Source organism: Phyllobates terribilis, unplaced genomic scaffold (assembly GCF_046119375.1).
Source record: "Phyllobates terribilis strain yellow unplaced genomic scaffold, ASM4611937v1 Scaffold_11__3_contigs__length_659146591, whole genome shotgun sequence".
Classification (NCBI taxonomy): Eukaryota; Metazoa; Chordata; class Amphibia; order Anura; family Dendrobatidae; genus Phyllobates; species Phyllobates terribilis.
Window position 1 is genome coordinate 407122731 of NW_027362771.1, and position 144179 is coordinate 407266909.

Below are 144179 nucleotides of genomic sequence, written 5' to 3' on the forward strand. Positions count from 1 at the left end.
CCACTGCTTCTTCCGCTGTTGTGCATACAATAGAATCCCCTGTTGTGTGTGCAAGGCAATCCCCTGTCCATACTGCATGCAAAGATGCCCCCTCCTCTCAGTCTCCCCTTGTTATGGCAGTTTCTCAAGAAACAGCATCAACGTCCACGTCCACGTCCCACCGCAGCGTTCAATTGTCAATATCCCAGACCTTGGAACGAAAGCAGAAATTCGCAGCCAACGCCCCACAGGCCACAGTCAAAAATTCGCACATTTCACGACTGCTTGCATTGGAAATGCTGTCTTTTAGGATGGTGGAGACGGAATCCTTCCGCAACCTTATGGCGGTGGCTGTCCCTCGGTACTCGGTCCCCAGCCGACACTATTTTGCCCGGTGTGCCATCCCCGCACTACACAAGCACGTGTCCCAAAACATCTGCCGTGCCGTCAACAACGCAGTTACTGGGAGAGTCCACCTGACAACGGACACGTGGACAAGTGCTTGTGGCCAGGGACGGTACATCTCCCTGACGGCACACTGGGTAAACATAGTGGAAGCCCGGACCCAGTCGGACCTTGGGACGGAACACATCCTCCCCACACCGAGGATTGCGGGCACTATGTCAGTCAGAGTTGACCCCACAGTGTATAGCTGCTGCGCATCATCCTCCTTCTCCTCCTCATGTTCAGCCTCCATCTCAGATATCACCACATCAATTACAAGCTGGAAGCACTGCAGTACTGCCTCCCCCAAGAGGCAACAGGCTGTGCTAAACTCATAAGCTTAGGTGATAAACCTCACACTGCTTGTGAGTTGTGGACAGCTGTGAAAGAGCAGGCAGATCTGTGGCTGACACCGATGAGCCTAAATCCAGGCATGGTCGTGTGTGACAATGGCCGTAACCTGGTGGCGGCTCTGAGGTGAGGCGAGATCACACACGTACCATGCCTGGCTCATGTGCTTAACCTCGTGGTTCAGCGGTTTCTTAAATCGTACCCCGAGTTGCCAGATCTGCTCGTCAAAGTACGGCGCCTGTCAGCTCATTTTCGGAAGTCGGCTACAGCTTCCGCCGCCCATGCTGTGTTGCAGCAGCGTTAGCAGCTTCCGTCACACCGACTGGTATGTGATGCCCCCACACGTTGAAACTCTACCCTCCACATGTTGCAAAGGATTTGTGAGCAGAAGAGAGCAGTTGTGGAGTACCAGCTGCAACAAGGCCGTCGATATTCAGGTCAGACTCCACACATAAGACCTCACGAGTAGTGTTGAGCCACCCCCGTAGTGTTCGAGTTCGGTTCGGTTCGTCGAACACCCGTGTGTTCGCTGAACTGTTCGTCGAACTGTTCGTCGAACACCTTCGAACACCGTTAAAACCAATGGCAGGCAAACAAAAACACATAGAAACACATAGAAAACACCTTCAAAGGTGTCCAAAAGCTGACAAACTACTCAGAAGACATAACTAACACATGGAAAAGTGACAAGTACATATAGTCATGCGAAAAGAAAAGAGGTGGAGGAGTAAAAGGAGGGGGAGACACAGATATAGGCATGTCATGCCCTTCTAAAATCCAAAAAGTGAGAAGCCGACACGGCCAGTTCGTTCCTGCCCGTGCCACCTCCGTGTCGCCGGGTTTGTGCCAGAGCCGCGGTGGACCCTGACGGCCAGCCCCCTCTCCCAATACTGGTGCCTGTCCGCTGGTGGGTCGAGCCCCCCCGCAGTGGGGGGGGGGGTAATATCTGCAGAAGAAAGACCATCTTCCAGCCAAGCTAAGATGTCGACTTCTTTTCGTGGACAATGTGATACGATCCCTTTCTTACGGACACGCCCATCGCTACAAATTCCAGATGAGGCACAAAAACAGCAGGTGCTTCAGCGGATATCAAGTGCTCCTTCAAGTGGGCTTTCCTCCACCTCAATTTCAACATCACAAATATTCCAGTCCTCAGAGGTGTCACCCCAATCGCACTTGCTTCCTCACAGCTCCCAAGTCTCCAGCTGCCCGTCTGAGTATGGGGTAACACAGATGGTTGAGTCTGCAGAGCTGTTTACTCATACTATAGCCTGGGAAATGTAAGTCTGCTCCAGAGCTTCTGTTAATCCAGACGAGGAAATGATCTGCACTGATGCCCAGAATCTTTATAAGTCGGATCCAGGACCAGATGAAGAAGGTTCTGAGCATAATGTAGACCCTCGTTCCCAAACTGTCACTCCTGTTGGTGGAGACAATGATGAAGACGATGATGAGACTCAAATACCTGATTGGAGCAACAACTTGACTTTTCGGTCAGGGCAGGAAGAGGTTGGCTTTGAGGACGACGGGTGTGATAACACACAGGGTGATGATGACGAGGTTGGAGATCCCACTTACTGTCAACCCACAGTCAGCCAGTCGATGAGGTCAACGGAGGAGGTGGAGGAGGATGTGACTAGCCCAGGGGATGGGGATGACTCGGTACCCGGGCCTTTGCCTGGCCTTGGGGATGTCGCAGTGGTCGGCTCCCTGGCCCGTACCCTGGGGTCACTCTTTAAAAGAGTGGATAATTGTTAATTTTATAAGAGTTTGTGACGCCACCTGTGGTATCTGGTGAGAAGCACCAGCGATGCAGCAGTCCACTGAGACTCGTGATAAGGCTGCTCGATGGTATAGCTTCCCACAGGTGGAGCTAGGTCTCAGGGCAGCGTATGCAGGGGGAATGCAGGACAGGCGAGACCCAGCTGGGTCAGAGCAAGAACGGGAACGGACACGGTAGTCACTTCAGTACCTTTTACTGGAGGAAATTCAGGCACATCCCGGAGCACTGTAGGGTGAAGGGTGAATATCAGGATCCTCCCCAATGAGCGGGTGTAGGGCCTCCTGTTTCTTGCCTCTGCGTAGTAAGTTTCTGACCTGCCTGGAGCTAGGCCTAACTTTGTCTCCGTCCTGCGCTGGCTGACCTTGTGGTAGGGCCTTCTGTTGGAGTTCACGCTCCCACTATGCGGGGCCTAAGCGTCTCCTGGCTCTGTTACGTATCAGCACCTTAGCCATCCTGGGACTTGTAGTTCTCCAGGGATTCCGGTTATGCCTTACTGAATCTAGTTAGCAGGAGCCTCGTGCTCCACTGCTGAACTATTAACTGAGTTCTCTAGACTAGACTGAGCTCCACTGCAGACTGACCTCTCTTAGGCTTCTCTACTGCAGGAACTCTTCAGAGGAACTGAACTGCCTAGCTCCACCTTCCCTATTTATATCCCTAATGGGCTCCCTCTGCTGGTCTGAGGTGGAAGGTGGAGATGTGTGAATGTTTATGGGGGCCTCTTGTGGAGGATTCCATCAATACACTCTTCTAGGATATGTGATACCAAGCACAGCGGGGCGTCACAGATGCTATTGACGACGAGGTTAGGTTGCGCCTTCCTGGACACAGATGGAGTACTGGAAGCACGTCAACAACTGCATCCTCAACCACAACTCTTCCTCTGACCACAAGTCGTAGTGGCTCTTCAGGTCGCATGGGCTCTAAGCCTTGCATAGCCTGGGCATTTATTCAGAATGATAAGGATGATCCAACTCGTGTTATCTGTAATATTTGTAACCAAAACATAAGTAGAGGCCAAAAAATCCATAGTTTGAGTACTTCATGCATGTACCAGCACATGGATATGAAGCATAAGTTGCAGTGGGAAGCTCACTGTGCTACAATGCGGCCTAGCCAGCTGGGCCAACCACCATCTGCCCCATCTTGTGCATCCGCGGCCTCTTCATCCTCTGTGACTGGGGGTACAGCAGTCACACATGTTTTTGGACGCAGACCTGCCACCTCTTTACCTGCAACAGCCAGTGTGATTGGCAGGTCATCAGTTCATTGGGAAGTGGAAACACCTGCTGGTGTTGAGCGCTCTCTGACATCGAGAGCACCAGCTTTGGATCAAGGCAATCTAACATGTCCGCCTGCATCTTCCTCACAGACCGGCAGTTTGCCGGGGACATCCTACTCAACCCCGTCTAAGCACAACAGCCAGCCCTCGGTCCCTCAGATGTGGAAAAGTAAAAGACCATTTCCTCCTAGCCATGAGAAAGCTAAGAGGTTGAATTTCACCATCTGCAAGCTCTTGGCTACAGAAATGCTGCCTTTCCACCTGGAGGACACAGAGGATTTTCAAGACCTTATGTCCGTCACAGTGCCCCAGTACCAGATGCCCAGTCGGCACTACTTCTCAAAGAAAGGTGTGCCTGCGCTCCACTAGCATGTCGCACACAACATCACCGCTTCTTTGAGAAACTCTGTGTGTGGCAGGGTGCACTTCACCACAGACACTTGGACGAGAAGGCATGGACAGGGGCGTTACATGTCGCTGACTGGGCACTGGGTAACTATGGTGACAGCAGGACAAGGGGCTGCTGTCCAAGTCTTACCGTCCCCACGAGTTGTGTGTTAATCCTCTTTATCTCGAACTTCCTCCACTGCTTCTGCCTCCTCAACCTCCTCTCGGTCCTCCACCTGCACCCAAAGCCTGTCTGGTAATGCCACCTGCTTTCTAACTGCGCAGAAGGAATCCTGCACACCTCCTTACTATGCTGGCAGCAGGGCTCAACGCATCAGTCTTTACTTAGAAATGTCTGGGAAATGTGAGTCACACAGCTGAGGAGTTTTGGTCAGCTCTGGAGACCCAGTTTCATGAAAGGTTGTCTCCACTGGACCTGCAACCAGGGAAGGCCATGTGCGACAATGCTGCAAACCTGGGTGCGGCCCTTCGCCGGGGCAATGTCACACACGTGCCTTGTATGGCTCACGTGTTGAACCTGGTTGTCCAGCAATTTTTAGCCCACTATCCCGGACTAGATGGCCTTCTGCAGAGTGCACGATCGCTGTGTGCTCACTTCCGCCGTTCGCATCCCGCAGTTCAACGACTTACATCTCTACAGAAGTCGTTGGGCCTGCCAGTTCACCGGCTGAAATGCGATGTGCCGACACGGTGGAATTCAACTCTGCACATGTTGCAGCGACTGTGGCAGCACCGACAAGCCCTGGTGCAATACGTTCTGACGTATAGCCTGGGCCAACGAGATCCAGAGGTGGGGCAAATCACGCTGGAGGAGTGGTCTCAGATCAGGGACCTATGCACCCTTCTGCACAGTCTTGAAATGGCGACGAAGATGTTTAGTGCTGACGATGCCATTATCAGCATGACTATTACGGTGATTTACATGCTGGAGCACATGTTAAACAGAATTCTGAGTCAGGTGGTGGGACAAGAGGAGGTGGAGGAAGTAGAGGAGGAGTCGTATGCGGAAGGGATAACATCTCCAAGGTCCAGACGGTTGGCAGCACCAAGGCGGCAGGCATGTGAGGGTGGGGGAGAGGGATTAACCAGGGCGCATGGTAGCAGCCAAACTGTTGAGGAAGGTGCAGGAGCCGAGGAAGAAGTGGAGGACGAACTGGCAATGGGCATGGAAGACTCATCAGATGAGGGAGACCTTGATCACATTTCTGTTGTGCGAGGTTGGAGGGAGAGGGCAGAGGAAGGAAGCATGATTCTTACCTCGCTACCAACACAACAAGGACTTGGTCCTTCTGGATGCACAAGACACATGAGTGCCTTCTTGCTGCACTACCTGCAACATGACCCCCGGATTGTCAGAATTCGAAGTAATCCCGACTACTGGGTTGCCACACTCTTAGATCCCCGGTACAAAAGTATATTTGCCGAAATAATTCCTGCCATAAAAAGGTATTGACGAATGCAGGAGTATCTGTTGCAGAATCTTACATGTGCTTTTCCACAATACACCAGTGGTGCACATAGTGAATCTCACAGTTCTAACTTGCCAACGGTGGGACTGTCAAGTCTTCATCACTCAAACAGATAAGCACACGCGGCTGTCCACTGAGAATGTAGACAGACTCACGTTCATAAAGATGATCAAATCATGGATTCGCAAGGACATTTCTACCCCTGTGTCATCCTTGGGAGACTAAAAGCTTGGGGATTTGGTAAAATCACCTCACCAACCGTTTTAAGCAACAGTGGGGCAATTGATGCCACTTAACCCTAGAACGCATGACCATAAAAATCTACACTTTCACATACCTGGGGCCCTTTAGGCCCGTGTGCAAATAACATGGAATAACTCAAATTCAAATGACAAACAACTATATACATGAAGAATACCTAGAGTTTCAAAATTCTAACTAAAGCAATCTTGCAGAAAATAGAAAACAATTAACTGGGCGGGCCTGCAAGGCCACAGGTATGCGTTCTAGGGTTAAGTGGTGTCTGTGCCACAATTTTGGGAGTCCCCTTGCTGTGTCTTACGTGACGTTGGCATCGTCAATTCCAGGTGGGTTGGGTCGCACCCCCCCCCTTTTAACTGTAAGAAACTACATACACTATGGCTTGGGGTAACACAGATGGTTGAGTCTGAAGAGCTGTTTACTCAGAGGTCTGCTCCAAATCTTCAGTGTCTGCTAGTCAGCGTAGAATTTTTAACTGCATCTAGCCTAGGCAATACTTTGGGCGTAGTAGCCCAGCTGCGAAGCAAGCTGCACCGCCTGTGTATCTAATAAGAATTTTTAAATTAATCTAGCCTAGGCAGACTGTGGGGACCCCCAACCAAACCCAAATGCTCAGCCCCCCTACCGCCCCCCTTTCATGGACAACCCAATAATGTAACTCTTACAACTGGATGGGTGAGGATCGGTCACAGCTTTATTAACTCTTTATACTCATTCCATTAGAAAGGCATTTTATTTCTAAATAATTCAGCTTGTTGCAGCATGCCCTGGGTCCCCACTCCGGCAAGTTGGCCGACAAGTGTAACTCTCCAACATGTCCTTTCTATTTCCAGGCCACGGAGGATCCAGCGTACTCGTATGCAGGACTCTGACCCCCACCCATCACTCTTAACGCTTGTTCCACTCCGTCCTGGAGTCCTGACAGGAATATGTCCAGTCCAATATCTATTAAGTGAACACCGTCGGGCCGTATGAGGCCTGCTTTATCTCCTTCCAGTTGTCGGTGTCGTATCACTACACCGGCTCTGTCTCTTCTAAATTTTGCCATCCGAATATTTATTACCCGCCTTGTCCATTCGATGGCCGTGATGTCTCGCGCACCTTGCCATACCGCTATCGGCACAATCTCTGACCATACTATAGCTAATTTTGTGAAAAATTCTCTGAAGCGCTCAGTGTCTAGTTTCATTATTGCCATTAGTTATGCGCTCTTGTGATGACCTAGGTTGTTTCCCCCGGCCTGTATAACTAAGATGACCGGACCTCTTGCCTCTCTCCCTACCTTGATTACCTCCATTAGTACCTGTGGCCATAGCAGGCCTCTAATACCTCTCCAGTTGAAATATGTGTTATGAAACTCTAATTTCCTCCCGCCTGGGCGGACTTTCGCCCTTTTTTGTGCCCAAAATATACAGTGCCTACAAGTAGTATTCAACCCCCTGCAGATTTAGCTGGTTTGATAAGATGCAAATAAGTTAGAGCCTTCAAACTGCAAACGAGAGTAGGTTTTATGAACAGAAGCATAAATCTTACAAACCAAAAAGTTATGTTGCTCAGTTGAATTTTATTACATTTTAAACATAAAAGTGTGGGTCAATTATTATTCAACCCCTATGTTTAATATTTTGTGGAATAACCCTTGTTTGCAATTACAGCTAATAATCGTCTTTTATAAGACCTGATCAGGCCGGCACAGGTCAGTGGAGTTATCTTGGCCCACTCCTCCATGCAGATCTTCTCCAAGTTATCTAGGTTCTTTGGGTGTCTCATGTGGACTTTATTCTTGAGCTCCTTCCACAAGTTTTCAATTGGGTTAAGGTCAGGAGACTGACTAGGCCACTCCAACACCTTGACTTTTTCCCTATTGAACCAGGCCTTGGTTTTCTTGGCTGTGTGCTTTGGGTCGTTGTCTTGTTGGAAGATGAAATTACGACCCATCTTAAGATCCTTGATGGAGGAGCGGAGGTTCTTGGCCAAAATCTCCAGGTAGGCTGTGCTATCCATCTTCCCATGGATGCGGACCAGATGGCCAGGCCCCTTGGCAGAGAAACAGCCCCACAGCATGATGCTGCCACCACCATTCTTGACTGTAGGGATGGTATTCTTGGGGTCGTATGCAGTGCCATCCAGTCTCCAAACGTCACGTGTGTGGTTGGCACCAAAGATCTCGATCTTGGTCTCATCAGACCATAGAACCTTGAACCAGTCTGTCTCAGAGTCCTCCAAGTGATCATGAGCAAACTGTAGACGAGCCTTGACATGACGCTTTGAAAGTAAAGGTACCTTACGGGCTCGTCTGGAGCGGAGACCATTGCGGTGGAGTACGTAACTTATGGTATTGACTGAAACCAATGTCCCCACTGCCATGAGATCTTCCCGGAGCTCCTTCCTTGTTGTCCTTGGGTTAGCCTTGACTCTTTGGACAAGCCTGGCCTCGGCACGGGAGGACACTTTCAAAGGCTGTCCTGGCCGTGGAAGGCTAACAGTAGTTCCATAAGCCTTCCACTTACGGATGATGCTCCCAACAGTGGAGACAGGTAGGCCCAACTCATTGGAAAGGGTTTTGTACCCCTTGCCTGCCTTGTGACCCTCCACGATCTTGTCTCTGATGGCCTTGGAATGCTCCTTTGTCTTTCCCATGTTGACCATGTCTGAGTGCTGTTCACAAGTTTGGGGAGGGTCTTAAATAGTCAGAAAAGGCTGGCAAAAGAGATCTTTAATCCACACATGTGAAGCTCATTATTCTTGGTGCCTGAACTACTTCTTAATACTTTAGGGGGACCAAACAGAATTCTTGTGGTTTGAGGGGTTGAATAATAAATGACACTCTGAATTAACTTTTAACGTTTAAAAAAAAAACAAAAAGAAAAAACAAAAACAAAATTTTCTGCAGTGCATTTCCCACTTTCAGGCTGATCTACAGTACAAATGTCACAATGAGAAGTTAATTCCACATGTGTCAACCAGCTAAATCTGCAGGGGGTTGAATACTACTTGTAGGCACTGTATACGAGTGGCCTATCACTCACACTGTTGGCTTAGCGTCACCTGTAAAAGAAACAAACCACGTTAGGATAACAAGTCCGGTCTTATGTATCTCGCCAAACACGTGGATCGCCATCTCCCTATCCTCTGAACTTCCGTTTCTGACAGTCCTGCTCTTGCTGCTTCCGTGGCCGCTATACAGAATGAGTGTGTCCCGTAATCTTTGGGGTGGTTCCCTGCCGATGTTATGCATTTATTAAATATAGCTTGGAACAGGTATCTTGATAATGGTGTTCCATCAATGTGTGATACGAAGAAATTACTTTGTGATCTGATGGTTAGATATGTTTTTACTATTGTTACCCAACTCAGTGTACCGTTTGTGGGTTGTAGAAGTACCCAAGTGCCCCTGCCCGCTGGAACCGTTTTCGATTTGTGTATGCGTAGTAGAGATGAGCGTTGTTCTACTCGAACTGTTCGCCAATCTCAAATTCGAGCTGTTTTGGGCGGTGTTCGAGCCGGTCGGCGAACACGAACAATTTGAGAAAAATTCGGCTGTTCGAGGTTATGTTCGATAACTGTTCGTGCACCAAAATCATAACTGGATTTTTTCTCAGTAATGATGAAAATTAATGTTAATACGCAGTTTGAGTGTACAGCGGGGCGGGGGGAGGGGCAGGGGATGGATCTCTGCAGGAACAATGAAGATCTCCATTTTTTTTTCTCTTTCCCGCATTTGCAGTGGGGAGGTGCAATCTGTCAGCCTATCAGCAGCGCACACACGGAGCGAAGTGCTTTTTTTCACACAAGCAAGGGCATGTGTGATTGGCAGTGTATGTCACATGTCCTTGCCCTATAAGACCAAGCCATTTTCCCCGTCGCCACCATTTTCTCACTGCTGCAGCTGCGTGTTAGACGGCACCGCTGTTGCTGTGTGCGCTATACCTTGTTAATTTCAAGCCAATTTTCGCACAAATATACAGATAGCTTGGGAGTAGGGAATAGTTGTGATTGCAGTCCTTTTAAGGACTAGGTTACAGCATTTCCTACGACTTTTATCAGGCAGGTCTGTGCTCTTAAATAGATAGATTGTGGGAGTAAAGACTAATTGTAATTGGAGTCCTTTTCAGGACTAGGTTACATCAGTTCCTATCAGTTTTTGCCAGGCAGGTCTGTGCCAGTGCTGTGCAAGTTTTTTTCACAGCATTTGGCTGAATCTAGCAAAGCTAATCCTTTTTGGCCTATTGCAGAGTGTGTTAGTCAGTGGAGTAGCCTATCTGTGTTGCAAGATATACCACCTGTGTATAGAATACCAATTTTTTTACTGCACCTACTGAAGTAAAATCTTTTGGGCATAGCATCATTCTATTAGTCCATCTATACTGACCTCCATCAGGTTGCAAACTGAATATAATTTTTTTCTGCATCTAGCTCTGAAAAAATATTTGGGCTTCTAGCAGTGTGTGGGACTTGGTCTATTAGTCCATCTATACTGACCTCCATCAGGTTGCAAATTAAAAATAATTTTTTTCTTCATTTAGCTCTGAAAAAATATTTGGGCTTCTAGCAGTGTGTGGGACTTGTTCTATTAGTCCTTCTATACTGACGTCCAGCAGGTTGCAAATTGAATATAATTTTTTTCTGCATCTAGCTCTGAAAAAATATTTGTGCTTCTAGCGGTGTGTGGGACTTGGTCTATTAGTCCATCTATACTGACCTCCATCAGGTTGCAAATTAAAAATAATTTTTTTCTGCATCTAGCTCTGAAAAAATATTTGGGCTTCTAGCAGTGTGTGGGACTTGGTCTATTAGTCCATCTATACTGACCTCCATCAGGTTGCAAATTAAAAATATTTTTTTTCTGCATCTAGCTCTGAAAAAATATTTGGGCTTCTAGCAGTGTGTGGGACTTGGTCTATTAGTCCATCTATACTGACCTCCATCAGGTTGCAAATTAAAAATAATTTTTTTCTGCATCTAGCTCTGAAAAAATATTTGGGCTTCTAGCAGTGTGTGGGACTTGGTCTATTAGTCTATCTATACTGACCTCCATCAGGTTGCAAATTAAAAATAATTTTTTTCTTCATTTAGCTCTGAAAAAATATTTGGGCTTCTAGCAGTGTGTGGGACTTGTTCTATTAGTCCTTCTATACTGACCTCCAGCAGGTTGCAAATTGAATATAATTTTTTTCTGCATCTAGCTCTGAAAAAATATTTGGGCTTCTAGCGGTGTGTGGGACTTGGTCTATTAGTCCATGTATACTGACCTCCATCAGGTTGCAAATTAAAAATAATTTTTTTCTGCATCTATCTCTGAAAAAATATTTGGGCTTCTAGCGGTGTGTGGGACTTGGTCTATTAGTCCATCTATACTGACCTCCATCAGGTTGCAAATTAAAAATAATTTTTTTCTGCATCTAGCTCTGAAAAAATATTTGGGCTTCTAGCTGTGTGTGGGACTTGGTCTATTAGTCCATCTATACTGACCTCCATCAGGTTGCAAATTGAATAAAAAAATTTTCTGCATCTAGCTCTGAAAAAATATTTGGGCTTCTAGCAGTGTGTGGGACTTGGTCTATTAGTCCATCTATACTGACCTCCATCAGGTTGCAAATTAAAAATAATTTTTTTCTGCATCTAACCCAGCCAATAGTTTTGGCCTAATACCACAGTTTGGCCACTCAGCTCTGCTCGGTTACCATCCATTGTTTTTTTGTGCAAACAACTCCAGAGTTGTGAATTAGTTAACCACCAAAATGAGTGGAAAAAGGCCTGCTGCTGGTGGAAAGGGGAATAGGCGTGTTGGGAAGGGGAAAAAAGGTTGTGTCCGTGGGGTAGGTGCACAAGAAAGACCATCTTCCAGCCAAACTAAAATGTCTACTTCTTTTAGCGGACAATGTGATAAGATCCCTTTCTTACGGCCACGCCAATCGTTACAAATTCCAGATGAGGCACAAAAACAGCAGGTGCTTCAACGGATATCAAGTGCTCCTTTAAGTGGGCTCTCCTCCACATCAACTTCAACATCACAAATACTCCAGTCCTCAAAGGTGTCACCCAAATCGCACTTGCTTCCTCACAGCTCCCAAATCTCCAGCTGCCCGTCTGAGTATGAGGTAGAACAGATGGTTGAGTCTGCAGAGCTGTTTACTCATACTATAGCCTGGGAATCAGAGGTCGACTCCAGCGCTTCTGTGAATCCAGACGAGGAAATGATCTGCACTGATGCCCAGAATCTTTATGAGTCGGATCCAGGACCAGACGCAGAAGGTTCTGACCATAATGTAGACCCTCATTCCCAAACTGTAACTCCTGTTGGTGGAGACAATGAGGAAGACGATGATAAGACTCAAATACCTGATTGGAGCGACAACTTTAGTTTTTTGTCAGGGCAGGAACAGGTTGGCTCTGAGGACGACGGGTGTGATAACGCACAGGGTGATGATGATGAGGTCGGAGATCCCACTTACTGTCAACCCACAGTCAGCCAAGAGATGAGGTCAGCAGAGGAGGTGGAGGAAGATGCTAGTGACGACGAGGTCAGGTTGCGCCTTCCTGGACAGAGACGTAGTACTGGAAGCACGTCAACAACTGCATCCTCAAACACAACTCTGCCTCTCACCACAAGTCGTGGTGGCTCTTCAGGTCGCATGGGTGCTAAGCCTTGCATAGCCTGGGCATTTTTTCAGATCGATAAAGATGACCCAACTCGTGTTATCTGTAACATTTGTCAGCAAAAGCTAAGTAGAGGCCAAAAAATACATAGTTTGAGTACTTCATGCATGAACCGGCACATGGACATGAAGCATAAGTTGCAGTGGGAAGCTCAGTGTGCTACAATGCGGTCTAGCCGGCCGGGCCAACCACCGTCTGCCATATCTTGTGCATCCGCGGCCTCTTCATCCTCTGTGACTGGGGGGACAGCAGTCACACCTGTTTTGGGGCGCAGACCTGCCACCTCTTTACCCGCAACAGCCAGCGTGATTGGCAGGTCATCATTTTCTTTGGAGGTGGTAACACCAGCTGGTCTTGAGCGCTGTCCGACATCGATAGCACCACCTTTGGATCAAGGCAACCTAACATGTCCGCCTGCATCTTCCTCACAGACCGGCAGTTTGCCGGGGACACCCTTATCAACCCCGTCTAAGCACAATAGCCAGCCCTCGGTCCCTCAGATGTGGACAAGTAAAAGACCATTTCCTCCTAGCCATGAGAAAGCTAAGAGGTTGAATTTCACCATCTGCAAGCTCTTGGCTACAGAAATGCTGCCTTTCCGCCTGGTGGACACAGAGGATTTTCGAGACCTTATGTCCGTCGCAGTGCCCCAGTACCAGATGCCCAGTCGGCACTACTTCTCAAAGAAAGGTGTGCCTGCGCTCCACCAGCATGTCGCACACAACATCACCGCTTCTTTGAGAAACTCTGTGTGTGACAGGGTGCATTTCACCACAGACACTTGGACGAGTAGGCATGGACAGGGGCGTTACATGTCGCTGACTGGGCACTGCGTAACTATGGTGACAGCAGGACAAGGGGCTGCTGTCCAAGTCTTGCCGTCCCCACGAGTTGTGCGTCAATCCTCTTTATGTCATTTTTCCTCCACTGCTTCTGCCTCCTCAACCTCCTCTCGGTCTTCCACCTGCACCCAAAGCCTGTCTGGTCATGCCACAAGCTTTCTAACTGCGCAGAAGGGATCCTGCACACCTCCTTACTATGCTGGCAGTAGGGCTCAACGTCATCAGGCGGTTTTTACATTGAAATGTCTGGGAAATGTGAGTCACACAGCTGAGGAGTTGTGGTCAGCTCTGGAGAACCAATTTCATGAATGGTTGTCTCCACTGGACCTGAAACCAGGGAAGGCCGTGTGCAACAATGCTGCAAACCTGGGTGCGGCCCTTCGCCGGGGCAATGTCACACACGTGCCTTGTATGGCTCACGTGTTGAACCTGGTTGTCCAGCAATTTTTAGCCCACTATCCCAGACTAGATGGCCTTCTGCAGAGGGCACGGTCGCTGTGTGCTCACTTCCGCCGTTCGCATCCCGCAGCTCAGCGACTTACATCTCTACAGAAGTCGTTGGGCCTGCCACTTCACCGGCTAAAATGCGATGTGCCTACCCGGTGGAATTCAACTCTGCACATGTTGCAGCGACTGTGGCAGCACCGACAAGCCCTGGTGCAATACGTTCTGACGTAGAGCCTGGGCCAACGAGATTCAGAGGTGGGGCAAATCACGCTGGAGGAGTGGTCTCAGATCAGGGACCTATGCACCCTTCTGCACAGTTTTGAAATGGCGACGAAGATGTTTAGTGCTGACGATGCCATTATCAGCATGACTATTCCGGTGATTTACATGCTGGAGCACATGTTAAACAGAATTCGGAGTCAGGTGGTGGCACAAGAGGAGGTGGAGGAAGTAGAGCAGGAGGAGTTGTATGCGGAAGGGCTAACATCTGCAAGGTCCAGACGGTCGGCAGCACCAAGGCGGCAGGCATGTGAGGGTGAGGGGAGATGGTTTTACCAGGGCGCATGGTAGCAGCCAAACTAGTGAGGAAGGTGCAGGAGCCCAGGAAGAAGTGGAGGACGAACTGATGGAAGACTCATCAGATGAGGGAGACCTTGATCACATTTCTGTTGTGCGAGGTTGGGGGGAGAGGACAGAGAATGGAAGCATGATTGTTACCTCGCCACCAACACAACATGGACTTGGTGCTCCTGGATGCGCAACACACATGAGTGCCTTCTTGCTGCACTACCTGCAACATGACCCTCGAATTGTGAGGATTAGAAATAATCCTGACTACTGGGTTGCCACACTGTTAGATCCCCGGTACAAAAGTAAATTTGCAGAAATTATTCCTGCCATAGAAAGGGATGCACGCATGCAGGAGTATCAGCAGAGACTGTTGCAGAATCTTACATGTGCTTTTCCACAAAATACCAGTGGTGCACGTAGTGAATCTCACAGTTCCAACTTGCCAACCGTGGGACCGTCAAGTGTTCAGCACTCAAACCGTAACAGAACCACAGTATCTGCTGGTAACATCAATTTTGTGGAATCATTTCACCACTTTTTTAGCCCATCCTTTGCAAGGCCACAGGAGACAAGAAGTCTGACACATAGTCAACGCCTAGAGACGATGGTACAGGAGTATCTCCAAGTAAACATTGAAGCCACGACTGTGTCACTGGACCCTTGCTCTTTTTGGGCTTCCAATCTGGATAAATGGCCGGAGCTAGCCACTTACGCCTTGGAGATCTTGTCATGCCCCGCAGCCAGCGTTCTGTCTGAACGTGTGTTCAGCGCTGCTGGTGGTGTGCTGACAGATAAGCGCACGCGGCTCTCCACTGATAATGTAGACAGACTCACGTTCATAAAGATGAACAAATCATGGATCCGAAACGACTTTTCTACCCCTGTGTCATCCTGGGGAGAGTAAAAGCTTGATGATTGGTTAAAATCACCCTACCAACCGTTTTAAGCTTTCAAATTACTAATCATGTTTATCTGTATCTTGACTGGAAAATAATTTGGGCTTTGTAGCAGTGTGCAGCACTGATCCTATTAGGCCATCTATAATAAGCTTCACCAGATTTAAAATTAAAAATAATTTTTAGCTGCATCTAGCCCGGAAAATAATTTTGGGGCTCCGAGATGCGCAAGACACATAAGTGCCTTCTTGCTGCACTACCTGCAGCATGACCCTCATATTGTCAGAATTCGAAGTAATCATGACTACTGGGTTGCCACACTCTTAGATCCCCCAAACTTTTCGATCAACCTTTTCATTTTAATAAAGACCAAAAAAATGGTCATTTTTGAAATTATAAGCATTAGCAGGTTGTTAGAAACTGAAATCAAACAGTTTTCAACTCAAAACTTTATTCTAGGTGATGTTACATTTTCACATAGGACCCCTTGTTCGAAAGGAGCTTCTGAACTCTCTCGTCCATTGAATTTGTCAGGTTTTGGATGGTTTCTGCTTCAATTGTTTTGCATGAGGACAGAATACCCTCCCAGAGCTGTTGCTTAGATGTGAACTGCCTCCCGCCATCATAGACACTCCTTTTAATGATGCTCCAAAGGTTCTGAATGGGGTAGAGGTCAGGGGAGCATGGGGGTCACACCATAAGTTTGTCCCCTTTTATGCCCATATCAGCCAGAGATGCAGATGTTTTATGTGCAGCATGAGATGGTGCATTATCATGCAGAAAAATGATCTTGCTGTGAAATACACGGTTCTTCTGCTTGAACCATGGCAGGAAGTGCTGTTTGAGAAAATCCACATACATTATGGAGTTCATCTTTAGCGCCTTCAGGGATCCTAAAGGGGCCGACAATCTCTCTCCCCATGATTCCAGCCCAAAACATTACTCCACCTCCTCCTTGTTGGCGCTGTAGCCGTGTTTGCGTGGGGTGTCCATCAACCAGCCATCCTCCACTCCATTCATCTGGACCATCGAGCGCTGCACGGCACTCATCCGTGAACAAAACAGTTTTGAAATCAGTCTTCATGTAATGTTTGGCCCACTGGAGCCGTTTCTGCTTGTGTGAAGTGGATAGAGGAGGTCGACAGGATGGCGTATGCACAGCTGCAAACCTCTGAAGGACCCTGCATCTTGTTGTTCGGGGGACGTTGGAGGCACTAGCAGCTTCAAAAACTTGTCTGCTGCTATGACAAGGCTTTTTTGCCGCTGCTCTTTCAACCTGACGTAATTGCCTGTAGGAAAGAGTCCTCAATTTGCCCTTATCAGCACGCACACGTGTGTACTGTGAATCAGCTACATACTTCTTGATTGCCAAGACACTTCATCCTGATCATCGCACAATGTTGATTGTAGTCATGCCTTGACCTAAACACTCCACAATTTGTTGCTTCTCAGCAGCCGACACATCCTTTTTCTTTCCCATTTTGGCAGAAAATGTAGGCTGCTTAATAATGTGAGAGAGCCTTCTTAAGTAGTCTTGCCTTTCATTGGACACACCTGCCAAACTAATTAGCACAGGTGTCTGCAATTGCTTACAGTGATATAAAGTGCCCTGACACACATCACCATCAATGAGTTTAACTGACAAACAAACAAATTCTTCCCTTATCACTCCTAAACACTTTTTGCATAATAATTTGGAACGCGGTGTACATGTGCTTTTCCACAAAACACCAGTGGTTCACGTAGTGAATCTTACAGTTCTAACTTGCCAACCGTGGTCTGTATGGAATTGTTCAATAAAGGGCCCAAAATTAAGATAACATAGATGGGAGAGGTCTCTATGAATAGGAATTCCTAAGTATTTGATACCCTGTGAGGGCCAGGCAAAGGGAAAGTTGGACTGGATGGAATCCTATATGGATTTAGGGAGGGAGACATCGAGGGCCTCAGACTTCGCTGCATTGATTTTAAAATTTTACCATGTAACAAAGTGATCTATTTCAGCCATAACAGCAGGGATGGATATATGTGATTGAGTGATATATACTAGGACATCATCAGCAAATAGAGAGCACTTGTACTCGGTGCCTCCCACCTCAATCCACCTAATATTGGGCTTATGGCGAATTGATGAGAGCAGGTGCTCCGTCACTAGGATGTATAAGAGAGGGGACAGAGGACATCCCTGCCTTGTCCCATTGGTGATTGTGAAAGGTGATGAAAATGTTCTGACGCACCCCCTGGGCCTTGGGACACCCGGAGCCGGACCCTTTTTGGTGGATGCTGGTGGTTGTAGTCTTCGTGGCGGCGATCCGGTTCCGTGGCTCAGGGCGGTCAAACCAGTGGCGGAACTATTTATGTGGTTTTGATGTTTAAATGTCCGACTACGCCACCCGTGGATTGCGGTCAGAGTGAACCGCCGCTACAGGGCAGACCGCTAAGGCTGGTGTTGTGGGTGCAGCAGAGCGTAGCATAACTCCCCACGGGAGGAGTATAGCCTCAGGGCAGTGTATGCGGAGGATGGGGGTGATGGTGCAGGGCAGCAGCAGTAACGACACGGAGTCAGTGATGCAGTTCAGGGCCTTTACTCACAGTTCTTATTATCCAGACCACGTCTGCAGGTAACGGCTGCCCACGTCGTACTGTGCTCACCAGGTGAGGGGCTCAGACAACTCCCAGATAACTTTGGAGCGCTTCACAGGACCCCCTTTGTGTGTCCTTTGTCTGGCCTTTCTTACCAACACTTCTGTCCGGCTGCCTCGGGCCTCCTCTTGGTAAACTTGGCGCCAGTTTCCCTGACCCTATGTGGTGCCTTCCTAGCGGGTGGAGCAAGGGGCTGCGCCACATAAAATGTCAGAGCCTCCGGTTTCTAGCTGAGGGTCGTTTCCTGCCTCCACTAGTTCGGGGACCGGTCTCCCCATTTGGCCTGACCCCTCCACGCAGGTGGATTCGGGCGTGCGGTGGCGACTCGCCCGTCCGCACCCCTGGGATCCCTTCATTCCTCGTTCCTGGAGCCTTCTCCGCTCCTCTTCCTTCCTTCTCCCTCTTGCAGGCCTGGGCCTCTGTTACTAGGCCCGCCTCCGGAGCAGAGCTCATGCAGAGCCCCTGCTCCCTGCCACTTCTGCTCAGACTTCTCTGCACTGAACTAAGATGGTGCCCACCTTTTATACTCCCTTCTCAATGCACCCAGGAACTGCTTCCTCCCTGCTCCTGCACTGCAGGGTTCCCCTTCCTCAGTGTTCCCTCCCCCCACTCCAGCCAGGGACAGGGACTGTCGTGCCCATCTCAGGGGCATATTGGTCGCCCTGCCCCACGGCAATGTGGTGTAATGCATGCAGGTGTCGGGTCCTGATCCACACTCCATCCTTATCTGAGAGTGAGATATCACACCTCTGGGTGAGGTGCAATACGTCTGTAGCAACCGAGCCCTCGGTGCTACAGTTCCATTTATCTTCAGCCTAGGTGACGTATTGTGATACAGGGCCGTGATTTTGGCTATAAAAGGGTCCCCTAGACCCCTACCCCAAGCTTTTTAAGAGAATCATATATGGCGTGCCAGGAGACTCTATGGAATGCTTTCTCAGCATCCAACGAGAGTATCTACTTACAAATTTTTAACTGCATCTAGCCCAGGAAATACTTTGTGCCTAGTAGCAGTGTCTGCTAGTCAGCGGATTATCCCGGCTGTTAAGCAAGCTACACCACCTGTAGTTTGGACACTTAATTTTTTCAAAGGAAATGCTTCGGGACCACGGGATACTTAGTGAAGAGCATCAGGAGGCACCCCAAGGCATAGGGGCTGGGACTGGCACTAGGATGCCTTGCGGTGGACAGCCGAGCTCGATCCTTATAAAAGCTTTTTAACTGCAGCAGCTTTAGTGGACGCTACTGGAGCTGGAATTACGCGGCTGCTGGCATGAGACTTGCCCTCCAATAGATCCTTGTAAATGGATTTAAAGTGTATTCATTCAAATTAGAGGGACAATTTAAATTAAAAGCTTAGAGCTGCCTCCACCACAGGGGGGCTCTCTCGACCCACCAGCGGACAGGCACCAGTATTGGGAGAGGGGGGCTGGCCGTCAGGGTTCACCGCGGCTCTGGCACAAACCCGGCGACACGGAGGTGGCACGGGCAGGAGCGGACTGGCCGTCTCGGCTTCTCACTTTTTGGATTTTAGAAGGGCATGACATGCCTATATCTGTGTCTCCCCCTCCTTTTACTCCTCCACCTCTTTTGTTTTCGCATGACTATATGTACTTGTCACTTTTCCATGTGTTAGTTGTGTCTTCTGAGCAGTTTGTCAGCTTTTGGACACCTTTGAAGGTGTTTTCTATGTGTTTCTATGTGTTTTTGTTTGCCTGCCATTGGTTTTAACGGTGTTCGAAGGTGTTCGACGAACAGTTCGACGAACAGTTCGGCGAACACACGGGTGTTCGACGAACCGAACCGAACTCGAACACTACGGGGGTGGCTCAACACTAATGCGTAGACATATTGTATTATTGGCTATGACTACGTCCTGGTGTAATAAGCCTCCACTGGTGGTAATTTTGGATTGAGGGACTAATTCGCTTATGCATAGCGCCCCGAAGAAGGCGATCACAAATGCAGTAGACAGTAGTGTTGCTTCAAATTGTGAGTGTCATGTTAATGGTGTTAGGGATATGATGTGAGAAATCAGTTTTAGTGACACGGGACGGGACGTCTACACTCCTGACTTGGCTGACCCCTTTTCCACCCTTTTATGGATTGTCTGATGATGAACCTTTGTCACATCTCCCCAACTCAGTAGTTGGAAGTGAAATGCTACTCCGGTCAGACACCGCTGCGCTGACACCCCTGATATGCCCCTCATAATTAGCTGGTGGAGAAATTCTATGGTGACTTGTGATCTGGCTTGTTCACATTGGTCAACCCGTCTGCCTGCTACTAGTCGTGTCCACTCTTCCCATGCCTTACCGTATGCTTGCCACGTCGACGGGGCAACTGACGCTCTGATTAATGGCATCAACTATTCGCCACTAGATCCCATAGGGAAGGTGGGCAACTGTTGCCCGATGGGTGGGCGTTGTGGAAGAGCTCTGTGAAAATCTGCCAATTGAATTGTTATAAAGCGTTAGCAGCAGCTTTAGACCCCTCAGCATAGTGGCTAGCGCGGACCCATACATTGTGTTTTAGGCACAGGAATGCTAGCCTGGGTAGTAGGCCTAGCACTGGGGGAGACGATGATGCCATCTTATTAATGCAGTGTGCTAGGCTGGTGTTTTTTGTTATGAAGCGTATATTTTTGTAAGCCAGGCGCGCGCCCCATATTTCTATTGCTACCACTATTGGGAAGAAAAATTATTTTCAGGGCTAGGTGCAGCTAAAAATTATTATTAATTTAAAAGCTGGTGGAGCTTGGTATAGATGGACTAATACAATGAGTCCCACACACTGCTAGAAGGCCAAATATTTTTTCAGAGCTAGATGCAGATAAAAATTATTTTTCATTTGCAACCTGATGGAGGTCAGTATAGATGGACTAATAGACCAAGTCCCACACACAGCTAGAAGGCCAAATATTTTTTCAGAGCTAGATGCAGATAAAAATTATTTTTAATTTGCAAACTGATGGAGGTCAGTATAGATGGAGTAATAGAGAAAGTCCCACACACTGCTAGAAGGCCAAATATTTTTTCAGAGCTGGATGCAGATAAAAATTATTTTTAATTTGCAACCTGATGGAGGTTAGTATAGATGGACTAATAGAGAAAGTCCCACACACTGCTAGAAGGCCAAATATTTTTTCAGAGCTGGATGCAGATAAAAATTATTTTTAATTTGCAACCTGATGGAGGTCAGTATAGATGGACTAATAGAGAAAGTCCCACACACTGCTAGAAGGCCAAATATTTTTTCAGAGCTAGATGCAGAAAAAAATTATATTCAGTTTGCAACCTGATGGAGGTCAGTATAGATGGACTAATAGACCAAGTCCCACACACAGCTAGAAGGCCAAATATTTTTTCAGAGCTAGATGCAGATAAAAATTATTTTTAATTTGCAAACTGATGGAGGTCAGTATAGATGGAGTAATAGAGAAAGTCCCACACACTGCTAGAAGGCCAAATATTTTTTCAGAGCTGGATGCAGATAAAAATTATTTTTAATTTGCAACCTGATGGAGGTTAGTATAGATGGACTAATAGAGAAAGTCCCACACACTGCTAGAAGGCCAAATATTTTTTCAGAGCTGGATGCAGATAAAAATTATTTTTAATTTGCAACCTGATGGAGGTCAGTATAGATGGACTAATAGAGAAAGTCCCACACACTGCTAGAAGGCCAAATATTTTTTCAGAGCTAGATGCAGAAAAAAATTATATTCAGTTTGCAACCTGATGGAGGTCTGTATAGATGGATTAATAGAACAAGTCCCAAACACAGCTAGAAGCCCAATATTTTTTCAGAGGTAGATGCAGAAAAAAAATATATTCAGTTTGCAACCTGATGGAGGTCAGTATAGATGGACTAATAGAGAAAGTCCCACACACTGCTAGAAGGCCAAATATTTTTTCAGAGCTTGATGCAGACAAAAAATTATTTTTAATTTGCAACCTGATGGAGGTCAGTATAGATGGACTAATAGAGAAAGTCCCACACACAGCTAGAAGCCCAAATATTTTTTCAGAGGTAGATGCAGAAAAAAATTATATTCAGTTTGCAACATGATGGAGGTCTGTATAGATGGATTAATAGAACAAGTCCCACACACTGCTAGAAGGCCAAATATTTTTTCAGAGCTAGATGCAGAAAAAAATTATATTCAGCTTGCAACCTGATGGAGTTCAGTATAGATGGACTAATAGAACAAGTCCCACACACAGCTAGAAGCCCAAATATTTTTTCAGAGGTAGATGCAGAAAAAAATTATATTAAGTTTGCAACCTGATGGAGGTCTGTATAGATGGATTAATAGAACAAGTCCCACACACAGCTAGAAGCCCAATATTTTTTCAGAGGTAGATGCAGAAAAAAAATATATTCAGTTTGCAACCTGATGGAGGTCAGTATAGATGGACTAATAGAGAAAGTCCCACACACTGCTAGAAGCCCAAATATTTTTTCAGAGCTAGATGCAGAAAAAAATTATATTCAATTTGCAACCTGATGGAGGTCAGTATAGATTGACTAATAGAATGATGCTATGCCCAAAATATTTTACTTCACTAGGTGCAGTAAAAAAATTGGTATTCTATACACAGGTGGTATATCTTGCAACACAGATAGGCTACTCCACTGACTAACACACTCTGCAATAGGCCAAAAAGGATTAGCTTTGCTAGATTCAGCCAAATGCTGTGAAAAAAACTTGCACAGCACTGGCACAGACATGCCTGGCAAAAACTGATAGGAACTGATGTAACCTAGTCCTGAAAAGGACTGCAATTACAATTAGCCTTTACTCCCACAATCTATCTATTTAAGAGCACAGACCTGCCTGATAAAAGTCATAGGAAATGCTGTAACCTAGTCCTTAAAAGGACTGCAATCACAACTATTCCCTACTCCCAAGCTATCTGTAGATTTGTGCGAAAATTGGCTTGAAATTAACAAGGTATAGCGCACACAGCAACAGCGGTGCCGTCTAACACGCAGCTGCAGCAGTGAGAAAATGGTGGCGACGGGGAAAATGGCTTGGTCTTATACTGCAAGGACATGTGACATACACTGCCAATGACACATGCCCTTGCTTGTGTGAAAAAAGCACTTCGCTCCGTGTGTGCGCTGCTGATAGGCTGACAGATTGCACCTCCCCACTGTAAATGCGGGAAAGAGAAAAAAAAATGGAGATCTTCATTATTCCTGCAGAGATCCATCCCCTGCCCCTCCCCCCACCCCGCTGTGCACTCAAACTGCGTATTAACATTAATTTTCATCATTACTGAGAAAAAATCCAGTTATGATTTTGGTGCACGAACAGTTATCGAACATAACCTCGAACAGCCGAATTTTTCTCAAATCGTTCGTGTTCGCCGAACGGCTCGAACACCGCCCAAAACAGCTCGAATTTGAGATTGGCGAACAGTTCGAGTAGAACAACGCTCATCTCTACTCAGGAGTGGACCTGGATGTCTGACATATGTACCATCTTGACAAACTTTGAGGAGTCCACCAAGATGGTGAGTGGCGATGACACCATCATTAGCGTCAGCATTCCACTTGTCTGTCTTTTGCAATGCTCTCTGCAGAGAATTAAAGAGGAGGCATTGCAGCCAGAGTATGATGAGATGGATCAAGAAGCCGTAGCGGGTGATTACACACAGCCCAGCCTTATCTCAACCCAACGTGCATTGGGGGACAATGAGGGAGAGGAGGAGGAGGAGGAAGAACAGGAGCTGGTATCATGCGCTGTAGACGGTAGTACCTGTACAACTGTCATACCGTCGGTTCAACGTGGGTGGCCTGAGGACAGGAGGGAGGAGGAGGAGAGCATGGCCAGTCGTCATCTTGGTGAGGACACGGAAGTCTTGCCCATTGCCAGTCTGGCACACATGGCTGACTTTATGTTATGCTGCCTTAACCGTGACCCTCGCGTTGTCAAAATGTTGGGTGACAGTCATTACAGGTTGGTGACACTTTTAGACCCCCGCTACAAGGAGAACTTTCACTCTCTTATTCATGAGATGGAGAGGTCTACAAAAATGGGGCAGTACCAGAAGGCCCTTGCTGCAGAACTGTTAAAAAAAATTCCCATCTGAACACGCTAGCGGCAGAGGTCACAGTTCGTTGCCCAACCAAGGCGTACATGCGAGAGAGACGCAACTCCAATCCAGCAGATGCAGGGGAACACTGTCAACGTTCTGGGACAGTTTTTTCAGACCCTCCCTTCGGACAGACCCTGAAGCGCGTGGTACTCTCACAAGGAGTGGAAATTTTCAAAAGATGGTGAGGGAGTACCTTGCCGACCATACCAGCATCCTCCGTGATTCCGCTGTGCCTTTTAAGTATTGGGTTTCAAGCTGGACACTTGGAATGAACTCGCTCTGTTCGCCTTGGAGGTCCTGGCCTGCCCTGCCGCTAGCGTGTTATCAGAGCGTGTTTTTAGTGCCGATGGGGAAATTATAACTGATAAGTAGAGATGAGCGGTGTTCGACTAGAACTGTTCGCCAATCTCAAATTCGAGCTGTTTTGGGCGGTGTTCGAGTTGTTCGACGAACCCGAACGATTTGCAAAAAATTCGGCTGTTCGAGGTTATGTTCGATAACTGTTCGTGCACCAAAAGCGTGTCCTGCATGTCTGGTGCTATTTAGAGCACCAATCATGCAGGGACTGTCTGCCACTCACTGTAATGCCACAGCCATGGTGGTTGTGGCATTACAGTGATTGCCCAAATCGATGAGAACAGTGCCAACAGTGAAACATGAAAAGCCGGCAATTCAGCAGCCGCACACACCGGTACCCGACAATTTAGAACCGAAAGAATAGAGCTTCACACATAGATTAGATAGATATAAACATGTCAGCCACATATATACGAAGTACAGTGAAAGTGCTGCTTACTGTACTTGTCATTTAGTGTAAAGGATTTATCAAAAAAAATAATAGTGTTTTCATGCACCGTCTCTTTAAAAAAGCCGGCCGGCAATTCAGCAGCGGTACCCGACAATTTAGAATAGAAGGAATAGAGAATCACACATAGATTAGATAGATAGAAACATGTCAGTCACATATATATGAAGTACAGTGACAGTGTTGATTACTGTACTTGTCATTTAGTGTAAAGGATTTATCAAAAAAAATAATAGTGTTTTCATGCACCGTCTCTTTAAAAAAGCCGGCCGGCAATTCAGCATCTGTACCCAACAATTTAGAATAGAAGGAATAGAGAATCACACATAGATTAGATAGATAGAAACATGTCAGTCACATATATATGAAGTACAGTGACAGTGTTGCTTACTGTACTTGTCATTTAGTGTAAAGGATTTATTAAAAAAAATAATAGTGTTTTCATGCACCGTCTCTTTAAGAAAGCCGGCCGGCAATTCAGCATCTGTACCGGACAATTTATAACAGACAGAATAGAGCTTCACACATAGATTAGATAGATAGAAACATGTCAGTCACATATATATGAAGTATAGTGATAGTGTTGGTTACTGTACTTGTCATTTAGTATTAAAATAAAGGATTTATTATTAAAAAAATTGGCGTGGGGTTCCCCTTAATTTTAGGCTCTAGCGGAGGTTAAGCAGACAGCTGGGGCAGATGTTTGAAGCCTGGGAAGGGGGTAATACCCACGGAGCTTCCCAGGCTACTAATATCAGCCCCCAGCTGAATACATAGCCTTTACTAGCTATTAAAATGGGGGACCCCCCCAAAAAAATGACGTGGGGTCCCCCCTAATTTAATAGCTAGCAAAGGCTAGGCAGACAGCTGGGGGCTGATATTAATAGCCCAGGAAGGGAGCCATGAATATTGGCCCCCTCCCAGGCTAGAAACACCAGCCGTCAGCCGCCCCAGAAATGGCGCATTCATAGGATGCGCCAATTCTGGCACTTAGCCTCGCTCTTCCACGCTGCCCTGGTGCGGTGGCAGGGGGTAATAGGGCTGGGGTTGATGTCAGCTTATAATGCCAGCTGACATCAAGCCCAGGTTAGTAATGGAGAGGCGTCTATAAGACACCCCCATTACTAACCCCATAGTCAAAGTTAAAAAAAACACAAACACCCAGAATAAAGTCCTTTAATTGAAATAAAGACACAATTCTTTATTGTTCTAAATTAAACCATACTTACCGTCACACCCATTCCAGCTGAAGCCAACGATCTCCTGTAATAAAAATAAAATAATAAAGCAACCTCATCCTTACCTTTCCATGGTTCCCACGACAGCTTCAGCTCTGCTACATCTAGATGACAGGCTGGACCGCAGCAGAACGCCGCCATCCAGCCTGTCATCCCGCAGACACTGAGAAGAGCAGGCTTGCTTGCGCTCCACATTGTCTCTCTGTGACGGCATAAAGATGAGCCGAGGTCATGTCCAATGAACTCGGCTCACCTCATGCACGTCACTTACAGCGTGGGAGAATTCTCACGCTGAAGCGCTGAGTGCAGGAGAATTTTCCCACGCTGTCAGTGAGGTGCATGAGGTGAGCTGAGTTCATTGAACATGAGCTCACCTCATGCACGTCACTGACAGCGTGGGAGAATTCTCCTGCACTCAGCACTTCAGCGTGAGAATTTTCCCACGCTGTCAGTGACATGCATGAGGTGAGCCGAGTTCATTGGACATGACCTCGGCTCATCTGGATGCCGTCACAGCGAAACACTGAGGAGCGCAAGCATGCCTGCTCTTCTCAGTGTCTGCGGCATGACAGGCTGGATGGCAGCGTTCTGCTGCGGTCCAGCCTGTCATCTCGATGTAGCAGAGCTGAAGCTGTCGTGGGAACCATGGAAAGGTAAGGATGAGGTTGGTTTATTATTTTTCTTTTATTGCATTAGATCGTTGGCTTCAGCTGGAATGGGCGTGATGGTAAGTATAGTTTAATTTAGAACAATAAAGAATTGTGTGTTTATTTCAATTAAAGGACTTTATTCTGGGTGTTGTGTTTTTTTTAAATACTTTACTAGAAATTCATGGCGGTCATGTCTAATACTGGCGTGACCCTATGAATTTTGGGCTTGGGGCCAGCTGATAATACCAAGCTGGCCCTAACCCCTTTATTACCCAGTGAGCCACCGCACCAGGGCCCTGGATGAGTTGGGTACAGCGCCAGAAGATGGCGCTTCTATGAACGCGCCATTTTCCGGGGTGGCTGGGGACTGCAATTTGCAGCGGGGGGGGCCCAGAAAGCTTGGGCCTCCCTGCGCTGCAGATTCCAGCCCCCAGCTGCCTAGTTGTACCTGGCTGGACACAAAAATAGGGCGAAGCCCCACGTATTTTTTTTTTAATTATTTCATGAAATTCATGAAATAATTAAGAAAAAAAGGCCTTCCCTATATTGTTGTGTCCGGCCAGGTACAAATAGGCAGCTGGTGGTTGGGGGCAGCCCATTCCTGCCTGCTGTACCTGGCTGGACACAAATATAGTGCGAAGCCCCACTTCAATTTTTTAAAATTATTTCAGGAAATTCATGGAATAATTAAAAAAAAATTGACCTGGGGCTTCGCACTATATTTGTGTCCAGTCAGGTGCAGCAGGCAGGAACGGGCTGCCCCCAACCACCAGCTGCCTATTTGTACCTGGCCGGACACAACAATATAGGGAAGCCCTTTTTTTCTTAATTATTTCATGAAATAATTTAAAGAGAATTGACGTGGGGCTTCGCCCTGTTTTTGTGTCCAGCCAGGTACAACTATGCAGCTGGGGGCTGGAATCCGCAGCGCAGGGAGGCCCAAGCTTTCTGGGCCACCCCCTCTGCAAATTGCAGTCCGCAGCCACCCCGGAAAATGGCGCGTTCATAGAAGCGCCATCTTCTGGTGCTGTACCCAACTCATCCAGGGCCCTGATGCGGTGGCTCACTGGGTAATAAAGGGGTTAGGGCCAGCTTGGCATTATCAGCTGGCCCTAAGCCCAAAATTCATGGGGTCACGCCAATATTAGACATGACCACCATGAATTTCTAGTAAAGTATTTAAAAAAAACACAACACCCAGAAAAAGTCCTTTAATTGAAATAAACACACAATTCTTTATTGTTCTAAATTAAACCATACTTACCGTCACGCCCATTCCAGCTGAAGCCAACCTATGAATGCGCCATTTCTGGGGCGGCTGACGGCTGGTGTTTCTAGCCTGGGAGGGGGCCAATATTCATGGCACCCTTCCTGGGCTATTAATATCAGCCCCCAGCTGTCTGCCTAGCCTTTGCTAGCTATTAACTTAGGGGGGACCCCACATCATTTTTTTGGGGGGGTCCCCCATTTTAATAGCTAGTAAAGGTTATGTATTCAGCTGGGGGCTCATATTAGTAGCCTGGGAAGCTCCGTGGGTATTACCCCCTTCCCAGGCTTCAAACATCTGCCGCAGCTGTCTGCTTAACCTCCGCTAGAGACTAAAATTAAGGGGAACCCCACGCCAATTTTTTTTAATAATAAATCCTTTATTTTAATACTAAATGACAAGTACAGTAACCAACACTATCACTGTACTTCATATATATGTGACTGACATGTTTCTATCTATCTAATCTATGTGTGAAGCTCTATTCTGTCTGTTATAAATTGTCGGGTACAGATGCTGAATTGCCGGCCGGCTTTTTTAAAGAGACGGTGCATGAAAACACTATTATTTTTTTTAATAAATCCTTTACACTAAATGACAAGTACAGTAAGCAACATTGTCACTGTACTTCATATATATGTGACTGACATGTTTCTATCTATCTAATCTATGTGTGAAGCTCTATTCTGTCTGTTATAAATTGTCGGGTACAGATGCTGAATTGCCGGCCGGCTTTTTTAAAGAGACAGTGCATGAAAACACTATTATATTTTTTAATAAATCTTTTACACTAAATGACAAGTACAGTAAGCAACACTGTCACTGTACTTCATATATATGTGACTGACATGTTTCTATCTATCTAATCTATGTGTGAGGCTCTATTCCTTCTTGTCTAAATTGTCGGGTACCGGTGTATGTCGCTGCTGAATTGCCGGCCGGCTTTTTTAAAGAAAGTGTCTTCTCAGCAGTTTGTCAGCTTTTGGACACCTTTGAAGGTGTTTTCTATGTATTTCTATGTGTTTTTGTTTGCCTGCCATTGGTTTTAACAGTGTTCGACGGTGTTCTAAGGTGTTCGACGAACAGTTCGACGAACAGTTCCTCGAACATCCCGGTGTTCGACGAACCGAACCGAACCCGAACACTACGGGGGTGGCTCAACACTACTGATAAGCGCACTCGCCTGACAATACTGACAAGCTGACCCTTATCAAAATGAACAAGGGCTGGATTGGGCCAGACTACTCATCACCACCAAATGACAGCAGAGTAGCATAAAGTCAAATCCACTGTGTTATTTCGGCAGGTGCATTCACACGCACCGCTTCACACCTACACATGGGTATACGCTTCTTCATTTTGGATGTTTTGTGTTCTCCTCCTTATCCTCAGCCTCCACCACCACTATACCACCAGGGTGACCGTGGTCCATATTGCCATTATTGAAAGTTCCTCCGTCCTTATTTTTGTCAGGTTTTGCTTGGAAGGCGTAAGCAAAGACTGTGGGAGACCCACTCCCCAATAATGGGAAAAATATTTTTAAGATGCTGTACTGTATGGCTCTAGTAAGGGGCATTAAAATCGTCTTTTTAAGTTACTGAGACCTCCACCACTTTTCCAAGGGGCGTTCAAACCGTCTTGTTAAGCTACTGCGACCTCCTCGTCTCTTATGAGGGGCATTAAAACCGTCTTGTTAAGCTACTGGGACCTCCACATCTCTTCCGAGGGGCATTAAATGTGTCTTGTTAAACCACTCTGAACTCCACAGCTATTTGAAGGGGCATTGAAATGTTGTTTTTAATTAACTCTAACCTCCACGACTCTTCAAACGGGCATTGAATTTCCTCCTAATTTTTGGCAGCTTTTGCTTGGAAGGCATAAGCAAAGACTATGGGAGACCCACTCCCCAATAATGGGAATAATGTTTGTAATATGCTGTACTGCATGGCTCTAGTAAGGGGCATTGCAAGTTCCTCCGTCCTAATTTTTGGCAGCTTTTGCCTGGAAGACATAAGCAAAGACTACGGGAGACCCACTCCCCAATAATGGGAATACTGTTTGTAATATGCTGTACTGCATGGCTCTTGTAAGGGGCATTGCAAGTTCCTCCATCCTAATTTTTGGCAGCTTTTGCTTGGAAGGCATAAGCAAAGACTATGGGAGACCCACTCCCCAATAATGGGAATACTGTTTGTAATATGCTGTACTGCATGGCTCTTGCAAGGGGCATTTCCAGATCCTCCATCCTAATTTTTGGCAGCTTTTGCTTGGAAGGCATAAGCAAAGACTATGGGAGACCCACTCCCCAATAATGGGAATAATGTTTGTAATATGCTGTACTGCATGGCTCTTGTAAGGGGCATTGCAAGTTCCTCCATCCTAATTTTTGGCAGCTTTTGCTTGGAAGGCATAAGCAATGACTATGGGAGACCCACTCCCCAATAATGCTAATAATGTTTGTAATATGCTGTACTGCATGGCTCTTGTAAGGAGCATTGCAAGTTCCTCCGTACTAATTTTTGGCAGATTTTGCTTGGAAGGCATAAGCAAAGACTATGGGAGACCCACTCCCCAATAATGGGAATAATGTTTGTAATATGCTGTACTGCATGGTTCTTGTAAGAGGCAATGCAAGTTCCTCCGTCCTAATTTTTGGCAGCTTTTGCTTGGAAGGCATAAACAAAGACTATGGGAGACCCACTCCCCAATAATGGGAATAATGTTTGTAATATGCTGTACTGCATGGCTCTTGTAAGGGGAATTGCCAGTTCCTCCGTCCTAATTTTTGGCAGCTTTTGCTTGGAAGGCATAAGCAAAGACTATGGGAGACCCACTCCCCAATAATGGGATAAATGTTTGTAATATGCTGTACTGCATGGCTCTTGTAAGGGGCATTGCAAGTTCCCCCGTCCTAATTTTTGGCAGCTTTTGCTTGGAAGGCATAAGCAAAGACTATGGGAGACCCACTCCCCAATAATGGGAATAATGTTTGTAATATGCTGTACTGCATGGCTCTTGTAAGGGGAATTGCCAGTTCCTCCGTCCTAATTTTTGGCAGCTTTTGCTTGGAAGGCATAAGCAAAGACTATGGGAGACCCACTCCCCAATAATGGGATAAATGTTTGTAATATGCTGTACTGCATGGCTCTTGTAAGGGGCATTGCAAGTTCCCCCGTCCTAATTTTTGGCAGCTTTTGCTTGGAAGGCATAAGCAAAGACTATGGGAGACCCATTCCCCAATAATGGGAATAATGTTTGTAATATGCTGTACTGCATGGCTCTTGTAAGGGACATTGCAAGTTCCTCCGTCCTAATTTTTGGCAGCTTTTCCTTGGAAGGCATAAGCAAAGACTATGGGAGACCCACTCCCCGATAATGGGAATAATGTTTGTAATATGCTGTACTGTATGGCTCTTGTAAGGGGCATTAAAACCGTCTTGTTAAGCTATTGCGACCTCCACCACTTTTCCAAGGGGCATTCATACCGTCTTGTTAAGCTACTGTGACCTCCACCACTTTTCCAAGGGGCATTAAAACCATCTTGTTAAGCTACTGCGACCTCCACGTCTCTTCCGAGGGGCATTAAAACCATCTTGTTAAGCTACTGTGACCTCCACCACTTTTTCAAGGGGCATTCAAATCGTTTTGTTAAGCTACTGTGACCTCCACCACTTTTACAAGGGGCATTAAAACCGTCTTGTTAAGCTACTGCGACCTTCACGACTCTTCCAACGGGCATTGCATTTCCTCCTAATTTTAGTCAGCTTTTGCTTTTCAATGCATAGGCGAACACTAAGGGAGACCCACTCCCAATAATGAGTAGAAGGTTTTTGTACACTGTAATCCACGTCTGTTTCAAGGGGCATTGCAGTTCCCCATAATTTTTGGAAAGACTTCCATTCACTGCGTAGGCCAACAGTGCACAGGAGACCCAGTTGCTATAAACGGAAAAAATGGTTTAGTTAAGGCCCTCTGACCTCCATGTCACTTCCAAGGGGCATTGGAGTGCCTCTAAATTTTTGGTAGGCATTGCACTCACTGTATGCCCTATAACTGTGTAGCCGAACTGCTCCTTTTGGTACAGAAACATATCCTACAAAACATTTGTGGTTGACTTGCCTGATATTGATGAGAATGGTCCCTGTTCCTCCTGCTCTTTCTCCTTTGCCACCACCTCATCCATCATTTATCACCTGAAGCTTTGCTTTAATGGGAGTCATAGAACTGGGATAGTAGCAGGAAAACATCAAGCAATCTTCGGAGGAGGAAGGATATGCGCCAAAACGCTGACCACCTCAGGCCTTGCCGCTACTACATACATGCGCTTGCATTCTAAGAAAACAAAATGCAGCAACGGGGATAATAGAAACAACTACACAAAAGTAGATATAGATACCAGCAGGTGTAGTTCTATAGAAACTTAAAACTTAACGTTTAATACCATTAGATAAAATATATGCCAAATGCAAGGACCTAAAAACACACAGTTTGACTGCCTGTGGTATATAATAACCAAGAGAACTTCCATATATTGTTACTTCCAGAGATATAAATATATGTCATATAAGCATATTACATCTCTAACACAAACCAGGGAAGGAATGGCAAATAAGAAAAAAGATAATGAAGCCCACAGTACACTATAATGAAGCCCACAGTACACTATATCAACTTATTGTACCCCAATATGTGGGAACATGAAGGCATTCACCCTGAGATATGGGAACATGAAAACACTCGCCCCATCAATGGTGACCATTTAACTCTGCTATATAGAAATGGAACATCCTCACCAATTTTGATGACTGTCCATGCTCTCGGATCTCAGAGGGGGCTCCATATGATGGTGGTGAACCAAAATTCATAAGGTCACCAAACCAAATACCGCTCCCCAGATGCCGCTCCCGACGCGTTTCTTAGCCTTAGCTATTCATCAGGGGAAAGAAGAAAGAGGACATGCGGTATGCACGCTGCCCAAAGTCGCGCAGCTCATTCACCAGACAGCGCTACTTCATGCTCTATTAGATCCTCTTTTGAATCCTAATCGCGCTCTGTTCATAATCGTGTCACTTCCGGTTCCGGTCACCTGACATCCGGTATGTGGAACGCAGATGCCGGCCGTGACACGCAAACGTCACTTCCGGTATGCGCGTCATAGACAGGGAAACATCGCACATAACGGAGCGATAGCTAGGGGACACGCAGGATCACCAGCCGGCATCCTGCTTTGGATGTCACCATAAAAGGAGTCTCATCCATGAATATCCCAAGCCATGGAAAGTGTCCAGAACATATAATAACTGGCACTTATCCTGGCAACATACCATATGTACCGCGGTATATATAAAGCACGCGTTCATTTTACCCCAGTGGTTAGAAGGCTGGAAATGCTTCATAGGTCCAGAATCGCACAGTGAAGCTACGGCCCAACCCCAAGAGCGCACTTAAGCCCAAAATAGTAATGAAAGAAAAATGACAAAAACAGAAACAGAAAAAAATATAAACAGAAAAAAATATAAAAAAAAGGAAGGAGAGGGGTATGAAGGGATATGAGGGAACAATGGAGAGGGACCGCACCTCATAGATTTGGAGAGTTAGAGGAATGTATGTAGGGAGCCAGGGGACCTATAAACATCCCTATTCAGCACCTGAAAAAATATATCCCTACCTGACAGTGGAGGTTGGCACCCTATAAACCTGCGCAAATGGCGCCCCCACTCCTCGACGGCTGTCCCTACACTCCTCTCCCTAATTCACCCTATATCTATAGGAACGGCCTGTAGGACAGCTGCTCGTTGAGGCCGTAGGGAGCCGTTGTCCGCATTCTGAAGATCCACTTCGTCTCTCTTTGCAGTATCAGTTTGTCCCAGTCGCCCCCTCTTGGTGGGGCCGTAACTTTGTCAATTCCCATATAGCGTATTATATCCCTACTGTTCGGATGTACGTTATTCACGTGTTTTGCCAGGGGGGTATCTCTTTTCAGGGCGATATCTCTTTGGTGCTCTCCTATTCTTCTTCTCAACTCTCTCTTTGTCTTCCCTATATATTCCATTCCGCAGACACATTTAGCCATATAGATAATTCCCTTCGATCTACAATTAATGAAATGTTTGACAACAAATGTTTTTCCGGTGACATTACTTATGAAGTCTTTCCCTTGCGTAATAACTTTGCATGATACGCATCCACTACATCTAAAACAGCCAGTTATGGAGCTTTTCAGCTTTTTGTTCCCCATATGGCCCATATAGTGACTATGGACCAATCTGTCCCTAAGGGATCTGCCCTTTTTATATGTAATCATAGGTCTTGAGTCAACCATGTTACCAATATCCTCGTCCATTAATAGAATCGGCCAATGTTTTTGTAATATCCTACGGACTGTATACGACTGATTAGTGAAAGTAGTGATGAGTCTGCAGAAGGTGTTGTCCTTATCCACATTTGGGGATGAGTGTAAAAAGGAAGAGCGGTCCCTGGCCAGAGTCCCCCCATAGGCCTCAGCTATCACCTTCTTTGGGTAACCCCTCTCATGAAATCTCTGACAGAGATCGGTGGCCTGGGCTCTAAAAGTGGCATCGTCCGAGCAGTTCCTCCGGACCCTCATGAATTGCCCCTTCGGTATGCCCCTCTTAAGTGGGGCTGGATGGTTACTCTCCCACCTAAGGAGGGAATTCGAGGCAGTTTTTTTCCTATATGTACTGGTCTCTATCTCCCCATCCTTTCCTATCCGTATCAAAATGTCCAGAAAGGGCAACTCCTGGGGGCCAAACTCAAAAGTGAAGTGTAAGTTAAGGTCATTATGATTAAGCCTTTCTACAAGGTTTCCAAAGGATGTTTTGTCCCCATTCCACAGAACTAGGACGTCGTCGATATATCGAACCCATAGCAAAATGTTTTCACCCCCTTCAATAGGGATGTCTCCAAAAACCACGGTTTCCTCCCACCAACCCAGGTATAAATTGGCATACGATGGGGCACAAGGGCTCCCCATCGCAGTACCCCTGAGCTGGTGGAAGTACTTCCCACCAAAAAGAAATACATTTTTGGTCAGGCAAAACTGAAGGGCCTTCATCACAAAGTGATTGTGTCGCTCAAATTGTTTGCCTCTCCCCATAAGGAAAAAACGTATCGCCTCCAGACCCCTATCATGGGGAATTGAGGAGTATAATGACTCCACATCAATGCTAGCCAAAGTCACGTCTTTGTCAACTGTCATACCTTCTAGTTTTCGAAGCAGGTCATTGGTGTCACCGACAAATGAGTTCAAGCTTATAACAAAGGGTTTAAGTACCTTCTCCAAATATATTCCCAAATTTTGCGTTAGGTTATTAATTCCCGATATTATGGGTCGTCCTTTCAGTGGATTCAAGCCCTTATGTACCTTTGGGAGACTATAGAAGGTAGACATAACTGGATGGATTGGACAAATAAAATCTCTCTCCTGTTTACTTAGGGTACCATCCCTCATGGCCTCATTTGCCAATTCCTCCAACTCTTGGGAGAATCTTTTCGTGGGATCCGCCTTTAATGTGCTGTAGCACTCCTTAACGTTGAGTATAGCACTGCACATCAGGTAGTACTCACTGGTATCCATGATCACCACGTTACCCCCTTTATCTGAAGGTTTTATGGTGATATGTTCATCATTTTCTAGTGACCTCAATGCCTGCATCTCGCAACGAGTGAAATTGTGTCTAAAGCGTCTGGAATCATTTTCCAGGTCCCTCAAATCTTTAGTCACCATGTTCAAAAATACATCAATGGGGCTCAGATCACTCTGTGGAGGTGGCATTTTGGTGCTTTTCAGTTTCAAATTGGTGAATGGGCCATTCCCCTCAAGGTTAGGATCCACATCACCGAGGTGAAAAAGGGTTCTAATATCAGGTAAAAGTTCTTCACGAACCCCCAGATCCGCGCATGCCTGTTTATCAATCTTAATATAGTGCTTGCGCCACTTCAACTTGCGCACAAATAAATTTACGTCTTTTATAATCTCAAAAGAATTGTAGTCTGTTGTCGGTACAAAAGTCAGACCCCTATTCAAAACCTCCAGTTCTACAGAGGTGAGGCTTCTCGATGATAAGTTTATGATTTGGGGATTCATAATGTCGGTGTGGGGGTACTCAGATTGAGGCGATTGCGTAATGGATAACCCTCCTCTAAAAAAAGCCCAGAGGGGGATCTCCTATTACTAATGTTTCTGCCACGAGTCCTACCGCCACCTCTTCCCCTCTGTCTACCACGATATGATTTGGGTCTGACCTCTGACTCTGAAAAGTCAGTGTCAGTAGACGAAATATCTGTATCTGGGTATCTTGGGCTCCTATTAGAGAGGAAATTATAGGCCTTATTTTCCTTGAACTCTTGTAGATCTTTAATAAAAAATTTGTGCTTCCGTTCCTTCAGATGATATTGAAATCTTTCTATTGTGTTCTGAAGTAACGTTTCCTTAGCATTAAATTCAGGTTCCAAGGAAAATTTTTTTGTTAATTCCACTTGTGTTCTCAATGATTCATTCAAAGCGGCTAATGTAATCCTCTCCTCATCTAGGAGCAATTTCATGAATCGTAAAGAACTCGCGGTCGCCTCTTTTTCCCAAAGGCCCAGTAGGGTCTGACTCCTGTACCGAAAAGAAGGGAACAGAGTGATCCGGAGGTTCCTCGGGACGATGCCTGCCCTTAAATAATTCTCAAGTGTTTGTACCTCCCACCAAGATGTGATCTGCTGTTTGTAGATTTTTGTTAATTCTCTAAAGGCGGCCGAAAAGGTGGGGGTGTATTTTTTTTGGGCAAAAGTGCGCTCAGAAAAGACCTCTTTGGCCTCAGTAGCCCACTGGCTGGTATCTATTCCCACTGACAGAAAACCAGCCATACCACTTATATTTCAAGTATCAAAATGCAGCAACGGGGATAATAGAAACAACTACACAAAAGTAGATATAGATACCAGCAGGTGTAGTTCTATAGAAACTTAAAACTTAACGTTTAATACCATTAGATAAAATATATGCCAAATGCAAGGACCTAAAAACACACAGTTTGACTGCCTGTGGTATATAATAACCAAGAGAACTTCCATATATTGTTACTTCCAGAGATATAAATATATGTCATATAAGCATATTACATCTCTAACACAAACCAGGGAAGGAATGGCAAATAAGAAAAAAGATAATGAAGCCCACAGTACACTATAATGAAGCCCACAGTACACTATATCAACTTATTGTACCCCAATATGTGGGAACATGAAGGCATTCACCCTGAGATATGGGAACATGAAAACACTCGCCCCATCAATGGTGACCATTTAACTCTGCTATATAGAAATGGAACATCCTCACCAATTTTGATGACTGTCCATGCTCTCGGATCTCAGAGGGGGCTCCATATGATGGTGGTGAACCAAAATTCATAAGGTCACCAAACCAAATACCGCTCCCCAGATGCCGCTCCCGACGCGTTTCTTAGCCTTAGCTATTCATCAGGGGAAAGAAGAAAGAGGACATGCGGTATGCACGCTGCCCAAAGTCGCGCAGCTCATTCACCAGACAGCGCTACTTCATGCTCTATTAGATCCTCTTTTGAATCCTAATCGCGCTCTGTTCATAATCGTGTCACTTCCGGTTCCGGTCACCTGACATCCGGTATGTGGAACGCAGATGCCGGCCGTGACACGCAAACGTCACTTCCGGTATGCGCGTCATAGACAGGGAAACATCGCACATAACGGAGCGATAGCTAGGGGACACGCAGGATCACCAGCCGGCATCCTGCTTTGGATGTCACCATAAAAGGAGTCTCATCCATGAATATCCCAAGCCATGGAAAGTGTCCAGAACATATAATAACTGGCACTTATCCTGGCAACATACCATATGTACCGCGGTATATATAAAGCACGCGTTCATTTTACCCCAGTGGTTAGAAGGCTGGAAATGCTTCATAGGTCCAGAATCGCACAGTGAAGCTACGGCCCAACCCCAAGAGCGCACTTAAGCCCAAAATAGTAATGAAAGAAAAATGACAAAAACAGAAACAGAAAAAAATATAAACAGAAAAAAATATAAAAAAAAGGAAGGAGAGGGGTATGAAGGGATATGAGGGAACAATGGAGAGGGACCGCACCTCATAGATTTGGAGAGTTAGAGGAATGTATGTAGGGAGCCAGGGGACCTATAAACATCCCTATTCAGCACCTGAAAAAATATATCCCTACCTGACAGTGGAGGTTGGCACCCTATAAACCTGCGCAAATGGCGCCCCCACTCCTCGACGGCTGTCCCTACACTCCTCTCCCTAATTCACCCTATATCTATAGGAACGGCCTGTAGGACAGCTGCTCGTTGAGGCCGTAGGGAGCCGTTGTCCGCATTCTGAAGATCCACTTCGTCTCTCTTTGCAGTATCAGTTTGTCCCAGTCGCCCCCTCTTGGTGGGGCCGTAACTTTGTCAATTCCCATATAGCGTATTATATCCCTACTGTTCGGATGTACGTTATTCACGTGTTTTGCCAGGGGGGTATCTCTTTTCAGGGCGATATCTCTGACAGATTGGTCCATAGTCACTATATGGGCCATATGGGGAACAAAAAGCTGAAAAGCTCCATAACTGGCTGTTTTAGATGTAGTGGATGCGTATCATGCAAAGTTATTACGCAAGGGAAAGACTTCATAAGTAATGTCACCGGAAAAACATTTGTTGTCAAACATTTCATTAATTGTAGATCGAAGGGAATTATCTATATGGCTAAATGTGTCTGCGGAATGGAATATATAGGGAAGACAAAGAGAGAGTTGAGAAGAAGAATAGGAGAGCACCAAAGAGATATCGCCCTGAAAAGAGATACCCCCCTGGCAAAACACGTGAATAACGTACATCCGAACAGTAGGGATATAATACGCTATATGGGAATTGACAAAGTTACGGCCCCACCAAGAGGGGGCGACTGGGACAAACTGATACTGCAAAGAGAGACGAAGTGGATCTTCAGAATGCGGACAACGGCTCCCTACGGCCTCAACGAGCAGCTGTCCTACAGGCCGTTCCTATAGATATAGGGTGAATTAGGGAGAGGAGTGTAGGGACAGCCGTCGAGGAGTGGGGGCGCCATTTGCGCAGGTTTATAGGGTGCCAACCTCCACTGTCAGGTAGGGATATATTTTTTCAGGTGCTGAATAGGGATGTTTATAGGTCCCCTGGCTCCCTACATACATTCCTCTAACTCTCCAAATCTATGAGGTGCGGTCCCTCTCCATTGTTCCCTCATATCCCTTCATACCCCTCTCCTTCCTTTTTTTTATATTTTTTTTTTTATATTTTTTTCTGTTTATATTTTTTTCTGTTTCTGTTTTTGTCATTTTTCTTTCATTACTATTTTGGGCTTAAGTGCGCTCTTGGGGTTGGGCCGTAGCTTCACTGTGCGATTCTGGACCTATGAAGCATTTCCAGCCTTCTAACCACTGGGGTAAAATGAACGCGTGCTTTATATATACCGCGGTACATATGGTATGTTGCCAGGATAAGTGCCAGTTATTATATGTTCTGGACACTTTCCATGGCTTGGGATATTCATGGATGAGACTCCTTTTATGGTGACATCCAAAGCAGGATGCCGGCTGGTGATCCTGCGTGTCCCCTAGCTATCGCTCCGTTATGTGCGATGTTTCCCTGTCTATGACGCGCATACCGGAAGTGACGTTTGCGTGTCACGGCCGGCATCTGCGTTCCACATACCGGATGTCAGGTGACCGGAACCGGAAGTGACACGATTATGAACAGAGCGCGATTAGGATTCAAAAGAGGATCTAATAGAGCATGAAGTAGCGCTGTCTGGTGAATGAGCTGCGCGACTTTGGGCAGCGTGCATACCGCATGTCCTCTTTCTTCTTTCCCCTGATGAATAGCTAAGGCTAAGAAACGCGTCGGGAGCGGCATCTGGGGAGCGGTATTTGGTTTGGTGACCTTATGAATTTTGGTTCACCACCATCATATGGAGCCCCCTCTGAGATCCGAGAGCATGGACAGTCATCAAAATTGGTGAGGATGTTCCATTTCTATATAGCAGAGTTAAATGGTCACCATTGATGGGGCGAGTGTTTTCATGTTCCCATATCTCAGGGTGAATGCCTTCATGTTCCCACATATTGGGGTACAATAAGTTGATATAGTGTACTGTGGGCTTCATTATAGTGTACTGTGGGCTTCATTATCTTTTTTCTTATTTGCCATTCCTTCCCTGGTTTGTGTTAGAGATGTAATATGCTTATATGACATATATTTATATCTCTGGAAGTAACAATATATGGAAGTTCTCTTGGTTATTATATACCACAGGCAGTCAAACTGTGTGTTTTTAGGTCCTTGCATTTGGCATATATTTTATCTAATGGTATTAAACGTTAAGTTTTAAGTTTCTATAGAACTACACCTGCTGGTACCCATTCTAAGAAAACAAAGCAGATGCTAACTTCTATCATAATCATCATGCTCCTCGCCTTGGCACTCTCAACTCCCCTGATGGAGAAGCCAGGGCCCACCGGAGGAGTCTGGTTCTCTCGTGGGCTCGTCCAATGCTGTCCTAAAGCAGGCCAGGCTAAGAAAAGTGTGTGGAAGGTGACAGGAGAAATAGGGGCAGCTGGGGACCGTTAATGGACACCTGGCCGGCGGCGGCTGGGGACTGAGTATGGATACCAGGCCGCCGAAGCAGCCATGAGGTAGTGGCCAGCTTCGGCCTACTCCAAACTAAAAGGCCCCATTTCAAGTGCAAGCTAGCAGTATGGCATTGCATCCTGGGGGGTGGGTGGGTGGCAGGCTGCACACTTACGCTTGCATTAAAAGAAAACAAAGCAGATGCTAACTTCTATCATCATCATCATGCTCCTCTCCTTGGCACTCTCAACTCCCCTGATGGAGAAGCCAGGGCCCACCGGAGGAGTCTGGTTCTCTGGTGGGCTCGTCCAATCCTGCCCTAAAGCAGGCCAGGCTAAGAAAAGTGTGGGGGAAGGTGACAGGAGAAATAGGGGCGGCTGGGTACCGTTTATGGACACCCAGCCGCCCTCAAGTGGCTGGGGACCATGTGTGGACACCCGGCCACTGGGCGGCTGGGGACCAAGTATGGACACCCAGTTGCCCCCTGGCGGCTGGGGACCGAGCGTGGACCCCTGGCCGCCGGGCGGCTGGGGACTGAGTATGGATACCTCGCTGCCGAAGCAGCCATTACGTAGTGGCCAGCTTCGGCCTCCTCCAAACTAAAAGGCCCCATTTCAAGTGAAAGCTAGCAGTATGGTATTGCAGCCTGCGGGTGGATGGGTGGTTGGCTGCATATTTGCACTTGCATTGCAAGGAATGGGGGAGGTACAATTGAACACTGCCCTGAGACAAGGACTTGCACGGGGATAGTTGCAAGTCTGCATCTTCTGACGTGGCAAGGATGACTTCTGATGGGCACACTTTTAGGCAGTGACCTGGGAGTTAGAGATGCTTCCAGGGGTCTTCCCCATGCTGTTCCCATGTCTTTTCACTATATGCATGTGTCACATAGCACATGGCCAGATAAGTTTGTAAAATGTTAAAATGACATTTCCCGGTGAATCCATTTGTCACGGTTGAAAGCAATACAAAAGTGCAAAAACGCATGAAAAATCCTACTTGTGAACATAGCCCAAGGTGTGGAGGAGTATTTTTGTTTTTGGTTATTTATTTTACCTTCTACACAAGTCTTTACCCTGGATAGGAAATTCCTTAACATATTTCATAGGAAAGCACTTTCAGTTTCGTTTTTGAACGTTTTATTGTGAGTCCGTAAAAGTGGCTTAATACCTCTGACCATGTTGTTGACAGCAGTGACCTGGGGGTCAGAAATGCTTCCAGGGGAGATCTGCATGCTGCCCCCATGTCTTTTGAGCACTGTCAATATCGTTTTGGGCACTTTTTAGGCTTTCTACAGACTGCCGGGGGTGCCGCCGCAAAAATGCTCGGGTCTCCAATAGACTAACATTGGGCTCGTTGCTTGGGTCGAGCACCCGAGTATCACGGTGAGCTCGGACCGAGCTTCGAGCACCCGAGCATTTTCGTGCTCGCTCAACACTATTCCTTTACATTGGAGTCAGAGATGCTTCCAGGGGTCTTCCCCATGCTGTTCACATGTCATTTGAGCACTGTTCCCATCGATTTGGACAATTTTTAGGCCCCCTGCAGACCTCCAGGGAGTACCACTGGAAAAATGCTCCAGTTTGCCATAGACTTACATTGGGTTCGTTACTCGAGTCGAGCAACCAAGCATTACGATTTGCTCGACCTGAGCAATTAGCACCCAAGCATTTTAGTGCTCACTCATCACTACAGCCTTGGGCTGAGGTCCTTCCTCCACATCTGAACTGACCTCCTCATGTGGTTGTTTATGGTCCCAGTCATCCAAGTGTTGCATTAGGGTTCCCCGGTTGTCCTTTGGCAACCACTCTAGCTCCCACTCAGAGCAATGGGCTTTCAGCTTCTCATTCCCACAACTGTAGCATGGTTTTCCAGCCAAGTCGGCAAGTGATCTCCAAATTCCATAGGCCTTCCATCCATGGGCTCCAGGACTTCAGCCTAGATCCTCTCCCTTTGATGTCATTCCATCATCTGCCACTAAAACACATGGCTTAATTGTCCTCCCTCTCCTGGGAACATCCCCCTGGATGGGCAGAAGTGTTCACACCCTCTCTCTTAATCATGTGCTTTTAGCTCAAAAAATGAATGATATTCCAGAAGCCCATCTCTTGGGACTGTATGTGAGACCCCCTGTGGTGACGCCTCTGCTAGGTCTACTATCCCCATACACACAATGGGACTAATGGCTGAGAGAACAATGATTTCTTTATCTTTAGCAATCTCTTGTCTGGCCTTATGTATACTTAAGATCCAACCAGCGCGTCTTCCTCTGCTTATTGTCATTGAACGTAAACATTGATTTCTGATGCTGAACATTTCCAAGTGAAATTAGTGCACTTAAACTGACGAACAAGCAATACACTAATAAAACACAGCAAGCAAATCTCTAATAAAACACAATAATAAGATCGATGGAACCAGTGCTCCGTGCTGGGAAAAGTCTGCATATCTTAGAGCCTCTGATTCCGATCTACATGCATTGGTTCAATAATCGTAGAACAAGGCTAGCTCCTCACAAATATAAACAAAATGGACAGTCTGAAAGTTGGAGTTAAATGCCTGTTTGTACAAAGTGCAAAAAGCTAAAACAAAATCCAAAAGAATGAGCCTAAGTATACAGGGTGGTCCAAAATTAGGTGGACAGAAAATAATAACATTTATTTTGATTTATATATAAAATTATATTTACTAACACAAGCATAACATTGACAATTAAATTTTATTCTGAACAATAACACAAAAGCCCTTAAATTTTATCAACGCAGGTGCTCAAACTGTTTTCCATTACAATTTGCACAACTTTGGAGTCTGCCTCTTACGCTTCGACAAACTTTTTTGCACAAGTCTCTTTGGGTATTAATTTCTTGAAATGCATCTCTTATGTAATTTTTCAAATCACTGACACTTTTTGGTTTTTGAATATAAACTTTGTCCTTGAGTACTCCGCAAAAGAAAAAATCCATTGGGGTCAACTCTGGTGAACGTGCCGGCCAATCAAGTGGGCCTCTTCGGCCAATCCATTTATTAGGAAATGTTTCATCAAGATACTTGCAGACTACTCTTGAATAATGCTGAGGGGCCACATCTTGTTGGAAATAAAGGTTATTTGAATTAGGCTGTTGCTGTAACTGGGGAACAACTTGATTCATTAGAATTTCGAGATACTTATCTCCTGTGACTGTTCCATCAAAAAATATTGGTCCTAAAACACCAAAACTTGAAATACCACCCCAAACATTGACACCAGGCTCATTTAGTTGATGCTATAATGTTAAATGCATGTTCTCAATATACCAGTAAATACAATTATGTCTGTTAATATGGCCGGATAATTTGAAAGAAGCTTCATCACTTCACATAATGTTATCTAAAATTAATGGATTTTGTTTGATAAATCTCCCCCTTCATAACCTTATTACACTTTCTGTCCACCTACTTTTGGACCACCCTGTATATTGGTACAAGTGCAAGTATAAGTGTACATTCACATTGTGGTCATTTAACAGACAGGACCTAAAATATAAAAGTGCAAGGTGCCCTTTGTTATTTCCATGTACTATTACTATTAATTTACTTATTACAGGGTATTTGCTCATTTTGTCTTTACTATTTTGATGAAAAAAGTGTAAAAGCCATCCCACCACAATAGGTAGCAGAAGGCTCTACCCAGCAGGGGAAGCAGAAAGCTGTGACTAGAGTTAGGCCTCCTTCAGACAACAGTATTTTTCCTGTACATGAAAAACGGATCAATTATCCTGATTAGACTTTGATGAGAGTTTATCAAAGTTTGGTCCAAGTGTCATCAGTATTTCTCGTTTGTGGAGAGAAAAAAAAAATTTACACACCTTCTCTTTTCTGACACTTTGTGAAAAGTAGACCACACTCGGATGTCATCCGAGTGCGGTCTGATTTTTTCACAGACCCATAGACGTGCATTGCAGATTTTGATCCAACGCTGTGATCACAATCGGACTTATCTCAGATATATTCGGGCAGACTACTTGGTCATGTGCACAGTCTCAAGGAATATAATAGGCGGAAGTGCTATTTGTGAAAACCACAGATAGTACTCGTACGTAGAGATGAGCGTTGTTCTACTCGAACTGTTCGCCAATCTCAAATTCGAGCTGTTTTGGGCGGTGTTCGAGCCGTTCGGCGAACACGAACAATTTGAGAAAAATTCGGCTGTTCGAGGTTATGTTCGATAACTGTTCGTGCACCAAAATCATAACTGGATTTTTTCTCAGTAATGATGAAAATTAATGTTAATACGCAGTTTGAGTGTACAGCGGGGTGGGGGGAGGGGCAGGGGATGGATCTCTGCAGGAACAATGAAGATCTCCATTTTTTTTTCTCTTTCCCGCATTTGCAGTGGGGAGGTGCAATCTGTCAGCCTATCAGCAGCGCACACACGGAGCGAAGTGCTTTTTTTCACACAAGCAAGGGCATGTGTCATTGGCAGTGTATGTCACATGTCCTTGCCCTATAAGACCAAGCCATTTTCCCCGTCGCCACCATTTTCTCACTGCTGCAGCTGCGTGTTAGACGGCACCGCTGTTGCTGTGTGCGCTATACCTTGTTAATTTCAAGCCAATTTTCGCACAAATATACAGATAGCTTGGGAGTAGGGAATAGTTGTGATTGCAGTCCTTTTAAGGACTAGGTTACAGCATTTCCTACGACTTTTATCAGGGAGGTCTGTGCTCTTAAATAGATAGGTTGTGGGAGTAAAGACTAATTGTAATTGGAGTCCTTTTCAGGACTAGGTTACATCAGTTCCTATCAGTTTTTGCCAGGCAGGTCTGTGCCAGTGCTGTGCAAGTTTTTTTCACAGCATTTGGCTGAATCTAGCAAAGCTAATCCTTTTTGGCCTATTGCAGAGTGTGTTAGTCAGTGGAGTAGCCTATCTGTGTTGCAAGATATACCACCTGTGTATAGAATACCAATTTTTTTACTGCACCTAGTGAAGTAAAATCTTTTGGGCATAGCATCATTCTATTAGTCCATCTATACTGACCTCCATCAGGTTGCAAATTAAAATTTTCTGCATCTACAGTACCTCTGAAAAAATATTTGGGCTTCTACCTGTGTGTGGGACTTGTTGTATTAGTCCATCTATACTGACCTCCATCAGGTTGCAAACTGAATATATTTTTTTCCTGCATCTACCTCTGAAAAAATATTGGGCTTCTAGCTGTGTGTGGGTCTTGTTCTATTAATCCATCTATACTGACCTCCATCAGGTTGCAAACTGAATATAATTTTTTTCTGCATCTAGCTCTGAAAAAATATTTGGCCTTCTAGTAGTGTGTCGGACTTTCTCTATTAGTCCATCTATACTGACCTCCATCAGGTTGCAAACTGAATATAATTTTTTTCTGCATCTAGCTCTGAAAAAATATTTGGCCTTCTAGTAGTGTGTCGGACTTTCTCTATTAGTCCATCTATACTGACCTCCATCAGGTTGCAAATTAAAACTAATTTTTATCTGCATCTACAGTACCTCTGAAAAAATATTTGGGCTTCTAGCTGTGTGTGGGACTTGTTGTATTAGTCCATCTATACTGACCTCCGTCAGGTTGCAAACTGAATATATTTTTTTCTGCATCTACCTCTGAAAAAATATTGGGCTTCTAGCTGTGTGTGGGTCTTGTTCTATTAATCCATCTATACTGACCTCCATCAGGTTGCAAACTGAATATAATTTTTTTCTGCATCTAGCTCTGAAAAAATATTTGGCCTTCTAGTAGTGTGTCGGACTTTCTCTATTAGTCCATCTATACTGACCTCCATCAGGTTGCAAATTAAAACTAATTTTTATCTGCATCTACAGTACCTCTGAAAAAATATTTGGGCTTCTAGCTGTGTGTGGGACTTGTTGTATTAGTCCATCTATACTGACCTCCATCAGGTTGCAAACTGAATATATTTTTTTCTGCATCTACCTCTGAAAAAATATTGGGCTTCTAGCTGTGTGTGGGACTTGTTGTATTAGTCCATCTATACTGACCTCCATCAGGTTGCAAACTGAATATATTTTTTTCTGCATCTACCTCTGAAAAAATATTGGGCTTCTAGCTGTGTGTGGGTCTTGTTCTATTAATCCATCTATACTGACCTCCATCAGGTTGCTGTTAGAACCTTGCTGTTAGGTTTTTTTTCCTTTGCTGGTCACATGACCTTGTTGGCCTATTTAATCCTGCTCCGCCCTTCTGGCTTTGCTGGACTTCATTGTATATCTACTTTCTAGCTAGCCTGTGCTCTGTATCTAACTCTGTTAGTTTGCTTGGTCTACGGACCTCTATGTTCTATCTATTTTGTTTGTTCGTCTGTCTGCTACTATTTCTGTTAGGAGGTGTCCCATATTCCTCCCAGTCCTTAGTACTTGTAGGGATTCCCTCCCCACATCTATAGGTCTTCGTACAGACTAGATTAGGACTTTAGCAGGTCTGATCGCAGGATCAGGTTCCCTGTTACATCGTAGGGATTCAGCTGAGTCTCATAGTAGGGACAGATCTCCTCTCTTTCCTTAGCTTTGGTAGCAGAACATAACAGTAAGTCCAGCCAGCAAATTCTCTAAGGAAAGATTTTTCTGTTCCATCATGGTGTCGGTTCAGGATTTGGCTCATCGCCTGCAGGGACTCTCTCTGGAGGTGGCCGAGCTCCGTCAGCACGTGAGTAACTGTCCTGGAGCACATTTCTTGGAGCCTAAGGTATGTTTGCCGGATTTGTTTTTTGGTGAACACCGAGAATTTTTTTTCATTTAAAAATGCTTGCTTATTGTATTTTCGTTTGAGACCTAAGTCCTCTGGGGATGAATCCCAGCGCGTAGGGTTCATAATGTCACTTTTGCGCAAAGAGCCTCAGGAGTGGGCCTTTTCTTTGCAACCTAGTGATTCATGCTTCAGATCAGTGGATAGTTTTTTTTCTGCTTTGGGACTATTATATGATGATCCTGACCGTGTCGCATCAGCTGAGACTGAGTTGAGACGTCTAAAACAAGGATCGGGTAATGTGGAAAAATATTGTACACATTTTCGTCGTTGGTCCACTCAAACAGGGTGGAACGATTCTGCTCTGAAAAGTCTATTTCTTGCTGGGCTCAGTGAAAGGGTTAAAGACCTGCTAATTGCTTATCCTACACCTGAAGATTTGCAACAGGCTATGCAATTAGCTATACGGGTGGATAGAAGACTGCGTGCTAGGGTTAATGAGAGCAAATCCTCTGCTATGTCAGTTTCTGGTTATGATAACGTGTGTACTAACAGTGGTGAACCGATGGAGATTGGATCGGTGGCACCTCGCTCTCAAGAAAAAGACCGTCGTTTTTCGCAGGGCTTGTGTTTCTATTGCGGAAAATCTGGTCATTTGATTAAAGGCTGTGAGCTTCGTATGAAGAAAGAAAAAAAAATGGTCAGTCACGCCCGTATTGCCTGTTTAAATTCCAAGGGTATATTTCTAGCTGCTTCCACGATTGCTCAGGAAAAATTAATGGAATTTCGGGTGTTTGTTGATTGCGGGTCTACACTGAATGTAATTGATGGGGGATTCGTGGAAAAACTCAATTTAAAACCTGAACCTTTGTCATCCCCCATTGCTGTGGTTTCTGTGGATGGCTCCCCTTTGAAGAATATTACTCTCAAGGTCAGTGAATTTCCTCTCACTATTAATGGTGTTCACCATGAGAAATTGGATTTGGTAGTGTTGAATAACTTGCCTTCTCCAGTAATATTGGGTTTGCCCTGGTTAAAATTTCACAATCCTGTACTGGATTGGTCTACCAGTGAAATTAAATCCTGGAGCCATAAATGTTATGACAAGTGTTGTAACGGGCGTATTGCAGCTTTGGATAGGGGAGAATTGCCTGTTCCTATTCAGGATTTTTGGAGAGTTTTTTCTGAGAAGGAATCGCAGGTTTTGCCTCCCCATAGAGACTATGATTGTTCTATTGAATTTGTCCCTGGAGCGACTCTTCCTAAGAGTCGTTTATTTAACCTTACTATTTCTGAGAGGAAGGCTTTGGAGGAATACATACAGACAAGCTTGGCCGCCGGTCACATTAGGCCCTCTAAGTCTCCTGTGGCGGTTGGATTTTTTTTTGTAAAAAAAAAGGACGGCGGTTTACGTCCTTGTCTGGATTTTCGTGAGATTAACAAAATTACGGTATGCAATCCTTACCCACTGCCATTGATTCCTGATCTGTTTAACCAGTTATTGGGGGCCAAGTGGTTCTCTAAAATTGACCTTAAGGGGGCATACAATCTGTTGCGCATGAAGGAGGGTGATGAATGGAAGACTGCTTTTAACACTCCTGTGGGTCATTTTGAGAATCTGGTTATGCCTTTTGGTCTTACTAATGCTCCTGCATTTTTTCAGAATCTGATTAATGACATCCTTAGACCTTTGATCGGTAAAAATGTGGTTGTGTATTTGGATGACATTTTGATTTATTCGCCAGATCTGGAGTCTCATTGGCGGAGCGTGCGTGAGGTATTACAGTTATTAATGGACAATTCGCTTTTTGCTAAGCTGGAGAAATGTGAGTTCGCTGTACAGAGAATTAGTTTTTTGGGCTACATTATCTCCAGCAAAGGTTTTGAGATGGATCCGGTTAAGGTTCAGGCTGTGCAGGAATGGCCTAGGCCTATTGGTTTGAAATCGATACAGAGGTTTTTGGGTTTCGCCAATTACTATAGAAAGTTCATAAAAAATTTTTCTAGTATTGTCAAACCTCTGACTGATCTCACCAGGAAAGGTGCTGATGCGGTTCAGTGGTCTTCTGAGGCCATTGAAGCTTTTGTGTATCTCAAGGAGAGGTTCACCTCTGCTCCCATCCTTATGCAGCCTGATGTTACTAGGCCGTTTTTGGTTGAGGTTGATGCTTCCTCTGTGGGGGTTGGCGCAGTATTGTCTCAGGATAACGGGGATGGATTACATCCCTGTGCCTTTTTTTCAAAAAAATTTTCGGAGACTGAATTGAATTACGATATTGGTAATCGGGAATTATTGGCTATTAAACTCGCATTTGAACACTGGCGCCACTTCTTGGAAGGTGCGGAATTTCCCGTTCAGGTTCTTACGGATCATAAAAATCTGATATATCTTGATGCTGCCAAGCGCCTGAATGCCCGTCAGGCTAGGTGGGCACTGTTTTTCTCGCGGTTTAATTTCTCCGTTACTTACATCCCTGGTACTAAGAATGTTAAGGCGGATGCCTTGTCTCGCAGTTTTTCTCCCATAATCGGTGCTGAGAAAGAGGAAAACATTTTACAAGAAGGTGTTGTGATAGCTGCTTTAGACTCCGTTTTGGAAGATGAGATTCTTAAAGCTCAGGAGAGTGCCCCATCTAACACTCCTCATGGGAGGTTGTTTGTGCCTGAGACCTTTAGGAGAGATTTGTTTGTTGAGTGTCACGAATCTCGGTTGGCAGGTCATCCCGGAATCTCTGAGACCAAGAGACTGGTGGGTCGCAGTTTTTGGTGGCCTGGATGGCAGAAGGAAGTCATTAAGTGGGTGCGCCAATGTACTATATGTGCTAGATCTAAGTCCTCACATACTCCTGCTGCGGGGTTGCTTTGTCCTTTGGAGGTCCCCAGTGCTCCTTGGACACATTTGGCTATGGACTTTATAACTGACCTTCCCCCCTCTGAGGGTTTTACTGTCATCTGGGTGGTCGTGGACCGTTTTAGCAAGATGTGTCACTTGGTTCCCTTCGTCAAACTGCCCTGCGCTAAAACTCTCGCTAAGGCCTTTGTCAAGGAAATTGTCAGACTTCATGGCGTTCCTACTGACATTGTTTCTGATAGGGGTCCTCAGTTCGTGGCTCGTTTTTGGCGTGCCTTTTGTGACAGGTTGGGAATTCATTTGTCGTTTTCGTCCGGATATCATCCTGAATCTAATGGCCAGACAGAAAGGAAAAACCAGGATGTTGAGCAGTTCTTGCGTTGTTTTGTGGCAGACAATCAAGAGGGGTGGTCTGAGTTTCTGCCACTTGCCGAATTTGCTCTGAACAATCATACATCTTCTTCTGCTGGTTGTTCGCCTTTTTTTTGTTGTTCTGGGAGACATCCGTCGTTTGGGTCGTTCTCCAAGTTGGGATCTGCCGTGCCTGAGGAGGAGAATTTTTCCGGTGATTTGGAAAGAGTTTGGACGGATGTGCGTGGTAATCTTCAGGAGGCCAACAGAAAATCTAAAGACTTCTTTGATAGGAAACGACAGGAGGTTTTGTTTGCTGTTGGTGACATGGTTTGGTTGTCCTCTAGGAATCTGCGGTTGAGGATTCCTTCTAAGAAATTGGGTCCCAAGTTTGTAGGGCCCTTTAAGGTGCTTCAGGTTGTCAACCAATCTGCTGTTAGGTTGGAGGTTCCTACCTCCTGGAGAATTAATCCGGTCTTTCATGTCTCTCTGTTAAAAAAAACTGTTGTGTCGGATGGTGACGCCTCTGCCTCTGTTCCTCCGGTGGTGGAGGACGGGGAATATGAAATTTCTCGCATCCTTGACTCTAGACGGTATAGAGGTAGTTTGCAGTATCTTGTGGCCTGGAAAGGTTTCGGACCCGAGGATAACTCTTGGGTGAGGTCAGATGATGTTTCCGCGTCCAGACTTATCAGAGCGTTTCACAGGAGATTTCCTGATAAGCCTGGTCCTAGGGGATCCGGAGGATCCTCTTAGAAGGGGGGGTACTGTTAGAACCTTGCTGTTAGGTTTTTTTTCCTTTGCTGGTCACATGACCTTGTTGGCCTATTTAATCCTGCTCCGCCCTTCTGGCTTTGCTGGACTTCATTGTATATCTACTTTCTAGCTAGCCTGTGCTCTGTATCTAACTCTGTTAGTTTGCTTGGTCTACGGACCTCTATGTTCTATCTATTTTGTTTGTTCGTCTGTCTGCTACTATTTCTGTTAGGAGGTGTCCCATATTCCTCCCAGTCCTTAGTACTTGTAGGGATTCCCTCCCCACATCTATAGGTCTTCGTACAGACTAGATTAGGACTTTAGCAGGTCTGATCGCAGGATCAGGTTCCCTGTTACATCGTAGGGATTCAGCTGAGTCTCATAGTAGGGACAGATCTCCTCTCTTTCCTTAGCTTTGGTAGCAGAACATAACAGTTGCAAACTGAATATAATTTTTTTCTGCATCTAGCTCTGAAAAAATATTTGGCCTTCTAGTAGTGTGTCGGACTTTCTCTATTAGTCCATCTATACTGACCTCCATCAGGTTGCAAACGGAATATAATTTTTTTCTGCATCTAGCTCTGAAAAAATATTTGGCCTTCTAGTAGTGTGTCGGACTTTCTCTATTAGTCTATCTATACTGACCTCCATCAGGTTGCAAATTAAAACTAATTTTTATCTGCATCTACAGTACCTCTGAAAAAATATTTGGGCTTCTAGCTGTGTGTGGGACTTGTTGTATTAGTCCATCTATACTGACCTCCATCAGGTTGCAAACTGAATATATTTTTTTCTGCATCTACCTCTGAAAAAATATTGGGCTTCTAGCTGTGTGTGGGTCTTGTTCTATTAATCCATCTATACTGACCTCCATCAGGTTGCAAACTGAATATAATTTTTTTCTGCATCTAGCTCTGAAAAAATATTTGGCCTTCTAGTAGTGTGTTGGACTTTCTCTATTAGTCCATCTATACTGACCTCCATCAGGTTGCAAATTAAAACTAATTTTTATCTGCATCTACAGTACCTCTGAAAAAATATTTGGGCTTCTAGCTGTGTGTGGGACTTGTTGTATTAGTCCATCTATACTGACCTCCATCAGGTTGCAAACTGAATATATTTTTTTCTGCATCTACCTCTGAAAAAATATTGGGCTTCTAGCTGTGTGTGGGACTTGTTGTATTAGTCCATCTATACTGACCTCCATCAGGTTGCAAACTGAATATATTTTTTTCTGCATCTACCTCTGAAAAAATAGTGGGCTTCTAGCTGTGTGTGGGTCTTGTTCTATTAATCCATCTATACTGACCTCCATCAGGTTGCAAATTCAAAATAATTTTTTTCTGCATCTAACCCAGCCAATAGTTTTGGCCTAATACCACAGTTTGGCCACTCAGCTCTGCTCGGTTACCATCCATTGTTTTTTTGTGCAAACAACTCCAGAGTTGTGAATTAGTTAACCACCAAAATGAGTGGAAAAAGGCCTGCTGCTGGTGGAAAGGGGAATAGGCGTGTTGGGAAGGGGAAAAAAGGTTGTGTCCGTGGGGTAGGTGTTAAAGCAACAGTAACATCTGCAGAAGAAAGACCATCTTCCAGCCAAACTAAAATGTCTACTTCTTTTAGCGGACAATGTGATAAGATCCCTTTCTTACGGCCACGCCAATCGCTACAAATTCCAGATGAGGCACAAAAACAGCAGGTGCTTCAACGGATATCAAGTGCTCCTTTAAGTGGGCTCTCCTCCACATCAACTTCAACATCACAAATACTCCAGTCCTCAAAGGTGTCACCCAAATCGCACTTGCTTCCTCACAGCTCCCAAATCTCCAGCTGCCCGTCTGAGTATGAGGTAGAACAGATGGTTGAGTCTGCAGAGCTGTTTACTCATACTATAGCCTGGGAATCAGAGGTCGACTCCAGCGCTTCTGTGAATCCAGACGAGGAAATGATCTGCACTGATGCCCAGAATCTTTTTGAGTCGGATCCAGGACCAGACGCAGAAGGTTCTGACCATAATGTAGACCCTCATTCCCAAACTGTAACTCCTGTTGGTGGAGACAATGAGGAAGACGATGATAAGACTCAAATACATGATTGGAGCGACAACTTTAGTTTTTTGTCAGGGCAGGAACAGGTTGGCTCTAAGGACGACGGGTGTGATAACGCACAGGGTGATGATGATGAGGTCGGAGATCCCACTTACTGTCAACCCACAGTCAGCCAAGAGATGAGGTCAGCAGAGGAGGTGGAGGAAGATGCTAGTGACGACGAGGTCAGGTTGCGCCTTCCTGGACAGAGACGTAGTACTGGAAGCACGTCAACAACTGCATCCTCAAACACAACTCTGCCTCTCACCACAAGTCGTGGTGGCTCTTCAGGTCGCATGGGTGCTAAGCCTTGCATAGCCTGGGCATTTTTTCAGATCGATAAAGATGACCCAACTCGTGTTATCTGTAACATTTGTCAGCAAAAGCTAAGTAGAGGCCAAAAAATACATAGTTTGAGTACTTCATGCATGAACCGGCACATGGACATGAAGCATAAGTTGCAGTGGGAAGCTCAGTGTGCTACAATGCGGCCTAGCCGGCCGGGCCAACCCCCGTCTGCCATATCTTGTGCATCCGCGGCCTCTTCATCCTCTGTGACTGGGGGGGCAGCAGTCACACCTGTTTTGGGGCGCAGACCTGCCACCTCTTTACCCGCAACAGCCAGCGTGATTGGCAGGTCATCATTTTCTTTGGAGGTGGTAACACCAGCTGGTGTTGAGCGCTGTCCGACATCGATAGCACCACCTTTGGATCAAGGCAACCTAACATGTCCGCCTGCATCTTCCTCACAGACCGGCAGTTTGCCGGGGACACCCTTATCAATCCCGTCTAAGCACAATAGCCAGCCCTCGGTCCCTCAGATGTGGACAAGTAAAAGACCATTTCCTCCTAGCCATGAGAAAGCTAAGAGGTTGAATTTCACCATCTGCAAGCTCTTGGCTACAGAAATGCTGCCTTTCCACCTGGTGGACACAGAGGATTTTCGAGACCTTATGTCCGTCGCAGTGCCCCAGTACCAGATGCCCAGTCGGCACTACTTCTCAAAGAAAGGTGTGCCTGCGCTCCACCAGCATGTCGCACATAACATCACCGCTTCTTTGAGAAACTCTGTGTGTGACAGGGTGCATTTCACCACAGACACTTGGACGAGTAGGCATGGACAGGGGCGTTACATGTCGCTGACTGGGCACTGGGTAACTATGGTGACAGCAGGACAAGGGGCTGCTGTCCAAGTCTTGCCGTCCGCACGAGTTGTGCGTCAATCCTCTTTATGTCAAAGTTCCTCCACTGCTTCTGCCTCCTCAACCTCCTCTCGGTCTTCCACCTGCACCCAAAGCCTGTCTGGTCATGCCACAAGCTTTCTAACTGCGCAGAAGGGATCCTGCACACCTCCTTACTATGCTGGCAGTAGGGCTCAACGTCATCAGGTGGTTTTTACATTGAAATGTCTGGGAAATGTGAGTCACACAGCTGAGGAGTTGTGGTCAGCTCTGGAGAACCAATTTCATGAATGGTTGTCTCCACTGGACCTGAAACCAGGGAAGGCCGTGTGCGACAATGCTGCAAACCTGGGTGCGGCCCTTCGCCGGGGCAATGTCACACACGTGCCTTGTATGGCTCACGTGTTGAACCTGGTTGTCCAGCAATTTTTAGCCCACTATCCCAGACTAGATGGCCTTCTGCAGAGGGCACGGTCGCTGTGTGCTCACTTCCGCCGTTCGCGTCCCGCAGCTCAGCGACTTACATCTCTACAGAAGTCGTTGGGCCTGCCACTTCACCGGCTAAAATGCGATGTGCCTACCCGGTGGAATTCAACTCTGCACATGTTGCAGCGACTGTGGCAGCACCGACAAGCCCTGGTGCAATACGTTCTGACGTATAGCCTGGGCCAACGAGATTCAGAGGTGGGGCAAATCACGCTGGAGGAGTGGTCTCAGATCAGGGACCTATGCACCCTTCTGCACAGTTTTGAAATGGCGACGAAGATGTTTAGTGCTGACGATGCCATTATCAGCATGACTATTCCGGTGATTTACATGCTGGAGCACATGTTAAACAGAATTCGGAGTCAGGTGGTGGCACAAGAGGAGGTGGTGGAAGTAGAGGAGGAGGAGTTGTATGCGGAAGGGCTAACATCTGCAAGGTCCAGACGGTCGGCAGCACCAAGGCGGCAGGCATGTGAGGGTGGGGGAGATGGTTTTACCAGGGTGCATGGTAGCAGCCAAACTAGTGAGGATGGTGCAGGAGCCCAGGAAGAAGTGGAGGACGAACTGATGGAAGACTCATCAGATGAGGGAGACCTTGATCACATTTCTGTTGTGCGAGGTTGGGGGGAGAGGACAGAGGAAGGAAGCATGATTGTTACCTCGCCACCAACACAACAGGGACTTGGTGCTCCTGGATGCGCAACACACATGAGTGCCTTCTTGCTGCACTACCTGCAACATGACCCTCGAATTGTGAGAATTAGAAATAATCCTGACTACTGGGTTGCCACACTGTTAGATCCCCGGTACAAAAGTAAATTTGCAGAAATTATTCCTGCCATAGAAAGGGATGCACGCATGCAGGAGTATCAGCAGAGACTGTTGCAGAATCTTACATGTGCTTTTCCACAAAATACCAGTGGTGCACGTAGTGAATCTCTTAGTTCCAACTTGCCAACCGTGGGACCGTCAAGTGTTCAGCACTCAAACCGTAACAGAACCACAGTATCTGATGGTAACATCAATTTTGCGGAATCATTTCACCACTTTTTTAGCCCATCCTTTGCAAGGCCACAGGAGACAAGAAGTCTGACACATAGTCAACGCCTAGAGACATTGGTACAGGAGTATCTCCAAGTAAACATTGAAGCCACGACTGTGTCACTGGACCCTTGCTCTTTTTGGGCTTCCAATCTGGATAAATGGCCGGAGCTAGCCACTTACGCCTTGGAGATCTTGTCATGCCCCGCAGCCAGCGTTCTGTCTGAACGTGTGTTCAGCGCTGCTGGTGGTGTGCTGACAGATAAGCGCACGTGGCTCTCCACTGATAATGTAGACAGACTCACGTTCATAAAGATGAACAAATCATGGATCCGAAACGACTTTTCTACCCCTGTGTCATCCTGGGGAGAGTAAAAGCTTGATGATTGGTTAAAATCACCCTACCAACCGTTTTAAGCTTTCAAATTACTAATCATGTTTATCTGTATCTTGACTGGAAAATAATTTGGGCTTTGTAGCAGTGTGCAGCACTGATCCTATTAGGCCATCTATACTAAAGCTTCACCAGATTTAAAATTAAAAATAATTTTTAGCTGCATCTAGCCCGGAAAATAATTTTGGGGCTCCGAGATGCGCAAGGCACATAAGTGCCTTCTTGCTGCACTACCTGCAGCATGACCCTCATATTGTCAGAATTCGAAGTAATCATGACTACTGGGTTGCCACACTCTTAGATCCCCCAAACTTTTCGATCAACCTTTTCATTTTAATAAAGACCAAAAAAATGGTCATTTTTGAAATTATAAGCATTAGCAGGTTGTTAGAAACTGAAATCAAACAGTTTTCAACTCAAAACTTTATTCTAGGTGATGTTACATTTTCACATAGGACCCCTTGTTCGAAAGGAGCTTCTGAACTCTCTCGTCCATTGAATTTGTCAGGTTTTGGATGGTTTCTGCTTCAATTGTTTTGCATGAGGACAGAATACCCTCCCAGAGCTGTTGCTTAGATGTGAACTGCCTCCCGCCATCATAGACACTCCTTTTAATGATGCTCCAAAGGTTCTGAATGGGGTAGCATGGTAGTAGGTCAGGGGAGCATGGGGGTCACACCATAAGTTTGTCCCCTTTTATGCCCATATCAGCCAGAGATGCAGATGTTTTATGTGCAGCATGAGATGGTGCATTATCATGCAGAAAAATGATCTTGCTGTGAAATACACGGTTCTTCTTCTTGAACCATGGCAGGAAGTGCTGTTTGAGAAAATCCACATACATTATGGAGTTCATCTTTAGCACCTTCAGGGATCCTAAAGGGGCCGACAATCTCTCTCCCCATGATTCCAGCCCAAAACATTACTCCACCTCCTCCTTGTTGGCGCTGTAGCCGTGTTTTCGTGGGGTGTCCATCAACCAGCCATCCTCCACTCCATCCATCTGGACCATCGAGCGCTGCACGGCACTCATCCGTGAACAAAACAGTTTTGAAATCAGTCTTCATGTAATGTTTGGCCCACTGGAGCCGTTTCTGCTTGTGTGAAGTGGATAGAGGAGGTCGACAGGATGGCGCATGCACAGCTGCAAACCTCTGAAGGACCCTGCATCTTGTTGTTCGGGGGACGTTGGAGGCACAAGCAGCTTCAAAAACTTGTCTGCTGCTATGACAAGGCTTTTTTGCCGCTGCTCTTTCAACCTGACGTAATTGCCTGTAGGAAAGAGTCCTCAATTTGCCCTTATCAGCACGCACACGTGTGTACTGTGAATCAGCTACATACTTCTTGATTGCCAAGACACTTCATCCTGATCATCGCACAATGTTGATTGTAGTCATGCCTTGACCTAAACACTCCACAATTTGTTGCTTCTCAGCAGCCGACACATCCTTTTTCTTTCCCATTTTGGCAGAAAATGTAGGCTGCTTAATAATGTGAGAGAGCCTTCTTAAGTAGTCTTGCCTTTCATTGGACACACCTGCCAAACTAATCAGCACAGGTGTCTGCAATTGCTTACAGTGATATAAAGAGCCCTGACACACATCACCATCAATAAGTTTAACTGACAAACAAACAAATTCTTCCCTTATCACTCCTAAACACTTTTTGCATAATAATTTGGAACGCAGTGTACATGTGCTTTTCCACAAAACACCAGTGGTTCACGTAGTGAATCTTACAGTTCTAACTTGCCAACCGTGGTCTGTATGGAGTTGTTCAATAAAGGGCCCAAAATTAAGATAACATAGATGGGAGAGGTCTCTATGAATAGGAATTCCTAAGTATTTGATACCCTGTGAGGGCCAGGCAAAGGGAAAGTTGGACTGGATGGAATCCTATATGGATTTGGGGAGGGAGACATCGAGGGCCTCAGACTTCGCTGCATTGATTTTAAAATTTTACCATGTAACAAAGTGATCTATTTCAGCCATAACAGCATGGATGGATATATGTGATTGAGTGATATATACTAGGACATCATCAGCAAATAGAGAGCACTTGTACTCGGTGCCTCCCACCTCAATCCACCTAATATTGGGGTTATGGCGAATTGATGAGAGCAGGTGCTCCGTCACTAGGATGTATAAGAGAGGGGACAGAGGACATCACTGCCTTGTCCCATTGGTGATTGTGAAAGGTGATGAAAATGTTCTGACGCACCCCCTGGGCCTTGGGACACCCGGAGCCGGACCCTTTTTGGTGGATGCTGGTGGTTGTAGTGTTCGTGGCGGCGAACCGGTTCCGTGGCTCAGGGAGGTCAAACCAGTGGCGGAACTATTTATGTGGTTTTGATGTTTAAATGTCCGACTACGCCACCCGTGGATTGCGGTCAGAGTGAACCGCCGCTACAGGGCAGACCGCTGAGGCTGGTGTTGTGGGTGCAGCAGAGCGTAGCATAACTCCCCACGGGAGGAGTATAGCCTCAGGGCAGTGTATGCGGAGGATGGGGGTGATGGTGCAGAGCAGCAGCAGTAACGACACGGAGTCAGTGATGCAGTTCAGGGCCTTTACTCACAGTTCTTATTATCCAGACCACGTCTGCAGGTAACGGCTGCCCACGTCGTACTGTGCTCACCAGGTGAGGGGCTCAGACAACTCCCAGATAACTTTAGAGCACTTCACAGGACCCCCTTTGTGTGTCCTTTGTCTGGCCTTTCTTACCAACACTTCTGTCCGGCTGCCTCGGGCCTCCTCTTGGTAAACTTGGCGCCAGTTTCCCTGACCCTATGTGGTGCCTTCCTAGCGGGTGTAGCGAGGGGCTGCGCCACATAAAATGTCAGAGCCTCCGGTTTCTAGCTGAGGGTCGTTTCCTGCCTCCACTAGTTCGGGGACCGGTCTCCCCCTTTGGCCTGACCCCTCCACGCAGGTGGATTCGGGCGTGCGGTGGCGACTCGCCCGTCCGCACCCCTGGGATCCTTTCATTCCTCGTTCCTGGAGCCTTCTCCGCTCCTCTTCCTTCCTTCTCCCTCTTCCAGGCCTGGGCCTCTGTTACTAGGCCCGCCTCCGGAGCAGAGCTCATGCAGAGCCCCTGCTCCCTGCCACTTCTGCTCAGACTTCTCTGCACTGAACTAAGATGGTGCCCACCTTTTATACTCCCTTCTCAATGCACCCAGGAACTGCTTCCTCCCTGCTCCTGCACTACAGGGTTCCCCTTCCTCAGTGTTCCCTCCCCCCACTCCAGCCAGGGACAGGGACTGTCGTGCCCATCTCAGGGGCATATTGGTCGCCCTGCCCCACGGCAATGTGGTGTAATGCATGCAGGTGTCGGGTCCTGATCCACACTCCATCCTTACCTGAGAGTGAGATATCACACCTCTGGGTGAGGTGCAATACGTCTGTAGCAACCGAGCCCTCAGGGTGCTACAGTTCCATTTATCTTCAGCCTAGGTGACGTATTGCGATACAGGGCCGTGATTTTGGCTATAAAAGGGTCCCCTAGACCCCTACCCCAAGCTTTTTAAGAGAATCATATATGGCGTGCCAGGAGACTCTATGGAATGCTTTCTCAGCATCCAACGAGAGTATCTAATTACAAATTTTTAACTGCATCTAGCCCAGGAAATACTTTGTGCCTAGTAGCAGTGTCTGCTAGTCAGCGGATTATCCCGGCTGTTAAGCAAGCTGCACCACCTGTAGTTTAGACACTTAATTTTTTCAAAGGAAATGCTTCGGGACCATGGGATACTTAGTGAAGAGCATCAGGAGGCACCCCAAGGCATAGGGGCTGGGACTGGCAGTAGGATGCCTTGCGGTGGACAGCAGAGCTCGATCCTTATAAAAGCTTTTTAACTGCAGCAGCTTTAGTGGACGCTACTGGAGCTGGAATTACCGCGGCTGCTGGCATGAGACTTGCCCTCCAATAGATCCTTGTAAATGGATTTAAAGTGTATTCATTCAAATTAGAGAGACAATTTAAATTAAAAAGCTTAGAGCTGCCTCCACCACAGGGGGGCTCGCTCGACCCACCAGCGGACAGGCACCAGTATTGGGAGAGGGGGGCTGGCCGTCAGGGTTCACTGCGGCTCTGGCACAAACCCGGCGACACGGAGGTGGCACGGGCAGGAGCGGACTGGCCGTGTCGGCTTCTCACTTTTTGGATTTTAGAAGGGCATGACATGCCTATATCTGTGTCTCCCCCTCCTTTTACTCCTCCACCTCTTTTATTTTCGCATGACTATATGTACTTGTCACTTTTCCATGTGTTAGTTATGTGTTCTGAGCAGTTTGTCAGCTTTTGGACACCTTTGAAGGTGTTTTCTATGTGTTTCTATGTGTTTTTGTTTGCCTGCCATTGGTTTTAACGGTTTTCGAAGGTGTTCGACGAACAGTTCGACGAACAGTTCGGCGAACACACGGGTGTTCGACGAACCGAACTCGAACACTACGGGGGTGGCTCAACACTACTCGTACGTGGAAAATCAGACATGTGAACGAGCCCTTTGAATGCCTGCTCTACTAGTGGGGGGAGCCTCTTTTCTCCCAGTAGTAGATCATTGCTGTCAGCCTTAGCATATACTGCAGCCTGTGCACTGTGCTTTCACTGCTTATGCAGGGATTTGGGGCCCACACCTGGCTCAGGGGCTCACTGGAGAATTTATTATCTTTCCAGTGGGTCCATCTGATTCTGACATCAAGTGTCACAGAATTACTATAACATTGTACTAGAAGAAAAAACATGTAACTGGGAATTAAGATCAATCCCAGTGCCCTACAACATGTTGGAGACTTGTGCTATAAAAAATTTAAGTTCTGTCCTCTGATATGTAAGGTTGACCCTACAATATCTTGATGTTCTGACATGTCTATATAATATCTTGCAAAATCATTTTGGATGAAATTCCTCTTTAAAATTCGCAAAGAACCCCTGTAAATCTGCCATTCCAAAGAAAGTATTTTAAATAGCTTGCAGGAAGAACAAACCTTTGTTATTCTTCTTTGTACACAGCATATCTCATCATTAGCACAATGCTTCCTTTAGGCTATCAAAAACAATCTTATAAGCACAGTAAGCTTCATGTCATCTTCAATATTCTATGAATAGTAGAGAAAGTCAAATATGTCAGTGTGCATGATATAGTCCTATAAAAAGTGGCCTGGAGTGATAGGAGTGAAACAGTTTCATTCAGTTTCACTACAGGGATGACATTCCTACTTGCACTCATTGACACAGCACAATGCTACAATGCTATAAGTCACGGCCTACAGGTAGCTGAGACAGCAATCAATCAGAGTAGGGATATATTGTTGATACAGGTACAGTATACCTTATTTGCTAGATATAATCCAAAACTGAGTAAACAAACCTGTATCCATTATCTGGACTTATAGTATAAGCTAAATGGCTATATTCACTCATCCATGTGACATGTCCATCTGCTGACCTTTTTTATTTTTCTTGGACAGCACACTGACCCAAAGAGTTTTCATTGACACACACACACACACACACACACACACACACACACACACACACACACACACACACACACACACACACACACACACACATCTGCCACTCATCTCTTTTCTCTAACCTCCTCCTTCAGGATTTCACCTCTTACTAGCTCTCCTACGCATGAGGATGGGAATACTCTGGACCTGTTCTTCCCCTGGCTCTGTGTATGACTTTACTAACTCCTGTCTTACACACTCTGAACACAACCTTCCTTCCTACTGTCAGTAACTGTCGCCCGCTCAGGATACCCCCACTAACTTCACATACAGAAATCTACGTGCCATCAAAACTCAGCAGATTATGAACAATCTACAGTTATCTTTAGCCTCAGACACCTCCTCCTCCTGTCCAGAATCTACATTGTCACATTACAATAATACATTGCAGAATGGTCTGGACGAATCAGCACCTACTACACACAGAAAGACCAGACACAGATGACGACGGCACCCCTGGTTCACACTGCAAACACATTTTCTCCTGCATTGTTAAAGGTGTAACAAGAGTCAGTGGAGCAAATAAATCTCTTTCAGCAGAAGACTTAAAGGAGTTTTCCCACGAACAAAAGTTAATTTTAATCAATGGCCATGTCTGACCGTGTACAGAACATACCACAGCTCCTGGGCAGGGGAGGAAGCAAAAGACAATACAGACATTACAGCAGGGGATTGCAGAGGATTAATTTTGTGAGGTAAAACATTTCACTGCCTGTTTTTAAACAATATTTTACGTCACAAAATGAATCCTCTGCGGTCCCATGCTGTAATGTCTGTATTGTCTTTTGCTTCCTCCCCTGACCAGGAGCTGTGGTATGATCAGACCATGTTCCATACACAGTCAGACACAGCCATTTATTAAAATGAACTTTTGTTCGTGGGAAAACCCCTTTAAGCCACAATAAGTTCATGCTCAAAACTTAGAACTCTGCTCTCCATCTGTCCAAGCAAGTCTACCTCACCACCGCCATCATATCACTAGCAGTCAATCCAAAACAACTCTTCGAAACTTTCTACTTACTTCTGAGCCCTAAAATACAGGCCCACATCACCAACTTCACCGCTGATGATCTGGCAACTTATTTCATAGACAAAATCAACCATATTCGTAAGGACATTTTTGCACAATTCGGTCAGAACCTTGATCCCCTTTCCATCTCACACTTTAAGTTCACTTTCCACCTTTGAACCCGTCACAGAGGAAGTTACCAGCCTCCTTGCTTCTTCTCGCCCTACAGCCTGCACTAGTGACCCTATTCCCTCACATCTCCTCCAGTCTCTCTCCCCAGTTGTCACTACCTATCTAAAATATTTAACCTCTCTCTTTCTTCTGATATCTTTCCCTCTTCATTCAAACACGCCGTCATAACCCCTATACGTAAAAAAATAAAAAAATTGCTTGACCAGAACTGCACTGCTAGCTACAGACCTGTCTCTAATTTACCCTGTCTCTAATTTACCCACTCTCTGCTAATTCGCTATCTCACAGCTCATTCTCTTCTTGACCTTTTACAATCTGGTTTCTGCTCTTTACACTCTGCTGAAACCGCCTTCACTAAAGTCTCTAATGATCTGCTTACAGCAAAATCTAATGGCCTCTACTCCCTGCTGATTTTCCTGGATCTCTCAGCAGCATTCATCATTGTGGATCACCAGCTCCTCCTCACTATGCTCCACTCTATCGGCTTCAAGGACACTGTTCTCTCTTTGTTCTCCTTCTACCTATCAGACCATTCCTTCACTGTGTTTTTTACCATCTTTTACTCCTCTAATCTTCCCCTTTCTATTAGGGTTCCTCAAGGCTCACTCCTAGACCCCCTCTTCTCTCTATGCACCACCCCTATTGGTCAAACCATCAGAAGATTTGGTTTCCAGTATCATCTATGCTGATGACGCCCAATTATATACCTCTTGTCCTGACATTACCCCTACCTTAATACAAAATACAACGGATTGTCTGTCCACTGTCCTCAATCTATCTGAAACTGAATCTCTCCAAAACTGAACCTCTCATGTTTCTACCCTTTAGTAACCGATTTATACCCGATATTACAATTGCTTTGGGTGGTTCAACCATAACTCCCAAGCAGCACGTTGGCTATCTTGGAGCTGTATTTGACAAAGAATTTTCCTTTATTCTCTATATCCAATCACTCAGTTGCTCATATTACCTGCATCTTAAAAACATCTCTAGAATCCAACCTTTTCTCATCTTTGAAACTGCAAAAGCTCTTACTGTCACTCTTGCTCATTCTCATCTGGACTACTACAACTCTTTTTTGATTGGTCTCCCTCTAAATCAAACTTTCTCCTCTCCAGTCCATCCTGAATGCAGCAGCGCAGCCAGGGTCCTATTTCTGTCCAGCCACTTCATAGAAGCCTCCACCTTGTGTCATTCATTGCATCAATTGCCCATTCGCTACAGAATACAATCCAAACTTATCTCTCACCCACAACCCACAAAGTTCTCCACAGTTCTGCACCACTTTATATCCTTCCTCATCCCTGTATATCAAACTACCCATGCTCTCCACTGATTCAAGTCTAACATCCTCCATAAACACAACCTCCCAATTCTGTCTCCAAGACTTCTCTTGTGCGACTCCAGTTTTCTGGATTGCACTTCCCTGGATGATTTGACTAATGTCTAGCCCCCATATTTTTAAGCATGCTTTAAAAACACATCACATTAGACAGGTCTATCACTTCAATTCACTAACCTAACTCTCCCCTGTTTCCTCTTTCTAAATTTTCCTCAGAACCTGGTCCCTCCTATTTATCTGTTTCCAAATCCTCCTTGCACCCAAAAGCTCTTGCTTACTCTTACCTAGACATATACTGGCTGGTGACCGGATCACGCAGCTTATTTGAAATGCCCTATTTGTTATAAAGATGACAAGCACTTTTTACCTATTGTGTCCCACCCTATTTTCTTATAGATTGTAAGCTTGCAAGTAGGACTTTCATTGTGCCTGTAACTGTTGAACTATGTGTTACTTTATGATGTCTTTATTGTCTGTACATGACCCTGTTAATTGTTAAGTGCTGAGGAATATGTTGGCGCCATATAAATAAAATTATTTTATTATTATTAAAAATGGTTCTGTGTCTTTGGTCTGTGATATTTTGAGCATGTTCTATTCTCTTCGTGAAAAACCTGACATGTGCGCACCTCCACTGAATACAATGGGTGTGCATATGTCCTTAAAAAATGGACCGCATATGGACATAAAAAACGGACCTGTGAAGGAGGCCTTAGAGGTTGAGCCGAATGTTAGTACACTGTGCTTAATTCTTTCACATGAAAGATTCGCAGCACAGGTGCGGAGGAGATGAAGAAAGTAATTTCTCCATTTCCTTCATTGCCTGCATCTGGGGTAATTAGACTGCACTCAGATGACATCTATTGATTTATGAAATAAAAATTAAAATGATGGTTACTCTTTAAGAAGTAGTCCACTTTAAAAACAATATTTTTAAATGTGCTGAAAACATAAATATCTACAACTTACAGATACACTTACAATAATTGTACTCCAATCTCAAGATTTTAGCACCAGTTCTTAGTTCTGTGAGCTCCATATTGACCATGACAGAGTAGGGGGCTAATATAATTAACATAATTTTGGTCACATGCTGACTAGACGTGTTTGGCTTCTCTCAATTCTATTCTATTGAGAGAAGCTGAGAATGTCTAGTTGGCATGTGAATGCATACATACAGTCACCTGTCCACTCACTCACACTAGCAATTTTTGGGAAGCATGACAAAGTGTACACCGCACACTATTCAGCAGTTTGCAGTCACAGAGTGCCTGCAGACTTTTGTCCTAAGCCTTGACAACCCCTTTAATAGACTGAAATTCTCATTACAATTACTGAGCGTCCACTGGTAATCATAAGCCAAACATCTAGAAATTAACTATAAACCTGGTTAATGGACAGTGCCTGTGGCTCTGTTACAACAGTTCTAGAATATTTAATAAGCCTTTTGATGCAACATTCAATAGTGACTAGTGATGAGCGAGTATGTTTTGTTAACCCTTTCGGCGAGTATGCTCGGGCAAGTACCAAGTAGTTACAGCTGCTCGGTGATATGTTTGAATCACTCCCGTGTGCATGATTTGCCACTGTTTGACAGCTTTAATACATGTGAGGAATGTCTATTTCTTACACATGTATTAAAGCTGTCAAACAGTCGCAAATCATGCACACGGGAGTGATTCAAACATAACACCGAGCAGCTGTAACTACTCGGAACTCGCCCGAGCATATAATACTTATTAGCAGGGGCAGATTAAGGGAAGCCAATGCTTCATGCAGTGCAAACTGTGTGCACCCCCCATGTGACGGTTCATGTAAATGAGAGACAGAAAAAAAATAGACACAAAACAAAATGAGAGAGAGAAAGAGTGAGACAGAAACCGAGAGAGAGAAACACCAGGACAGGATCAGCATTAGGAGAGAGACAGACACAAAGACAGAAAGAGAAATACATAGAAAACTAACCTTTGTCTTTTCATGACAAACAAGCCTTTAGGGATTTTTTTATTGGAGTTATGACAATAGACAGAAGTACCTGTAGAAAAAAAAAAACATAATTCACTGTGCATTATGGCAATGCGCATGCCTGCAAAGTAATACAATAATGTTTATAAATTGATTAGGTGTGCAAATAAAAGGGATGCAAGCAATCTGTTACAGTTATATGAAAAAGTTTGGGCACCCCTATTAATCTTAAGCTTAATGTTTTATAAAAATTGATGTTTTTGCAACAGCTATTTCAGTTTGATATATGTAATAACTGTTGGACACAGTAATGTTTCTGCCTTGAAATGAGGTTTATTGTACTAACAGAAAATGTGCAATCTGCATACAAACAAAATTTGACAGGTGCATAAGTATGGGCACCCTTATCATTTTCTTGTTTTAAATAATCCTACCTACTTTTTACTGACGTACTAAAGCACTTTTTTTGGTTTTGTAACCTCATTGAGCTTTGAACTTCATAGCCAGGTGTATGCAATCATGAGAAAAGCTACTTAAAGTGGCCACTTGCAAGTTGTTCTCCTGTTTGAATCTCCTCTGAAGAGTGGCATCATGGGCTCCTCAAAACAACTGTCAAATGATATGAAAACAAAGATTATTCAACATAGTTGTTCAGGGGAAGGATACAAAAAGCTGTCTCAGAGATTTAACCTGTCAGTTTCCATTGTGAGGAACATAGTAAGGAAATGGAAGAACACAGGGACAGTTCTTGTTAAGGCCAGAAGTGGCAGGCCAAGAAAAACATCAGAAAGACAGAGAAGAAGAATGGTGAGATCAGTCAAGGACAATCCTCAGACCACCTCCAGAGAGCTGCGGCATCAACTTGCTGCAGATGGTGTCACTGTGCATCGGTCAACTATACAACGCACTTTGCACAAGGAGAAGCTGTATGGGAGAGTGACGCGAAAGAAGCCGTTTCTGCTAGCACGCCACAAACAGTGTCGGCTGAGGTATGCAAAAGCACATTTGGAGAAGCCAATTTCTTTTTGGAAGAAGGTCCTGTGGACTGATGAAACCAAGATTGAATTGTTTGGTCATACAAAAAGGCGTTATGCATGGCGTCAAAAAAACACAGCATTCCAAGAAAAACACTTGCTACCCACAGTAAAATTTGGTGGAGGTTCCATCATGCTTTGGGGCTGTGTGGCCAATGCCGGCACCGGGAATCTGGTTAAAGTTGAGGGACGCATGGATTCCACTCAGAATCAGCAGATTCTTGACAATAATGTTCAAGAATCAGTGATAAAGTTGAAGTTACGCAGGGGATGGATCTTTCAGCAAGACAATGATCCAAAACACCACTCCAAATCTACTCAGGCATTCATGCAGAGGAACATAGTAACATAGTAACATAGTTTGTAAAGCCGAATAAAGACTTGCGTCCATCAAGTTCGACCTGTTAGTTCTGTAATTGCTAAAGTTGATCCAGAGGAGGGCAAAAACCCCAAATGATTTGGCCAATCTTCACCTGAGGAAAAATTCCCTCCCGACTCTGAAACCAGCAGTCAGAATAAATCCCTGTATCAACCTACTATTTTATTTTATTTTTAAGTATATGCTGAAATCTGCCTGGTATCTAGAAATACATCTAGTCCCCGCTTGAACTGGTGTAGTGAATCCGACATTACCGTCTCCTCACTCAATGAATTCCATATTCTCACTGCTCTTACCGTAAAGAACCCCTTCCTATGCTGGTGCTGAAACCTTTTCTCTTCCAGTCTTAGTGAGTGCCCTCTTGTTACCGTAATATCCCTCCTTTTGAACAAATCCCGGGCAAGATCTCTATACTGTCCCCTAACATATTTGTACACATTTATTATGTCCCTCCTCAACCTTCTCTTTTCCAGGCTGAATAGTTCTAGTTTTGCCAACCTCTCTGGGTATTGCAGTCCCTCCATTCCCTTTATTAATTTTGTTGCCCTCCTTTGTACCTTTTCAAGCTCATTTATATCCTTTCTATATATTGGGGCCCATAACTGAGCACAGTATTCCAAGTGTGGTCTGACCAGTGCTTTGTACAGTGGAAGAACAATGTTCTCATCCTTTGCAGCTATACCTCTTCTGATACATCCCATTACCCTGTTTGCCCTTACAGCAGCGGCCTGACTTTGCGCACTCCAATTTAGTTTGCTATCAATCAAGATGCCCAAGTCCTTCTCCATCTCTGAATTCCCCAATGATTTCCCATTCAGTGAGTACTGGTGACTTCCATTTTTCCTTCCCATATGTATGACCTTACATTTCTCCTCGTTAAACCTTATTTGCCATTTAATGCTCCACCTACCCAGCTTATCTAAATCCCTCTGTAGGTCTGCACTGTCCTCTTTTGTATTAATTGTTTTACATAACTTTGTGTCATCTGCAAATATTGATATTTTACTATTTATCCCGTTGACGATGTCGTTAATAAAGATATTAAATAACATTGGACCTAGTACAGACCCCTGTGGTACCCCACTAGTGACGCTTACCCAATCTGAGTATATTCCATTTATAACCACCCTCTGCCTTCTATACTTTAGCCAGTTAGCTACCCACTTGCAGACATTTTCCCCCAGCCCCATCATTCTCATTTTGTATACCAACCTATTATGTGGCACGCTATCGAACGCTTTTGAGAAGTCGAGATACACGACATCCACTGGTTCCCCCTGATCTACTCGAGAGCTAACCTCCTCATAGAAGTCAATCAGGTTTGTTTGGCAGGAGCGATTCCTCATGAATCCATGTTGGTTCGGGATTAAAAGATTATTAGCATCAAGATGCTCCGTAATTGCCTCTTTAATGAAGCTTTCAAAAATTTTGCCCACAACGGACGTCAGACTCACCGGCCGATAGTTTCCGGCGTCACTTTTCGCTCCCTTTTTGAATATTGGCACTACATTCGCCTGTCGCCAATCAAGTGGCACAGACCCAGTCTCAACAGAGTCCTTAAATATAAGATATAACGGTCTGTCTATCACATTACTTAGTTCCCTTAGTACCCGTGGGTGTATGCCATCAGGTCCTGGTGATTTGTTTATTTTAATGTTACTGAGGCGTTTCTGTACTCCAGCTTGGGTTAGATTTGTCATACTTAGTGGAGGATTAAGTTTGTCACTTCTCATTTCTCCTGTTAGTTCGATTTCCTTTGTGAAAGTTGTCGAAAAAAAATTATTTAATAGATTAGCTTTATCCTCATCTTTCTCTATGATTTTGCCTTCCTCACTTTTTATCTGTCCAATATTATCCGATTTAATCCTTTTACTATTTATATACGTAAAGAACAGTTTGGGATTTGATCTACTTTCCCTAGCAATACGTCTCTCTGTTTCCTCCTTCGCTATTTTTATTTGTTTTTTACAGGTTCTCGTTTTTTCCTTGTAACACATTAGTGCCTCCTTACTGTTTTCCTGTTTTAATCTCTTGAATGCCTCTTTTTTGCCATTTAACGCTCCTTTTACGTTCTTGTTCAACCATATTGGTTTCCTCTTATTTCTGGCCCTTTTATTCCCATACGGTATATATCTCTCGCACTGAGTATTCAGAATTCTTTTGAAGGTTTCCCATTTACTATTCGTATTCCTTTGATTAAGAACTTTGTCCCAGTCAATAAGTTGAAGGCTTTCTTTCAGCTGATCAAACTTCGCCCTCCTAAAGTTTAATGTTTTTGTTGTTCCCTTATTGATAACCCTACTGAAGGGCATTTTGAAGTCGATAATATTATGGTCGCTATTACCTAGGTGCCCCCCTATCTGTACCTCAGTTATTCTATCAGGCCTATTAGTCAATATTAAGTCCAAAAAGGCCTTCCCTCTCGTTGGTTCCTGCACTAGTTGGGAGAGATAATTATCCTTAATATTTGTCAAGAACCTTTTTCCTTTCTGAGATCTACAGGTTTCTGTTTCCCAGTCAATATCCGGGTAGTTGAAATCCCCCATTACAATCACTTCATTATGTTTTGCTACTTTGTCTATTTGTCCTAATAGCAGATTCTCATTCTCCTCTGTTATATTGGGTGGCTTATAGCAGACCCCCAGTAATATTTTATTATTATTTTTAGTTCCCTCTATCTCTACCCACATGGACTCGACCCCCTCTTCTCCCTCTCCTATATCTTCCCTTAGTCTGGGTTTTAGACATGACTTTACATATAAGCAGACTCCTCCGCCTTTCCCCTTTTTCCGGTCCCTTCTAAATAAACTATAATCTAATAAATTTACCGCCCAGTCGTAGCTATCGTCTAGCCAAGTCTCTGTTATACCTACGATGTCATACCTCTCCTCCGATATAAGCGCCTGCAGCTCATCCGCCTTATTGGTCAGGCTTCTTGCGTTGGTCAGCATGCAAGATAAAACTTTGGGGTTATTTAGCATCCTATTCTTCTCTAACGATCTAACTGTACTATCCCCACCCCCCTCTCCACCCTCATTATATTCACTTCTCCCCTTCCCCCTTGCTTGCCTCACATCCCACCTATTTCCTTGGTTTCCCCCCCCAATTACAATGTTCTGGAATGGCCATCCCAGTCCCCAGACCTGAATATCATTGAACATCTGTGGGATCATTTGAAGAGGGCTGTCCATGCTCGGCGACCATCAAACTTAACTGAACTGGAATTGTTTTGTAAAGAGGAATGGTCAAAAATACCGTCATCCAGGATCCAGGAACTCATTAAAAGCTACAGGAAGCGACTAGAGGCTGTTATTTTTGCAAAAGGAGGATCTACTAAATATTAATGTCACTTTTCTGGTGAGGTGCCCATACTTATGCACCTGTCAAATTTTGTTTGAATGCAGATTGCACATTTTCTGTTAGTACAATATACCTCATTTCAAGGCAGAAACATTACTGTGTCCAACAGTTATTACATATATCAAACTGAAATAGCTGTTGTAAAAACACCAATTTTTAAAAAACATTAACCTTAAGATTAATAGGGGTGCCCAAACTTTTTCATATAACTGTATATAGCTCCCATAGCTATTATAAAAGTGAAGCTCATGTGAAAAAAAATTGACTTTATTAATCCCAGGAACTTCTGGCTTTCAGTCATACATGTGTGTATGAAGTGTGTACAGTTGCCGCTCACAGCACTGAGTGGCTGCTGTAAGCACACCCTGATACTTTGGCAGCTCCCAGTGCAGTGCATCATTGCAGAGCCAGCTGGTTCCTGGGATGAATAAAGTCATTTTATTCCCATGAGCTGTATGTTTCCCCCTTGTAAAATAACAGTTAGAATCAGTTCTGATGCCTTACCAGCGACACCTTTGGTACGATGCCAGCGGTGATTATAAATCTTGTTATTGCATACTGATTGAGATGGGTTTGTCTGAGTAGTGGGAAACCCCTTTAAAGAGTTAACAGCAGCCAGGAGATCTCAGCTCCTCCCACAGAGACAGATCCTGGCTGTAACCATGCTCCGGCATTGACAGCCCACTCAGCATTAGAGCTGGCTTTCAGTCAGTGCAGAGGCAGTGCAATGCAGGCGCAGACTGCCTGCTCACTATACATTATGTTTGATTTCCTAACATTAGTCTACATTCACTGTATGTGACTGCAGACTGTGAAATAGTGACACTAGTATAAATGCATAGAAGTAGAATTTGCAGTGGTGCTCTGTATCTACGGACAAGGGACTTTTTATTGTTGTGTATAAAATGTGTGGGATGGGAGTAGACTGAAACTACATGGGGCAAATGCCCCTGTACACTATGTGCCCCTCCTCCTTGGAATTTTTGCCTGCATCATGTGAAATGCCCCTGCACACTACATACCCTTCCACCTTGGAAATTTTGCTTGTATCATACATATAAATACATGATGCAAGCAAAATTTCCAAAATGGAAGGGCACACAGTATGCAGGGGTAATTGACAATATGCAAACAAAATTTCCAAGGCTCATAGTGTGCTGGGGCATTTTTACCCATGTAGTTTCAGTCTACTCCCATCCCCCACATTTTATACACATTTTAAAAATGACAATAATGGCCCCACTCACTTTCATACACAGTGCTGCTGCCTACTACCACAGCCTGTCTGCCACATTATACATACTTTCAATAGTGGAAGACCCAGTTCAGGCAGCAGTTACTGATGCGCATAGCGAGGACTTGAGGAAGGATTCTCCTCAGTCTTCAGGCATGCATGCAATGAGCGAGCCGGCAGAGCCACAAACTGAAGCTCCTCTTTGGTAGACAGTAGGCGTGGCTTCAGCAGATGCGCCCACGCTTGGTATGCTGGGTACATCCTGCCAAACGTCATGCGGCAGGGTGGGCCCAACATCATTTAAATGACATGCAGATTATAATGGGGCAATTAGTTTTCAGGCCATGGGACCCCCCCGGAGCCTCGGACCTCTGACGATAGCCCAGATTGCCCCCGTTAAAATCCATCTATGCCTATTAGTCCAGGCCACTGCCCCACTATCAATATTTGGTCAGTATTTTTTCTCAAGAGTGGGAGCCAAAACCAGGAGTGGGAGACAAATGCAAAATTGGTGCAATTGTTTCTATTATACCCTTTCTCTGATTATTCATCACCTGGTTTTGGCTCCCACTCCTGGGAAAAAGTACTGACTGAATACTCACCAAATACTGATAGAGGGGCCGTGGCCTAAATAATTTGGTATCCTAAGCATACCAAAGCATTATAATGTAGAAATGAGAAAATGATCACTTTGCAAAGTCACCTACCTAGTGAGTCTAAAAAAATAAGTCAATTTGGTTTCACTTTTTAAAAAAAGTCAAAAAAATTATTTCAACAAAATGTGTTTTTATCTTGAAAAAGTATAAAACAAAGAAAAGATAGACTTATTTGGCACAGTCATAATCTTATTGACCCATAAAGTAAAGGGAACATACTTTTTATTCTATATGATGAATAGTGGAAGTTTGAAAGCAAAAAGGGAGGCATTGCTGTTCTTTTTTTTTCTAAATGTGTACCTTTTGAAAAATATAACTCATGTCACAAAAAACAATCCTTCATAGAGATCAATGGAAAAAATAAATGTTACATTCTCTGCATGCTGCAACAGAAAAGTAAAAAAATATCTGCGTAAAAGGCAAGATAAGGGTGGTAGATTTTCGAGTATATTAGTAAGTTGTGAAGTTTTATATTTTAAACACATAAAAAGTTGTTTTCTTCTTACTGGACATTCCCTTTAACGTGAAACTAAATTTACTTTACTAATGAGCTTCTGATCTTATCTAATATCATTTAGATAACTTTAACACTATCCCTATTTCAGCATTCTACACCAACTTTTTTATTTCTGTTGCCGCGTCAAATTTTCTTTTCTATAAGATATCAAGTCTGGTACTTTTAAAATTCTGGGCTAAATGGTAAAAGAAAAGGTAATGACTACCTGCCAGCCGGACCAAATCCTACTGGTCAACAGTATAATGACTGCCACATTAATACAAAATGAGTTGGATGGTGACCAATTCATCTGAAAATTATTTTCTGAGCTGTCACAAAAGAAGGAAAGTATGTTGCAAGTGTAAATGTACTTTCCATGCTAAACAACAATGGGCCAATTCATTATTTTATCAAGCTTTCGTGCTTTCCATATAAAAGGTGTTCATATTCAGAGCACTTTATTATACTGTAGAAGGAAAAAAGCATAGCACTTATTTTGAAGTTTTGTGCAGCTACAGCACCATAAAAGTATTTAATAAAATGTCTTGTATTATCTAAGTCTTAAAAAAATTTTTTCTCTTATTAACATTTTGTTAACCCCTTCACACTATGGACATTTTCCATTTTTTTCGTTTTCGTTTTTACTCCCCTTCTTCCAAGAGCCATAACTCATTTTTCCATCAATATAGCCATATGAGGGGTTTTTTTTGCCGGACGGGTTGAACTTTTGAATGACACCATTGATTCTACCACATACTGTACTGGAAAACGGAAAAAAAATCCAAGTGCGGTGAAATTGAAAAAAAAAGTGCAATTCCACAATTGTTTTTGTTTTTTTTATTTACCATGTTCACTTCATGATAAAATTGACCTGGTAATATGATTCCCCAGATCAACATGAGTACACAGATGCCAAACGTTTAGGTTATTTTTTATTTAAGGCTATGTGCCCACGATGCAGAAATGCTGTATATTTTTTCCGGTTCTCTCTGGCAGGAAAAACGCATGCGGTTTTTACATGAGTTTTTCCCGCCAGGTAGAAGAGTTTGTCAAGCGTTTTTGCATGCATTTCTGCATGCGGGTTATCAAGCGCTTTTCCAAGCGATTTTAGCATCACTTGGAAAAGTGCTTGACAACTTGGTCACACTATATAAATCCATGCAACCGGCATGGATTTATAGTAGTGTGACCAAGTTAGTTAAAAAAAAAACAATAAGAATGGTAAAAAAATAAAAAATAAAGATTATACTTACCTTCCAATGTCCTCCCGGTGTTTTCTTCGCCGTGTCCGGTCTCTTGCACTGCTCGTGGTGTTTTGGAGGACCTGCGGTGACGTCATTGAGTCATGTGACAGGTCAAATACTCAATGACTTCATGGCAGGTCCTTCACAACACCGCGAGCAGTGCAAGAGACCGGACGCAGCAGAGAAAACACAGGGAGGACATCGGAAGGTGAGTATAATCTTTATTTTTTATTTTAAATTCTTTTTTTTACAGTTTCTATGGTACCCAGGTCTGGAGGAGAGTCTTCTCTCCTCCAGACCTGGGTACCATCCGCACATTGAACCGTGTGATATCCACTTGTGCACATGTAGTGATGCGGATGTCACGCGGTCCAATGCAAATCAATGGCGGCGATTACGCTGCGTGTCCGCAAAATTAATGGACATGCTGTGGATTTTTGAGCGCAGCATAAATGCTACGGAAAAATCCACAGCATGGGCATTGATATTGCGGCTTGTCATTTGGGACCATGGGGGACGGATTACCAAGCGTTTCCCAAGCGTTTATGCTGCGTAAATTCCGCAGCATAAATGCTGGGAAAATGCTTTGTGGGCATGCAGCCTAAGTGGTGAAAGAAGAATTCAGAATGAAATTTTTTAATGAAAAAATGTTTTTGCATTTATTGCCATTTTCCGAGACCCGTAGAGTTTTTATTTTTCAGGATTTGCAGCTGGGCGATGGCTTATTTTTTGCGCCCTTATTGGATGTTTTTATTGATACCATTTTGGGTTAGATAGAATGCAATAAATGCAATAAGAGGCAATAAAAACAATGTAGTGGTGGCTAAAAAAAGAAAAGTAATTCAAGCGTTTCGTTTGTTTTTCTTGTTAATTTACTTTATATTTTAATAGATCGGACATTTCTGAAAGCATCGATACCAAATATGTGTGTGTTTGTTTTTTTAGTGGTTTTATTTTATTGTTTTAAACTAGCATGACAACCGCCATCGCCGATCACGTGACGGGGTGCCAATGGACGGAATTTGGGACACACTTCCGGCTAGCTCGTGTTAAATCCCGCTGTCAGGGGTTGACAGCGGGACTTAACTGGTTAACAGCCATGTGTGGAGCTCTGATCCACCCACAGATGTTAAAGGCACATGATAGCGGATTAAATAAGCTGTCATGTGCGACAAAAGATGCGGGCTCAGCGCCATAGCCCAAGGCAAAGTCAAGGAGATGACATATGATTTAAATATAAGTTATATGTCATGATGCTTTTAAAGTTTTTTTTTTTAAGGTGTTGTCAATTTCTTGGTTGTTCTGATTTTTTGTTTTTTTTAACACCTTTACCCCCCAGGGTGGTTTGCACGTTAATGACCAGGCCAATTTTTACAATTCTGACCACTGTCACTTTATGAGGTAATTACTCTGGAACGTTTCAACGGATCCCCCTGATTCTGAGTTTGTTTTTTCGTGACATATTGTATTTCATGATAGTGGTAAAAAAAAATTTGATATCACTTGTGTTTATTTGTGAAAAAAACGGAAATTTTGCAAAATTTTGAAAATTTCACAATTTTCAAACTTTGAATTTTCATGCCCTTGAATCAGAGAGATATGTCACACAAAATAGTTAATAAATTACATTTCCCATATGCCTATTTTACATCTCACAATTTTGGAATTAAATTTTTTTTTTGTTAGGGAGCTATAAGGGTTAAAAGTTGATCAGCGATTTCTCATTTTTACAACAAAATTTATAAAACCATTTTTTTTAGGATCCACATCACATTTGAAGTCACTTTGAGGGGTTTTTATGACAGAAAATACCCAAAAGTGACACCATTCTAAAAACTGCACCGCTCAAGGTGCTCAAAACCACATTCAAGAACTTTATTTACCCTTCACGTGCTTCACAGCAATTAATTGAATGTGAAAGGAAAAAATGAACATTTAACTTTTTTTTCACTAAAATGTAAATTTAGACCCGAAATTTTTTATTTTCACGAGGGTACCAGGAGAAATTGGAAACCAAAAGTTGTTGTTCAATTTCTCCTGAGTACGCTGATACCCCATATGTGGGGGAAAGCCATTGTTTGGGCGCACGGCAGGGCTCGGAAGGGAAGGAGCGCCATTTGACGTTTTCAATGCAGTTGACAGCAGACCGCATGTCGCGTTTGGAGAGCCCCTGATGTGCCTAAACAGTGGAAACCCCCCACAAGTGACCCCATTTTGGAAACTAGACCCCTTAAAGAACTTATTTAGATGTGTGGTGAGTACTTTGAACCCCTAAGTGTTTTTTGTAAAAGTTTATGACGTAGAGCCGTGAAAAAAAAAAAACTTTTTTTTTCCACACAAGCGATCTTTTAGCCACAATTTTTTGAATTTCACAAGGGTACCAGGAGAAATTGGACCCCAAAAGTTGTTGTGAAATTTCTTCTGAGTACGCTGATACGCTGTCACGTTCTCAGAGCTCCTGATGTGTCTAAACAGTGGAAATCCTCCTCAAGTGACCCCATTTTGGAAACTAGACCCCTCATTGAATTTATCTAGATGTGTGGTGAGCACTTTCAACCCCCAGGTGCTTCACATAAAATTATAATGTTGACTAGAGATGAGCGTTGTTCTACTCGAACTGTTCGCCAATCTCAAATTCGAGCTGTTTTGGGCGGTGTTCGAGCCGGTCGGCGAACACAAACAATTTGAGAAAAATTCGGCTGTTCGAGGTTATGTTCGATAACTGTTCGTGCACCAAAATCATAACTGGATTTTTTCTCAGTAATGATGAAAATTAATGTTAATACGCAGTTTGAGTGTACAGCGGGGCGGGGGGAGGGGCAGGGGATGGATCTCTGCAGGAACAATGAAGATCTCCATTTTTTTTTCACTTTCCCGCATTTGCAGTGGGGAGGTGCAATCTGTCAGCCTATCAGCAGCGCACACACGGAGCGAAGTGCTTTTTTTCACACAAGCAAGGGCATGTGTGATTGGCAGTGTATGTCACATGTCCTTGCCCTATAAGACCAAGCCATTTTCCCCGTCGCCACCATTTTCTCACTGCTGCAGCTGCGTGTTAGACGGCACCGCTGTTGCTGTGTGCGCTATACCTTGTTAATTTCAAGCCAATTTTCGCACAAATATACAGATAGCTTGGGAGTAGGGAATAGTTGTGATTGCAGTCCTTTTAAGGACTAGGTTACAGCATTTCCTATGACTTTTATCAGGCAGGTCTGTGCTCTTAAATAGATAGATTGTGGGAGTAAAGACTAATTGTAATTGGAGTCCTTTTCAGGACTAGGTTACATCAGTTCCTATCAGTTTTTGCCAGGCAGGTCTGTGCCAGTGCTGTGCAAGTTTTTTTCACAGCATTTGGCTGAATCTAGCAAAGCTAATCCTTTTTGGCCTATTGCAGAGTGTGTTAGTCAGTGGAGTAGCCTATCTGTGTTGCAAGATATACCACCTGTGTATAGAATACCAATTTTTTTACTGCACCTAGTGAAGTAAAATCTTTTGGGCATAGCATCATTCTATTAGTCCATCTATACTGACCTCCATCAGGTTGCAAACTGAATATAATTTTTTTCTGCATCTAGCTCTGAAAAAATATTTGGGCTTCTAGCAGTGTGTGGGACTTGGTCTATTAGTCCATCTATACTGACCTCCATCAGGTTGCAAATTAAAAATAATTTTTTTCTTCATTTAGCTCTGAAAAAATATTTGGGCTTCTAGCAGTGTGTGGGACTTGTTCTATTAGTCCTTCTATACTGACCTCCAGCAGGTTGCAAATTGAATATAATTTTTTTCTGCATCTAGCTCTGAAAAAATATTTGGGCTTCTAGCGGTGTGTGGGACTTGGTCTATTAGTCCATCTATACTGACCTCCATCAGGTTGCAAATTAAAAATAATTTTTTTCTGCATCTAGCTCTGAAAAAATATTTGGGCTTCTAGCAGTGTGTGGGACTTGGTCTATTAGTCCATCTATACTGACCTCCATCAGGTTGCAAATTAAAAATAATTTTTTTCTGCATCTAGCTCTGAAAAAATATTTGGGCTTCTAGCAGTGTGTGGGACTTGGTCTATTAGTCCATCTATACTGACCTCCATCAGGTTGCAAATTAAAAATAATTTTTTTCTGCATCTAGCTCTGAAAAAATATTTGGGCTTCTAGCAGTGTGTGGGACTTGGTCTATTAGTCTATCTATACTGACCTCCATCAGGTTGCAAATTAAAAATAATTTTTTTCTTCATTTAGCTCTGAAAAAATATTTGGGCTTCTAGCAGTGTGTGGGACTTGTTCTATTAGTCCTTCTATACTGACCTCCAGCAGGTTGCAAATTGAATATAATTTTTTTCTGCATCTAGCTCTGAAAAAATATTTGGGCTTCTAGCGGTGTGTGGGACTTGGTCTATTAGTCCATCTATACTGACCTCCATCAGGTTGCAAATTAAAAATAATTTTTTTCTGCATCTAGCTCTGAAAAAATATTTGGGCTTCTAGCGGTGTGTGGGACTTGGTCTATTAGTCCATCTATACTGACCTCCATCAGGTTGCAAATTAAAAATAATTTTTTTCTGCATCTAGCTCTGAAAAAATATTTGGGCTTCTAGCAGTGTGTGGGACTTGGTCTATTAGTCCATCTATACTGACCTCCATCAGGTTGCAAATTGAATAAAAAAAATTTCTGCATCTAGCTCTGAAAAAATATTTGGGCTTCTAGCAGTGTGTGGTACTTGGTCTATTAGTCCATCTATACTGACCTCCATCAGGTTGCAAATTAAAAATAATTTTTTTCTGCATCTAACCCAGCCAATAGTTTTGGCCTAATACCACAGTTTGGCCACTCAGCTCTGCTCGGTTACCATCCATTGTTTTTTTGTGCAAACAACTCCAGAGTTGTGAATTAGTTAACCACCAAAATGAGTGGAAAAAGGCCTGCTGCTGGTGGAAAGGGGAATAGGCGTGTTGGGAAGGGGAAAAAAGGTTGTGTCCGTGGGGTAGGTGCAGAAGAAAGACCATCTTCCAGCCAAACTAAAATGTCTACTTCTTTTAGCGGACAATGTGATAAGATCCCTTTCTTACGGCCACGCCAATCGCTACAAATTCCAGATGAGGCACAAAAACAGCAGGTGCTTCAACGGATATCAAGTGCTCCTTTAAGTGGGCTCTCCTCCACATCAACTTCAACATCACAAATACTCCAGTCCTCAAAGGTGTCACCCAAATCGCACTTGCTTCCTCACAGCTTCCAAATCTCCAGCTGCCCGTCTGAGTATGAGGTAGAACAGATGGTTGAGTCTGCAGAGCTGTTTACTCATACTATAGCCTGGGAATCAGAGGTCGACTCCAGCGCTTCTGTGAATCCAGACGAGGAAATGATCTGCACTGATGCTCAGAATCTTTATGAGTCGGATCCAGGACCAGACGCAGAAGGTTCTGACCATAATGTAGACCCTCATTCCCAAACTGTAACTCCTGTTGGTGGAGACAATGAGGAAGACGATGATAAGACTCAAATACCTGATTGGAGCGACAACTTTAGTTTTTTGTCAGGGCAGGAACAGGTTGGCTCTGAGGACGACGGGTGTGATAACGCACAGGGTGATGATGATGAGGTCGGAGATCCCACTTACTGTCAACCCACAGTCAGCCAAGAGATGAGGTCAGCAGAGGAGGTGGAGGAAGATGCTAGTGACGACGAGGTCAGGTTGCGCCTTCCTGGACAGAGACGTAGTACTGGAAGCACGTCAACAACTGCATCCTCAAACACAACTCTGCCTCTCACCACAAGTCGTGGTGGCTCTTCAGGTCGCATGGGTGCTAAGCCTTGCATAGCCTGGGCATTTTTTCAGATCGATAAAGATGACCCAACTCGTGTTATCTGTAACATTTGTCAGCAAAAGCTAAGTAGAGGCCAAAAAATACATAGTTTGAGTACTTCATGCATGAACCGGCACATGGACATGAAGCATAAGTTGCAGTGGGAAGCTCAGTGTGCTACAATGCAGTCTAGCCGGCCGGGCCAACCACCGTCTGCCATATCTTGTGCATCCGCGGCCTCTTCATCCTCTGTGACTGGGGGGACAGCAGTCACACCTGTTTTGGGGCGCAGACCTGCCACCTCTTTACCCGCAACAGCCAGCGTGATTGGCAGGTCATCATTTTCTTTGGAGGTGGTAACACCAGCTGGTCTTGAGCGCTGTCCGACATCGATAGCACCACCTTTGGATCAAGGCAACCTAACATGTCCGCCTGCATCTTCCTCACAGACCGGCAGTTTGCCGGGGACACCCTTATCAACCCCGTCTAAGCACAATAGCCAGCCCTCGGTCCCTCAGATGTGGACAAGTAAAAGACCATTTCCTCCTAGCCATGAGAAAGCTAAGAGGTTGAATTTCACCATCTGCAAGCTCTTGGCTACAGAAATGCTGCCTTTCCGCCTGGTGGACACAGAGGATTTTCGAGACCTTATGTCCGTCGCAGTGCCCCAGTACCAGATGCCCAGTTGGCACTACTTCTCAAAGAAAGGTGTGCCTGCGCTCCACCAGCATGTCGCACACAACATCACCGCTTCTTTGAGAAACTCTGTGTGTGACAGGGTGCATTTCACCACAGACACTTGGACGAGTAGGCATGGACAGGGGCGTTACATGTCGCTGACTGGGCACTGGGTAACTATGGTGACAGCAGGACAAGGGGCTGCTGTCCAAGTCTTGCCGTCCCCACGAGTTGTGCGTCAATCCTCTTTATGTCATTTTTCCTCCACTGCTTCTGCCTCCTCAACCTCCTCTCGGTCTTCCACCTGCACCCAAAGCCTGTCTGGTCATGCCACAAGCTTTCTAACTGCGCAGAAGGGATCCTGCACACCTCCTTACTATGCTGGCAGTAGGGCTCAACGTCATCAGGCGGTTTTTACATTGAAATGTCTGGGAAATGTGAGTCACACAGCTGAGGAGTTGTGGTCAGCTCTGGAGAACCAATTTCATGAATGGTTGTCTCCACTGGACCTGAAACCAGGGAAGGCCGTGTGCGACAATGCTGCAAACCTGGGTGCGGCCCTTCGCCGGGGCAATGTCACACACGTGCCTTGTATGGCTCACGTGTTGAACCTGGTTGTCCAGCAATTTTTAGCCCACTATCCCAGACTAGATGGCCTTCTGCAGAGGGCACGGTCGCTGTGTGCTCACTTCCGCCGTTCGCATCCCGCAGCTCAGCGACTTACATCTCTACAGAAGTTGTTGGGCCTGCCACTTCACCGGCTAAAATGCGATGTGCCTACCCGGTGGAATTCAACTCTGCACATGTTGCAGCGACTGTGGCAGCACCGACAAGCCCTGGTGCAATACGTTCTGACGTATAGCCTGGGCCAACGAGATTCAGAGGTGTGGCAAATCACGCTGGAGGAGTGGTCTCAGATCAGGGACCTATGCACCCTTCTGCACAGTTTTGAAATGGCGACGAAGATGTTTAGTGCTGACGATGCCATTATCAGCATGACTATTCCGGTGATTTACATGCTGGAGCACATGTTAAACAGAATTCGGAGTCAGGTGGTGGCACAAGAGGAGGTGGAGGAAGTAGAGGAGGAGGAGTTGTATGCGGAAGGGCTAACATCTGCAAGGTCCAGACGGTCGGCAGCACCAGGGCGGCAGGCATGTGAGGGTGGGGGTGATGATTTTACCAGGGCGCATGGTAGCAGCCAAATTAGTGAGGAAGGTGCAGGAGCCCAGGAAGAAGTGGAGGACGAACTGATGGAAGACTCATCAGATGAGGGAGACCTTGATCACATTTCTGTTGTGCGAGGTTGGGGGGAGAGGACAGAGGAAGGAAGCATGATTGTTACCTCGCCACCAACACAACAGGGACTTGGTGCTCCTGGATGCGCAACACACATGAGTGCCTTCTTGCTGCACTACCTGCAACATGACCCTCGAATTGTGAGAATTAGAAATAATCCTGACTACTGGGTTGCCACACTGTTAGATCCCCGGTACAAAAGTAAATTTGAAGAAAATATTCCTGCCATAGAAAGGGATGCACGCATGCAGGAGTATCAGCAGAGACTGCTGCAGAATCTTACATGTGCTTTTCCACAAAATACCAGTGGTGCACGTAGTGAATCTCACAGTTCCAACTTGCCAACCGTGGGACCGTCAAGTGTTCAGCACTCAAACCGTAACAGAACCACAGTATCTGCTGGTAACATCAATTTTGCGGAATCATTTCACCACTTTTTTAGCCCATCCTTTGCAAGGCCACAGGAGACAAGAAGTCTGACACATAGTCAACGCCTAGAGACGATGGTACAGGAGTATCTCCAAGTAAACATTGAAGCCACGACTGTGTCACTGGACCCTTGCTCTTTTTGGGCTTCCAATCTGGATAAATGGACGGAGCTAGCCACTTACGCCTTGGAGATCTTGTCATGCCCCGCAGCCAGCGTTCTGTCTGAACGTGTGTTCAGCGCTGCTGGTGGTGTGCTGACAGATAAGCGCACGCGGCTCTCCACTGATAATGTAGACAGACTCACGTTCATAAAGATGAACAAATCATGGATCCGAAACGACTTTTCTACCCCTGTGTCATCCTGGGGAGAGTAAAAGCTTGATGATTGGTTAAAATCACCCTACCAACCGTTTTAAGCTTTCAAATTACTAATCATGTTTATCTGTATCTTGACTGGAAAATAATTTGGGCTTTGTAGCAGTGTGCAGCACTGATCCTATTAGGCCATCTATAATAAGCTTCACCAGATTTAAAATTAAAAATAATTTTTAGCTGCATCTAGCCCGGAAAATAATTTTGGGGCTCCGAGATGCGCAAGACACATAAGTGCCTTCTTGCTGCACTACCTGCAGCATGACCCTCATATTGTCAGAATTCGAAGTAATCATGACTACTGGGTTGCCACACTCTTAGATCCCCCAAACTTTTCGATCAACCTTTTAATTTTAATAAAGACCAAAAAAATGGTCATTTTTGAAATTATAAGCATTAGCAGGTTGTTAGAAACTGAAATCAAACAGTTTTCAACTCAAAACTTTATTCTAGGTGATGTTACATTTTCACATAGGACCCCTTGTTCGAAAGGAGCTTCTGAACTCTCTCGTCCATTGAATTTGTCAGGTTTTGGATGGTTTCTGCTTCAATTGTTTTGCATGAGGACAGAATACCCTCCCAGAGCTGTTGCTTAGATGTGAACTGCCTCCCGCCATCATAGACACTCCTTTTAATGATGCTCCAAAGGTTCTGAATGGGGTAGAGGTCAGGGGAGCATGGGGGTCACACCATAAGTTTGTCCCCTTTTATGCCCATATCAGCCAGAGATGCAGATGTTTTATGTGCAGCATGAGATGGTGCATTATCATGCAGAAAAATGATCTTGCTGTGAAATACACGGTTCTTCTTCTTGAACCATGGCAGGAAGTGCTGTTTGAGAAAATCCACATACATTATGGAGTTCATCTTTAGCGCCTTCAGGGATCCTAAAGGGGCCGACAATCTCTCTCCCCATGATTCCAGCCCAAAACATTACTCCACCTCCTCCTTGTTGGCGCTGTAGCCGTGTTTGCGTGGGGTGTCCATCAACCAGCCATCCTCCACTCCATTCATCTGGACCATCGAGCGCTGCACGGCACTCATCCGTGAACAAAACAGTTTTGAAATCAGTCTTCATGTAATGTTTGGCCCACTGGAGCCGTTTCTGCTTGTGTGAAGTGGATAGAGGAGGTCGACAGGATGGCGTATGCACAGCTGCAAACCTCTGAAGGACCCTGCATCTTGTTGTTCGGGGGACGTTGGAGGCACAAGCAGCTTCAAAAACTTGTCTGCTGCTATGACAAGGCTTTTTTGCCGCTGCTCTTTCAACCTGACGTAATTGCCTGTAGGAAAGAGTCCTCAATTTGCCCTTATCAGCACGCACACGTGTGTACTGTGAATCAGCTACATACTTCTTGATTGCCAAGACACTTCATCCTGATCATCGCACAATGTTGATTGTAGTCATGCCTTGACCTAAACACTCCACAATTTGTTGCTTCTCAGCAGCCGACACATCCTTTTTCTTTCCCATTTTGGCAGAAAATGTAGGCTGCTTAATAATGTGAGAGAGCCTTCTTAAGTAGTCTTGCCTTTCATTGGACACACCTGCCAAACTAATTAGCACAGGTGTCTGCAATTGCTTACAGTGATATAAAGAGCCCTGACACACATCACCATCAATGAGTTTAACTGACAAACAAACAAATTCTTCCCTTATCACTCCTAAACACTTTTTGCATAATAATTTGGAACGCGGTGTACATGTGCTTTTCCACAAAACACCAGTGGTTCACGTAGTGAATCTTACAGTTCTAACTTGCCAACCGTGGTCTGTATGGAATTGTTCAATAAAGGGCCCAAAATTAAGATAACATAGATGGGAGAGGTCTCTATGAATAGGAATTCCTAAGTATTTGATACCCTGTGAGGGCCAGGCAAAGGGAAAGTTGGACTGGATGGAATCCTATATGGATTTAGGGAGGGAGACATCGAGGGCCTCAGACTTCGCTGCATTGATTTTAAAATTTTACCATGTAACAAAGTGATCTATTTCAGCCATAACAGCAGGGATGGATATATGTGATTGAGTGATATATACTAGGACATCATCAGCAAATAGAGAGCACTTGTACTCGGTGCCTCCCACCTCAATCCACCTAATATTGGGGTTATGGCGAATTGATGAGAGCAGGTGCTCCGTCACTAGGATGTATAAGAGAGGGGACAGAGGACATCCCTGCCTTGTCCCATTGGTGATTGTGAAAGGTGATGAAAATGTTCTGACGCACCCCCTGTGCCTTGGGACACCCGGAGCCGGACCCTTTTTGGTGGATGCTGGTGGTTGTAGTCTTCGTGGCGGCGATCCGGTTCCGTGGCTCAGGGCGGTCAAACCAGTGGCGGAACTATTTATGTGGTTTTGATGTTTAAATGTCCGACTACGCCACCCGTGGATTGCGGTCAGAGTGAACCGCCGCTACAGGGCAGACCGCTAAGGCTGGTGTTGTGGGTGCAGCAGAGGAGTATAGCCTCAGGGCAGTGTATGTGGAGGATGGGGGTGATGGTGCAGGGCAGCAGCAGTAACGACACGGAGTCAGTGATGCAGTTCAGGGCCTTTACTCACAGTTCTTATTATCCAGACCACGTCTGCAGGTAACGGCTGCCCACGTCGTACTGTGCTCACCAGGTGAGGGGCTCAGACAACTCCCAGATAACTTTGGAGCGCTTCACAGGACCCCCTTTGTGTGTCCTTTGTCTGGCCTTTCTTACCAACACTTCTGTCCGGCTGCCTCGGGCCTCCTCTTGGTAAACTTGGCGCCAGTTTCCCTGACCCTATGTGGTGCCTTCCTAGCGGGTGGAGCAAGGGGCTGCGCCACATAAAATGTCAGAGCCTCCGGTTTCTAGCTGAGGGTCGTTTCCTGCCTCCACTAGTTCGGGGACCGGTCTCCCCCTTTGGCCTGACCCCTCCACGCAGGTGGATTCGGGCGTGCGGTGGCGACTCGCCCGTCCGCACCCCTGGGATCCCTTCATTCCTCGTTCCTGGAGCCTTCTCCGCTCCTCTTCCTTCCTTCTCCCTCTTGCAGACCTGGGCCTCTGTTACTAGGCCCGCCTCCGGAGCAGAGCTCATGCAGAGCCCCTGCTCCCTGCCACTTCTGCTCAGACTTCTCTGCACTGAACTAAGATGGTGCCCACCTTTTATACTCCCTTCTCAATGCACCCAGGAACTGCTTCCTCCCTGCTCCTGCACTGCAGGGTTCCCCTTCCTCAGTTTTCCCTCCCCCCACTCCAGCCAGGGACAGGGACTGTCGTGCCCATCTCAGGGGCATATTGGTCGCCCTGCCCCACGGCAATGTGGTGTAATGCATGCAGGTGTCGGGTCCTGATCCACACTCCATCCTTATCTGAGAGTGAGATATCACACCTCTGGGTGAGGTGCAATACGTCTGTAGCAACCGAGCCCTCGGTGCTACAGTTCCATTTATCTTCAGCCTAGGTGACGTATTGTGATACAGGGCCGTGATTTTGGCTATAAAAGGGTCCCCTAGACCCCTACCCCAAGCTTTTTAAGAGAATCATATATGGCGTGCCAGGAGACTCTATGGAATGCTTTCTCAGCATCCAACGAGAGTATCTACTTACAAATTTTTAACTGCATCTAGCCCAGGAAATACTTTGTGCCTAGTAGCAGTGTCTGCTAGTCAGCGGATTATCCCGGCTGTTAAGCAAGCTACACCACCTGTAGTTTGGACACTTAATTTTTTCAAAGGAAATGCTTCGGGACCACGGGATACTTAGTGAAGAGCATCAGGAGGCACCCCAAGGCATAGGGGCTGGGACTGGCACTAGGATGCCTTGCGGTGGACAGCCGAGCTCGATCCTTATAAAAGCTTTTTAACTGCAGCAGCTTTAGTGGACGCTACTGGAGCTGGAATTACGCGGCTGCTGGCATGAGACTTGCCCTCCAATAGATCCTTGTAAATGGATTTAAAGTGTATTCATTCAAATTAGAGGGACAATTTAAATTAAAAAGCTTAGAGCTGCCTCCACCACAGGGGGGCTCTCTCGACCCACCAGCGGACAGGCACCAGTATTGGGAGAGGGGGGCTGGCCGTCAGGGTTCACCGCGGCTCTGGCACAAACCCGGCGACACGGAGGTGGCACGGGCAGGAGCGGACTGGCCGTCTCGGCTTCTCACTTTTTGGATTTTAGAAGGGCATGACATGCCTATATCTGTGTCTCCCCCTCCTTTTACTCCTCCACCTCTTTTGTTTTCGCATGACTATATGTACTTGTCACTTTTCCATCTGTTAGTTGTGTCTTCTGAGCAGTTTGTCAGCTTTTGGACACCTTTGAAGGTGTTTTCTATGTGTTTCTATGTGTTTTTGTTTGCCTGCCATTGGTTTTAACGGTGTTCGAAAGTGTTCGACGAACAGTTCGACGAACAGTTCGGCGAACACACGGGTGTTCGACGAACCGAACCGAACTCGAACACTACGGGGGTGGCTCAACACTAATGTTGACTAGTGAAAACAAAAAAAAAACAAATTTTTTCCACAAAAATGTTAAAAAAAAATATTTTCACAAGGGTAACAGGAGAAAGTGGACCTCAAAATCTGTTGGCCAATTCCTCCTGAGTACGCTGATACCCCATGTGTTGGAGAAAACTAATGTTTGGGCGCACGTCAGGACTCGGAAGGGAAGGAGTGACGCTTTGGAAGGCAGACTTTGATGGAATTGTCTACGGGCGTCATGTCACATTCTCAGAACCCCTGATGTGCCTAAACAGTGGAAATTCCCAATAAGTACCCCCTTTTTGGAACTGATACCCGATTTGTGAACTGTATAATGTAGTGTCAGTTGTGTAGGACAACCTGATGAACACTACACAACTGACGTATGACAACCTGACGAACACTACGTCAGTTGTGTAGTGTACGCAAGGTTGTCATACGTCACAAATTAATTTAGTAGTGCATAGAAGTATGGTACCTTTTGATCCATTCTTTCATGCAAACACCAGGTTTGTCGGAGCAAGTGTCGCATTGGTAAGTGGTGTCCTTGCGTATTCCCCTATTGGAACACATCGGCACCTCTTTTATGACTTACCTTTTTATCCTGTTTGAGGGACCTCTCCCGGGAAATACATAGTTTTTTTAAGGTTGAAGGAAGACTAAGTCCATTTAGTTCAACCCATAGCCTAACTTGTTGATCCAGAGGAAGGCAAAAAAAACCCATGTGGCAAACACTAAGCTCCACATTGGGGAAATAAATTCCTTCCCGACTCCATACGACAATCAGACTAGTTCCCTGGTTCAACGCCCTATCAAGGAATCTAGTATTTATAACCTGTAATATTATACTTTTCAAGAAAGGCATCCATGCCCTTCTTAAATTTTAACAGTGAATCACTCATTACAACATCATGCGGCAGAGAGTTCCATAGTCTCACTGCTCTTACAGTAAAGAATCCCCGTCTGTGATTATGTTTAAACCTTCTTTCCTCCAGGCGTAGAAGATGCCCCCTTGTCCCCGTCTCAGGCCTCAGAGTAAAAATATCAGTAGAAAGGTCTTTGTACTGTCCCCTCATATACTTGTACATAGTAATAAGATCACCCCTAAGCCTTCTTTTTTCCACAGTAAATAACCCAAAGTGTAATAACCTGTCTTGGTGTTGCAGACCCCCCAGTCCTCTAATAACCTTGGTCGCTCTTCTCTGCACACACTCTAGTTCAGCTATGTCTTTCTTATACACCGGAGACCAGAACTGTACACAGTATTCTAAGTGTGGTCGCACTAATGACTTGTATAGAGGTAAAATTATGTTCTCCTCATGAGCATCTATGCCTATTTTAATGCATCCCATTATTTTATTTGCCTTTACAGCAGCAGCCTGACACTGGCCACTTAACGTGAGCTTGTCGTCCACCAATACACCCAGGTCTTTTTCAGTTACAGTTTTGAACAGTGTTTTACAATTAAGCATATAATTATACATTTTATTTCCTCTGCCCAAGTGTATTACCTTACATTTATCCCCATTAAAGCTCATTTGCCATTTATCAGCCCAAGCTTCTAGTTTACATAGATCCTCCTGTAATATAAAATTGTCCTCCTCTGTATTGATTACCCTGCAGAGTTTAGTGTCATCTGCAAATATTGAAATATTACTCTGTATGCCCCCTACAAGGTCATTAATAAATATGTTAAAAAGAGGGGGGCCCAATACTGACCCCTGTGGTACCCCGCTGTTAACTGAGACCCAGTCTGAGTGTTTTCCATTAATAACCACCCTTTGTTTCCTATCACTGAGCCAATTCTTAACCCACATACATATATTTTCCCCTATCCCCATTTTATGTATCAACCTTTTGTGTGGAACCGTATCAAAAGCTTTTGAAAAGTCCATATACACAACATCCACTGCATTTCCTTGGTCCAGTCCAGAACTTGCCTCCTCATAAAAACTGATCAGATTAGTTTCACAGGAACGGTCCCTCGTAAACCCATGTTGATATTGGGTCATGAGGTTATTCTTCCTCAGATACTCTAGTATAGCATCTCTTAGGAAACCCTCCAGGATTTTACCCACAGTAGAGGTTAAGCTAACCGGCCTATAATTTCCAAGTTCAGTTTTTGTCCCCTTTTTGAATATTGGCACCACATTTGCTGTACGCCAGTCCTGTGGTACAGACCCTGTTATTATGGAATCTTTAAAGATTAAAAATAATGGTCTATCTATGATGTTACTTAATTCCTGCAGTACTCGCGGGTGTATCCCATCCGGGCCCGGGGATTTGTCAACTTTAGTGATTTTTAGACGCCGCCGTACTTCCTGCTGGGTTAAGCAAGTGACATTTACTGGAGAATTTTTGTTATCACTAATCATGTTTTCTGTCATGCGATTTTCTTGTGTAAATACTATTAAAAAAAAATAATTTAGCATATTGGCTTTTTCCTCATCCTCATCCACCATTTCACCCAGACTATTTTTAAGGGGGCCAACACTATCATTTTTTAGTTTTTTACTATTTATGTAGTTAAAGAATATTTTGGGGTTATTTTTACTTTCTCTTTCAATGATTCTCTCTGCCTCAATCTTTGCTGCCTTGATTTGGTTTTTACATAATTTATTTAATTTTCTATATTTATTTAATGCCTCATCACTACCTACTTGCTTTAGTTCTCTAAATGCTTTCTTTTTGTCACTTATTGCGCCCCTTACAGCTCTATTTAGCCATAGTGGTTTCCTCCTATTTCTAGCATGTTTATTCCCATAGGGTATAAATTGTACATAGGCCCTATTCAGGATGTTAATAAATGTCTCCCATTTGCTTTGTGTAGTTTTATGTCTCAGGATATCGTCCCAGTTTATTGCACTAAGATCATCTCTTAACCTGGTACTGGCCTGGTACAATTGGATGAGGGGAGAACAGAGATGGACTTACCAAAAAGTATTTTTTCAGCAAGATCAGGAGCAGGCACAGTAGCAGGGTCAGTAGCAGGATCAGCAGCAGGAGTCCAGCAGCAGCAGGAGACCGAAGACCCGAGCAGACCGGAGCAGGAGATCCAGGACACCGCAGCAGGACTGGAGCAAGACACAGGAGCAGCAGCAGGACACCGGAGGAGCAGATCCAGAAGACCGAACACCGGAGCATGTAGGAGAAGGTCTTGTAGTGTCACAGAAAATTCTGTGGCAATACAAAGCCCAGCACAGCGCACATCAGACGTGACCGCTCTGTAGAAATCCTCACCAAATGTGAGGACATGCAGAGCGGTCACAGGGGGGTGATAGGGTGGTGACAGGCAGGTCACAGGCCGGTCACCACCTGGTCAGGTACTCTGATTGTTGCAATCGATGACCTGTTACCACGTGGTCGCGCCGCTATGAGCGGTGCGATCAATATGATCGGCAGAGCACCATTCCTAGGCTGTGCATCACTGTTTCCGGCAATCTGATTGCCGGAAACAGTGAGAAATGCTGTGAATGGCCAATCACAGCAATTGTGGCAATGGCACCGTAAATTGAATGCGGTCACCGCGACTTTGGTCGCGGGACTGCATTAAAGATCGTGCGTAATAGTACGTAGCTGGCCCTAGAGGCCCAGGTCACAGCTGCGTACTATTACTGACAAGGTCAGAAAGGGGTTGTTTTTTTTTATTTTTTTAAAAAAAAACAGCTTCTATAGAGACTCAGGATAGAGTTGAGCTGAGATGAAGATGTTCTATAAGCCTAGACACCCTGTGGAAAGACTGTTAGGACTCACAGGTTTGATTTATCTGTGAGTAATAACTTTCAGCGACATTCAGAGAGATTGCCTTATTGCTGCATGGTGTCCTGTTGCAATTTTTATACAGTTTGTTATAGGCATTGTAGTATTGATATCATTGCCTATTGCAAATATTACCAATAAGCTCAGTAGTCATTGTCTGCAGTAAGTAAAGGCCAGAGCAGCGGCAGTGCTGGACTTAAGGACATTTATTGGTGTGTTTATTTTTTTCAATATGTGCAATTTTGTACAGCGAGTAAAAATATTCCTGCAAAACCCTATTAAACACTTAATGACCTGGGATGTACATTTTCTTCACAGGTTGCTAAGGGTTATCTGGAGCAAGCCCAGGAGCTGAGCTTGCTTTATACATAGCAGATGCTGGCATCTACCTGTAACAGCAGTACCTGGAAAAATTTCTATTCGTTGCTGTTAACTATTTATATTCTGCTGTCAAACACTAACAGTGGCATTTAAATTGCGATGTGATGATGATTACCCAATGGTTTCCCAAGGAGCCTGCTGAAGATCCCCGCGGCTGCTATCACTGGGTTTATTAAGAGAACCATAATGTCACTATATACTACTATACTATAGTATTGCAGTGCATACTATAAGCAACCTCAGAGTCAAGTCCCCTAAAAGGGTGAATAAATAAACATTCAAAAAAGAGAGATTTTAAAAAAAAAGAAAAGAAAAATATATGACACTTGAAGTCAACCATGTTTTCCACATTCAAAAAATAAATAAATATACAGTACAGACCAAAAGTTTGGACACACCTTCTCATTTAAAGATTTTTCTGTATTTTCTTGACTATGAAAATTATACATTCACACTGAAGGCATCAAAACTATGAATTAACATATGTGGAATTATATGCTTAACAAAAAAGTGTGAAACAACTGAAAATATGTCTTATATTCTAGGTTCTTCAAAGAAGCCACCTTTTGCTTTGAGGACTGCTTTGCACACTCTTGGCATTCTCTTGATGAGCTTCAAGTGGTAGTCACTGGAAATGGTTTTCACTTCACAGGTGTACCCTGTCAGGTTTAATAAGCGGGATTTCATGCCTTATAAATGGGGTTGGGGCCATCAGTTGTGTTGTGCAGAAGTCAGGTGGATACACAGCTGATAGTCCTACTGAATAGACTGTTAGCTGCTTTTTTCTTGCCATAATACAAATTCTAAGTAAAGAAAAACAAGTGGCCATCATTACTTTAAGAAATGAAGGTCAGTCAGGGCAAAAACTTGGGCAAACTTTTAAAGTGTCCCCAAGTGCAGTTGCAAAAACCATCAAGCGCTACAAAGAAACTGGCTCACATGAGGACTGCCCCAGGAAAGGAAGACCAAGAGTCACCTCTGCTTCTGAGGATAAGTTCATCCGAGTCACCAGCCTCAGAAATCGCAGGTTAACTGCAGCTCTGATTAGAGACCAGGTCAATGCCACACAGAGTTCTAGCAGCAGACACATCTCTTCAATAACTGTTAAGAGGAGACTTTGTGCAGCAAGCCTTCATGGTAAAATTGCTGCAAGGAAACCACTGCTAAGGACAGCCAACAAGAAGAAGAGACTTGTTTTGGCTAAAGAATACAAGGAATGGACATTAGACCAGTGGAAATCTGTGCTTTGGTCTGATGAGTCCAAATTTGAGATCTTTGGTTCCAACTATCATGTCTCTGTGCGACGCAGAAAAGGTGAACGGATGGACTCTACATGCCTGGTTCCCACCATGAAGCATGGAGGAGGAGGTTTGATGGTGTGGGTGTGCTTTGCTGGTGACACTGTTGGGGATTTATTTAAAATTGAAGGCATACTGAACCAGCATAGCTACCACAGCATCTTGCAGCGGCATGCTATTCCATCCGGTTTGCGTTTAGTTGGACCATCATTTATTTTTCAACAGGACAATGACCCCAAGCACACCTCCAGGCTATGTAAGGGCTATATATATATATACTGTACAGACCAAAATTTTGGACACAACTTCTCATTTAAAGATTTTTCTGTATTTTCATGACTGTGAAAATTGTACATTCACACTGAAGGCATCAAAACTATGAATGAACACATGTGGAATTATATGCTTAACAAAAAAGTGTGAAACAACTGAAAATATGTCTTATATTCTCGGTTCTTCAAAGTAGCCATCTTTGCTTTGATGACTGCTTTGCACACTCTTGGCATTCTCTTGATGAACTTCAAGAGGTAGTAACCAGAAATGGTTTTCACTTCACCGGTGTGCCCTGTCAGGTTTAATAAGTGGGATTTCTTACCTTATAAATGAGGTTGGGACCATCAGTTGTGTTGTGCACAAGTCTGGTGGATACACACTGATAGTCCTACTGAATAGACTGTTAGAATTTGTATTATGGCAAGAAAAAAGCAGCTAAGTAAAGAAAAACGAGTGGCCATCATTACTTTAAGAAATGAAGGTCAGTCAGTCCGAAAAATTGGGAAAACTTTGAAAGTGTCCCCAAGTGCAGTTGCAAAAACCATCAAGCGCTACAAAGAAACTGGCTCACATGAAGACCGCCCCAGGAAAGGAAGACCAAGAGTCACCTCTGCTTCTGAGGATAAGTTTATCAGAGTCACCAGCCTCCGAAATCGCAGGTTACCAGCAGCTCAGATTAGAGACCAGGTCAATGCCACACAGAGTTCTAGCAGCAGACACATCTCTTCAACAACTGTTAAGAGGAGACTTTGTGCAGCAGGCCTTCATGGTAAAATAGCTGCTAGGAAACCACTGCTAAGGACAGGCAACAAGCAGAAAAAACTTGTTTGGGCTAAAGAACACAAGGAATGGACATTAGACTAGTGGAAATCTGTGCTTTGGTCTGATGAGTCGAAATTTTAGATCTTTGGTTCCAACCACCGTGTCTTTTCGCGACGCAGAAAAGGTGAACGGATGGACTCTACATGCCTGGTTCCCACCGTGAAGCATGGAGGAGGAGGTGTGATGGTGTGGGTGTGCTTTGCTGGTGACACTGTTGGGGATTTATTCAAAATTGAAGGCATACTGAACCAACATGGCTACCACAGCATCTTGCAGCGGCATGCTATTCCATCCGGTTTGCGTTTAGTTGGACCATCATTTATTTTTCAACAGGACAATGACCCCAAACACACCTCCAGGCTGTGTAAGGGCTATTTGACCAAGTAGGAGAGTGATGGGGTGCTACGCCAGATGACCTGGCCTCCACAGTCACCAGACCTGAACCCAATTGAGATGTTTTGGGGTGAGATGGACCGCAGAGTGAAGGCAAAAGGGCCAACAAGTGCTAAGCATCTCTGGGAACTCCTTCAAAAATGTTGGAAGACCATTTCCGGTGACTACCTCTAGAAGCTCATCAAGAAAATGCCAAGAGTGTGAAAAGCAGTCATCAAAGCAAAAGGTGGCTACTTTGAAGAACCCAGAATAAAAGACATATTTTCAGTTGTTTCACACTTTTTTGTTAAGTATATAATTCCACATGTGTTAATTCATAGTTTTGATGCCTTCAGGGTGAATGTACATTTTTCATAGTCATGAAAATACAGAAAAATCTTAAAATTAGAAGGTGTGTCCAAACTTTTGGTCTGTACTGTATATATATATAAAATCATATTTGGTATAATTGTGTTCAAAAAATTCCAAATATGTAAAATTATTCAAACCATGTTAGCAGTGAAAAAAAAAATCAAAATGCCAGAATTCCCATTTTTCTGTTGCCACCCTTCTTTACAAATATACATTAAAAAAGTAATCAAATTATCATATGTACATCAAAATGGAATCAATCAATAAAAATATCAACACATCGTGACACATTGGTCAGTGGATGGAAAAGTAAAAAGTTATTGGTTTCAGAAAATGATGACATGACATTTTATTTACAAGGTGCTAAATTTTTAATTCATTAAAATGTCAAGTTTGGTAGTAGTGTAATCTGATCTGAAAAGTCATATTGTCATTTTTACCGTTTAATGAATGCCATAAAAACAAATCCTCAAAAACAGCAGAAACTTTTCCTGTTTTTCAGTATATTATAATGTAAAATGAATGATATTATTCAAAGCCACAAGTTTCCCAGCAAAAAAGAATTTCTCATACCTCTATGTTGACATTAAAATAAAAAAGTTATGGCTCTTGGAACAACGGGAAGAAAAAATGAAAGTGCAAAAATTAAATATATCCTTGGCCTAACATGGTCAAGGAGTTGCATTTATTACAAGCCATTTGCAAAAATGAGATGGAATTGTTATTATATTTATGCCATTTTTTGTATGTACTCTGACCACCCACTGTACATAAACGTCGGAGCTTGCTGGGCTCTATGCAGCGCAGACGTCTATGAACGGTCGGCAGTCTCAGGATCCCCTTCCAGCTCCATCAGTGGAAAAAGAAAAAAATTATAGCTCTCAGAACAAAACGATACAAAAACAATTATTTTTTCTATAAAATAGTTTTTATTGCATAAAAGCGCCAAAACATAAAAAAACTATTTAAGTGTAATATCGCTGTAATCATACTGACCCGGAGAATAAAACTGCATTATCACTTTTACCACACATGGAACGGCATTAAAAATAACCTCAAACAAATCCTGAATTGCTTATTTTTGTTCATTTTGCCTCCCGAAAAATGGAATAGAAAGTGATTAAAAAATGTTGTCTGCCCGAAAATGGTGCCAATAAAAACATCACCTCGTCCCGCAAAAAACAAGCCCTAACATTACTCTGTAGGCCAAAATATAGAAAAATTATAGCTCTCAAAATATGGCGATGCAAAAACTAGATTTTGCAAAAAAAAAGCATCTTTTAGTGTGTGACAGCAGCCAAACATAAAAACCCGATATAAATCTGGTATCGCTATAATCTCACTGACCTGAAGAATAAAGTTGTCTAATCACTTATACCACATGAGGAACAGCGTAAAAAATAAATTAAACCAATTCTTCACCTGCTGCTGAGCGCTTACACCAGGGTTTCCATATAAATCTCTGAAATACGTGATTCAGACGGAACCCCCAGTGAAATATTCCCTGTGATGAGGCAGACGGAGGCACTGTGGACATCGTTTGGCCTATGATCCCACGGTGTCAATTTTTTTAAGTGTGCATAAAAGTGTGGTTGGCCATAGTTTTGTGCATTTCTGAAAAAAAGGACACTGCTAAACAGAGGCCAGACAGAATCCAGAGTAACTCTACTGCATCGTTATAGTGAATGGATCCCGCGGTGGATTCATCTGAATTACATCACTTTGAGATTTAGATGGAAACCCCGATGTAATTGCTCAGCCTAGAGCACTGGATAAACATTATGTAAATTGTTCCCAATAAAAGCATCAACTCAATCCTTGTAAAAAGCAAGTCCCCACTCAGTTCCATCATCTGTTAACGAAAATATAAGGGGCTTCCACGTTAATGGTATCACAAATGCTCTGTAAAAGTGAAATGGCCCTTGCCCCTCAAAAGAAATTCAGAAAATTCTGTGCTCCCAAATCCAAATGCCCCCTACCTCCTGAGCCCCACAGTGTGCCTAAACTACATTTAGGGTTCACATGTTTGGCATTTCTGAAGCAATGAGAGCCTGCTTAGTTTACGGGTGCATGTGTCCAGAAGCATGGGCTGGGCACAACATACTGATCTCTACAGCGTACTGGTCACTTCAACGGCAGTTTGAAATTTTCACTTAGCAATATCCACTGCTGCTTGTTTCTGGAAAACATTGATGAAGTCAAAATCGTCACTATGCCTGTAGATAAATTCTCAAAGGGGTATAATTTCCAAAATAGGGTCACTTGAGGGGGGATTCTGCTCTTCTAGCACTTAGAGGCTCTGTATATGGAGCCTGCAAACTATTCTGCAATAATTTTCTCTCCAAGAGTCAAATAGCACTCCATTCGTCGGGTCTCGCCGTATGGCTAAGTGGTACTGTACAGCCACATATGGGGTATTGCCACTTTAGAAGAAATTGTGTGACATATTTTGACACCACTTTCACCCATTGCCCTGTGTGAAAATGTAAAATCTGGGGCTAAAACAATTTTTTTTGTGATAAAAATATAATTATTTTTTCTTCACTGCCCAAAGGTATAAATTTTTGTGAGTCACATGTGGTGTCAATATGATCACTGCACTCCTAGATGAATTAATTGAGAGGTGTTGTTTGTAAAATGGGGTCACTTATGGGGGTGGGGTTTTGTTGTTCTTGAACCTCAGGGGCTCTCCCAGTGGGTCTTGTCACCTGCCAACTACAACAGTAATATCTGCACTGTAATATGCCGCTCCTTCCCTTATGAGCTTTGTATTGTGCCTGAAAAGTAGTTTTCAACCAAGAAGAAGTGTGTAACATTTTCTCCTATTACCCCATTTGAAAATTGCAAACTTGGGGTCAAAGCAACATTTTAGTGGAAAAAAAATAGTAATATTTAATTTATTCAGCTCAATGTTATACAAGTTTGTGAATCGCCTGAGGGTTAAAAAATACTCACAAACTGGCAAAGGCCAGAGACTTGTTATGAAAATCTCAAGTTGATGTAGCAAACAAGTGCATATAAAATATAACTTTTATTAATAATATATAAAAACTGTATGTTGCTAGATGCCCATATGGTGTATAAACACACCGTGAATAGAAAGGTGCTGCAACCAAAAACCTGAAAAAATGTCAGATAATGAATATCTAAAATGAGGGCTAAACAAAATTTAAAGCCCTGTCAGGTCAAGCATAGGTAAGGATCAAAAAGGTACTAAACTGTGAAGTCCAGAGAGAACTTTACATAGAAGCAATAATAAACTAGAGTACACATCACCAATAAAAACGTATAGCAATAAACTCCGTGATCGTACCTATATATGCATATACCCATAAACATAACAAGCCATTATCAAATGGTAGGTATGTGTATATAAACAAATCTATGAGGCTCCTTCTATTACCATCCAGGCATTATACCCTCATAGAAAATGGAAACATCTCACCCGGGGTCTTTTCATGTATGTCCCCCCTATATTAAAGGTGATTAGTTAATCCACAGAACATCCCGACGCGTTTCTATCCTTCATCAGGGGTATATAGTTCCAATTCCGCATTAGTTCCTCAGTTCCATCCTAATGCCACCGTGGAACTGAGGAACTAATGCGGAATTGGAACTATATACCCCTGATGAAGGATAGAAACACGTCGGGATGTTCCGTGGATTAACTAATCACCTTTAATATAGGGGGGACATACATGAAAAGACCCCGGGTGAGATGTTTCCATTTTCTATGAGGGTATAATGCCTGGATGGTAATAGAAGGCTCCTCATAGATTTGTTTTTATACACATACCTACCATTTGATAATGGCTTGTTATGTTTATGGGTATATGCATATATAGGTACGATCACGGAGTTTATTGCTATACGTTTTTATTGGTGATGTGTACTCTAGTTCATTATTGCTTCTATGTAAGGTTCTCTCTGGACTTCACAGTTTAGTACCTTTTTGATCCTTACCTATGCTTGACCTGACGGGGCTTTAAATTTTGTTTAGCCCTCATTTTAGATATTCATTATCTGACATTTTTTCAGGTTTTTGGTTGTAGCACCTTTCTATTCACGGTGTGTTTATACACCATATGGGCATCTAGCAACATACAGTTTTTATATATTATTAATAAAAGTTATATTTTATATGCACGTGTTTGCTACATCAAATTAAAAAATACTCACTACTTCACTAGATGAATTCCTTGAGAGGTGTAGTTTACAAAATGGGGTTTCTGCTTTTTCAGGAATGTCAGCGACTCTTCAAATGTGACATGGTTTCCGCAACCTATCCCGACCAACATAGCACTCCTTCTCTTCCAAGCCCTGCCGTGCGCCAATGCAGTAGTTTTCCTCCACATATGGAAATTGCACAACTGTTACTGAGGTCAATTTTCTCCTCTTACCCTTGTGAAAATAAAAAAATTGGGGCTAAAAGATAATTTTTGTTGAAAAAGTTAGATTTTTTTATTTTCACAGCTCTGCATTTTAAACTTATGTGAAGCACCTGGGGGTTCAGGGTGCTCACCACACATCTACATAAGTTCCTTGAGGTGCCTAGTTTCCAAAATGGGGTCACTTGTGGGCAGTTTCCACTGTTTAGGCACATCAGGGGCTCCCCAAACGCGACATTGTGTCCGCTAATTATTCAAGCAAATTTTATCCGCTTACTCAGGTGAAATTGCACAACAAATGGTATGGTGCAATTTTTACTGTTACCCTTATGAAAATGCAAAATTGAGGGCTGAAAAACAATTTTTGTTGGAAAAATGTGAAAATTTTATTTTTACGGCTCAATGTTATAAACTTCTGCAAAGCCCCTGGGGGTTTAAGGTGCTCACCACCCCAATAGATAAGTTCCCTGATGGATCTAGTTTCCAAAATGTCACTTGTGGGGGGTTTCTACTTTTAGGGACATCAGGGGCTCCCCAAACGTGACATGGTGTCCGCTAATTAATTATTCAAGCAAATTTTACATTTAAAAAGTCAATTGGCGCTCCTTCCCTGCCGAGCCCTACCGTGTGCCCCAAAAGTGGTTTTCCCCCACATATGGGGTATCGGCGTGCTCAGGAAAAATTGCACTACAAACTTTTAGTCCATTTTTTCCTGTTACCCTTGTAAACATTAAAAAAATTGAGTCTAAAGAAACATTTTTGTGAAAAAAAAGTTAAATGTTCATTGTTTTCTTCCACATTCCAAAAAATCCTGTAAAGCACCTGAAGGGTTAATAAACTTCTTGAATGTGGTTTTGAACACCTTGAGGGGTGCAGTTTTTAGAATGGTGTCACTTTTGGGTATTTTCTGTCATAAAGGCCCCTCAAAGTCACTTCAAATATAAAAAAATGGTTTTGTAAATTTTGTTGGAAAAATGAGAAATCAATGGTCAATTTTTAATCCTTATAACTTCCTAAAAAAAAAAATTTGGTTGCAAAATTGTGCTGATGTAAAGTAGACATGTGGGAAATGTTATTTATTAACTATTTTGTGTGACATATCTCTCTGATTTAATGGCATGAAAATTCAAAATTTGAAAATTGTGAAATTTTCAAAATTTTCGCCAAATTTCAGATTTTTTTCACAAAGTAACGCAAGTCATATCAAAGAAATTTTACCACTATCATGAAGTACAAAAAAATGTACAGAAAAACAATCTCAGAATCAGTGGGATCCGTTGAATTGTTCCAGACTTATTACCTCAAAGTGACAGTGGTCAGAATTGAAAAAGCTGGCCTGGCCATGAAGGCGAAAACAGGCTCTGGCGTGAAAGGGTTAATGAATTTGGCGCACGCTGCACTGGAAATAGGACTGATTTTCTGTTTATTGATAATCCTTCCCCAATATTCTGTCTTATCAGCTAAAGTGTTTTAATGCAAGCACTAGGAACGGATAAAAAGATTATTTATTGTAGTATCTTGAGCCTTTTTTTTAAAGTGGCGTGTTATTTTCCAATGCATGGCCTGAAACAGAGATTTTATAATGAATTGCTGAATCAGAAAATAGTTATAACAGGATGAATGAAGGGAATACAGTATTCCATAAGGTCTTCTCTGCTGTTCGGCCCCTAGGCGAAAAAATACTCTTAATCATTTGTTACCACAGCAATCAAAACTCATTGATCCATCTGTTCAACATTGTAAGAAAGTGACAGTGCGACAAATGCCCGTTTCCTCATTTGTCTTCAGTGCCTGTAAAAAATAGAATTGCTTTCATCAGTCCAGCATCTAGTGACAGGCTGAGCAGGAACATATTTATTTCAGAGACATTATGGCTTGTTGAGGAGGAGTGCAACATGAATGGATGGTGCAAGTTGCAGGTAAGACTAAGCTTTGACTAATGGCACAACAACCTAGATAAATATTCTCTATGTTCTACAGAAGGATCAATGTTAATCTTAGTTTCTCAGGTTAATTTACTGCATGGATTTATTAGATAGGAAGTCATCTAAGTGGGTAAATCAGCTTTGCCAGATCTAAGAGTAGGAGGCGCTTATATCGGAGGAGAGGTATGACATCGTAGGTATAACAGAGACTTGGCTAGACGATAGCTACGACTGGGCGGTTAATTTATTAGATTATAGTTTATTTAGAAGGGACCGGAAACAGGGAAAAGGCGGAGGAGTCTGCTTATATGTAAAGTCATGTCTAAAACCCAGACTAAGGGAAGATATAGGAGAGGGAGAAGAGGGGGTCGAGTCCATGTGGGTAGAGATAGAGGGAACTAAAAATAATAATAAAATATTACTGGGGGTCTGCTATAAGCCACCAAATATAACAGAGGAGAATGAGAATCTGCTATTAGGACAAATAGACAAAGTAGCAAAACATAATGAAGTGATTGTAATGGGGGATTTCAACTACCCGGATATTGACTGGGAAACAGAAACCTGTAGATCTCAGAAAGGAAAAAGGTTCTTGACAAATATTAAGGATAATTATCTCTCCCAACTAGTGCAGGAACCAACGAGAGGGAAGGCCGTGTTGGACTTAATATTGACTAATAGGCCTGATAGAATAACTGAGGTACAGATAGGGGGGCACCTAGGTAATAGCGACCATAATATTATCGACTTCAAAATGCCCTTCAGTAGGGTTATCAATAAGGGAACAACAAAAACATTAAACTTTAGGAGGGCGAAGTTTGATCAGCTGAAAGAAAGCCTTCAACTTATTGACTGGGACAAAGTTCTTAAAGGAATACGAATAGTAAATGGGAAACCTTCAAAAGAATTCTGAATACTCAGTGCGAGAGATATATACCGTATGGGAATAAAAGGGCCAGAAATAAGAGGAAACCAATATGGTTGAACAAGAACGTAAAAGGGGCGTTAAATAGCAAAAAAGAGGCATTCAAGAGATTAAAACAGGAAAACAGTAAGGAAGCACTAATGTGTTACAAGGAAAAAACGAGAACCTGTAAAAAACAAATAAAAATAGCGAAGGAGGAAACAGAGAGACGTATTGCTAGGGAAAGTAGATCAAATCCCAAACTGTTCTTTACGTATATAAATAGTAAAAGGATTAAATCGGATAATATTGGACCGATAAAAAGTGAGGAAGGCAAAATCATAGAGAAAGATGAGGATAAAGCTAATCTATTAAATAATTTTTTTTCGACAACTTTCACAAAGGAAATCGAACTAACAGGAGAAATGAGAAGTGACAAACTTAATCCTCCACTAAGTATGACAAATCTAACCCAAGCTGGAGTACAGAAACGCCTCAGTAACATTAAAATAAACAAATCACCAGGACCTGATGGCATACACCCACGGGTACTAAGGGAACTAAGTAATGTGATAGACAGACCGTTATATCTTATATTTAAGGACTCTGTTGAGACTGGGTCTGTGCCACTTGATTGGCGACAGGCGAATGTAGTGCCAATATTCAAAAAGGGAGCGAAAAGTGACGCCGGAAACTATCGGCCGGTGAGTCTGACGTCCGTTGTGGGCAAAATTTTTGAAAGCTTCATTAAAGAGGCAATTACGGAGCATCTTGATGCTAATAATCTTTTAATCCCGAACCAACATGGATTCATGAGGAATCGCTCCTGCCAAACAAACCTGATTGACTTCTACGAGGAGGTTAGCTCTCGAGTAGATCAGGGGGAACCAGTGGATGTCGTGTATCTCGACTTCTCAAAAGCGTTCGATAGCGTGCCACATAATAGGTTGGTATACAAAATGAGAATGATGGGGCTGGGGGAAAATGTCTGCAAGTGGGTAGCTAACTGGCTAAAGGATAGAAGGCAGAGGGTGGTTATAAATGGAATATACTCAGATTGGGTAAGCGTCACTAGTGGGGTACCACAGGGGTCTGTACTAGGCCCAATGTTATTTAATATCTTTATTAACGACATAGTCAACGGGATAAATAGTAAAATATCAATATTTACAAATGACACAAAGTTATGTAAAACAATTAATACAAAAGAGAACAGTGCAGACCTACAGAGGGATTTGGATAAGCTGGGTAGGTGGAGCATTAAATGGCAAATGAGGTTTAACGAGGAGAAATGTAAGGTCATACATATGGGAAGGAAAAATGGAAGTCACCAGTACTCACTGAATGGGAAATCATTGGGGAATTCAGAGATGGAGAAGGACTTGGGCATCTTGATTGATAGCAAACTAAATTGGAGTGCCCAAAGTCAGGCCGCTGCTGTAAGGGCAAACAGGGTAATGGGATGTATCAGAAGAGGTATAGCTGCAAAGGATGAGAACATTGTTCTTCCACTGTACAAAGCACTGGTCAGACCACACTTGGAATACTGTGCTCAGTTATGGGCCCCAATATATAGAAAGGATATAAATGAGCTTGAAAAGGTACAAAGGAGGGCAACAAAATTAATAAAGGGAATGGAGGGACTGCAATACCCAGAGAGGTTGGCAAAACTAGGACTATTCAGCCTGGAAAAGAGAAGGTTTAGGGGGGACATAATAAATGTGTACAAATATGTTAGGGGACAGTATAGAGATCTTGCCCGGGATTTGTTCAAAAGGAGGGATATTACGGTAACAAGAGGGCACTCATTAAGACTGGAAGAGAAAAGGTTTCAGCACCAGCATAGGAAGGGGTTCTTTACGGTAAGAGCAGTGAGAATATGGAATTCACTGAGTGAGGAGACGGTAATGTCGGATTCACTACACCAGTTCAAGCGGGGACTGGATGCATTTCTAGATACCAGGCAGATTTCAGCATATACTTAAAAATAAAATAAAATAGTTGGTTGATACAGGGATTTATTCTGACTGCTGGTTTCAGAGTCGGGAGGGAATTTTTCCTCAGGTGAAGATTGGCCAAATCATTTGGGGTTTTTGCCCTCCTCTGGATCAACTTTAGCAATTACAGAACTAACAGGTCGAACTTGATGGACGCAATTCTTTATTCGGCTTTACAAACTATGTTACTATGTTACTATGTTAAACTAAAAGATTTTACCAATTTTCTAATTTTTTTTTAGAAGGTGAGACTGCTAGAAAATATTAAATAAACTATACTCACAGGGTTCAACTTCCATGGCTCCAGCGAAGGCTGTTTTAGAGTTCTTTCAGTCGATGTTCTGCTCATTGATCACCTGACAATCAAGACCTGTGATTATCTGCAGAGGTCATTAGACTAGAGTGGTTTATTAGTAAGCTACAACTCACTTATTATTGACTAATTAACTATAATATTCAATTAATTAGGGTGGGTTTTGTTTAAAGATGCATTCAATACTAAATAGCTAAGAAGCTTCAAAACGGCATGAAAATTGAAGTATTGGCCCATTAAAGGGAATCTGTCAACAAGTTTTTGCTACCTCATCTGAGAGCAAACTTAAGATAAAAACAAAATGAGTAAACACCCTGCAGTAAATAAATAGCAATAGTGCATGAAAATAACATAATAGCAGTACTCAAACTCTGCACCTCTTGTGCATCAGGCGGCAGCTCTTCCTACTAAGCTATTCAACTCACTGGTCAGTTCCTGGCAAACCTAGATTCTAGTACCTGTACTGTTCCTGAGTAGCTCCACCCTATGTTGTACCTGATTGGCTTCATCCTGATTGAACATCCTACTTAAACCTGGCCTGGCACCTCCCTCCTTGAGAGATGATTTTGCTCCCAGCCTCTAGTAAAGCTCTTCCTTCTCTTGCTGCTTCCTACAAAGACAATACTGCTTTCCTGTGTATCGAATTCCTGGCTTCCTTGACTACGCTACCTGCTAAACCCTTCAAGATTATATTGCCTTTCCTATGTACCGAATTCCTGGCTTCCCTGACTACGCTATCGACTGGTGCTGCCCCTAGTGGTTGCAATATCAGTACTCCAACCCAGGTCAGTTCCTAACAGAATAATCTCGCGCACAATATGGAGTCTGTTGCAACCACCATGAGACAACAAATTTCTGAACTTCAGAATTTTGATACTACATGCCAAGAAAAATTTTCTAAGCTACAAACACAGGTGTTAGGTCAGTAAAAATAAATTATTGAGTTGCAGAGGCAACTTCTGGATTTGCGCAACTCAAGCCCAGAATCAAACGCACGCATGCCACTGTCTGAAAAGTTCAGCGGGGATCGCCATTATTGCTGTGTATTGAATGTCGCATCTATTTCCAAATGCAACCTTCTCCATTTACCAGTGACAGGAAAAAGATTCTTTTCATCATTAATCTTTTGACTGATGACACTCTTCCATGGGCCTCGCCTTTTGTGGAAAAGAATTTTGACCTCCTAAATGACTTAGGTTCTTTCATCACAGCTATGGATCAAGTGTTTGATGACCCGAATCGCTGTGCTACCGCTGAAATCAAGTTGCATAATCTATGTTAAGGGTGGCGCTCTGTAGCTGAATATACCTCAGAATTCCGCCGCTGGATGGCAGACACCACATGGAATTTAGCTGACCAGAGGAGTCAATTTCGATGAGGATTATCAGGGCTAATACATAACAAACTTGCAAGGGTCAAGACCTCTGATAATTTAGAGGACTTTATTCAATTGTGCATCAAAATTGATCAGAGACTCACTGAACGAAGAAAGGAAAGACTGTGAGTATTTGGAAATGAACCTAACTATTCCTTTACTCAATCTGCATTAAGAAATCAACAGGAAATGGAAAGTGTGCCTGAACCTATGCAAATTGATGTAATCTGAAAACCTCTTTGCTTTTCAGAAGGAGAGGAACGAACTGAAAATTTGCTCCTCTATTGAGGGAACTCTGGACATTTTGCCATTAACTGTCCTAATAAAAGAACTATCACCTTTACCAATGCCAAAACTGCAAGCAATTCAGACCTTTCTGAACAGCTAGATCTGGTCATGCAGACCATCTCATCTGTAATGCAGGATAAAGGCAAAGCGCAATCACCATTGTCTCACTTTGTCGTTCCCATACAGGTCATAATCGGGAGCCAATAAATACAATGATCTGCTATGTTATATTCTGGAGCAGGAGGGAACTTACAATTCATACTTGATAACATTTCAAGTAGGACTAAATCCATGCTAATCAATATGGAAACTGTGGATGGATCATATTTATCTTCTGGACTTGTTACTCATGAGACAATTGAACTTTAAATCTGTATCAAACCTAATCATCATGAAGCTGTCAGTTTTCATCTTATTTCGTATACAAAATTTCCAGTTATTCTAGGAATTCCCTGGCTCTTAACCAATAACACTTCTATCAATTGGGTATCGAGGACCATTGCCTTTCCCTATGAGTACTGTAAGAACAATTGTCATGCTCATTTACCTGTTACTAAACAAATTCAAGTATCTGAAATCTCTTATCAGAATTATGATAAACTACCACCTCAGTAACAGCAGTTCATTTAGGTCTGCAGAAAGAAGAAAGCTGATCAACTGCCTACTCATCGTTCTTATGACAGTCCCATCGAATTGCTTCCTGGAGCATTCATTCCGTTCGGGCGAATTTATAATCTCTCTGAACCAGAGTTGAAGGTACTAAAAGAGTACATAGATGAAAACTTAGAGCAAGGCTTCATTCAACCTTCTCCTTCACCAACTGGAGCACCAATGTTTTTTGTAGAAAAAAAGGACTCAAATTTCCAGCCATGTATTGATTACAGAGAATTAAATAAGATTGTAACATCCCTGGCGGCGTACTGGCATGGCTCACCACCTCCCACCATGCAAAACAGCTATCTTACCTATCAGTCCATGCTGCACACTTTGCTCCAGTACCTGCTGTGTCCCTTGTCTGATAGCTTAGGGCGGCGGCACGGTTACTGCCTGATTCTTATAGTTACTGTGTTCACACTCCTAATGCATCCCCAGCCTATTGCTATGAGTCAATGGATACTTAAACCCCCTCCACCCAGTAGGAGGGGCCTGCGCAACACTTTCTTACTGTGTGTTCTGTGCAACTGAGTTGCCAGGTCCTGTCCGGTATCTTTTCTGTTCCGCCACCCTGGGGGCTGTATTCCCAGGCCTGTTACCTGTATCTGTGACTTCTAGTCTGTTCCGCCACCCTGGGGGTTGTATACCCAAGCCTGTTGCCTGTATCTGTGACTTCTAGTCTGATTCCGCCACCCTGGGGGCTGAGTTCCCAGGTTCGTTCCTCATATCTTGTTCCTGGTTCAGTTCCTGTCTGAACTGTGTCCTAGCCTGTTACCTGTTTGTCTCTATGTCGAACCTTCCCTTTTCCTGCAGTGTCTGAACCTGCACCTAACTCCAACTTGTTGTCTCTGTACTTCTGTTTTTGAGTTTTGTGTCCACTCGCTACTTCATAGTAAGTACCTTGTGTGTATCTGGTTCTGCTTGTCCCATTTCCCTGCCACCGTATCTACCTCCTGTGTTCTAACTATCTTCCTGTATTTTCCAGTCTGTTCCATGTGAACAGAGCGCTGTCCTGTCTGCCTGCACCTTCTGCTCTGTTCTGCTCTGCTTGTTCACCGCACTTGCGTTTTCGCTCTGCCCTGCTTGTTCACCACACCTGCGGTTACACTCCGCTCTGCTTGTTCACTGCACCTGCAGTTTCGCTCCACTCTGCTTGTTCACCGCACCCATGGTTTCGCTACGCTCTGCTTATCCACTGCACCAGCGGTTTCTCTATAGAATGGGATTTGGGCGTTCCAACTCAAACCAATTTACATGTGATTAGGATAATTATTTCACTAGGTAGGGTTTTATAGTGACTATATAACCACCACTATTGACTCTCTTACATTAGACCTGAGGAAGGCTATATATCTTTAATTTTAATAGCCGAAACGCGTTGTTTTATTTATAAGTTTTATCTATTTACCAACCTGAATAAATCTTCTGAAGAATTAAATCCTTTTTTTGGATAATCATTCCTTGTGACCCTGGGAGCGCTCAATTGGCTGGATACATACTCTGAACTCCATCTAAAGAAATGACTGTTATCCTTGTTGTGGTGGATCAGCTCACAAAGATGGCCCATTTTATGCCAACTGCTGAACAAACCGCAGAATTAATGGTCAAAGATATTCAGGCTGCATGGAATTCCTGAAAATATGATTTCTGATAGAGGTGTTCAGTTTACATCAAAATTTTGGTAAAGCTTCTGTACAGCTTTAGGAGTTACTGTCAATTTGTATACTGCCTTCCATTCACAATGGCCAGACTGAAAGAACTAAACCAAACTCTTGAACAATATCTGCGTTGTTGTTTTTCTTACCTGTAGGATGACTGGGTGGATTATTTACCAACAGCAGAATTTGCCTACAATAATTCCAAATGCAGTTATACATCCCAAAGTCCATTTTTTGCTAATTATGGCTAGCACCCAGTATTTATTCTGAATCTTCAAAGTAAAACTTCGGTTCCTGCTGTTTCTGACAGACTGACAGAGTTACAGGAAGCTCAGTAAGAATGAATTGAGCTGTTACAGAAGATTCTAAAAAGACAGCAGATAAACATCAAAACGCCCCTCCTTCCCTTCAGATTGGTGACAAAGAACCTGAAAACAAACATACAGTCATCAAAATTGGGTCAAAAATTCTTAGAACATTTTCTAATTTCTGCACAAAATAACCAAGTTGCCTTCCTTTAAAGCTTCCTAACAACATGAAAATTCACCCTGTGTTCCATGTATCCTTGCTCAAACCTTTCAGTGAGAACCCGTTTCCAGGAAGAACTGAGCCACCTCCTCTCCCAGAAATAGTCCATGGTGATGAGTACATCGTGGATAAAATTCTGGACTCTAGAAGATTTAGAGGAAGATTGCAGTATTTGATGCATTGGTAGGGTTACAGATCAGAGGATAATTCCTGGGAGCCGGAGTGCAATGTCCATGCACCCAGGCTTACAAGAGACTTTCATCTGTAATAATCCAGAGAAACCAGCACCTGACATGTCCAGAGGTCATCCTGGAAGTAGGGGACTACAGTTAGGACTCAAACCCAGCACCTCTTGTGCATCAGGCGGCAGCTCTTCCTACTGAGCTACCCAGCTCGCTGTCAGTTCCTGGCTAATCTAGATTCTAGTACCTGTACTGTTCCTGAGTAGCTCCACCCTATGTTGTACCTGACTGGCTTCATCCTGATTGAACACCCTACTTAAACCTGGCCTGGCATCTCAATCCTTGCAAGATTAATGAACTCCCAGACTCTAGTCAAGCTCTTCCTTCTCCTTCTGCTTCCTACAAAGACAATACTGCTTTCCTGTGTACCGAATTCTGGAGCAGGAGGGAACTTACAATTCACCCTTGATAACAACTAGTGTTGAGCGAATTTGTTCGGCAAATGTTCGAAAGTTTCAAATTCGGCACGAATATGGCACATTCGGATTTGTGATCGCAAAGGCGAGCAAAGTTTCTTAAAATCGGAAAAGTTCGACGAATTCGAACGGGACCGCGAATACAGGGCAACCACGGCATTTTGAACAGTTTTGTTAGCATAGTGCAAGTGTATGATGAGCGCTGACATGTGCCAGGTGAGTGTGGCGGGCGATGGAGAGCTTAGAACAGGTCAGATCAGCGGCGAACTGTTTTTTTTTTCCTGAGGGCGGTTACTAACTGAGGAAAGCGCGGCCAGCCAATCATAACGCAGGAAGCATCTATACTGTCCAGACATAAGGGCTTCTGCAACTGGCTGCAGAAATCACATGTCCTCTCAATATAAAAAGCAGCCATATTCCCTCAGCGCCATTATATCCTTGTCAAGGCTGGAGACAGGCGCAGCTCAGTGTTCTCCTGTGTAATGAGAGATATTAGCTAGATAGATGGGCGCTTGTGTGGTTGTCAGATAGTGTAGATAATTCCTGGCCTGTGCAACCACTGGTGCAGCACATTTTTGGTGTTCTTGTGCAAGTACTGAGATTCTGACAGAAACAAAGGGCCCATGCAATACAATAGTGCTGTGCATCGCTGGTATAGAGCTCCATGTCTCAATATACCTTGAATCTTTTTTTGCACTTGCTAATGTGATCAAGCAAGCACAGTGCACCTTTTCATTTACTGGGGTTGAAATTGTGCTCTGCACAGTCTGCAGAGTTTTTATTGCAGAGCAGAAAATCAGTTTTATTTCTGTTGCTATTGTGATATTGAAAGCTGTGTGCACTAAAGTTTTTTTTAGTGTCAGATTCTATTTTAGTGGAGTTGAACTTCAGGTGGTTTCAGAGTAAAAAATACAATTTTTTTCTTGCTATGCCCAGTCCAAAAATATTTTTTCCTGTGCCAAAAGTCATACATTGCTATAAGCCAGCTACTACGTCAATGGCGGTCAAATTCAGCTTGTACGCACAGTCAAACCTATGTATATTTTTGGTTGGCAGGCAGAGTCCACCAAAGGTTTTTTTACTGTGGAAAAGTTGATCCAGTCTGCTAAAAGGCAGATCCTATTTTAGTGGCATTGAACTTGTCCTGGTTTCACAGTAAAAAAAAAAAAACTTCTCTTTCTAGGCCCAGTCCAAAAAATATTTTTTCCTGTGCCAAAAGTCATACAGTGCTATAAGCCAGCTACAACGTCAGTGGCGGTCAAAGTCAGCTGGACGCAGAGCTTATGCAGAGTAACCCAAAAATAATTTTTGCTCTGAGTAAAGTGATACAGCTGGCTAGATCTGAGTTAGAATATATGCTCCAAAATATTTCAATGTCATACTGGCCTCATCCACATTAAAAAAAAAATGTCTTCTGTTCCTAAAGTAATACAGCAGGGGACATTTCAGTTTGAAATTGTTTGGAGAATATCTCGTAGGTTTTATCGGCCTCATGCACACTAACAAATTTCTTTTGTCTGTTATAAGGCAGGCCATACAGTGGGTATGGAAAGTATTCAGACCCCTTTGAATTTTTCACTCTGTTTTATTGCAGCCATTTGGTAAATTCTAAAAAGTTCATTTTTTTTCTCATTAAAGTACACTTTGCACCCCATCTTGATTGAAAAAAAACTGAAATGTAGAAATTTTTGCAAATTTATTAAAGAAAAACTGAAATATCACATGGTCATAAGTATTCAGACCCTTTGCCATGGTCTTCTTGGTAATGATGCAACAAGTTTTTCACACATTTGGGGATCCTCTCCCATTCTTCCTTGCAGATCCTCTTCAGTTCCGTCAGGTTGGATGGTGAACGTTGGTAGACAGCCATTTTCAGGTCTCTCCAGAGATGCTCAATTGGGTTTAGGTCAGGGCTCTAGCTGGGCCAGTCAAGATTGGTCACAGAGTCGTTCTGAAGCCACTCCTTTGTTATTTTAGCTGTGTGCTTAGGGTCATTGTCTTGTTGGAAGGTGAACCTTCGGCCAAGTCTGAGGTCCAGAGCACTCTGAAAGAGGTTTTCATCCAGGATATTTCTGTACTTGGCCGCATTCATGTTTCCTTCAATTGCAACCAGTCATCCTGTCCCTGCAGCTGAAAAACACCCCCATAGCGTGATGCTGCCACCACCATGTTTCACTGTTGGGATTGTATTGTAGTTTATTGCGGTTGAAGAGAAGTGCTTGGTTTTCTCCACACTTACTGCTTAGAATTATCACCAAGAAGATCTAGGTTCGTCTCATCAGACCAGAGAATCGTATTTCTCATAGTCTGGGAGTCCTTCATGTGTTTTTGAGCAAACTCTATGCTTTCATATGTCTTGCACTGAGGAGAGGCTTCCGTGGGGCCACTCTGCCATAAAGGCCCAACTGGTGGTGGGCTACAATGATAGTTGACTTTGTGGAACTTTCTCCCATCTCCCTACTGCATCTCTGGAGCTCAGCTACCGTGATCTTGGGGTTCTTCTTTACCTCTCTCACCAAGGCTCTTCTCCCACGATTGCTCAGTTTGGCTGGACGGCCAGGTCTAGGAAGACTTCTGGTGGTCCCAAACTTCTTCCATTTAAGGATTATGGAGGCCACTGTGCTCTTAGGAACCTTGAGTAATGCAGAAATTCTTTTGTAACCTTGGCCAGATCTATGCCTTGCACAATTCTGTCTTTGAGCTCCTTGGGCAGTTCCTTTGAGCTCATTATTCTCATTTGGTCTGACATGCATTCTGAGCTGTGAGGTTTTATATAGACAGGTGTGTGCCTTTCCAAATCAAGTACTATCAGTTTAATTAAACACAGCTGGACTCCAATGAAGATGTAGAACCATCTCAATGAGGATCACAAGGAAATAGACAGCATGTGACTTAAATATGAGTGTCTGAGCAAAGGGTCTGAATACTTATGACCATGTCATATTTCAGTTTTTCTTTTTTAATAAATTTGCAAAAATTTCTACATTCCTGTTTTTTTCAGTCAAAATGGGGTGCAGAGTGTACTTTAATGAGAAAAAAATGAACTTTTTAGAATTTACCAAATGGCTGCAATGAAACAAAGTGAAAAATTTAAAGGGGTCTGAATACTTTCCGTACCCACTGCATCTTACCTTGTCATTTTGTGTCGCTGAAATTCAGGTATGTGCTGAGCTATTACACACGAAAAAAATGTATTTCTCTTTAGTTAATTGTGTGCTCCTACCACTGTATCTGACCAACATGAGTGGGAAAAAGAGAGGACGTTGTGGAAGTGGGAATAGGCTTGGTGTTCAAGTTGTACGTGGGGTACGTGGTAATGTTAGTGAAAGCACTAGTGAACCAACCAACACAAAAAGGTCCTATCCAAAGACAACTGACAACTTATGTTAGTGGACGGCCTACTGCACTCCCTTCCTTTGGCAGCCGCACAGCGATGCACATTGTTGATAAGGCCCAGAAAAAGCAGGTGCTCTAGCGGATGGCAAGCTCTGCTTCCAGTGCTCTCTCTTCTTCTTCCTCCACCTCAACATCACCCGCAGTAGAGTCCACAGAGGTGGCACCCCAATTACCTATGCGTCCCCTCGCGTCACAACTAGCCAACTGCCCAACTGACTGTAGCAAACCACAGATGCGCGAGTCTGTACAACTGTTCACCCATTCTACACCATGGGCATCCGTAGTGTACCCCAAACAGTCACAGAGTCAAGGGGAGGAAAGCATCTGCACCAATGCCCAAAATTTTATTAGCTTAGATTCGGGGCAGGACGAAGTACGGTCCGAGCAGGTTCCTGACCCTCGTCACCAGATGTTAACTGCAGGGGAGAGAGGTGATCCCGATGAGACTCAGATACCTGAGGCTCATGCAGACTGAACTGTGCTGTCGGGGCAACAAGAGGAGAGGTGTCACTCTGAGGGCGAGAAATTGGATAACACATTGGATGATGACGAGGTTGAAAATCCTATTTGGTGTGAACCCAGAGTCACGCAGCCGAGTTGCTCATCTGAGGAGGTGGAGGAGGAAGACGAGGAGGTTACATTTCACCCTACAGCACAGGAATGGAGCGATGCGAGCACAAGGAGCACTGCATCCTTAGCCACAACCATGGCTGTGGCCAGCAGCGGTCACAGGTCTGCTGATCGCAGGGGCAGGAAGGATTGCCTTGCATGGGCCTTTTTTGTCACTGCAAAGGATGAGCCAACTCATGTTATCTGCAAACTTTGCTTTAAAAAGCTCAGTAGAGCGAAATACTGCAATAATTTGACTACTACATGCATGAATGTTCACACGCTCAAACAACATTCTTCATGCTAGGAATCTTATTGCGCTTCAATGTGGACCAGCGCACCTCAACAACCATCAGCTGCCCAATCAAACGCATCCGCTGCTTCTTCCTCCTCCTCTGTTACCATGCCAAGTATTGTCATGCAGGTCTCCCATCGCAGAAACTCGGGTTCTTTACCCACTCCAGCAAGGCTGAGTGACAGCCCGTCAGCTGTAACTGAAGCGGACACGCCTGCTGTGTTTGCTTCGCCAAGCACACCGCATGTTTCTCAATTCACAGTAACATCTGCAACTCTCTCACGCTCCATCAGTTTTTCTGGTTCACCATAGTCCGCCCTCTCTCAGCACCTTAGCCAGCCCACGGTCCGGCAGTTGTGGTCACGTAAAAGATTGTTTCATCCTCAGAATTAAAAAGCTAAGAGGTTGAACGCCATCATCTCCAATCTGTTGGCCACGGAATTGCTGCCTTTCCGCCTGGTAGATACAGATGGTTTCTGAAAACTGTTGGCCATCGCAGTCCCCCAGTACCAGTTGCCCAGTCGCCATTACTTCTCTAAGAAAGCTATGCCTGAGCTACAGCAGCATATGGCAGACAACCTCACCCGTTCCTTGTCTAAATCTACGTGTGCCAGTGTGCATTTCACCACAGACACCTGGATGAGTAAGCATGGTCAAGGGCATTACATCTCGCTGACTGGGCACTGGGTGACTCTGGTGGCTATGGGGGCAGGCGGGAAAGGGGCTGCTCCACAAATCTTGGAATCCCCAAGGCTTGCAGAAGAAACCCCTGTATTTCCCACTTCTTCAGCTGCTTCTGAATCCTCCACCTCCTCTAGGGCCTCCACCTGCACACTCAATCTCTGCCTTAACTAGACAAGTGTTCCAAGTGTGCGGAGCGAATACATACCACCTACGTACTGTGCAGTCAGGGCTCACCGTAATCAGGCAGTCTTCAAATTTGTATGCCTTGGAGATCACAGTCATACAGGTGAAGAGTTGTGGGCAGCTCTCCAGGCTCAGTTTGAGCAATGGCTGTCTCTGCTGAACCTAGAGCCAGTGAAGGCCGTGTGTGATAATGGTTCAAACCTGTTAGCAGCCCTAGGCCAAGGCAAGCTCGCACACGTGCCTTGCCTAGCTCACATCTTCAACCTGGTGGTACAGCAATTTCTCCGCCACTATCTAGACCTGGATGAGCTGCTTCATAAAGTATGGAAGCTGTGTGCTAACTTCCGCTGTTCGCACCCCTCATGTCATTAACTTGCATTGATAAAGAGGTCTTTGTCCATGCCAGTTAACAGGTTGATCTGCGATGTGCCGACGCAGTGGAATTCCACTCTGCACATGTTGCAGTGACTGTGCCAACAGCAACGAGCTCTGTCGCAGTATGTCATAACGTATAGCTTGGAGCAAAGCAGTACGGACTTGGGGCATATCACGTTTGCAGAGTGGGAACAGATTAAGGACCTCTGCACCCTTCTGCATGGTTTTGAAATGGCTAATAAACTGGTAAGCGCTGACGATGCTGTCATCAACATCACTATTTCGATAATAAACATGCTGGAGCAAACTTTGAATAACCTGCGGCAGGAAGTGATGGCCCCAGAAGAAGAGGAGGATGTGGAAGGGATACCAATGTCTCAAATTTCCAGACTGTCATCACACAGGTGGATGCCAAGTGACGGTGGATTAAATTGATCAAGGGGGTTTGCTGATACCAGCCAAACTGTTAGTGAAGGTGCAAGAGCCGAGGAACTAATGGAGGAGCAATAGGTGATGGGCGAGCAGCTGTCAGAGGATGAAGAGGATAATCATTCCCTCTCGTTTGAACGTGGTTGGCAGGAGACGACAGAGGAAACAATCAGTGTTACGCAGCCCACAATACAGCCTGGCTTTGAACCTCCTGGAAGAGCCCGACATAAGAGTGCCTTCTTGATGTACTATCTGCAACATGATCCCCGTATAGTTAGGATTCAAAATAATGCTGACTACTGGGTTGCCACTGTGTTAGATCCACGTTATAATAGTCAATTTTGCCAGATGCTTCCCGCCCTGGAAAGGGACCTGCTTATGTTGGAGTATTGAAACAAGCTTTTAAGCAACCTTAATAGAGGTTTTCCCCAAGACAACAGTGGCACATCAGTTCGTCAATGCCAAAACATTAGCAGCAGCAGAGTAAGTGGCAGAAGCAATTTCTGTGAGTCCTTTCACACATTTTTTGTACCAGCTCGAGCACCAGCACAACAGAGTACAAGTCTGACACGTGGTGAACGACTGGAGAGGATGGTGCAGGAGTATCTAGAGTTCAATATCAATAACATCAGGGAGGGTTTGGACTCTTTTACATTTTGGTCTTCAAAAATGGATGAATGGCCTGAGCTTGCCTCTCACGCCTTGGAGGTTTAATCAAGCCTGGCAGCCTGAATTCTCTTTGAACGTGTCTTCAGCGCTGCTGGTAGTGACTTGACGGATTAGCGCACCCAGCTGTCCCCTGAAAGTGTAGACCGCCTAACTTTCATCAAGATGAACAAGTCATGGATCTCCAAGGACTTTTGCACCCCAATTGCAGACTGTAGAGAGTAGGCGATGTTGTCATTTTGAGTGTGCTGCATTGATCTCTTGAAATTGCAGTCTGTTATATGGCTTCTGTGCCTGCTCTTGCTGCTGCTGCAGGTTTTAGGCCCAAATTTTGGGAAATTTGGATAATTCTGATTCTGTCTCCATCCATTGGGTTGGCTGTGGGACAGGTTTAGGTCTCCGTTAAACTACTTGTAGTCTGACATTCATGCCACTTAGGTGGTGTTAGGTCCTCATTTAGAGCAATGTGAACACTCCTGGTTAGGTCTCCATCTCCTGGGTTGGCTGTACTGGAACAGGTGTGGGTCTTAGTTACACTATTTCTACTGTAGTGAAATTGATTAGACATTGCTAGTGTCTGCCACTAATTTTTTGAAATGTGGAGAATCATGATTGGGTCTCCATCTATTGGGTTAGCTGTAGAGGAACCCGTTTTGGCCTCCTTTGCAATACTTATACTCTAGTGAAATTGATGCCACTTCGGTGGTGTTGTTAGGCCCTCATTTAGGGCAATGAGAAAACTCCTGGCTAAATCTCCATCTCTTGGGTTGTCTGTACTGGAAGATATGTTATTCTCATTTACAGCATTTCTACTGTAGTGAAATTGATTACACTTTGCTGGCGTCTGCCGCTAATTTTTGGAAATGAGGGGAATCCTGAATGGGTCTCCATCCATTGGGTTGACTGTAGTGGAAGAGGTTTTGGTCTCCACGCATTTCTATAGTTATACTGTAGTGAAATTGAGCATTTGGTGCAGATATTATTCTCCCCAAACGGGTACACAATCATGATAAACTCTAAATTGATTTTCAATAAACAACCATCAGTCTACTTATCAAACACCTCTCCTGCTTCTTCCTCCTCCTCTGTTATCGTGCCAAGTTGTGTCACGCAGGTGTCCGACAGAACCAGCTGTATACCTGCTGCAGTTAGGCCGAGTGAGAGCCTGTCAACTGTAAGTGAAGCAGACATGCCTGCTGTGTTTGTTTGGCTGCGTGCCCACTATGCATTTTTCAAGCGTTTCTGAAGCGGAAATTTCCGCTGCGGATTATCATTGCAGCACAATATGCCGCATGTCCATTCATTTTGCGGACACGCAGCGTAATAGCCGCCATTGACTTGCATTGGACCGCGTGACATCCCCATCACTGCATCTGCACATGTGGATATCACACGGTTTAATGTGCAGATGGTGCCCAGGTCTGGAGAAGAAGAGACTCTCATCCAGACCTGGGTACCATTGTACCTGTAAAGAAAAGAATTTAAAATAAAAAATAAAGATTATACTTACCTTCCGATGTCCCCCGGTCTCCTCAGCGATGCGTACGATGTGTTGGGCGGCTCGCGGTGGTGTGAGGACCTGACATGACGTCATTGAATCATGTGACAGGTCACGTGACCGCTGACGTCGGCGGTCGCGTGACCTGTCACATGACTCAATGACGTCATCGCAGTTTGCTGGATTTATATACTGTGACCAAGTTGTCAAGCACTTTTCCAAGTGATGCTAAAATCGCTTGGAAAAGCGCTTGATAACCCGCATGCAGAAATGCATGCAAAAACGCTTGACAAACGCTGCTACCTGACGGGAAAAATGCATGTAAAATCCGCATGCTTTTTTCCTGTAAGGTAGAAGCGTAAAAAATATGCAGCATTTCTGCATCGTGGGCACATAGCCTTTTTCTGAGCACACCACATGTTTCTCAATCCACCATTACATCTCCGCCTGCACCTCACTCACGGTCTATCGGTTTGTCCGTTTCACCGTACTCTACCCTCTCTCAGAACTGCAGCCAGCGATCAATCCCGCTGTTGTGGTCACGTTAAAGATTGTTTCATCCTACACATGACAAAGCTAAGAGGTTGAACTCCACCATGTCTAATCAGTTGGCTACAGAAATGGTGGTCTTAGGCCCTATTTTTTTTTAATGTAAACACTTCCGATTGAGTCTGCATTTCCTTGGTTGGCTGTAGTGGGACAGGTATGGGTCTGCGTTAAACTGCTTGCAGTCTGATGACATTGATGCAACTTCGGTGGTGTTAGGCCCTCATTTAGGGAAATGTGAACACTCCTGGTTAGGTCTCCATCTCCAGGGTTGGCTGTACTAGAAGAGGGGTGGGTCTTATTTATTCTATTTCTACAGTCATGAAATTGATGCCACTTTGCTGGCGTCTGCCACTAATTTTTTTAAATGTGGGGAATCCTGATTGGGTCTCCATCTATTGGGCTGGCTGTAGTGGAACCTTCCTGTTCTGCAGTCTAAGTTGTGTAAGGTTGCGTACCAGTCCTTGCTGCACTCCTGATCCAGACTCTGCCTGCTGCACTCCTGATACAGACACTGCCTGCTGCACTCCTGATACAGACTCTGCCTGCTGCACCATCTAGTCTGTCCTACTGGGTCCAGCTTCTGCGCATCCGTTGGTCTGTCCTGGAGTAGCACCTGGCATTCATCGGGAGCCAAGTTTAACCTCACCATCAGAGGCTCTAGTGAACAGTCCGGTGCTCGCTTAGTCAAGCCCCTCCTGGCTCTCCGGGGGCCGTGCCACAGTGGTTCCACAAATCACATCTGTGACAGTGCACCCTCCAGGAAGGGTCCTCTCTCCTGTTGTACCAGTTGGTGACCCCTTTTCACATGTAAAGCACAACTGAATAAATGTCGCTGTCACAGTAATAATAATTATACTACTTGTACTCTCGGTCAATTGATGGGACTTCCCTGGTGTCTACACCTATTTTGATGTGTTTCGGCAGCTTTTGGTCCCGTTTCTAGGTGTTGTATATGCATTTTTTTGGTCCCCCCATTGACTCTTATGGGATTCGGAAATGTTCAACGAACATGCTGCGAATAAATTCGGCGAATATCAATTTGTTCTAATATTTTCAGATACCGTGGCGGAGCATCGCAGGCATGTTCAGTTAGTCCTGGAACATTTACAAGAGAATTATCTCTATATCAAACTCGAAAAATGTGAGTTTGAACAAACCAGGACTCAATTTTTGGGATACATCATCTCCCCAAAAGGTCTGAGCATGGATCCCAGTAAAATCATAGCAGTAGTTGACTGGCCTACCTCAAGAAATTTAAAAGACGTTTAGTGCTTTATAGGATTTGCAAATTTCTTTAGAAGATTCATTAAAAACTTTGGATGCAGAAGCACCAAGTATATGTCCCCAAATCTGCTTGACTTGAAGTCCTCAAACTTGTCCATGATTCCAAACCTGTAGGACATCCTGGAGTCATTAAAACTTAAAAACTACTGCTCAGTTCTTTTTGGTGGCCTAATTGTAGGAGGGATGTAAAAAAATATGTTTCTTCCTGTTTAACATGTGCACGGAACAAGACACCACAATCTTCTCCTTTAGGACTTCTTCAACCTCTTCCAGTTCCATCCAGGCCTTGTGGATCAATCTCAATGGATTTTATCGTGAACCTACCTCGATCTAAAGAAATGACTGTTATCCTTGTTGTGGTGGATCGGCTCACAAAGATGGCCCATTTTATTCCAACTAAAGGGATTCCCACTGCTGAACAAACTGCAGAATTGATGGTCAGAGAGATATTTAGGCTGCATGGAATTCCTGGCAATGTAATTTCTGTTCAGTTTACATCAAAATTTTGGAAAAGCTTTTGTACAGCTTTAGGAGTTACTGTCAATTTGTATACTGCCTTCCATTCAAAATCCAATGTCCAGACTGAAGTAACTAAACCAAACTCTTGAACAATATCTGCGTTGTTTTATTTCTTACCTGCAGTATGACTGGGTGGATTATTTACCAACAGCAGAATTTGTCTACAATAATTACACATGCAGTTCTACATCCCAAAGTCCATTTTTTGCTAATTATGGTTAGCATCCAGTATTTATTCTGAATCTTCAATGTAATACTTCGGTTCCTGCTGTTTCTGACAGACTGACAGTTACAGGAAGCTCAGAAAGAATGAATTGAGCTGTTACAGAAGGCCCAAGAAGATTCTAAAAAGACAGCAGATAAACATCAAAAAGCCCCTCCTTCCCTTCAGATCGGTGACAAAAAATCTGAAAACAAATATACAGTCATCAAAATTGGGTCAAAAATTCATAGGACATTTTCAAATTTCTGCACAAAATAACCAAGATGCCTTCCTTTAAAGCTTTCTAACAGCATGAAAATTCACCCTGTGGTCCATGTATCCTTGATCAAACCTTTCAGTGAGAACCCGTTTCCAGGAAGAACTGAGCCACCTCCTCTACCAGAAATAGTCCATGGTGATGAGAACATTGTGGATAAAATTCTGGACTCTAGAAGATTTTGTGGAAGATTGCAGTATTTGGTGCAATGGCAGGGTTATGGACCAGAGGATAATTCCTGGGAGCCGGGGTGCAATGTCCATGCACCCAGGCTTACAAGAGACTTTCATCTGTAATGATCCAGAGAAACTAGCGCTTTAGATGTCCAGAGGTCATCCTGGAAGTAGGGGACTACAGTTAGGACTCAAACCCAGCACCTCTTGTGCATCAGGCTGCAGCTCTTCCTACCGATCTACTCAGCTCGCTGGTCAGTTCCTGGCTAACCTAGATTCTAGTACCTGTACTGTTCCTGAGTAGCTCCACCCTATGTTGTACGTGATTGGCTTCATCCTGATTGAACACCCTACTTAAACCTGGCCTGGCTTCTCCCTCCATGAGAGATTATTGAGCTCTCAGCCTCTAGTCAAGCTCTTCTTTCTCCTTCTGCAAAGACAATACTGCTTTCCTGTGTACCGAAATCCTGGCTTCCTTGACTACGCTACCTGCTAAACCCTTCAAGATTATACTGCCTTTCCTGTGTACCAAATTCCTGGCTTCCCTGACTATGCTACCGACCAGTGCTGCCCCTAGTGGTTGTAATATCACTACTCCAACCCAGGTCAGTTCCTAACACATAGAGTGCTTAGTTCCAGTTCAACTCTTTAGAATTTTGTTTCAGGTTTTTACATTGTGCAAATAAGGGTTCGCCCTCCTTTTCCTTTGAGCTGGACTTTATGTTTATATACTGCAGCTCCCCACTGCTCGGTGTCCATTAGTCTTGGTCTCTGTCCTACTTGGCCCTTATTCACGTTCAAGTCATTTGACATATGGTAAGGATTTTTTGTCTGTTTAGTGGCCAGTGTGAACATGGTCCTACACCCTGCATGCACACCAAATTATATTCCAGTTCATCTCTTAGGTCTTTTATTTTCTCATCTGAGAGTAGCATAATGTAATAAAAGAGACCCAGGATCAAATGATGTATCACTTTACTAGGTGCAGTGGTTGTGATACAATCAAAGGTTTTAGATGCAGCATGAAGCAGAGCTGAGAAAGCTAACCCCGCCCACACCAAGCTCTCTGTGTACATTGTCTAATGACAATGAGCTGCTTATCACAGAAGGGGGTGTGGTTGGACCAGTGCTCATGTGCCAACTAGTTACAGTAATGATAAAGTCCTGGTGATAAAACTGTGAACAGCATGCGGCCTGATAAGTGACACATCACTGAATTCTGTGTTTTAACCCCTACATTATGCTGTCCTCAGATTACATAGCAAAAACCTGCTGACAGATTCCCTTTAATGCACTTCCTCATTTCTCATTTTACTAAGCAAACATAGCATCGTGACTCACATTTGCTGGCTGAAAGTGCTCTCTTAATTGCATTATATATATATATATATATATATATATATATATATATATATATAGTACAGTGTGCAAAGTGAATGTACAATTTTCACAGTCATGAAAATACAGAAAAATCTTTAAATGAGAAGTTGTGTCCAAAATTTCGGTCTGTACAGTATATATATATATATATATATATATACTGTACAGACCAAAATTTTGGACACACCTTCTCATTTAAAGATTTTTCTGTATTTTCATGACTTTGAAAATTGTACATTCACACTGAAGGCATCAGAACTATGAATTAACACGTGGAATTATATACTTAACAAAAAAGTGTGAAACAACTGAAAATATGTCTTATATTCTAGGTTCTTTAAAGTAGCCACCTTTTGCTTTGATGACTGCTTTGCACACTCTTGGCATTCTCTTGATGAGCTTCAAGAGGTAGTCACCGGAAATGGTTTTCACTTCACAGGTGTGCCCTGTCAGGTTTAATAAGTGGGATTTCTTACCTTATAAATGGGGTTGGGGCCATCAGTTGTGTTGTGCAGAAGTCAGGTGGATACACAGCTGATAGTCCTACTGAATAGACTGTTAGAATTTGTATTATGGCAAGAAAAAAGCAGCTAAGTAAGTAATGAAGGTCAGTCAGAGCGAAAACTTGGGAAAACTTTGAAAGTATCCCCAAGTGCAGTTGCAAAAACAATCAAGCGCTACAAAGAAACTGGCTCACATGAGGACTGCCCCAGGAAAGGAAGACCAAGAGTCACCTCTGCTTCTGAGGATAAGTTTATCAGAGTCACCAGCCTCAGAAATCGCAGGTTAACAGCAGCTCAGATTAGAGACCAGGTCAATGCCACACAGAGTTCTAGCAGCAGACACATCTCTTCAATAACTGTTAAGAGGAGACTTTGTGCAGCAGGCCTTCATGGTAAAATAGCTGTTAGGAAACCACTGCTAAGGACAGGAAACAAGCAGAAGAGACTTGTTTGGGCTAAAGAACACAAGGAATGGACATTAGACCAGTGGAAATCTGTGCTTTGGTTTGATGAGTCCAAATTCGAGATCTTTTGTTTCAACCAGCATGTCTTTGTGCGACACAGAAAAGGTAAACGGATGGACTTTACATGCCTGGTTCGAATCGTGAAGCATGCTGGAGGAGGTGTGATGGTGTGGGGGTGCTTTGCTGGTGACACTGTTGGGGATTTTTCAAAATTGAAGGCATACTGAACCAGTACGGTATATACTCTTTGGCGCCATCGCTCTCATTATTTAATTCTCTCTTGTTCACATGTGGCAGCTGTCAATTTGCCTCCAACACTTTTCCTTTCATTTTTTCCCCTTTATGTAGATAGGGGCAAAATTGTGTGGTGAATTGGAACGCACGGGGTTAAAATTGCGCCTCACAACATAGCTTATGACGCTCTCGGGGTCCAGCCATGTGACTGTGCAAAATTTTGCGGCTGTAGCTGTGACGGTGCAGATACCAATCCCGGACATACACACAAACATACATACATACACACACACACATTCAGCTTTATATATTATATATATATATATATATATATATATATATATATGTCAAAAAAAAAAAAAAAACTGACCAGCACATCTTAAATGTGAACAGGTGCAAGCTGCAGAAACTGCATAAGATATATAAAAAGAAAGCGCAGCAGCACTCCGTTATGGCCAAGATACATAAAGACAATAAAACCATTTAATTTAAACTGTGTTATTACTCAATAAGCTTTACTTACAAAAAATGGAGGTTCTTAGCGCATAAATTGGCCAAAGAAAGCGCAGCAGCACTCCATTATGGCAAAGATACATAAAGACAATAAAACCATTTTACCAGCAGGTGATGTATATTCTATTCTACCAGCCCATTTAAATTGTAGGTGTTTCAGCCCAGAAGTGACATGTTCTGTCCAGAGTTGTAGGCTTGTAGCCCAAGAGAGGCATGTAGGCAGAGTAGTACCCATCAGATGGGAGGTCACCTTGCAGCGGTTGATGGGCACACATGAATTGGCCAATTTATGCGCTAAGAACCTCCATTTTTTGTAAGTAAAGCTTATTGAGTAATAACACAGTTTAAATTAAATGGTTTTATTGTCTTTATGTATCTTGGCCATAATGGAGTGCTGCTGCGCTTTCTTTTTATATATCTTATGCAGTTTCTGCAGCTTGCACCTGTTCACATTTAGGATGTGCTGGTCAGGTTTTTTTTGACATATTACTATAGGAGGTGGGAACTGCCTCCTGTTTGACCTTGCACTCCCCCCATTTAACCAGCAGGTGATGTATATTCTATTCTACCAGCCCATTTAAATTGTAGGTGTTTCAGCCCAAAAGTGACATGTTCTGTCCAGAGTTGTAGGCTTGTAGCCCAAGAGAGGCATGTAGGCAGAGTAGTACCCATCAGATGGGAGGTCACCTTGCAGCGGTTGATGGGCACACATGAATTGGCCAATTTATGCGCTAAGAACCTCCATTTTTTGTAAGTAAAGCTTATTGAGTAATAACACAGTTTAAATTAAATGGTTTTATTGTCTTTATGTATCTTGGCCATAATGGAGTGCTGCTGCGCTTTCTTTTATATATATATATATATATATATATATATATATATATATATATATATACATATATACAGTACAAGCACCATGCAATCCATATTTAGTTATACCTTGGTGTGGCTGGATTACTTGCACTCTGATCAAAAAACGCCAAGTACCTTACATTTTTTAACATTCACAGCAATAATGCAGTTAATTTATTCATTAATAGCAGAGTGCTGACACATAGCATATTCATAGCATACTCATTTGTTTGTACAGTATATTAGCCATATAGCATTTTTATGAACCTGTACATTTATTTAATATTAGCCCCTTTACGAGGTGGTGCATAATATTACGCACCACGTCCTAACTCCCTGTTCAGTGCGGGCTCTGGCACTGAGCCAGCACTAAACCCGGCACATGTCAGCTGATTTATACAGCTGACGTGTGCCCGCAACAGCCACGGGTGGAATCGCGATCCACTCACGGCTGTTAACGAGTTAAATGCCGCTATCAATCTCTGACAGCAGCATTTAACAGCGCAGTGCCAGCAGCGCGTCACTTACTCAACCCGTCGGTGACCCCATCACTAGTGTTGAGCATTCCGATACTGAAATATCGGGTATCGACTAATATTCGCGGTATCGGAGTTCCAATACTGAGTTCCGATACTTTTAGAATATCGAACACCGGAATCGGAAGTTCCCATAATGCCTGCGCTCTGCTGTGTCTCTGAAGGATGACAAGCTGTATGGCAGCGCTCAGCTTACTGTACTTGTCATTTAGTGTTAAAGGATTTATTAAAAAAAATAATAGTGTTTTCATGCACCGTCTCTTTAAAAAAGCCGGCCGGCAATTCAGCAGCGGCATGCACAATTTAGAATAGAAAGAATAGAGCATCACACATAGATTAGATACATAGAAACATGTCAGTCACATATATAAGAAGTACAATGACAGTGTTAATTACTGTACTTGTCATTTAGTGTTAAAATAAAGGATTTATTTAAAAAAAATTGGCGTGGGGTTCCCCGTAATTTTAGTCTCTAGCGGAGGTTAAGCAGATGGCTGGGGCAGATGTTTGAAGCCTGGGAAGGGGGTAATACCCACGGAGCTTCCCAGGCTACTAATATCAGCCCCCAGCTGAATACCTAGCCTTTACTAGCTATTAAAATGGGGGACCCCCAAAAAAATGACGTGGGGTCCCCCCTATTTTAATAGCTAGCAAAGGCTAGGCAGACAGCTGGGGGCTGATATTAATAGCCCAGGAAGGATGCCATGAATATTGGCCCCCTCCCAGGCTAGAAACACCAGCCGTCAGCCGCCCCAGAAATGGCGCATCCATAGGATGCGCCAGTTCTGGCACTTAGCCTCGCTCTTCCCACTGCCCTGTAGCTGTGGCAGTGGGGTAATAGGGCTGGGGTTGATGTCAGCTAATAATGCCAGCTGACATCAAACCCAGGTTAGTAATGGAGAGGCGTCTATAAGACACCCCCATTACTAACCCCATAGTCAAAGTTAAAAAAAAAGCACAAAATTACGGGGAACCCCATTTTTTTTTTAATAAATCCTATATTTTAACACTAAATGACAAGTACAGTAATCAACACTGTCACTGTACTTCTTATATATGTGACTGACATGTTTCTATCTATCTAATCTATGTGTGATTCTCTATTCTTTCTATTCTAAATTGTCGGGTACCGCTGCTGAATTGCCGGCCGGCTTTTTTAAAGAGACGGTGCATGAAAACACTGTTATTTTTTTTAATAAATCCTTTAACACTAAATGACAAGTACAGTAAGCAACACTGTCACTGTACTTCTTATATATGTGACTGACATGTTTCTATCTATCTAATCTATGTGTGATGCTCTATTCTTTCGGTTCTAAATTGTCGGGTACCGGTGTATGCCGCTGCTGAATTGCTGGCTTTTCATGTAATACATTCTACAATATTCTTAGTTGTTTTCCTTCATGTAGAATTAACCTTCAAGTAAGAAAGGGTTTATTTTTATTCCGATATTTGTGTCCCTTTGACTTGCATTGGTTTCTGGTATCGGAATCGGCGATATCCGATATATTTTGGGTATCGGTCCAATCCGATCCGATATTTCCCGATATAGGAAGGTATCGCTCAACACTACCCGTCAAATGATCGCGGGTCACCGATGGGTTGGCATGACAATTCGGGGTCTGCAGCAGACCCCTGTGGTTGTCATGGTCAGATTAATATGAGTGCCGCCCTGTGGTCAGCGCTCATAGCAAGTGAGCAAATCTGCTACATACAGGCGATTTGCTCATCACCTGTATGTAGCAGAGCTGATAAGGCAAGTGCTGCTTCTAGTCTCCAATGGAGCCTGTTGAAGCAAGCAGAAAGTAAAAAAAGTTTTTAAAAATATTAAAAAAATAAAAAATATATAAAAGTTTAAATCACCCCCTTTCGCCCCATTCAAAATAAAACAATTAAAAAAAACAACATACACATATTTGGTATCGCCGCATTCAGAATTGCCCGATCTGTCAATATAAAAAAATAATTAATCCGATCAGTAAACGGTATAATGAGAAAAAAATTCTAAACTACAGAATTACGTTTTTTTGGTCGTCGCAACATTGCAATAAAATGTAATAACGGGCGATCAAAACATCAGAACTACCCCAAAATGATATCAATAAAAACGTAAGCTCAGTGCACAAAAAATAAGCCCTCACCCGGCCCCAGATCACAGAAAATGGCGCCTTTTTTTTTAAGCAAATTTGGAAGTTTTTTTTACCACTTAAATAAAAAAGAACCTATACATGTTTGGTATCTGCAAACTTTTAATTACTGGGAGAATAATATTAGCAGGTCAGTTTTAGCATGTGGTAAAAAAAACAAAAAAAAAACAACTATTGAATTGCACTTTTTTTTGCAATTTCACCGCACTTGGAATTTTTTCCCGCTTTCCAGTACACAATATGGTAAAACCAGTGATGTCTTTCAAAAGTACATCTTGTCCCACAAAAAATAAACCCTCACTTGGCCATATCGACGGAAAAATAAAAAAAAGTTATGGCTCTGAGAACAAGGGGAGCAAAAACGGAAAATGCTCCGGCCATTAAGGGGTTAAAGGTGTCAGAGCCCTATATATTTTTTTTCTTTTACTTTTTTTAGTGTAATGGCTCTGTCACACATCAGTGATTTTTCTTGCATGCAAAATATCATCCAGGTTTCATAAGTGTTTTTGACCAGTGTCATCACTTTTTGGTTAGTGATTTATTATTAAAGTTTGGTTACAGTTTCATTAGTTTTTCTCGGATAAAAGAAATGATTGAGGTTTCTCAGCATGAATAGCACTTGTACAAGAAAAAGTGACATCTGAATGAGCCTTTAGAGTCAATGAGGAGAACCTCGCTTAGTTGTTTTCTTGCTTTTTCGATTCATGGCTTTTGAATTTTTTTAATGCAATTTAAAACAAGTTAAGACATTGTCAAGAATTAAAAATGGATAGTGTCAACAGGGTCACAAAATGTCTAAGAATGTGAATAGATATATAGATAGAATATAGTTAGATATATAGATAGCTGAACATACTGGGGATAAAAGTTCCACATTCTGCTGTTCTATATGGGTTCAAGTAGTTGGATACCCACCACTGTGTAATAGTATATTACTGGACAGGGTGAGGTTAAATTTGTAAGCATTTAATCTCTAATGGAACTAAATAGTCTTTCCTTTATTGATAGTAAAGACAAAAAGTTATCTACATACACCACACAATCTATTGCACCAACACAAATACGGCCACACCCTACCAGACCATATATTACTAACACACAGTGACCAAATAATACCACATACAAGGGAGATATACTGCCACACCATGACCAGATCACATATTACCATTACATAGTGACCGAATAATACTATATACAAGAAAAATATACCGCCACACCGTGAACAGACCCCATATTACCACCACATAGTAACCAAATAATACCACATGCAAGGAAAATATACCACCACACCATGAACATACCCCATATTACTACCAAATAGTGACAAATACTGCCACACTATTACCAGGTCATATATTACTACGATATAGTGATCGAACAATGCCATACAGGGACCATACAGTAGAGAAATACCATCACACCATTACCAGACCACATATTACCACCACATAGTGATCAAATAATACCATCATACTGATCATTAACAAAAATGACTAAAAATGATAATGCAAGAATTCTCACCAGTAACATTAAGCATTGGAGCTCTGTATATAGAGTACAGGTAATACAGTTATAACCAGTGACATCATACATAGCAGCTACAGTATGTATATAGTCTAAGTGTACAGGCAATACTGTGACTCACTGGTAAAATTTCCAATTCTAATCATTCATCTTCATTTTTCTTCTTTACCCGATGCAGAAAGCTTTGACTTCCTTCAGCCATGACTTATCTCTGTAGAAAGAAATACACATTCATCTATAGATGATCTCTTTTAGACCACCCTTCTACTGTTCCCGTACACTGCAGCAGATGAAGAAAAAAAGTGATTTAGTGCCACCCTGCTGCATAAACATTTTAAGCAACTCCCTTTTGTTCCCAACACAGTAACAGGATCACCAAAAATAAAATATGTTACAGACCTGATGTCTCCCATTGTGATTCTCTAACATTAGCATGTTCCTTTTTTACCCTGCAGCCTTCATATGCTATAGTGTCCCCACTCTGGCCCCCATATAGTATATTGACCCCTTTGTGGCCCCATATACTGTAGCATATTGTCCCCATGCTGGCCCCCTACAGTATATGGTCTTCATTATGGCCCCCAGAAAGCATATTTTTCCAATCTTGCCCATATGATACAATGTCTCTATATACTATATTTTCTCCTTTCAGGTCCCCATATAATACTGTTCCCATTCAGGAAAAATTTGAATTCGCAAGTTTGCGCTATTTTTCCAGGGAAACTTGACATGTGAAGAAGTTATTCTCTGTGAATTTCCCTTATTATGCTTTGCTTCTTCAGATCACAGCTGCTTGCGCTGAAATTCTTTGTTCTTTCTTGCTAGTCTGGGACTTCTGGCTTTGATGGAGCCCAGGAAGTTTCTTCACATGCGCGTGCAAGGTCACAGCTTATGCCATGACGTTGTGTCATCGTAACCTTTTGCGCACTTGTGCAGAATGCTCCCGAGCCCTCATCAATGCTGAAAGTCGTGGCCTAGAGTGAGAGACCAATGGGTTTCAGCACAAGTGGAGGTGTTCTAAATATGCATTGAGCACCAAACGAAAGTTGAATATAAGGATTTTTTTTACCTTTTAATGGCCTTTTATGGTTAAGAAAAATGGTGGCCAGTGACCATTGATGGCCAGTAATTTGGAGAAGCAAATTACAAAAAAATTTGCATTTTGGCAAATGTGGATTTTTGTAAAATTCAATTACAATTCAGTCCCATTTGAATATATTTGTTCATTTTTAGTTATCAGTCAAATCTAACAGGGAGCTCATTCTCATGGCAGTATTTAGGTGGTATCTTAATTCTCGTAAATGATCTTTTATCACATCAAAGTTTAGCTTTCCATTGGTCACACATCAGCTTAGAAATTCTTTCAGTTGAATAGATTAGAGTTTAAGGTACAGCCATCAGAACAAGCTTTTTAACTTATTCTTCAGTTTGCTATGTACTGTGTAAAAATGTTTTATTTTTCAATTTTATTTTTTTGCCAAAAATACATCTATTTCAGGCAAATTGAATACTCCAAAATGGGTACATCCTTTAATAATTAACCAGTGAGTTCAAATATATAATACATATTTAGAATAAATTGTAAACTAAAGAAACATTAGTGATTCATTACTGCTTTCTTTCTTTTTGCTCTATCCCCTCTTTTTTAAGCATGCCCAAGAATATACAGTTGTACTCAAAAGTTTATATACCCCGGCAGAATTTTTCCTTTCTTGGCCTTTTTTCAGAGAATATGAATGATAACAAAAACTTTTTCTCCACTCATGGGGCTGAAGCCATTTATTGTCAAACTACTGTGTTTTCTCTTTTTAAATCTTAATGACAACTAAAAACATTCAAATGACCCTGATCAAAAGTTCACATAACCCAGTTCTTAATACCTTGTATTGCCCCCTCTGACATCAATGACAGCTTGAAGTCTTTGGTGGTTGTTTTGGATGAGGTTTTTATTTTCTCAGATGGTAAAGCTGGCCATTTTTCTTGGCAAAAGCCTCCATATCCTGTAAATTCCTGGGCTGTCTAGCATGAACTGCGTGCTTGAGATCTCCCCAAAGTGACTCAATGATATTGAGGTCAGGAGACTAAGATGGCCACTCCAGACCCTTCACTTTGTTCTGCTGTAACCAATGACAGGTCGACTTGGCCTTGTGTTTTAGCTCGTTGTCATGTTGGAGCGTCCAAGTACGTCCTATGCGCAGCTTCTGGGGTGATGAGTGCAAATTTGCCTCCAGTATTTGCTGATAACATGCTGGATTAATCTTTCCTTTAACTTTTACCAAGTTTCCTGTGCCTTTGTAGCTCACACATCCCCAAAACATCAGCGATCCACCTCTTTGCTTTACTGTAGAAATGGTGTTCCTTTCATCATAGTCCTTGTTGACCTCTCTCCAAATGTAACCTTTATAGTTGTGGCCAAAAAGTTAAATTTTGGTCTCATCACTCCAAATTACCTTGCTCCAGAAGTTTTAAGGCTTGTCTCTGTGCTGTTTCACATATTCTAGGCAAGATACTTTGTGGCATTTGCGCAGTAATTGCTTTCTTCTGGCGACTTAACCATGCAGCTCATTTTTCTTCAAGTACCTCCTTATTGTGCATCTTGAAACAGCCACACCGCTAGTTTTCAAAAAGGACTGAATTTCAGCTGATGTTTTTTGTGGGTTTTCTTTGCATCCCGAACAATTTTCCTGGCAGTTATGGCCAAAATTTTTGTTGGTCTACCTGACTGTGGTTTGGTTTTTACAGAGCCCCTGATTTTCCATTTGTTAATCACAGTTTGAACGCTGCTGACTGGCATTATCAATTCCTTGGATATCTTTTTGTATCCCTTTCCTGTGTTATACAGTTCAACTACCTTTTCCCATAGATCCGTTGACAATTCTTTTGCTTTCCCCTTGATTCACAATCCAGAAACTTCAGTGGCTGGATGAAAGATGCAACAGTCTGTTTGGATCCTAGGAACTCATTCAGCTTTTATGCACACACACTGATTACAAGCAAACAGGTCACAGGTGAGGATGTTACCTTTAGTAGCCATTCAAACCCATTTGTGTCAAATTCTGTGCATGTTATCAGGCCAAAATTACCAGGAGAATGTTTAATTTGTTGATCAGGGTCATTTGGATGTTTTTGGTTGTCATTAAGATTTAAAAATAGAAAACACAGTAGTTTGACAATAAATGGTTTCACCCAACCAATAACCATGAGTGGAAAAAAAGTTTTTTGTTATCATTCAAATTCTCTGAAACAAGGCCAAGATAGGAAAAATTCTGCCAGGGTAGGTAAACATTTGAGCACAACTTTATATATTTAATTAATTAACACAGTTTTTGGAAAGGTTTAAAGTGATTATCTCATCTTCCACCTTCAGGAGCACACTTCTCTTCTGCCACCAAGCTTCCTGCTTGTTAGGTAGCTGAACATTTCTAATAATTAACAGTTTGAACTTGCAAAATACCTAAACTTCTGGGCTGAACTGCCATGCTGCTAAATGCAAGTCAACTGGTCGGATACAATGATCTGGCCAACTTAGGAGCCGCACTTACAGTCTATAGCAAAGTCTATAGCAAAGAGCATGTGTAACATACCTGGCGGCGTCCTTGCATAGTAGTCCATCTCCCACATTGCAAGAGCGCGCACTTGATCTCCAATCCAGAATGTCTCTCTGGCTTCCCTCCATGCTGTCTGTTTGCTTCTGTTTCTGCTGCTTAAGGGCGGCGCCCGATCACTTCCTGCTTTTTGTACCTGCTGCAGGCACACCCCTTGTGCGTCCTCAGCCTATTGCTGTCTGTCACCTGGTATTTAAACCAGCTGCTCCAATTAACCCATGCCTGAGCATCTTGCCCTGTCAGTTGGCTTCTTGTCTCTGACATGCCAGGTCCTGTGTATGTTACCTGTCTTGCAGTATCTGTTCCCATGTCTGTACTGTGTCCTACCTGTGTACTCTAACCTGCAGTCTGTACACACTCTCTAGCCTGTTGTCTTCTGCCTATCCTGGAGGCTGTATTTCCAGGCCAGTGTGAACACGCTCCTAGCCTGTTCTTTCCGCCTTCTAGGGGCCGCATACCTAGACCTGTTCCAGTATCTTGCCTGTTCTTGTCTGTATACTCTCCTAGCCTGTTACCTGTTTTTCTCCATGTCCGTACCTTCCCTTTTCTTGCAGAATCTGATCCCGTACCTATTTCCTACTCGTTGTCTCTGTACTCCCGTTTGTGAATTTAGAGTCCACTCGCTACTTCATTGCAAGTATCCTGAGTGTACCTGGTTCTGCCATTCCCTTCCAGTCTGTTCCGTGTGAACAGAGCCCTGTCCCCTCCACTCTGCCTTGCTTGCCGCTTTGACAATTCTTACCTGCTCAGCCCTGTCCACCGCGACTGCGGTTTCGCTTTGCTCAGCCCTGTCCACCGCGTCTGCGGTTTCGCTTTGCTCAGCCCTGTCCACCGCATCTGCGGTTTCGCTTTGCTCAGCCCTGTCCACCGCGTCTGTGGTTTCGCTTTGCTCAGCCCTGTCCACGGCGTCTGCGGTTTCGCTTTGCTCCGCCCTGTCCACCGCGTCTGCGGTTTCGCTTTGCTCAGCCCTGTCCACCGCATCTGCAGTTTCGCTTTGCTCAGCCCTGTCCACCGCGTCTGCGGTTTCGCTTTGCTCAGCCCTGTCCACCGCGTCTGCGGTTTCGCTTTGCTCAGCCCTGTCCACCACGTCTGCGGTTTCGCTTTGCTCAGCCCTGTCCACCGCGTCTGCGGTTTCGCTTTGCTCAGCCCTGTCCACCGTGTCTGCGGTTTCGCTTTGCTCAACCCTGTCCACCGCGTCTGCGGTTTCGCTTTGCTCAGCCCTGTCCACCGCTTCTGCGGTTTCGCTTTGCTTATCCCTGTCCACCGCGTCTGCGGTTTCGCTTTGCTCAGCCCTGTCCACCGCGTCTGCGGTATCGTTTTGCTCAGCCCTGTCCACCGCGTCTGCGGTTTCGCTTTGCTCAGCCCTGTCCACCGCGTCTGCGGTTTCGCTTTGCTCAGCTTTGTCTGCCGCGTATGCGGTTTTGCTCTGTTCAGCCTTGTCTACCGCGTCTGCGGTTTTGCTCTGCTCAGCCTTGTCTACCGCGTCTGTGGTTCTGCTCTGCTCTGCCTTGTCTACCGCGTCTGCGGTTCTGCTCTGCTCGGCCTTGACTACCGCTCCTGCGGTTTTGCTTTATTCTGTTTGTTTACCACATCTGCGGCTCCGAATTTGTCTCCCAGTCTGTACTGGACCCTACCCAGCCTGCGCTCTAGTCTGCCTGTTCCTGTATTCCCCAGTGTGGGTCAACAGCCGTGTCCGGAGTCTGACCTAGAGTAGACCCTGGTCCCTCTGCTCGGTTCCTCCCTGGTGCACTGGCGTCGTATGCCGTCGTGCGACCTTGGTCGGATCGGGCAGATACTTAGTTACGCCCCTCCAGGCACTCTCCGGTTCATGGCACAGTGGAACCACTAAACACGCACACGCCAGTCAGTCTGGGCGTGTGCATTACAGCATGCAAGTGTAACGACTTTAACCCCAGTCGTATGTGGGTGTGAATGAGATACGGCGCTGCTATGAATGACTCCGACCCCGATATGATACCAAACAAACTTCTTTTTTATAACTTACAATTTATGACAGTATTTCACTTCTAAAACAAGATATGGGCCACAATAGCCAACAACCACAAAATACTTATACAACCTGAGAGATGGCAAGTGCCAGCTTCACAGTAAGGAGCAGGACTACCCCCAGGCTGTACCACTCCCAACCTTATCCGGTACAGGGCCTACATGTAATTCTACCGTGACCGTGACACGTGGTCCTCTCAGGAATACAATCTTACACCCGCCTCCCACCTTAATTACAATAGATTCCGGGTACCCTGTTTTGCACTCGAGATATATATATATATATATATATATATATATATATATATATATATATATGCAGTATATATTTACATGAACAATCACTTGAACCAACACAAAATGTACACAGTGCACTATCCTCTTTGTGAGCACTCAGGGTGGACGCCCTAACAGAATATCCTCAAACAGAAAACTGGACTTGTTATTCTGACGTCCAGCCACTAGAACGGCCAGCTTCCTAGGTCACCAATTTCTCTGTTACAGGAGCAGAAACAGGTTCAGATCAATCCAAGTATTATTTTACGGAGCTCTCCTATGGCGTCCACGTTTACCAGAGTCTCGATATACTGGAGGTCACACAGTCTTCATCAGTCCATCTGTATTCTCAGTATTAGGATTCACAGCAATGCAAGTAACATTACTATCTAGCTCTCCCTAACTAACTAAACAGTAGGCGACCGGTCACACATTAAAGTTTACTCACGGAGCCTCTCCCTCTGTGTCACGCAGTCCAATTTGGGTCACTTTTAGGCTCCCAATCCTCCGTGTCTCTCCGGCAGAACCTCTCCTCCTCCAAATCACTTAACGACGACGACTCTGTTTTCTACTTCCTGTTTTCAGTGTTTCCTTCTCTTGTTCTATGGTGACCTAGTGGCCGAACTAAGTTATTGCGGCATCATATCTTATAACAGAAAACATTAACATACTACACAAGCTCATGCTCTTTGCTTAGAAGACAGGCCATTGCAGAGAGACTGCTTATTGACGATAATCCTAGGTAGCGAGCAGTAAACAAGAAAATTTTATAAAGCTCTATATCTTTAAGAACGTAAAGGATTTTAGATAACTGATATATTGCAAAGTTGCTTAATTTTACAAGCATTTTGCAATTTTACCCTTTTATGACTATAAAGCCCCTCTAAACCCTTAGTGACCGAGCCAATTTTGACCATAATTACCAGGCCAATTTTTGAAATCTGACCAGTGTCATTTTATGTAGTAATAATTCTGGAACGCTTCAACAGATCCCAGTGATTCTGAGTTTGTTTTTTTGTGACACATTATACTCTGTTAGTGGTAAATTTATTTTCATATTTTTTAATTTGTTAAAATTTCGTAATTTTGGTGAAAAATTTGACATTGTTGCAATTTTCAAGCTTTCAATCTATAGATCCTTAAAACAGTTACCCATGCTGTACAAAATAATTAAATAACATTTCCCATATGTCTACTTTACATCTACATTATTTTTCAAACGTCATTTTATTTTGCTAGGATGTTAGAAGGGTTAAAATTTAGCAGCAATTTCTCATTTTGTCCAGAAATTTCCAAAACCTGTTTCTTTAGGGTCCTATTCAGATTTATATTGACTTTGAAGGGCCTATATATTGGAAACTCTACAAAAGTGATACAATTTTATAAACCGCACCCCTCAAATTCTTCAAAACAGTTGTCAGAAAAATAATTTAACCCTTCAGGCGCTACACAGAAATTAATGCAAAGTGGAATGAAAAAAATATAAATTTAAATTTTATTAAAATGTTTCTTTAGCTCAAATTTTTTCACTTTTTAAAAGGGCTCGTTGATAACTCATATGTGGTCCGAAACCTCTGTTTGGAAAATAGCAGGGCTTATTCACCATTTGAATTTTGAAACACAAATTTGGTTGAAAAAAATTGTGGGCACCATTTCGCATTTACTGATTTCAGAAACCCCCCACAAGTGACCCCATTTTGAAAAATACACACCTTGTGGATTTTATCCAAGGCTATAGTGAGCATTTTGGACCCAGAAATACTACACAGAATTTAATAACATTAGATCATCATATTGAAAATTTTTATTATTTTCACGAAAATATTATTTTAGTTCCAAGTTTGTAATTTTCACAATGGATAATAGGTGAAAACGGACGTATAATTTGTTACACAATTTCTCTTGTATGCGATGAACCTCATATGTGGTCAAAAACTTCTGCTTGGGCATATGGCAGGGCTAGGAAAGGAAAGAGAACTATTTGTCTGGAATCAATTGCGGATGCCATATCGCATTTGGAGAGCCCCTGACATGTGAAACCAACAGAAACCCCCCACAATTGACCCCATTTTGCAAACTAGACCCCTCAACAAATTCATCTAGGGGGTGTATGGAGCATTTTTAACCTACAGATGATTCACAAAGCTAAATAACATTTAGATGTGAGAGGGAGTGATGGGCGAGCACTAAAATGCTTGGGTGCTCGATGTACGGGTCGAGCACATTGTAATACTCGGGTGCTCGACCTGAGCAACGAGCCCAATTTAAGTCTATGGGAAACTCGAGTATTTTTCAGGTGGCTCTGCCCGGCGGTCTGCAGAGGGCCTAAAAATTGCCCAAATCGATGGGAACAGTGCTCAAATGTCATGGGAACAGCATGGGGAAGACCCCTGGAAGCATTTATGACTCCCAGGTCACTGCTGTCAACAACGTTGTCAGAGGTATTACGCCACTTTTACGGACTCACAATAAAACATACAAAAAACAAAACCAAAATGGATTTTCCTGTGAAATATGTTAAGGAACATTCTTTCCAGGTTACTGACTTGTATATAAACAAAATAAATAACCAAAAACAAAAATACTCCTCCACACCTTAGACTATGTTCACACGTAGCGTTTTTGATGCGTTTTTTCACTTTTGCATTACTTTCAACCGTGACAAATGCATTCACCAGGAAATGTCATTTTAACATTTTACAACTTTATCTGGCCATGTGGTGTGTGAGATATCATCAGACACATCGCGTTTCATTTATGAAGGAGGGACTCTGAAAGTCACAAAGCCTATTTTTATAGGGCCATCAGGTGGCCTTTACTATTTTTAAAGGGCCAGCAGTCGGTCCTCACTTTTCTTAGAGAGCCATCAGCCGGCTATGTTTTATTGTTCCCATTACTGAAGAGTTGGTCTCCTATACTGTTATTGCAGATGCAGTGAGTGGCAGGGCTGATCAAAATTTGGACGAACCCCAATATCCCTTTGAAGAGACTTAGAGGAGGGCCTCCTGAAAACAATGTTACCATTATTAGGAAGTGGGTCTCCCATTGTGTTTACCTATGTTGTGAATGTAAGGGTTGCCAAAAATTTGGAGGCACTCCAATGTGGCTTGGAAGAGACGTGGAGGTCAGAGGGCCTCCTGAAAACAATGTTCCCTTTATTAGGTAGTGGGTCTCCCATTGTGTTGGCCTATGCAGTGAATGCAAGGGCTGACAAAAATTGGGAGGCACTCCAATGCCCCTTGGAAGAGACGGGGAGGCGAGCCTCATAAAAAATGTTCCCATTAGAAAGAAGCGAGTCTCCTATACTTGTAATACCCATGCACTAAGTATGTATGGGCTGACAAACATTTACCCCTGGGGGTAAAACATGAACATACTGTATAAAATAATTTTTTTACGGGTATCATAAACACCCTTTAAAAAAATGATGTGGGTGTTGCATCACGGACCTCGTTTACCCTGTTGATATGGTGGTGGAGGATGAGGATGAGGAGAAGGAGGAGGACAAGAGCAAATAGCCAAAATCAGGAAGCATATACCCATGTGTGAGTGTGAAAAGGTGCATGGGAATACACCTCCCAAAAAAAGACACTGGATTTGAGTTTATGTTATGCTGCTATCATTCAGTGGTGTTGAGAAGTCTGGCCCAATCCAGCCCTTGTTCATTTTTATAAAAGTCAGCCTGTCAGCATTTTCAGTTGACAGGCGGATGCGCTTATCAGTTATAATTCCACTGGCGACACTAAAAACCCGCTCTGATAAAACGCTAGTGGCAGGGCAGACCAGGACCTCCAAGGCGTAGAGAGCCAGTTCATTTCATGTATCCAGCTTGGATACCCAATAATTATAAGGCACAGAGGAATCACAGATGATGTTGGTACAGTCAACAAAATACTCCCTCCGCATCTTCCCAAACTTTGCTCTTCTTGTGAGAGTACCCCGCGCCTCAGGGCCTGTGCGATGGGAGGGGCTGAGAAAATTGTCAAAGAACTTTGACAGTGTTCCCCTGCCTCTGCTGGATTGAAGTTTTGTCTCTCTCGCCTGTAGTCCTTGGTTGTCCAACGAAGTGTGACATCTGCCGCCAGCGTTTTCAGATGGGAAATATTTTAATAGTTCCGCAACAAGGGCCTTCTGGTACTGCCCCATTTTTGTAGACCTGTCTGCCTCAGGAATAACAGATATAAAGTTTTCCTTGTAGCGTGGGTTTAGAAGTGTCACCAACCAGTAATGACTGTCACCCAAAATTTTGAGAATGTAAGGGTCATGGGAAATGCAGCGTAACAAACTCAGCCATGCGTGCCAGACTGCTAACAGGCAAGACTTCCGTGTCCTCACCAAGAGGACAAGTGACCATTCTCTCCTCCTCCTCCTCTGTCCTCAGGCCATCTACGTTGAACAGACGGTATGACAGTTGTGCAGGTAGTACCGTCTATAGCGCATGAAACTAGCTTCTGTTCTTCCTCCTCCTCCTCTTCATCATTGTCACTCAATCCACGTTGGGATGAGATGAGGCTGGGCTGTGTGTAATCACCCTGTATGGTTCCTTGATCCATCTCATCGTGCTCCGCCTGCAATGCATCCTCTTTGCTTGCGAGCAGAGAGCGTTTCAGAAGACAGAAGCGGAATGGTGAAGCTAATTATGTTATGTTAACCCAGTGGGACGTCGGCGAGATCTACCTTCCCTGCACACAAGCACTTGTCTCCGTGTCTGTGGTTAGATGGACTTTCCCGGTAACTGCGTTGTTGAGGGCACGGCTAATGTTTTGGGACACTTGCTTGTGTAATGCGGGGACGGCACACTAGGAGAAATAGTGGCGCCTGGGGACTGAGTACAGAGGGATGGCCGCCGGCATCAGGTTGTGGAATGCTTAAGTCTCCACGAGCCTAAAAGGCAACATTTTGAGCGCAAACAGTCGTGAAATGTGAGAATTTAGTAGTGTGGCCTCTGGGGCATTGGCTGCGTGGTATTTGCGCTTGCGTTCCAAGGACTGGAGTAAGGACAACTGAATGCTGCGCTGGGACAAGGACGTGGACGTGCTTCCTGATGCTGCTAGTTGAGAGTGTGCGACGACAGGTGCAGGGCAGGAGGCATCTTCGCATGCACCATGGACAGAGGATTGGCTTGCATGCACAACAGCAGAAGAAGCAGTGGTGCAACCCGCAGACTCTGTTCCTGGATCCTGGGGTTCGGCCCACAAAGTCAGATGCTTTGCTGCCATGTGCCTGATCTTGCTGGTGGTGGGCTGGCTGCTAGGTTTTCCACCCCTGCTGATGCTGGCCTGGCAGGTGATGCAAATGGCCTTTTTGGGGTTATCGGCAGAGTCTTTAAAAAACAACCAGACTCTGGAAGACCTAACAGTTGTACTGGCAACTAGAGATGAGCGTTGTTCTACTCGAACTGTTCGCCAATCTCAAATTCGAGCTGTTTTGGGCGGTGTTCGAGCCGTTCGGCAAACACGAACGATTTGAGAAAAATTCGGCTGTTCGAGGTTATGTTCGATAACTGTTCGTGCACCAAAATCATAACTGGATTTTTTCTCAGTAATGATGAAAATTAATGTTAATACGCAGTTTGAGTGTACAGCGGGGTGGGGTGAGGGGCAGGGGATGGATCTCTGCAGGAATAATGAAGATCTCCATTTTTTTTTCTCTTTCCCGCATTTACAGTGGGGAGGTGCAATCTGTCAGCCTATCAGCAGCGCACACACGGAGCGAAGTGCTTTTTTCACACAAGCAAGGGCATGTGTCATTGGCAGTGTATGTCACATGTCCTTGCCCTATAAGACCAAGCCATTTTCCCCGTCGCCACCATTTTCTCACTGCTGCAGCTGCATGTTAGACGGCACCGCTGTTGCTGTGTGCGCTATACCTTGTTAATTTCAAGCCAATTTTCGCACAAATCTACAGATAGCTTGGGAGTAGGGAATAGTTGTGATTGCAGTCCTTTTAAGGACTAGGTTACAGCATTTCCTACGACTTTTATCAGGCAGGTCTGTGCTCTTAAATAGATAGATTGTGGGAGAAAAGACTAATTGTAATTGCAGTCCTTTTCAGGACTAGGTTACATCAGTTCCTATCAGTTTTTGCCAGGCAGGTCTGTGCCAGTGCTGTGCAAGTTTTTTTCACAGCATTTGGCTGAATCTAGCAAAGCTAATCCTTTTTTGCCTACTGCAGAGTGTGTTAGTCAGTGGAGTAGCCTATCTGTGTTGCAAGATATACCACCTGTGTATAGAATACCAATTTTTTTACTGCACCTAGTGAAGTAAAATCTTTTGGGCAAAGCATCATTCTATTAGTCCATCTATACTGACCTACATCAGGTTGCAAATTGAATATAATTTTTTTCTGCATCTAGCTCTGAAAAAATATTTGGGCTTCTAGCAGTGTGTGGGAATTGTTCTATTAGTCCATCTATACTGACCTCCATCAGGTTGCAAACTGAATATAATTTTTTGTCTGCATCTAGCTCTGAAAAAAATATTTGGCCTTCTAGCAGTGTGTGGGACTTTCTCTATTAGTCCATCTATACTGACCTCCATCAGGTTGCAAACTGAATATATTTTTTTTCTGCATCTACCTCTGAAAAAATATTGGGCTTCTAGCTGTGTGTGGGACTTGTTCTATTAATCCATCTATACAGACTTCCATCAGGTTGCAAACTGAATATAATTTTTTTCTGCATCTACCTCTGAAAAAATATTTGGGCTTCTAGCTGTGTGTGGGACTTGTTCTATTAGTCCATCTATACTGACCTCCATCAGGTTGCAAATTAAAAATAATTTTTATCTGCATATACCTCTGAAAAAATATTTGGGCTTCTAGCTGTGTGTGGGACTTGTTCTATTAGTCCATCTATACTGACCTCCATCAGGTTGCAAACTGAATATAATTTTTTTCTGCATCTACCTCTGAAAAAATATTTGGGCTTCTAGCTGTGTGTGGGACTTGTTCTATTAGTCCATCTATACTGACCTCCATCAGGGTGCAAACTGAATATAATTTTTTTCTGCATCTGGCTCTGAAAAAATATTTGAGCTTCTAGCTGTGTGTGGGACTTTCTCTATTAGTGCATCTATACTGACCTCCATCAGGTTGCAAATTAAAAATAATTTTTTGTCTGCATCTAGCTCTGAAAAAATATTTGGCCTTCTAGCAGTGTGTGGGACTTTCTCTATTAGTCCATCTATACTGACCTCCATCAGGTTGCAAATTAAAACTAATTTTTTTGTCTGCATCTAGCTCTGAAAAAATATTTGGCCTTCTAGCAGTGTGTGGGACTTTCTCTATTAGTCCATCTATACTGACCTCCATCAGGTTGCAAACTGAATATATTTTTTTTCTGCATCTACCTCTGAAAAAATATTGGGCTTCTAGCTGTGTGTGGGACTTGTTCTATTAATCCATCTATACAGACCTCCATCAGGTTGCAAACTGAATATAATTTTTTTCTGCATCTACCTCTGAAAAAATATTTGGGCTTCTAGCTGTGTGTGGGACTTGTTCTATTAGTCCATCTATACTGACCTCCATCAGGTTGCAAACTGAAAATAATTTTTTGTCTGCATCTACCTCTGAAAAAATATTTGGGCTTCTAGCTGTGTGTGGGACTTGTTCTATTAGTCCATCTATACTGACCTCCATCAGGTTGCAAATTAAAAATAATTTTTATCTGCATCTACCTCTGAAAAAATATTTGGGCTTCTAGCTGTGTGTGGGACTTGTTCTATTAGTCCATCTATACTGACCTCCATCAGGTTGCAAACTGAATATAATTTTTTTCTGCATCTACCTCTGAAAAAATATTTGGGCTTCTAGCTGTGTGTGGGACTTGTTCTATTAGTCCATCTATACTGACCTCCATCAGGGTGCAAACTGAATATAATTTTTTTCTGCATCTAGCTCTGAAAAAATATTTGAGCTTCTAGCTGTGTGTGGGACTTTCTCTATTAGTCCATCTATACTGACCTCCATCAGGTTGCAAATTAAAAATAATTTTTTGTCTGCATCTAGCTCTGAAAAAATATTTGGCCTTCTAGCAGTGTGTGGGACTTTCTCTATTAGTCCATCTATACTGACCTCCATCAGGTTGCAAATTAAAAATAATTTTTATCTGCATCTACCTCTGAAAAAATATTTGGGCTTCTAGCTGTGTGTGGGACTTGTTCTATTAGTCCATCTATACTGACCTCCATCAGGTTGCAAACTGAAAATAATTTTTTGTCTGCATCTAGCTCTGAAAAAATATTTGGCCTTCTAGCAGTGTGTGGGACTTTCTCTATTAGTCCATCTATACTGACCTCCATCAGGTTGCAAATTAAAAATAATTTTTATCTGCATCTACCTCTGAAAAAATATTTGGGCTTCTAGCTGTGTGTGGGACTTGTTCTATTAGTCCATCTATACTGACCTCCATCAGGTTGCAAACTGAATATAATTTTTTTCTGCATCTACCTCTGAAAAAATATTTGGCCTTCTAGCAGTGTGTGGGACTTTCTCTATTAGTCCATCTATACTGACCTCCATCAGGTTGCAAACTGAATATATTTTTTTTCTGCATCTACCTCTGAAAAAATCTTTGGTCTTCTAGCTGTGTGTGGGACTTTCTCTATTAGTCCATCTATACTGACCTCCATCAGGTTGCAAATTGAATATAATTTTTTTCTGCATCTAACCCAGCCAATAGTTTTGGCCTAATACCACAGTTTGGCCACTCAGCTCTGCTCGCTTCCCATCCATTGTTTTTTTGTGCAAACTCCAGAGTTGTGAATTAGTTAACCACCAAAATGAGTGGAAAAAGGCCTGCTGCTGGTGGAAAGGGGAATAGGCGTGTTGGGAAGCGGAAAAAAGGTTGTGTCCGTGGGGTAGGTGTTAAAGCAACAGTAACATCTGCAGAAGAAAGACCATCTTCCAGCCAAACTAAAATGTCTACTTCTTTTAGCGGACAATGTGATAAGATCCCTTTCTTACG